This window comes from Syngnathus floridae, unplaced genomic scaffold, assembly GCF_059516105.1.
Source record: "Syngnathus floridae isolate MCC-2025c unplaced genomic scaffold, RoL_Sflo_1.0 HiC_scaffold_39, whole genome shotgun sequence".
Classification (NCBI taxonomy): domain Eukaryota; kingdom Metazoa; phylum Chordata; class Actinopteri; order Syngnathiformes; family Syngnathidae; genus Syngnathus; species Syngnathus floridae.
In genome coordinates, this window is record NW_028284068.1 from 86,361 (window position 1) to 228,521 (window position 142,161).

General features: G+C 47.7%; 5 protein-coding genes across 5 annotated transcripts; all 5 read right to left on the reverse strand.

Moving 5' to 3' along the window:
- Positions 1-23,918: 23,918 nt before the first annotated feature.
- LOC148378532 (janus kinase and microtubule-interacting protein 3-like) lies at positions 23,919-50,818 on the reverse strand. The gene is made up of 3 exons (XM_088367864.1): positions 50,586-50,818; positions 50,296-50,529; positions 23,919-23,927 (listed from the first exon to the last, which is right to left on the reverse strand). The coding sequence occupies exons 1-3, from the start codon at positions 50,658-50,660 to the stop codon at positions 23,919-23,921; spliced, it is 318 nt and encodes a 105-aa protein (XP_088223990.1). The 5' UTR covers positions 50,661-50,818.
- Positions 50,819-60,238: 9,420 nt separating this feature from the next.
- LOC148378533 (janus kinase and microtubule-interacting protein 3-like) lies at positions 60,239-66,785 on the reverse strand. The gene is made up of 3 exons (XM_088367861.1): positions 66,553-66,785; positions 66,263-66,496; positions 60,239-60,244 (listed from the first exon to the last, which is right to left on the reverse strand). Exons 1-3 carry the CDS (start codon positions 66,625-66,627, stop codon positions 60,239-60,241), a joined length of 315 nt encoding a protein of 104 aa, XP_088223987.1. The 5' UTR covers positions 66,628-66,785.
- An 18,904-nt stretch (positions 66,786-85,689) lies between these two features.
- Positions 85,690-86,498, reverse strand: LOC148378534 (janus kinase and microtubule-interacting protein 3-like). Its single transcript, XM_088367866.1, has 2 exons — positions 86,140-86,498; positions 85,690-86,060 (listed from the first exon to the last, which is right to left on the reverse strand). Exons 1-2 carry the CDS (start codon positions 86,350-86,352, stop codon positions 85,944-85,946), a joined length of 330 nt encoding a protein of 109 aa, XP_088223992.1. The 5' UTR covers positions 86,353-86,498; the 3' UTR covers positions 85,690-85,943.
- A 19,988-nt stretch (positions 86,499-106,486) lies between these two features.
- On the reverse strand, positions 106,487-107,295 carry LOC148378535 (janus kinase and microtubule-interacting protein 3-like). The gene is made up of 2 exons (XM_088367865.1): positions 106,937-107,295; positions 106,487-106,857 (listed from the first exon to the last, which is right to left on the reverse strand). The coding sequence occupies exons 1-2, from the start codon at positions 107,147-107,149 to the stop codon at positions 106,741-106,743; spliced, it is 330 nt and encodes a 109-aa protein (XP_088223991.1). The 5' UTR covers positions 107,150-107,295; the 3' UTR covers positions 106,487-106,740.
- Positions 107,296-124,273: 16,978 nt separating this feature from the next.
- Positions 124,274-129,757, reverse strand: LOC148378536 (janus kinase and microtubule-interacting protein 3-like). Its single transcript, XM_088367862.1, has 3 exons — positions 129,525-129,757; positions 129,167-129,468; positions 124,274-124,277 (listed from the first exon to the last, which is right to left on the reverse strand). Exons 1-3 carry the CDS (start codon positions 129,597-129,599, stop codon positions 124,274-124,276), a joined length of 381 nt encoding a protein of 126 aa, XP_088223988.1. The 5' UTR covers positions 129,600-129,757.
- Positions 129,758-142,161: the final 12,404 nt, after the last annotated feature.

Consider the following 142,161-nt stretch of genomic DNA (forward strand, 5'->3'; position numbering starts at 1 on the left):
GACATGAAATAGGAAGTGTTTAACATAAATGTTATGGCTACTCACCATTGTAGCTCGCTCCTGGTCAATGATATGAGCCTCTTCTTGCAGTGGAAAACTTGCAGCCAACAAACACCGTGGAACCTAAAGGAATGAAATTAAACATTAACATTTCGCCCGGACCAACATTCACACGTACAACGCAACGCGGCTACACTTCTGCTATTACAAACGTAAATCTCCTTAAACACAACGAGTGTTACTTACCGTGTACGCTCTAGGCAAAATTGGATGTGATGCAATTCCAAATCTATCTGAAACGGCAGTTAAAAGTAGAGTTACATCAAGTTTTCTTTTTTAATCAACACAATCATTTACAACCGTTGACCAGAAAGAATCGTCGAAATTCGACGTCCCCCACAAACGCCACGCTCACTCGCTTTTCAGGGCAACAAAAGTACTTCTTTTTAAAAACGATGAGTTGTACTTACCGTGTACGCTCTGGACGGTCCAGTTGCAAGCAGAAAATAAAAATATTTCTCTTGTTAGTCGTATGTTACCATCCGCTGTGTCTTTGTCAACATCGCCGCCATTTTCCTACTTCCTGCTGCGAGCCACGCCCACGGATTTAAATTTGGGCGGAAGCTCTTTCCATTGGCGTCGTTTTCGCGTATAGCAAATCCGATTGGTTGGGAAGGGGGCACGGTTATGCAGCCGAGGAGTCCTGTGATCGGTGGGATGTAAAGTAGGCGTCGACGTCACGTCCGCGTCACGTGACCACGACGTGGCAGACGTCAAATAGCAACCGCTGTTTTGTTTAGTAGACTTACAGTTGTTATGCATTGACATAATGGCGCACACACCAAATAGATTTAAATAAATTAAATAATTCTTCTGCCCACTCTCTTTTAAACAAGTTAACTCTCCCCGCGGATTTGAATTCCGGCGAAAGTTACGCCCATCGACGTCACGTATGTCACGTGACCACGACGTGGCAGATGTCATATAGCAACCGCTGTTTTGTTTAGTAGATTTACAGTTGTTATGCATTGGCATAATGGTGTGCACTCAAAATAGATTTAAATAAATTAAATATTTCTTCTGCCTACTCCCTTTTAAACAAGTTAACTCTGCCCACGTCCATTGACGTCTTGTCTGCGTCACGTGACCACGACGTAGCGACGTCATATAGTAACCGCTGTTTTGACCAGTAGACTTAGTTATTATGCGTTGACATAATGGCGCACTGGTTAGCATGGCCACCTCTTAAGAATGATGATGCGGGTTCGACGCCTGATCAATGTTAGCATGGAGTGAGCTGAAGTGCATGGCGCTGAAGATTTGAATCTTTGAAATGCGCTGAGGTCTGACATATCAGGCAGAATGGTTTGCCATCACGTTCAACAAAAAATAGAAACTTTCCCACTCTGATTAAAACGTCCTGTGTTCATCTACGTATTTTCGTTTTGCTGTGCATCTTTTCCCTGCCATTTCGAGAGCCCAATTGACACTCATAGTTTAAAGAAATGTGTTTGCCCATCCTACTTTGTGGAATTTCACCACATGCGCTTTTGACCAAAATACCAAATTGAACTCAAGTGAAGCCAACACGCACAACCCCCCCCCCCCCCCCCCCCCCCACACACACACACACACAAATGTTGATATGAACATAAAAGAGCCGCATGCGGTTCGGGAGTTGCGGCTTGGCCAAACCTGTACTATACAACTTTATTTGTATAAAATTTTCACAACAGCTGTCACACAAACAAAGCGGGAAAAACCGAAGACGTGCGTGTTCCGCCCACGCTGGATTTATTTGCACCTTTGAAAAGACACCGTATTGCCGCAGATGTGGCAAAGAGTACTTTTGGGCATCTGAGACGGAACGATGTCCAAAGCATCACGTCACCTGCTCTGGTAGGCATGGTGGTGGGACGTTGAGGTCAACCGCTTTGGGGTTGGCTGACTCTTTGATCGCAGGATGCCACACACTTGAAGACAGAAGCAGAAAAGCAGAGCTAAATGCAAAATGTACTCACCGGTGACTCCAATTTTTTTCCCCCCTGAAGAAACAGCTGGACGGGTGGCCCCGGCTGGCCAGTGGGACTCTTGTTATTCTGACCCTTTTTAGTGCGCGTTTGGGGCAACAACCGTTTTTTGTGGCGCTCTCTTCTGGTTCAAAAGTGCCCTGCATGTGAATTTGCTTTTCCTGCCTTCTGATTGGATGAGCGCCGGTGTGACGCGGTGCCTCTGTCACCGTGGCGGGGGGTATACGTTGGCATCGGAGCGTCTGCCAACGTCTGAGACCGGCTGGCAGTGTATCGGAGGTGTCGAGTGCGGTGCCGCTGGAGCTCACTCACCAGCTGGTGTTAGGGCCACAGAATGAAGGCCAAGGAGAAGAATAGAAAGAGAAACAGAAACTTCTCCTCCAATTGTTTGATTTGTCTCTTCTGAGCTTCGATGAATTCTTTCAGCTCTTTGTTCCTCTAGGACGGACAAATGGAAAGTGGCATTCAAAAGCCAGTAAGCGTGCAAGTAAGTGCCGGGCTGGCTTTGGGCCCTTACCTGTTGCGCGCTGTGCAGCAGATCCATTCTCTCTTGGAGGATGCAAGCGTCGCGCTCCCTCAACTCGCACATCAGGGCTCGCTTCCATTGGTCCACGGCGCTCCTAAGCTCTTCTCTCTGATCCGCCGTCAGCACGTCATTCACGCCAGCGTGGCTGGCTTTTTCGCCGTCCGTGGCGGGGCAGTCCCGCTGCGGTAGCGCCTCGTACAACATGGCCTCCAGCTCCAGGATCCTCTGGGCCGCAATCCTCGTCCATCAGTGGTCCGGCGGGAGATTTGAGGGCGGCTTACCTTATGAGCCTGGTCCATGGAACACTTCCTGAAGTCCAACTCTTCATCCAGGTAGCCCTTCTGCTTGCAGAACATATCCTAGCACAGCTCAAGGTCAGAATTGTTGGGGCACATTGCCGGAGTTCCCCTTGGCTGATGTCGCGTGTCTGTCTACCTTCTCACTTTCAATGTCCAACATCTTCTGTTGAAGTGCTGACTTGGTCACTTTGATGTATTCTAACCACTGAGGAAAGGCTGCTGTCACATAAGCAGAATGCGAGAGCGTGCGTGGACGTGCGCGTTACCTTCTCGGCTAGGGTGAGAAGGGTCCTGGCGTGAATCACGACCACCTGCTCCTCGTTGGTGAGATTCTGCAAGAGCCCAAAGGCACAGCGTCAACAAGCTTCTTTCAGCGCAAAGCCTTCCAAAAGTCACATTTGAGCCGCCGAGTCTCGTGGAGTGCGAACATAAGGAGTTCGACATACACTTACGGCGTTATAGCCCAGGATGTCCAGCTTCTTCATCAGATCACTGATGACGATGTCCGGGGGAAAGGCGCAAGGAGCAATGTAAGGTGTTCTGGGACCTCGGGTTAAGGTTAGGGTTGCGAGGGACGCCTTACGTACGCTCACGCCCTCGGCCTCGCAGTAGATCTGCAAAGGGCTGAGGCCGTCTGGGAAACGGACTTGCAGAAACTTCAAGACGGGGGAGCGCCACTCCCTCTCCTGAAAGGCAGAGGCATGCATCCGTCCGTCCGTCCGTCCGTCCGTCACATCTCTGGCCTCAACACGCTTGTGCGAGTCTTCCCACCTCCAGCTCCAGGATGCGGAACTCAAGCAGTTCGTTTTGGTCTCGGATATCCTGGATGTGCTCTTTCAGACGCGCTTCTTCCGCCTCCATCCGCCTGACCTGAAAAGACAGTCAGACCTCATCTGCGGGGCTTCCCGACAGGTGTGACGCCAAGCGACTCCGCCCAGCGCCTTTCTTTCCGTCACCTTTTCGGCCAACTGCTGATTGCTCTGACGCAGCAGCTGCTTCTCCTCCACCCACTTGACATTCTAGAAGAGACAAACGCGTGGACAGCTTTGGAATGTTGTGTCATTTTCATCCACAAATTCTTTGGTTGACTGGAAAATGACATTTGCTTTTCTCCGCATTTTCCCAGCCACGTTCGGGGGGGGGGGGTTGGTCCAGTAATGCCAGACGGATGAGTGACTGAAGAATGTAGCTATTTTGTCTGAGAAAAAGGTGTGCTCATTGATGAGCTTACCTGTCCTTGTTGCTTCAGCGCTGACTCCAGATCTGCTACTCTGCTTTGATAGTGACCCATTTCTACCATCAGCTTTTCTCTGGTCTGAAAGGAGGAGGAGGGAGGCTCCTCCTCCTCCTTTCAGACCAGAGAACACCCGAGGCTGGGTGAGAACGGGGAGGCTGCGACCCGGCCGGGGGTTGCGGGAAGGGGCGCCACCTTGATCTCCTTCTCGGCGTCGTAGTCCCCTTTCGCTGGTCTGGGCTAGCAGAGCGTAGGCTCGTTGCAGCGCTTGATATTCTTGCGTCAGCTGGCGGTAGCGAAGCTCCGCCTCTTCATGCACACACCAATGCAACACAGCACTAGTACCAGAATCAGTCAGACCGGCGACAAAGCACCCGCGACGCAAAGACGAGTCCGATTCCAGGCTGAAGAGGAATGTTTGGTGCCAATACGCTGGCAGAAATGGCGGGCTACCTCTTCGGGTTCCGTGTCGGGGGTTCTGTCGGTGTGAAAAGACAAGGACGATCCGTCCGAGTCCACCAACACGTCTTCGTCGTAGCCGTAAAATGTTTCGATGACCTGCGGGCGCGGAAGCAAACATCTCTCTGAACAAACTGAAGCGACACCTCACGATGAATCGACGAGAGGAACGATAGCGAGAAAAAGGCCATTTCATCTTGCGCAACACCAAGCAGCCGCAAACAAACAGACTCACCTTGCAGGACCTCACGCTTTGTTCCTCCTCAGAGATTCTCGACGTCGGTATCGTAGCAGCAAATCTCTCTCCTGTCGACACAAATAATCCGCCTTTGAGATTCTTTGGATGCAAAGGGAACGAACGGCTCCGGCGCAGAAACAAACGCGACTCACAATGACATTTCTGACATGAGCTCCTGTCTCCAGAGCCTGAAAAACACGTCACCGGCGATGATTGGAGGGACGCTCGTCTTTTCCAAAAGTGACAACTACAGGGTGTGTCAGGGTTTTCCAGATTATCTTTATCGTATCATTGTGTTGCTTTGACTTTGACTGCGACCTGTAATAAATAATATTATTTATCCCTTATTTATCCCTATCGCTTATCCCTTCCTACACAAAGTCGTAAAACACCCCTTGCTATGTTTTGACTAGAGGTCAAGGGCTTCCTCTATTCAATCCACTCTTACACCCACCCTGTTTCTCTTAATTAAAATGCTCGTGCAGGAGCCGAGAGTCAGACTTCATTCGTACAACGGATGGACTCTCCACCTGCAGGTGTCCAAAAGAACTTACTTGTCTCCCGTGTGGTTCTTGCAAAATAAGTTGGAGCGAGCGCAACTCTAACAGGGTGCATTTTGCCACTAGCTGCCTACGGACAATGACGTCGCGCTCGCGGCTCATGGTTGACGGGCTGAGCAGCCGGGCAAGTCCGTCGTTTTCAGCGCACAGCGAGTGGCAAAGGCGCTGACAAAACGGGAGCTTTGAGCTGCTGAAAACGGCAAAACAAGTCTAAAGCGTGTTCAAACGCGTGCGCACAATGCTCCTGCTTGAAAGGTCGGAATTTAAGGGGCCAATTTTTTGGATGGCGGCCGCCGGCCAAGCTTTGGACGGAAAAGGTTTCCTGGCGACAGCGAGCGAGCGCGGCGCTGCCGTACGTGCACCGAGTCGCCTGCCTGAAGACCTTGGACAAGTCGTCGATGATGTGCCGCTGCTCCACAACTTGAAGGAACTCCATTTCACCGTCCTGCTGGCCGCAACCGCGGTCCAGGTCATTGAGCGAACTAGGCCTTCTCTGTGGAACACAAATGCAGTGGACTCTGTTGGCACGCCGCCGTTGTCCGCGTCGACTTACCAAGCTTGCCATCTCCTCGTTCTCCTGGGTGACAAAGCGCACTTTGTTTTCAAGGCGACACAGCACCAGCGAGAGTTCTTCATTCTTCCTGCTCAGGCGTTTGTTTTTGTACAGGAGTGGCAGAAACTGGCTTTCTGTTTCTCTCAGTCGCTTTAGCTGCAAGCATGAAGTGCGGGATGTGAAAGACGCACAACACGCGGGCCAGAACGTATCCATTCCTTTTGCATCGGTTTGAACGGAATCGTGGCTTTGGCTCCCAATAAAAGACATCTACCAGGCAACCGACTCGCCGCGCCGCTCAACTAATAAGCAAGCGCAATGGGTGCCTCGCTGGATGGCGCGCATCAAACGTAGCGCAAACCTTCAAGCGTGCCGTCAATAAATTACCAGTTCATTGCGCTCTTCAGAAAGCAGGGCGTTTCGATCCTCCAGTTTCCTGATGACTGCGCTGAGCTCAGCGATTTTCAGATGAAACCGTCGCGTGTCCCGATCCTCCTGAGACTGAAAACGCCCCGCAACACACACACACAAGCACTCGTTCAAAGTTCAAAACTGTTTTTGTGCCACCTTCCTCCAGCAACGAACTAAGTCATGCGTACTGCAAGTGTGTGATGAGGTGGCTTACGCAATGAAGAGGATTGCTAGTAGCGGCGTTGACCCCACTTCCAGGGTAGTTTAGGCCCGCCCTTTGGGAATCCCTCAGGGCAGCGATCTGCTGCTCGGCAGCCTGAGTCTGCAGCTGAAGGCGGTGGACGTGGCCGGCCCCAGGGCTTCATCCAAAACACTAACCGCTCTGTCTTTCAGCTTGATCTCATCCGTCTGGATGTACAAACGGGGAGCGCTCAGGCAGGCGGGCAAACTCATTTGCCAGAATTGTGACAAAAACAAAGAGAGCAACCGGCCAATTTTGTTCTTGAATCGACTAGAACACCTTTGCTGTGACAAAAGCGAAGCGAGCAACCGGACATTTTCTTCTTGTGAAATAGAATAGAATAGAATGCCTTAGGTGTCATTGCACTGCAGGTATACAACGAAATTGGGAACATAGTCACGCACCGCGCATCTGATCAGTCCTACCAGTCGGCGGATCTCCCTCTCGCAGTCTCTCTTGGTTCGGCTCAGCTCCTCCCGATGCTGGTGATGAGCCGATCGGAGCTCGGCCGCTCGGGACTGCCAGGCCTGCTGGGCCGCTGCCAGGGCTTCTTCCGCGCTCCTGGTGGAGGCGACACCGCTCGGTCTCCCGACACCGCCGCGTCTCCTCCACCTCCGCCAGCAAAGCGCCCCCCCTCCTCACCTGAGCAGACATTGCGCCACACCGGGCCGTTGAGACCGCAACGGAGCGCCGCGACGCTTACTGGGGACAAGCTACACAATACGGTAGCGGCCGCATCGAAGCCCGACGTGGCGTGCGGATAGTCAGACACGGATAGAGCGGATCACCTTGTCCATGGAGCCGTCCCTCAGGCTGAGGACCAAGGCATTCAGTCGCTGGATCTCTCCATCTTTGATTTTGATCACTCTCATCAGCTCCATTTCATGCTGCCGCAGTAATGTCTCCCTGGTAATGGCTAACTCTTTCTGCTTCTCCTCATGGAGTTTGCTTTTGAGTTCCGTCATGGCGGCGGTGGCACGGTGGTGCTCCGCCCGCAGGTCCTGACTTCTCTCTCTCTCCAGACAGCTGACCTGACATGACTTAGACTTAGACAAACTTTATTGTCATCTTGTCTGCACATGGTGCATACAAAACGAAATTCCGTTGCATACGTCTTACAACAAAGTAGTGATATTGCAGTTGAATAGAAGTAACATATCCTATGAAAATATATATATATACATATATACTATATATATATATATATATATTAAAAATAAGTATAAAGTGCAGCAGTGATAATTATGCAATAGTGCAAGTAGGCAAAACAGTATTCAAGAGTGTGCAGAGGAATGCTAAACCATGTATTAAACTTCTATTTAAAGGGTTTATACAAGTTCAGTAAAGTTGGTAGTGCGAGATAGTGCAAGATAGAGGTCCGTAGTGTCATAAAGTACAGTTCTGTGAATGTGTGATGCAGAGTTCAGTTTAGAGCTCAACAGTTCTAGTGTTCAACAGTCTGATGACAGCAGGGAAAAAGCTGTTGCAGAACCTGGTGGACCTGCAGCGGATGCTGCAAACCTCTTCCCAGAGGGCAGCAGGGAGAACAGTCCATGGTGGGGGTGTGATGGGTCATTGATGATGTTACGGGCACGGGACATGCAGCGCTGAGATGAAATGTCCTGAATGGAGGGAAGAGGAGCCCCTATGATCCTCTCTGCTGTCCTCACCACTCTCCTCACGTTCTTCCAATCGGAGGCGGTGCAGCCTCCACACCACACAGAGAGACAGCTTGTCAGAATGCTCTCTATGGTGCTCCTGTAGAACGTCCTCATGATGGGTGGGGGCAGGTGGGCTCTCCTCATCCTCCGCAGGAAGTACAAGCGCTTCTGTGCCCTCTTGACCAGTGCCGCAGTGTTCATAGTCCAGGTGAGGTCTTCTGTGATGTGGACCCCCAGGAATTTGGTGGTGCTGATCACCTCCACAGCTGAGCTGTTGATGATCAGTGGAGCGTGGTGAGGCTGTTTTTTCCTGAAGTCGACGATGATCTCCTTCATCTTCTCCTCATTCAGGATCAGGCTGTTTTCTCTGCACCAGCCCACCAGCTGCTCCACCTCCTCTCTGTAGTCCAGGTCGTTGTTGTCTCTGATGAGCCCCACCACCGTTGTGTCGTCTGCTGACTTCACGATGTGATTGGTGGTGAACCTGAGGACGCAGTCGTGTGTCATCAGGGTGCACAGCAGGGGGCTCAGGACGCAGCCCTGAAGGGAGCCTGTGCTGAGGGTGATGACATCAGAGGTGTTCTGTCCGACCCGGACTGACTGAGGTCTGTTGGTGAGGAAGTCTAGCAGCCAGTTGCGAAGGGGGGTGTTGAAGCCCAGGTGTTCCAATTTTCCTACCAGATGCTGTGGGATGATGGTGTTAAACGCTGAGCTGAAGTCCAGGAACAGCCTCCGCACATGGGTGTTCTTCTCCTCCAGGTGAGCCAGGCTCAGGTGAAGAACGGAGGAGATGGCGTCCTGAGTGGAGCGGTTTTGCCGGTCGGCAAACTGGAACGGGTCAAATAATAGGGGGAGTCTGGAAACGATGTGACCTTTAAGCAGCCTTTCGAAGCACTTCATCATAACCGGAGTCAGTGCAACAGGCCGGTAATCATTAAATGAGGTGATTTGAGGTTTCTTCGGCACCGGAATGATGGAGGCAGTCTTAAAGCACGCCGGCACTGTGGCTTGGCCCAGCGAGGTGTTAAAAATGTCTGTGATGACCCCAGCCAGATGACTTGCACATTCCCTGAACACACGCCCAGGAATGTTGTCGGGGCCAGGGGCCTTACAGGGGTTGACTCTCCTCAGGGTCTTCAACACATCGGCGGAGTCAAGGCAGAGTACCTCCTCTTCCTGATGGGGGACAGTTTTAACTGCTGGAGTGCCGTTTAGTGCCTCGAACCTCCCAAAGAAGTTATTTAGACCATTTAGAAAGTCAGCATCAACTACACCCACCGGGGGGGGGAGGGTGAGTTGTAGTCTGTAATCGCCCGTATGCCTTGCCACATACTCCTGATGTTTTTGACGTCGTGGAAACGATCCTGAAATTTTCGACTGCGGTCTCGCTTCGCTATCCTGATGGCATGGTTCAAGTTGGCTCTCGCTGTCCTCAGTGTCTCCTTGTCGCCAGACTTGAAGGCAGAGTTCCGCGCTCGTAGCGTTTGACGTACCTCCTCAGTCATCCAGGGTCGTTGGTTGCCCCGGGTGATGATATTCTTAGTGGTGCTGACGTCCTCGGTGCATTTGTTGATGTAGGCTGACACAGTCATGGCACACGCATGTCTAATCTACATCGGGAAAACTGGGAGGGAGGGAGGCAGGCAGGGAGGCAGGCAGGGAGGCAGGCAGGGAGGCAGGCAGTGTCTGTCTGTTGAGGTTTTCACCTTGTTCTTCTCCTGCTGAAGTTCTAACTGGACGTCCATCAGTTTGGTTCTCAGCTCGTCATTGGCGGCCTGAAGGGCGTCCGTTCGCTCCGCCTTGGCCCGCCCTGCCGGAGCTCGTTTGGACATCTCTTACTCGAGTCTCGCCCGGTCGTCAGTCAGAGATCACAACATTTGTACCTGGAGAGCACAAACGCAGCGCTGTTTTCCACTGGCTTCGAACTCAACTTCAATCGGTACCGTAACTTACAACATCATAAACATAGAACTAGCTTGACTTATTCATTGAATAAATGCATTTGGTTCTTCAAAACTGCATCACGCAACATAGCGTGACCGAGACAGCCGTTATCCACCTGCGTGAAGTTATTTGGTGAAATGAATGAGATGTTTAAGACACCATCGTTCTGTCTCTATGTAGATGAAGGGAAATAATCGATTGCTGAAGGTCCAAAGGTGTTGTGATAAACAAATAAACATATTAGTGATTAGTGACATATTTGTGATAAACATATTAGGCAGGATAATCACATATGTTAACGTGACTGCCCACACTGTATTTATTTATGGTTATTTGTTAAATCGAGTACTGTTAGACATGAAATAGGAAGTGTTTAACATAAATGGAAGACGAAAGGGGTACTCACCATTGTAGCTCCTGCTGGTCAATGATACGAGCCTCTTCTTGCAGTGGAAAACATACAGCCAACAAACACCGTGGAACCTAAAGGAATGAAATTAAACATTAACATTTAGCCTCAACCAACATTCACAGATACAACGCAACGCAAACTACACAAACGTAAATCTTTTTAAACACAATGAGTTGTACTTACCGTGTACGCTCTAGACGGTCCACTTGCAAGCGGAAAATAAAGATATTTCTGTTGATAATCGTCGTGTTTGTATCCGGTGTCTCGCTCAAGGCCATTGCGCCCACAGATTTGAATTTTGGCGAGAGTTCAGCCTATTGACGTCATTTCCGCGGTGTAATACCCGCATATCTGAAACGGCAAAGTTAAGAGTAGAGTTAAATAAAGTTTTTAGTCAACGCAATAATTTACAACCGTTGACCAGTCGAAATAATCGTCGAAATTTGGCGTCTGTGGCTGGAAGCAGACGCCGAGTTCGACATTCCTCCCAAACGCCACACTCCCTCGCTTTTCAGGGCTAAAAAAAAACAGTTGTAATTACCTTGTACGCTCTAGACGGTCAAGTTGCAAGCTGAAAACAAAAATATTTGCCTTGTTAGTCATCGTGTTACTAACAGCTGTGTCTTGTTTGCCAGAACTGCCGCTTTCCTACTTCCTGTTGCAAGCCACGCCCACGGATTATAATTTTGCCGTGAGTTCCGCCTATTGACGTCATGTCCGCGTCACATGACTGCGACGTAATATTATCTAAAACTGTTTGTGCGGTATTGTGTTGTTCTGTGCGGTATTGTGTTATTCTGTGCGGCGTCGTGTTGTTCTGTGCGGCGTCGTGTTGTTCAGTGCGACGTCGTGTTGTTCAGTGCGGCATGGTGTTGTTCAGTGCGGCATGGTGTTGTTCAGTGCGGCATGGTGTTGTTCAGTGCGGCATAATGTTGTTCAGTGCGGCATAATGTTGTTCAGTGCGGCATGGTGTTGTTCAGTGCGGCATGGTGTTGTTCAGTGCGGCATGGTGTTGTTCAGTGCGGCATAATGTTGTTCAGTGCGCCATAATGTTGTTCAGTGCGGCATGGTGTTGTTCAGTGCGGGATGGTGTTGTTCAGTGCAGGATGGTGTTGTTCAGTGCGGCATGGTGTTGTTCAATGCGGCATGGTGTTGTTCAGTGCGGGATGGTGTTGTTCAGTGCGGCATGGTGTTGTTCAGTGCGGCATAATGTTGTTCAGTGCGGCATGGTGTTGTTCAGTGCGGCATGGTGTTGTTCAGTGCGGCATGGTGTTGTTCAGTGCGGCATGGTGTTGTTCAGTGCGGAATGGTGTTGTTCAGTGCGGCATGGTGTTGTTCAGTGCGGCATGGTGTTGTTCAGTGCGGAATGGTGTTGTTCAGTGCGGCATGGTGTTGTTCAGTGCGGGATGGTGTTGTTCAATGCGGGATCGTGTTGTTCAGTGCGGCATGGTGTTGTTCAGTGCGGCATGGTGTTGTTCAGTGCGGCATGGTGTTGTTCAGTGCGGCATAATGTTGTTCAGTGCGGCATGGTGTTGTTCAGTGTGGAAAGGTGTTGTTCAGTGCAGGATGGTGTTGTTCAGTGCGGCATGGTGTTGTTCAATGCAGGATCGTGTTGTTCAGTGCAGCATAATGTTGTTCAGTGCAGCATGGTGTTGTTCAGTGCGGCATGGTGTTGTTCAATGCGGCATGGTGTTGTTCACTGCGGGATGGTGTTGTTCAATGCGGGATCGTGTTGTTCAGTGCGGCATAATGTTGTTCAGTGCAGCATGGTGTTGTTCAGTGCGGCATGGTGTTGTTCAGTGCGACATAATGTTGTTTAGTGCGGCATAATGTTGTTCAGTGCGGCATAATGTTGTTCAGTGCGGCATGGTGTTGTTCAGTGCGGCATGGTGTTGTTCAGTGCGGCATGGTGTTGTTCAGTGCAGGATGGTGTTGTTCAGTGCGGCATGGTGTTGTTCAATGCGGCATGGTGTTGTTCAGTGCGGGATGGTGTTGTTCAGTGCAGGATGGTGTTGTTCAGTGCGGCATGGTGTTGTTCAGTGCGGAATGGTGTTGTTCAGTGCGGCATGGTGTTGTTCAGTGCGGCATGGTGTTGTTCAGTGCAGGATGGTGTTGTTCAATGCGGGATCGTGTTGTTCAGTGCGGCATGGTGTTGTTCAGTGCGGCATGGTGTTGTTCAGTGCGGCATAATGTTGTTCAGTGCGGCATGGTGTTGTTCAGTGCGGCATGGTGTTGTTCAGTGCGGCATGGTGTTGTTCAGTGCGGCATGGTGTTGTTCAGTGCGGCATAATGTTGTCCAGTGCGCCATAATGTTGTTCAGTGCGGCATGGTGTTGTTTAGTGCGGGATGGTGTTGTTCAGTGCAGGATGGTGTTGTTCAGTGCGGCATGGTGTTGTTCAATGCGGCATGGTGTTGTTCAGTGCGGGATGGTGTTGTTCAGTGCGGCATGGTGTTGTTCAGTGCGGCATAATGTTGTTCAGTACGGCATGGTGTTGTTCAGTGCGGCATGGTGTTGTTCAGTGCGGCATGGTGTTGTTCAGTGCGGCATGGTGTTGTTCAGTGCGGAATGGTGTTGTTCAGTGCGGCATGGTGTTGTTCAGTGCGGGATGGTGTTGTTCAATGCGGGATCGTGTTGTTCAGTGCGGGGTGGTGTTGTTCAGTGCAGGATGGTGTTGTTCAGTGCAGGATGGTGTTGTTCAGTGCGGCATGGTGTTGTTCAATGCAGGATCGTGTTGTTCAGTGCAGCATAATGTTGTTCAGTGCAGCATGGTGTTGTTCAGTGCGGCATGGTGTTGTTCAATGGGGCATGGTGTTGTTCAGTGCGGGATGGTGTTGTTCAGTGCGGCATGGTGTTTTTCAGTGCGGCATAATGTTGTTCAGTGCGGCATGGTGTTGTTCAGTGCGGCATGGTGTTGTTCAGTGCAGGATGGTGTTGTTCAGTGCGGCATGGTGTTGTTCAATGCAGGATCGTGTTGTTCAGTGCAGCATAATGTTGTTCAGTGCAGCATGGTGTTGTTCAGTGCGGCATGGTGTTGTTCAATGCGGCATGGTGTTGTTCACTGCGGGATGGTGTTGTTCAATGCGGGATCGTGTTGTTCAGTGCGGCATAATGTTGTTCAGTGCAGCATGGTGTTGTTCAGTGCGGCATGGTGTTGTTCAGTGCGACATAATGTTGTTTAGTGCGGCATAATGTTGTTCAGTGCGGCATAATGTTGTTCAGTGCGGCATGGTGTTGTTCAGTGCGGCATGGTGTTGTTCAGTGCGGCATGGTGTTGTTCAGTGCAGGATGGTGTTGTTCAGTGCGGCATGGTGTTGTTTAATGCGGCATGGTGTTGTTCAGTGCGGGATGGTGTTGTTCAGTGCAGGATGGTGTCGTTCAGTGCGGCATGGTGTTGTTCAGTGCGGAATGGTGTTGTTCAGTGCGGCATGGTGTTGTTCAGTGCGGCATGGTGTTGTTCAGTGCAGGATGGTGTCGTTCAATGCGGGATCGTGTTGTTCAGTGCGGCATGGTGTTGTTCAGTGCGGCATGGTGTTGTTCAGTGCGGCATAATGTTGTTCAGTGCGGCATGGTGTTGTTCAGTGCGGCATGGTGTTGTTCAGTGCGGCATGGTGTTGTTCAGTGCGGCATGGTGTTGTTCAGTGCGGCATAATGTTGTCCAGTGCGCCATAATGTTGTTCAGTGCGGCATGGTGTTGTTTAGTGCGGGATGGTGTTGTTCAGTGCAGGATGGTGTTGTTCAGTGCGGCATGGTGTTGTTCAATGCGGCATGGTGTTGTTCAGTGCGGGATGGTGTTGTTCAGTGCGGCATGGTGTTGTTCAGTGCGGCATAATGTTGTTCAGTGCGGCATGGTGTTGTTCAGTGCGGCATGGTGTTGTTCAGTGCGGCATGGTGTTGTTCAGTGCGGCATGGTGTTGTTCAGTGCGGAATGGTGTTGTTCAGTGCGGCATGGTGTTGTTCAGTGCGGGATGGTGTTCAATGCGGGATCGTGTTGTTCAGTGCGGGGTGGTGTTGTTCAGTGCAGGATGGTGTTGTTCAGTGCAGGATGGTGTTGTTCAGTGCGGCATGGTGTTGTTCAATGCAGGATCGTGTTGTTCAGTGCAGCATAATGTTGTTCAGTGCAGCATGGTGTTGTTCAGTGCGGCATGGTGTTGTTCAATGCGGCATGGTGTTGTTCAGTGCGGGATGGTGTTGTTCAGTGCGGCATGGTGTTTTTCAGTGCGGCATAATGTTGTTCAGTGTGGCATGGTGTTGTTCAGTGCGGCATGGTGTTGTTCAGTGCGACATAATGTTGTTCAGTGCGGCATAATGTTGTTCAGTGCGGCATGGTGTTGTTCAGTGCGGCATGGTGTTGTTCAGTGCGGCATGGTGTTGTTCAGTGCGGCATGGTGTTGTTCAGTGCAGGATGGTGTTGTTCAGTGCAGGATGGTGTTGTTCAATGCGGCATGGTGTTGTTCAATGCGGCATGGTGTTGTTCAGTGCGGGATGGTGTTGTTCAGTGCAGGATGGTGTTGTTCAGTGCGGCATGGTGTTGTTCAGTGCGGAATGGTGTTGTTCAGTGCGGCATGGTGTTGTTCAGTGCGGCATGGTGTTGTTCAGTGCAGGATGGTGTTGTTCAATGCGGGATGGTGTTGTTCAGTGCGGGATGGTGTTGTTCAGTGCAGGATGGTGTTGTTCAGTGCGGCATGGTGTTGTTCAATGCGGCATGGTGTTGTTCAGTGCAGGATGGTGTTGTTCAGTGCGGCATGGTGTTGTTCAATGCGGCATGGTGTTGTTCAATGCGGCATGGTGTTGTTCAGTGCGGCAAGGTGTTGTTCAGTGCGGCATGGTGTTGTTCAGTGCAGCGTAATGTTGTTCAGTGCGGCATGGTGTTGTTCAGTGCGGAATGGTGTTGTTCAGTGCGGCATGGTGTTGTTCAGTGCAGGATGGTGTTGTTCAGTGCGGCATGGTGTTGCTCAGTGCGGCATGGTGTTGTTCAGTGCGGGATGGTGTTGTTCATTGCGGCATGGTGTTGTTCAGTGCGGCATGGTGTTGTTCAGTGCGGCATGGTGTTGTTCAGTGCGGCATAATGTTGTTCAGTGCGCCATAATGTTGTTCAGTGCGGCATGGTGTTGTTCAGTGCGGGATGGTGTTGTTCAGTGCAGGATGGTGTTGTTCAGTGCGGCATGGTGTTGTTCAGTGCGGCATAATGTTGTTCAGTGCGGCATAATGTTGTTCAGTGCGGCATAATGTTGTTCAGTGCGGGATGGTGTTGTTCATTGCGGCATGGTGTTGTTCAGTGCGGCATGGTGTTGTTCAGTGCGGCATGGTGTTGTTCAGTGCGGGATGGTGTTGTTCAGTGCAGGATGGTGTTGTTCAGTGCGGCATGGTGTTGTTCAGTGCGGCATGGTGTTGTTCATTTCGGCATAATGTTGTTCAGTGCGGCATAATGTTGTTTAGTGCGGCATGGTGTTGTTCAGTGCGGGATGGTGTTGTTCAGTGCGTTATAATGTTGTTCAGTGCGGCATGGTGTTGTTCAGTGCGGCATGGTGTTGTTCAGTGCGGCATGGTGTTGTTCAGTGCGGCATAATGTTGTTCAGTGCGGCATAATGTTGTTCAGTGCGGCATGGTGTTGTTCAGTGCGGGATGGTGTTGTTCAGTGCGGGATGGTGTTGTTCAGTGCGGCATGGTGTTCAATGCGGAATGGTGTTGTTCAGTGCAGGATGGTGTTGTTCAGTGCGGCATGGTGTTGTTCAGTGCGGCATAATGTTGTTCAGTGCGGCATGGTGTTGTTCAGTGCGGCATGGTGTTGTTCAGTGCGGCATGGTGTTGTTCAGTGCGGCATAATGTTGTTCAGTGCGGCATGGTGTTGTTCAGTGCGGCATGGTGTTGTTCAGTGCGGCATAATGTTCAGTGCGGCATAATGTTGTTCAGTGCGGCATGGTGTTGTTCAGTGCGGGATGGTGTTGTTCAGTGCAGGATGGTGTTGTTCAGTGCGGCATGGTGTTCAGTGCGGGATGGTGTCTTTCAGTGCGGCATGGTGTCGTTCAGTGCGGCATGGTGTCTTTCAGTGCGGCATGGTGTCGTTCAGTGAGGCATGGTGTTGTTCAGTGCGGCATGGTGTTGTTTAGTGCGGCATGGTGTTGTTCAGTGCGGGATGGTGTTGTTCAGTGTGGCATGGTGTTCAGTGCGGCATGGTGTTGTTCAGTGCGGTATCGTGTTGTTCAGTGCGGTATCGTGTTTCTCAGTGCGGTATCGTGTTGTTCAGTGCAGTATCGTTGTGTTGTTCGTATTGTGTTTAACACTTAGCCTCTAACACTTAGCCTCTAACACTTAGCCTCTAGCATCTAGAAGGTAAATAAATAGGAAGGAAGGACTCACCGGTGACGTCTTCGCCCACGTCCAAGCGTTGTACTTTGTATTTTCATCCTTCTGACAGTGGAAAACATAGCCAACAAACACCGTGGAACCTAAACGAATGAAAGAAAACTATCATTTGGCCACAACCAACATTCACAGATACAACACAATGTGACGTGCGGGGTTGAGGTTAAAGGTTGAGTGAAGGGCCCTCGTTTTAAACTACTTTTTTGAAAAGGATTGGGAACAAGTAAGACGTATTTAATTTATTTAATGGGAAGTAGTAAGAGCTATTGAATTTAATCTATGTATTATATTCTATTGTATTGTATTCTGTTGTATTCTTTTGGATTGTATTCACACTAACCCCACTAAAACTTCAGCCCACAAAAACTCGCCTCTGGCGCCTAGCCTCTGGCACTTAGCCTCTAACACTTAGCCTTTAACACTTAGCCTTTAACACTTAGCCTAGAAGGTGAATAAATAGGGTTAAAGGTTGAGTGAAGGGACCTCGTTTTAAACTACTTTTTTGTAAAAGAGTGGGAACAAGTAAGACGTATTTAATTTATTTAATGGGAAGTAGTAAGACTTATTAAATTTATTTAATCTACTTTTCTTCCCAGGCAAAATTTGATGTGCTGCAATTCCAAATTTCCAAAGTGAATGAAGGAATGAAGTCCTTTAAATTATGATTTTGTATAAATACTAGGCATTAACACAAAATCGACGGCACAAAATGGGCAGACTTTACTTGTTTGAAAAGGACTGGTTACAAGACAGACTTTTTTAATTTATTTAATGGGAAGAAGACTTATTTAGTTTAATTGATCTATTTTTGTTCCCTGGCAAAATTCGATTTGCTGCAATTCCAAATTTCCAAAGTGAATGAAGGAAAGAAGTCGTTTAAATTATGATTTTGTTTAAATACTAGGCATAGACACAAAATCTACGGCACAAAATGGGCAGACTTTACTTGTTTGAAGAGGACTGGTTACAAGACAGACTTTTCTGATTTATTTAATGGGAAGAAGACTTATTTAGTTTATTTAATCTATTTTTGTTCCCTGGCAAAATTGGATTTGCTGAAATTGTATTTTGCCAAATCTTGCCTTGAGACCTGATAGGAAGTATTAAACGCTTAGTTAAATCAATACAAGTTGGTAATAAGAGCGAGTAATGTTGGTTGAACCGATGAATGAAGGTTGAAAGCAATTTAAATTATGACTTTGTATAAATACTAGATATTAACAGAACATCTACTGCGCGAAATGGGCAGAGTTTACTTGTTTGAGAAGGAGTGGCTTATTCAAAACTAAGATTTATTTAATCTGTTTGTTCCCAGGCAAAATTGGATGTGATGCAATTCCAAATTTCACCACATGATGGTGCCCAATTTTGACTTCATAGGACATATTAAACACTTAGCTTGTTATTATGTTCAAGGTAATCAGATTTGTTTATTATTCTAATGGCCTCTTCAAAACTATTCTGGATTACTACTTTGGATCTATTCTACATTACTTGGCAACAACATACTCTGTAACAGATTAGGCAGTATAATCATATCTGTTAACTTGAGAGTGCCCACACTCAATCTACTTATCGTGATGTGTTAAATCAATTACTGTTAGACATTATTTGTCTGATAATCTACCAAATCTTTGAATTGAAGAATTTGTGATTTAATTAATAGCTTGTTGTTATGTTAAGGGTAATCAGACTTGTATATAATTCTAATGGCCTTCTTTTGAAAACTATTCTGAATTACAACTTTGGATCTTATATTACTTTGCAACAATCTACTCCGTGACAGATTAGGCAGTATAATCACATATGTTAACTTCAGTGCCCACACTGTATTTATTTATGGTTATTTGTTAAATCAAGTACTGTTAGACATGAAATAGGAAGTGTTTAACATAAATGTTATGGCTACTCACCATTGTAGCTCGCTCCTGGTCAATGATACGAGCCTCTTCTTGCAGTGGAAAACTTGCAGCCAACAAACACCGTGGAACCTAAAGGAATGAAATTAAACATTAACATTTCGCCTCGACCAATTTTCACACGTACAACGCAACGCGGCTACACTTCTGCTATTACAAACGTAAATCTCCTTAAACACAATTAGTGTTACTTACCGTGTACGCTCTAGACGGTCCAGTTGCAAGCAGAAAATAAAGATATTTCTGTTGATAATCGTCGCTGCTCAGTGGCTCACGGCCATCGCGCCAACAGATTTGAATTTTGGCGGAGGTTCGGGCAATTACGTCATATCCACGGCACATGACTGCGACGTAATACCCGCTTATCTGAAACGGCAGTTAAAAGTAGAGTTACATCAAGTTTTCTTGGAACCTAAACGAATGAAAGAAAACTATCATTTGGCCACAACCAACATTCACAGATACAACACAACGTGCGGGGTTGGGGTTAAAGATTGAGTGAAGGGCCCTCGTTTTAAACTACTGTTTTGAAAAGGAGTGGGAACAAGTAAGACGTATTTAATTTATTTAATGGGAAGTAGTAAGACTTATTAAATTTATTTAATCTACTTTTCTTCCCAGGCAAAATTTGATGTGCTGCAATTCCAAATTTCCAAAGTGAATGAAGGAATGAAGTCCTTTAAATTATGATTTTGTATAAATACTAGGCATTAACACAAAATCGACGGCACAAAATGGGCAGACTTTACTTGTTTGAAAAGGACTGGTTACAAGACAGACTTTTTTAATTTATTTAATGGGAAGAAGACTTATTTAGTTTAATTGATCTATTTTTGTTCCCTGCCAAAATTCGATTTGCTGCAATTCCAAATTTCCAAAGTGAATGAAGGAAAGAAGTCGTTTAAATTATGATTTTGTTTAAATACTAGGCATAGACACAAAATCTACGGCACAAAATGGGCAGACTTTACTTGTTTGAAGAGGACTGGTTACAAGACAGACTTTTCTGATTTATTTAATGGGAAGAGGACTTATTTAGTTTATTTAATCTATTTTTGTTCCCTGGCAAAATTGGATTTGCTGAAATTGTATTTTGCCAAATCTCGATTTGAGACCTGATAGGAAGTATTAAACGCTTGGTTAAATCAATACAAGTTGGTAATAAGAGCGAGTAATGTTGGTTGAACCGATGAATGAAGGTTGAAAGCAATTTAAATTATGACTTTGTATAAATACTAGATATTAACAGAACATCTACTGCGCAAAATGGGCAGAGTTTACTTGTTTGAGAAGGAGTGGCTTATTCAAAACTAAGATTTATGTAATCTGTTTGTTCCCAGGCAAAATTGGATGTGATGCAATTCCAAATTTCACCACATGATGGTGCCCAATTTTGACTTCATAGGACATATTAAACACTTAGCTTGTTATTATGTTCAAGGTAATCAGATTTGTTTATCATTCTAATGGCCTCTTCAAAACTATTCTGGATTACTACTTTGGATCTATTCTACATTACTTGGCAACAACATACTCTGTAACAGATTAGGCAGTATAATCACATATGTTAACTTGAGAGTGCCCACACTCAATCTACTTATCGTGATGTGTTAAATCAATTACTGTTAGACATTATTTGTCTGATAATCTACCAAATCTTTGAATTGAAGAATTTGTGATTTAATTAATAGCTTGTTCAGGGTAATCAGACTTGTATATAATTCTAATGGCCTTCTTTTGAAAACTATTCTGAATTACAACTTTGGATCTTATATTACTTTGCAACAATCTACTCCGTGACAGATTAGGCAGTATAATCACATATGTTAACTTCAGTGCCCACACTGTATTTATTTATGGTTATTTGTTAAATCAAGTACTGTTAGACATGAAATAGGAAGTGTTTAACATAAATGTTATGGCTACTCACCATTGTAGCTCGCTCCTGGTCAATGATACGAGCCTCTTCTTGCAGTGGAAAACTTGCAGCCAACAAACACCGTGGAACCTAAAGGAATGAAATTAAACATTAACATTTCGCCTCGACCAATTTTCACACGTACAACGCAACGCGGCTACACTTCTGCTATTACAAACGTAAATCTCCTTAAACACAATGAGTGTTACTTACCGTGTACGCTCTAGACGGTCCAGTTGCAAGCAGAAAATAAAGATATTTCTGTTGATAATCGTCGCTGCTCAGTGGCTCACGGCCATCGCGCCAACAGATTTGAATTTTGGCGGAGGTTCGGGCAATTACGTCATATCCGCGGCATTTGACTGCGACGTAATACCCGCTTATCTGAAACGGCAGTTAAAAGTAGAGTTACATCAAGTTTTCTTGGAACCTAAACGAATGAAAGAAAACTATCATTTGGCCACAACCAACATTCACAGATACAACACAACGTGCGGGGTTGAGGTTAAAGATTGAGTGAAGGGCCCTCGTTTTAAACTACTGTTTTGAAAAGGAGTGTCAAGTCAAGTCAAGTCAAGTTTATTTGTATAGCCCTAAATCACAAACAGTCTCAAAGGGCTTCACATAGCCAAAAATTGACAATTATTCTCAAAGCATCCCCTGATCATAAGCTCCCAAAAGGGCAAGGAAAAACTCAAAAAACCCCTGCCAGGGGAAAATGAGAAACCTTGAGAAGGGACCACAGATGGAAGGATCCCCCTTTCAGGATCACCAGGTTATAATGGATGCAGAGAGTGCAAAAGTAATACATAATATGAAAATCAATGAAAAAATGGATGTCGGAGGTGCCCTCGGTTGTCCTGGCCGTGTCTTCAAGGGGGTTGAGCTGCAGTTCCTTCATCTTGAATTGGTCCCCGAGAATCCAGCTAGCCGCGATCAGCTTTTGAGCCACCTAACCCCCTCCCCAGCCGGGGAGGGGGTGGGCAGAGAGAACAAAACAAACTCCGGCCAAATCGGCCATCACAAGTTAGTTAAAGGCCATCTCATAGAAATGTGTCTTTAAACGTGTCTTAAATGTTTCTACTGAGGTAGTAGTTCTAATATCCATTGGTAGGGCATTCCAAAGCTCTGGAGCCCGAATAGAGAATGCTCTAGACCCTGCAGACATTTTCTTGGCCCTAGGTATAACTAAAAGACTAGCGTTTTGCGAACGAAGGTTACGAGACGGAACATAAGGAACGACTAGGTCGACGAGATATGAAGGCGCTAAGCCATGCAGTGATTTATAGGTTAGTAGAAGAACCTTGAAGTCACATCTTAAATGGACCGGGAGCCAATGTAATTTGGCTAATATTGGGGTAATGTGATCAAATTTTCTTGACCGTGAGAGCATCCTCGCAGCGGCATTTTGCACTAACTGTAGACTTTTGATACTGGACTTAGGAAGACCAGAGAATAATACATTACAGTAGTCCAGGCGCGACGTAACGAACGCATGTATAATGGTTTCCGCATCCCCGGTCGAGAGGATAGGACGAATCTTAGCAATATTACGAAGGTGAAAAAACGCAATCCTGGTTATATTCTTAATGTGTTTTTGAAAGGAGAGCGTTTGGTCAAATATTACCCCGAGATTAGTTACCGTATCACTCTGAGTGATAGTCCGGTTATCTATAGTTATAGTGGTTTCCTTAAATAAGTGTTGATAACGAGTAGGACCAATTATCAACATCTCAGTTTTATCTGGGTTAAGACGAAGGAAGTTGAGAGACATCCATTGCTTGATCTCCGCAAGGCACGCCTCGAGATTACAACAGTCCCGTGGATCTGTCATCGATAACGGCATATATAATTGGGTGTCATCCGCGTAGCATTGAAAGCTAATATTATATTTACGTATTATGTCCCCAAGCGGAATCATATAAATATTAAATAAAATCGGTCCGAGTACCGATCCCTGTGGAACACCACACGTAACATTATAAAGCTCAGAGGACGTATTACCATGGACCACTCGGTGCGTCCTGCCTGATAGATAGGAATTGAACCAGCTGAGTGCTGACCCTGAGATACCAACACAACTTTTAAGACGCCCTAATAAAATATTAAAGTCTACAGTGTCAAAGGCAGCACTAAGATCGAGTAGTAACAATACAGACGACGTATTTGAATCCATAGCTATGAGGAGATCATTAGTCACTTTAGCAAGTGCTGTCTCTGTAGAATGATTAGCTCTAAAACCAGACTGAAAGGAGTCATATCGATTATTAGCGACCATGTAATCAATAAGCTGCTGCGCTACTACTTTTTCGAGAAGTTTTGCTATGAATGGGAGGTTTGAAACTGGCCTATAATTACTGAGACAGTCCGGGTCAAGATTTGCTCGCTTAAGTAGTGGTTTAATAATAGCGGTTTTAAAGGCTATTGGCACTATCCCAGAGGAAACAGACAGATTGATTATATTTAAGACGGACGGTCCTAAAATTGGAAATAATTCTTTAAGTAGTTTGGCTGGAAGCGGGTCGAGTAAACATGTTGTTTGTTTAGCCGTACTAACCAATTTTGTAAGCATTTCAAGGGACACGCTTTCAAAATTTGAGAGGGTTATTGCATGATCCCCAGCGCTAGTAACCGGCGGAGCGATTGGCATGGTATTCTTGATCTCGTCCCTAATGGACTCAATCTTTTGAGCAAAAAATTTCATAAACTCGTCAGCTGAGTGGAAGGAGCTATCAGGGGTCGGCTGGCGCAGAGTTAGCTTTGCCACTGTATCAAATAGGTATTTAGGATTGTTTTTATTAAGATTAATGACTTGCGAAAAATAACGAGTTTTTGCTAAAATTAGCGCATCTTTATATTTCAGGAGGCTGTCCTTCCATGCCTGATGGAAAACCTCAAGTTTGGTTAAACGCCATCTGCGCTCATGCTTTCTACATAATTGTTTAAACGTACGTGTTTCATCTGTGAACCACGGAGTTGGCCATCTACGGCGAGTTTTCAGACGTAGCGGTGCCACAGAGTCGATGGCTTTTAATAATGTCGCATTGAATTCATTTGTAAGATTATCGATAGAGCCGCTGTATGCGGGAAACATGGCGGTTGCCGGCGACAGTAACTCAGACAGCGCAGTTGCAGTCATGGAGTTAAGATTACGACTGCTATAATGCCGATTGCTCTCTTGTCTTTGACAAGGAACTAAAATTTCAAATTTTATTAAGAAATGATCAGACAGAACAGTAGTGTATGGCAGTACTGCTATATTTGAGGTTGCCAGTCCCCGGGATAATACCAGATCTAAGGTATTTCCATTCTTATGCGTTGCTGCTTGTACAGCTTGCGTAAAACCACACGTATCGATTAAAGTTTGAAATGCCGAAGTCAGTGGTTCTGACGGTGAATTCATGTGGATGTTGAAATCACCCATGATAACTATATTATCTGCATTTGTCACTAGATCAGCCACAAATTCTGAAAATTCATCCAGGAAGCCAGAGTAAGCCCCGGGTGGGCGGTAAATAACAACAAGATAGAATGACGGTAACGCAGTGGATCGCACAATGAGAACTTCAAATGTTTTAAATACGTGAATTGAGCGAGGCCTAAATCTAAGCTCAGAATTTGAGATGAGGGCGACACCCCCACCCTTTTTTCGAGGACGTGCCACATGCGAGCTCACAAAATTTGGAGGCGAGGCCTCGTTAAGTGGCAGCAATTCATTAGGTTTTAACCAGGTCTCGCAAAGACCAAAAACGTTTAGATTATGTTCCGTGATAAGGTCATTAACGAGAACTGCTTTCGTATGAAGTGATCTAATATTCATAAAACCGAATTTAAGTGTAATCGGTTGATCAGGGTGCGTATCTATCGAAAGATTTTTAAACGGGATGCGAGTAAAATTGTGTTCTCTAGGCCTAATATCACCTCTCAAAAGTTTATTAGGGCGGTGGGATGAAACGACCGTGGGAATTTGATGATGAATATTTGTTACACATGTGAAGTTATCTAAAGCAGGCACCGTTTCATCAGCAAGACCGGTCGGGACGGAGTGATTGGATTTGTCTACTACCCCAGTAGAAAGTGTGTTTGTGTGTATTGCAGCACTATTTAAACTGTCGCGCTCTAGTCTACACGAGGAGCTATGTGTATGCTGAAAGTCTAGCCTAGCGCTAGTTAACTTTAACTTATCAGACTCCAAACCCATCCTCACAGGTGGTCTAATCACCTGTGCCCTGGCCTGCTCTAGAGTGACCTGTCATGAGAGGCTCAAACAGTAATCTATATTCCTAGAAAGAGTGAAGGCGCCTTCACGGTTAGGGTGAAGGCCGTCCTTCCTCAGCAGGTCGGGGCGGCCCCAGAAGGATGACCAGTTATCTATAAAATACAGTCCCTGCTTTTTACAGAACCCAGCCATCCATCGATTAAGGGAGACTAATCTACTAAACCTCTCATCAGTGCCTCTCCCAGGCAGGGGGCCAGAGACAAATACTCGATGCCGACTCATCTTTCTGGCAAGATCACAAGTCCTCGCTATGTTTTTCTTTGTGATCTCTGATTGTCTCATCCTAACATCATTGGAGCCGACATGTATCACTATGTCCGAGTAGCTAGTGTTGTTGGAACTACGCTGTTGACTAGGCCTATTGCGAGTCAGCTCCCTAAGATTAGCTTCTATGTCGGGTGCTCTGCCCCCAGGAATACACATTACCGTGGCTGGATTTTTAAGCGTAATGTTTCGGGTAATGGAGTCGCCTATGACCAAAGTGCGAGGGCCAGTAGACCGAGATGACTTTGGACGGCTATGCGTCTTACCTGGCTCATCGCGATCAGCAAGCCGCTTGGGGCTAATGCTAACCGGGCTAGCGGGCTGACTACAGCCCGCGTCTGTGTCCGCCGCAACTACTGTTATCGCACTATTCTGCTCTAACTGGCGGACACGTCCCTCTAGCAGAGACAACCTCTCTAAGAGAAGGGTGCAGTTGGTGCACGAAGCCGTACATACCTCTTGGTCCGCTGCCATACTTTGCGTCCGAAGAGTGGGAACAAGTAAGACGTATTTAATTTATTTAATGGGAAGTAGTAAGACTTATTAAATTTATTTAATCTACTTTTCTTCCCAGGCAAAATTTGATGTGCTGCAATTCCAAATTTCCAAAGTGAATGAAGGAATGAAGTCCTTTAAATTATGATTTTGTATAAATACTAGGCATTAACACAAAATCGACGGCACAAAATGGGCAGACTTTACTTGTTTGAAAAGGACTGGTTACAAGACAGACTTTTTTAATTTATTTAATGGGAAGAAGACTTATTTAGTTTAATTGATCTATTTTTGTTCCCTGCCAAAATTCGATTTGCTGCAATTCCAAATTTCCAAAGTGAATGAAGGAAAGAAGTCGTTTAAATTATGATTTTGTTTAAATACTAGGCATAGACACAAAATCTACGGCACAAAATGGGCAGACTTTACTTGTTTGAAGAGGACTGGTTACAAGACAGACTTTTCTGATTTATTTAATGGGAAGAGGACTTATTTAGTTTATTTAATCTATTTTTGTTCCCTGGCAAAATTGGATTTGCTGAAATTGTATTTTGCCAAATCTCGATTTGAGACCTGATAGGAAGTATTAAACGCTTAGTTAAATCAATACAAGTTGGTAATAAGAGCGAGTAATGTTGGTTGAACCGATGAATGAAGGTTGAAAGCAATTTAAATTATGACTTTGTATAAATACTAGATATTAACAGAACATCTACTGCGCAAAATGGGCAGAGTTTACTTGTTTGAGAAGGAGTGGCTTATTCAAAACTAAGATTTATGTAATCTGTTCCCAGGCAAAATTGGATGTGATGCAATTCCAAATTTCACCACATGATGGTGCCCAATTTTGACTTCATAGGACATATTAAACACTTAGCTTGTTATTATGTTCAAGGTAATCAGATTTGTTTATCATTCTAATGGCCTCTTCAAAACTATTCTGGATTACTACTTTGGATCTATTCTACATTACTTGGCAACAACATACTCTGTAACAGATTAGGCAGTATAATCACATATGTTAACTTGAGAGTGCCCACACTCAATCTACTTATCGTGATGTGTTAAATCAATTACTGTTAGACATTATTTGTCTGATAATCTACCAAATCTTTGAATTGAAGAATATGTGATTTAATTAATAGCTTGTTCAGGGTAATCAGACTTGTATATAATTCTAATGGCCTTCTTTTGAAAACTATTCTGAATTACAACTTTGGATCTTATATTACTTTGCAACAATCTACTCGGTGACAGATTAGGCAGTATAATCACATATGTTAACTTCAGTGCCCACACTGTATTTATTTATGGTTATTTGTTAAATCAAGTACTGTTAGACATGAAATAGGAAGTGTTTAACATAAATGTTATGGCTACTCACCATTGTAGCTCGCTCCTGGTCAATGATATGAGCCTCTTCTTGCAGTGGAAAACTTGCAGCCAACAAACACCGTGGAACCTAAAGGAATGAAATTAAACATTAACATTTCGCCCGGACCAACATTCACACGTACAACGCAACGCGGCTACACTTCTGCTATTACAAACGTAAATCTCCTTAAACACAACGAGTGTTACTTACCGTGTACGCTCTAGGCAAAATTGGATGTGATGCAATTCCAAATCTATCTGAAACGGCAGTTAAAAGTAGAGTTACATCAAGTTTTCTTTTTTAATCAACACAATCATTTACAACCGTTGACCAGAAAGAATCGTCGAAATTCGACGTCCCCCACAAACGCCACGCTCACTCGCTTTTCAGGGCAACAAAAGTACTTCTTTTTAAAAACGATGAGTTGTACTTACCGTGTACGCTCTGGACGGTCCAGTTGCAAGCAGAAAATAAAAATATTTCTCTTGTTAGTCGTATGTTACCATCCGCTGTGTCTTTGTCAACATCGCCGCCATTTTCCTACTTCCTGCTGCGAGCCACGCCCACGGATTTAAATTTGGGCGGAAGCTCTTTCCATTGGCGTCGTTTTCGCGTATAGCAAATCCGATTGGTTGGGAAGGGGGCACGGTTATGCAGCCGAGGAGTCCTGTGATCGGTGGGATGTAAAGTAGGCGTCGACGTCACGTCCGCGTCACGTGACCACGACGTGGCAGACGTCAAATAGCAACCGCTGTTTTGTTTAGTAGACTTACAGTTGTTATGCATTGACATAATGGCGCACACACCAAATAGATTTAAATAAATTAAATAATTCTTCTGCCCACTCTCTTTTAAACAAGTTAACTCTCCCCGCGGATTTGAATTCCGGCGAAAGTTACGCCCATCGACGTCACGTATGTCACGTGACCACGACGTGGCAGATGTCATATAGCAACCGCTGTTTTGTTTAGTAGATTTACAGTTGTTATGCATTGGCATAATGGTGTGCACTCAAAATAGATTTAAATAAATTAAATATTTCTTCTGCCTACTCCCTTTTAAACAAGTTAACTCTGCCCACGTCCATTGACGTCTTGTCTGCGTCACGTGACCACGACGTAGCGACGTCATATAGTAACCGCTGTTTTGACCAGTAGACTTAGTTATTATGCGTTGACATAATGGCGCACTGGTTAGCATGGCCACCTCTTAAGAATGATGATGCGGGTTCGACGCCTGATCAATGTTAGCATGGAGTGAGCTGAAGTGCATGGCGCTGAAGATTTGAATCTTTGAAATGCGCTGAGGTCTGACATATCAGGCAGAATGGTTTGCCATCACGTTCAACAAAAAATAGAAACTTTCCCACTCTGATTAAAACGTCCTGTGTTCATCTACGTATTTTCGTTTTGCTGTGCATCTTTTCCCTGCCATTTCGAGAGCCCAATTGACACTCATAGTTTAAAGAAATGTGTTTGCCCATCCTACTTTGTGGAATTTCACCACATGCGCTTTTGACCAAAATACCAAATTGAACTCAAGTGAAGCCAACACGCACAACCCCCCCCCCACCCCCCCCCCCCCCACCCCACACACACACACACACAAATGTTGATATGAACATAAAAGAGCCGCATGCGGTTCGGGAGTTGCGGCTTGGCCAAACCTGTACTATACAACTTTATTTGTATAAAATTTTCACAACAGCTGTCACACAAACAAAGCGGGAAAAACCGAAGACGTGCGTGTTCCGCCCACGCTGGATTTATTTGCACCTTTGAAAAGACACCGTATTGCCGCAGATGTGGCAAAGAGTACTTTTGGGCATCTGAGACGGAAGGATGTCCAAAGCATCACGTCACCTGCTCTGGTAGGCATGGTGGTGGGACGTTGAGGTCAACCGCTTTGGGGTTGGCTGACTCTTTGATCGCAGGATGCCACACACTTGAAGACAGAAGCAGAAAAGCAGAGCTAAATGCAAAATGTACTCACCGGTGACTCCAATTTTTTTCCCCCCTGAAGAAACAGCTGGACGGGTGGCCCCGGCTGGCCAGTGGGACTCTTGTTATTCTGACCCTTTTTAGTGCGCGTTTGGGGCAACAACCGTTTTTTGTGGCGCTCTCTTCTGGTTCAAAAGTGCCCTGCATGTGAATTTGCTTTTCCTGCCTTCTGATTGGATGAGCGCCGGTGTGACGCGGTGCCTCTGTCACCGTGGCGGGGGGTATACGTTGGCATCGGAGCGTCTGCCAACGTCTGAGACCGGCTGGCAGTGTATCGGAGGTGTCGAGTGCGGTGCCGCTGGAGCTCACTCACCAGCTGGTGTTAGGGCCACAGAATGAAGGCCAAGGAGAAGAATAGAAAGAGAAACAGAAACTTCTCCTCCAATTGTTTGATTTGTCTCTTCTGAGCTTCGATGAATTCTTTCAGCTCTTTGTTCCTCTAGGACGGACAAATGGAAAGTGGCATTCAAAAGCCAGTAAGCGTGCAAGTAAGTGCCGGGCTGGCTTTGGGCCCTTACCTGTTGCGCGCTGTGCAGCAGATCCATTCTCTCTTGGAGGATGCAAGCGTCGCGCTCCCTCAACTCGCACATCAGGGCTCGCTTCCATTGGTCCACGGCGCTCCTAAGCTCTTCTCTCTGATCCGCCGTCAGCACGTCATTCACGCCAGCGTGGCTGGCTTTTTCGCCGTCCGTGGCGGGGCAGTCCCGCTGCGGTAGCGCCTCGTACAACATGGCCTCCAGCTCCAGGATCCTCTGGGCCGCAATCCTCGTCCATCAGTGGTCCGGCGGGAGATTTGAGGGCGGCTTACCTTATGAGCCTGGTCCATGGAACACTTCCTGAAGTCCAACTCTTCATCCAGGTAGCCCTTCTGCTTGCAGAACATATCCTAGCACAGCTCAAGGTCAGAATTGTTGGGGCACATTGCCGGAGTTCCCCTTGGCTGATGTCGCGTGTCTGTCTACCTTCTCACTTTCAATGTCCAACATCTTCTGTTGAAGTGCTGACTTGGTCACTTTGATGTATTCTAACCACTGAGGAAAGGCTGCTGTCACATAAGCAGAATGCGAGAGCGTGCGTGGACGTGCGCGTTACCTTCTCGGCTAGGGTGAGAAGGGTCCTGGCGTGAATCACGACCACCTGCTCCTCGTTGGTGAGATTCTGCAAGAGCCCAAAGGCACAGCGTCAACAAGCTTCTTTCAGCGCAAAGCCTTCCAAAAGTCACATTTGAGCCGCCGAGTCTCGTGGAGTGCGAACATAAGGAGTTCGACATACACTTACGGCGTTATAGCCCAGGATGTCCAGCTTCTTCATCAGATCACTGATGACGATGTCCGGGGGAAAGGCGCAAGGAGCAATGTAAGGTGTTCTGGGACCTCGGGTTAAGGTTAGGGTTGCGAGGGACGCCTTACGTACGCTCACGCCCTCGGCCTCGCAGTAGATCTGCAAAGGGCTGAGGCCGTCTGGGAAACGGACTTGCAGAAACTTCAAGACGGGGGAGCGCCACTCCCTCTCCTGAAAGGCAGAGGCATGCATCCGTCCGTCCGTCCGTCCGTCCGTCACATCTCTGGCCTCAACACGCTTGTGCGAGTCTTCCCACCTCCAGCTCCAGGATGCGGAACTCAAGCAGTTCGTTTTGGTCTCGGATATCCTGGATGTGCTCTTTCAGACGCGCTTCTTCCGCCTCCATCCGCCTGACCTGAAAAGACAGTCAGACCTCATCTGCGGGGCTTCCCGACAGGTGTGACGCCAAGCGACTCCGCCCAGCGCCTTTCTTTCCGTCACCTTTTCGGCCAACTGCTGATTGCTCTGACGCAGCAGCTGCTTCTCCTCCACCCACTTGACATTCTAGAAGAGACAAACGCGTGGACAGCTTTGGAATGTTGTGTCATTTTCATCCACAAATTCTTTGGTTGACTGGAAAATGACATTTGCTTTTCTCCGCATTTTCCCAGCCACGTTCGGGGGGGGGGGGGTTGGTCCAGTAATGCCAGACGGATGAGTGACTGAAGAATGTAGCTATTTTGTCTGAGAAAAAGGTGTGCTCATTGATGAGCTTACCTGTCCTTGTTGCTTCAGCGCTGACTCCAGATCTGCTACTCTGCTTTGATAGTGACCCATTTCTACCATCAGCTTTTCTCTGGTCTGAAAGGAGGAGGAGGGAGGCTCCTCCTCCTCCTTTCAGACCAGAGAACACCCGAGGCTGGGTGAGAACGGGGAGGCTGCGACCCGGCCGGGGGTTGCGGGAAGGGGCGCCACCTTGATCTCCTTCTCGGCGTCGTAGTCCCCTTTCGCTGGTCTGGGCTAGCAGAGCGTAGGCTCGTTGCAGCGCTTGATATTCTTGCGTCAGCTGGCGGTAGCGAAGCTCCGCCTCTTCATGCACACACCAATGCAACACAGCACTAGTACCAGAATCAGTCAGACCGGCGACAAAGCACCCGCGACGCAAAGACGAGTCCGATTCCAGGCTGAAGAGGAATGTTTGGTGCCAATACGCTGGCAGAAATGGCGGGCTACCTCTTCGGGTTCCGTGTCGGGGGTTCTGTCGGTGTGAAAAGACAAGGACGATCCGTCCGAGTCCACCAACACGTCTTCGTCGTAGCCGTAAAATGTTTCGATGACCTGCGGGCGCGGAAGCAAACATCTCTCTGAACAAACTGAAGCGACACCTCACGATGAATCGACGAGAGGAACGATAGCGAGAAAAAGGCCATTTCATCTTGCGCAACACCAAGCAGCCGCAAACAAACAGACTCACCTTGCAGGACCTCACGCTTTGTTCCTCCTCAGAGATTCTCGACGTCGGTATCGTAGCAGCAAATCTCTCTCCTGTCGACACAAATAATCCGCCTTTGAGATTCTTTGGATGCAAAGGGAACGAACGGCTCCGGCGCAGAAACAAACGCGACTCACAATGACATTTCTGACATGAGCTCCTGTCTCCAGAGCCTGAAAAACACGTCACCGGCGATGATTGGAGGGACGCTCGTCTTTTCCAAAAGTGACAACTACAGGGTGTGTCAGGGTTTTCCAGATTATCTTTATCGTATCATTGTGTTGCTTTGACTTTGACTGCGACCTGTAATAAATAATATTATTTATCCCTTATTTATCCCTATCGCTTATCCCTTCCTACACAAAGTCGTAAAACACCCCTTGCTATGTTTTGACTAGAGGTCAAGGGCTTCCTCTATTCAATCCACTCTTACACCCACCCTGTTTCTCTTAATTAAAATGCTCGTGCAGGAGCCGAGAGTCAGACTTCATTCGTACAACGGATGGACTCTCCACCTGCAGGTGTCCAAAAGAACTTACTTGTCTCCCGTGTGGTTCTTGCAAAATAAGTTGGAGCGAGCGCAACTCTAACAGGGTGCATTTTGCCACTAGCTGCCTACGGACAATGACGTCGCGCTCGCGGCTCATGGTTGACGGGCTGAGCAGCCGGGCAAGTCCGTCGTTTTCAGCGCACAGCGAGTGGCAAAGGCGCTGACAAAACGGGAGCTTTGAGCTGCTGAAAACGGCAAAACAAGTCTAAAGCGTGTTCAAACGCGTGCGCACAATGCTCCTGCTTGAAAGGTCGGAATTTAAGGGGCCAATTTTTTGGATGGCGGCCGCCGGCCAAGCTTTGGACGGAAAAGGTTTCCTGGCGACAGCGAGCGAGCGCGGCGCTGCCGTACGTGCACCGAGTCGCCTGCCTGAAGACCTTGGACAAGTCGTCGATGATGTGCCGCTGCTCCACAACTTGAAGGAACTCCATTTCACCGTCCTGCTGGCCGCAACCGCGGTCCAGGTCATTGAGCGAACTAGGCCTTCTCTGTGGAACACAAATGCAGTGGACTCTGTTGGCACGCCGCCGTTGTCCGCGTCGACTTACCAAGCTTGCCATCTCCTCGTTCTCCTGGGTGACAAAGCGCACTTTGTTTTCAAGGCGACACAGCACCAGCGAGAGTTCTTCATTCTTCCTGCTCAGGCGTTTGTTTTTGTACAGGAGTGGCAGAAACTGGCTTTCTGTTTCTCTCAGTCGCTTTAGCTGCAAGCATGAAGTGCGGGATGTGAAAGACGCACAACACGCGGGCCAGAACGTATCCATTCCTTTTGCATCGGTTTGAACGGAATCGTGGCTTTGGCTCCCAATAAAAGACATCTACCAGGCAACCGACTCGCCGCGCCGCTCAACTAATAAGCAAGCGCAATGGGTGCCTCGCTGGATGGCGCGCATCAAACGTAGCGCAAACCTTCAAGCGTGCCGTCAATAAATTACCAGTTCATTGCGCTCTTCAGAAAGCAGGGCGTTTCGATCCTCCAGTTTCCTGATGACTGCGCTGAGCTCAGCGATTTTCAGATGAAACCGTCGCGTGTCCCGATCCTCCTGAGACTGAAAACGCCCCGCAACACACACACACAAGCACTCGTTCAAAGTTCAAAACTGTTTTTGTGCCACCTTCCTCCAGCAACGAACTAAGTCATGCGTACTGCAAGTGTGTGATGAGGTGGCTTACGCAATGAAGAGGATTGCTAGTAGCGGCGTTGACCCCACTTCCAGGGTAGTTTAGGCCCGCCCTTTGGGAATCCCTCAGGGCAGCGATCTGCTGCTCGGCAGCCTGAGTCTGCAGCTGAAGGCGGTGGACGTGGCCGGCCCCAGGGCTTCATCCAAAACACTAACCGCTCTGTCTTTCAGCTTGATCTCATCCGTCTGGATGTACAAACGGGGAGCGCTCAGGCAGGCGGGCAAACTCATTTGCCAGAATTGTGACAAAAACAAAGAGAGCAACCGGCCAATTTTGTTCTTGAATCGACTAGAACACCTTTGCTGTGACAAAAGCGAAGCGAGCAACCGGACATTTTCTTCTTGTGAAATAGAATAGAATAGAATGCCTTAGGTGTCATTGCACTGCAGGTATACAACGAAATTGGGAACATAGTCACGCACCGCGCATCTGATCAGTCCTACCAGTCGGCGGATCTCCCTCTCGCAGTCTCTCTTGGTTCGGCTCAGCTCCTCCCGATGCTGGTGATGAGCCGATCGGAGCTCGGCCGCTCGGGACTGCCAGGCCTGCTGGGCCGCTGCCAGGGCTTCTTCCGCGCTCCTGGTGGAGGCGACACCGCTCGGTCTCCCGACACCGCCGCGTCTCCTCCACCTCCGCCAGCAAAGCGCCCCCCCTCCTCACCTGAGCAGACATTGCGCCACACCGGGCCGTTGAGACCGCAACGGAGCGCCGCGACGCTTACTGGGGACAAGCTACACAATACGGTAGCGGCCGCATCGAAGCCCGACGTGGCGTGCGGATAGTCAGACACGGATAGAGCGGATCACCTTGTCCATGGAGCCGTCCCTCAGGCTGAGGACCAAGGCATTCAGTCGCTGGATCTCTCCATCTTTGATTTTGATCACTCTCATCAGCTCCATTTCATGCTGCCGCAGTAATGTCTCCCTGGTAATGGCTAACTCTTTCTGCTTCTCCTCATGGAGTTTGCTTTTGAGTTCCGTCATGGCGGCGGTGGCACGGTGGTGCTCCGCCCGCAGGTCCTGACTTCTCTCTCTCTCCAGACAGCTGACCTGACATGACTTAGACTTAGACAAACTTTATTGTCATCTTGTCTGCACATGGTGCATACAAAACGAAATTCCGTTGCATACGTCTTACAACAAAGTAGTGATATTGCAGTTGAATAGAAGTAACATATCCTATGAAAATATATATATATACATATATACTATATATATATATATATATATTAAAAATAAGTATAAAGTGCAGCAGTGATAATTATGCAATAGTGCAAGTAGGCAAAACAGTATTCAAGAGTGTGCAGAGGAATGCTAAACCATGTATTAAACTTCTATTTAAAGGGTTTATACAAGTTCAGTAAAGTTGGTAGTGCGAGATAGTGCAAGATAGAGGTCCGTAGTGTCATAAAGTACAGTTCTGTGAATGTGTGATGCAGAGTTCAGTTTAGAGCTCAACAGTTCTAGTGTTCAACAGTCTGATGACAGCAGGGAAAAAGCTGTTGCAGAACCTGGTGGACCTGCAGCGGATGCTGCAAACCTCTTCCCAGAGGGCAGCAGGGAGAACAGTCCATGGTGGGGGTGTGATGGGTCATTGATGATGTTACGGGCACGGGACATGCAGCGCTGAGATGAAATGTCCTGAATGGAGGGAAGAGGAGCCCCTATGATCCTCTCTGCTGTCCTCACCACTCTCCTCACGTTCTTCCAATCGGAGGCGGTGCAGCCTCCACACCACACAGAGAGACAGCTTGTCAGAATGCTCTCTATGGTGCTCCTGTAGAACGTCCTCATGATGGGTGGGGGCAGGTGGGCTCTCCTCATCCTCCGCAGGAAGTACAAGCGCTTCTGTGCCCTCTTGACCAGTGCCGCAGTGTTCATAGTCCAGGTGAGGTCTTCTGTGATGTGGACCCCCAGGAATTTGGTGGTGCTGACCACCTCCACAGCTGAGCTGTTGATGATCAGTGGAGCGTGGTGAGGCTGTTTTTTCCTGAAGTCGACGATGATCTCCTTCATCTTCTCCTCATTCAGGATCAGGCTGTTTTCTCTGCACCAGCCCACCAGCTGCTCCACCTCCTCTCTGTAGTCCAGGTCGTTGTTGTCTCTGATGAGCCCCACCACCGTTGTGTCGTCTGCTGACTTCACGATGTGATTGGTGGTGAACCTGAGGACGCAGTCGTGTGTCATCAGGGTGCACAGCAGGGGGCTCAGGACGCAGCCCTGAAGGGAGCCTGTGCTGAGGGTGATGACATCAGAGGTGTTCTGTCCGACCCGGACTGACTGAGGTCTGTTGGTGAGGAAGTCTAGCAGCCAGTTGCGAAGGGGGGTGTTGAAGCCCAGGTGTTCCAATTTTCCTACCAGATGCTGTGGGATGATGGTGTTAAACGCTGAGCTGAAGTCCAGGAACAGCCTCCGCACATGGGTGTTCTTCTCCTCCAGGTGAGCCAGGCTCAGGTGAAGAACGGAGGAGATGGCGTCCTGAGTGGAGCGGTTTTGCCGGTCGGCAAACTGGAACGGGTCAAATAATAGGGGGAGTCTGGAAACGATGTGACCTTTAAGCAGCCTTTCGAAGCACTTCATCATAACCGGAGTCAGTGCAACAGGCCGGTAATCATTAAATGAGGTGATTTGAGGTTTCTTCGGCACCGGAATGATGGAGGCAGTCTTAAAGCACGCCGGCACTGTGGCTTGGCCCAGCGAGGTGTTAAAAATGTCTGTGATGACCCCAGCCAGATGACTTGCACATTCCCTGAACACACGCCCAGGAATGTTGTCGGGGCCAGGGGCCTTACAGGGGTTGACTCTCCTCAGGGTCTTCAACACATCGGCGGAGTCAAGGCAGAGTACCTCCTCTTCCTGATGGGGGACAGTTTTAACTGCTGGAGTGCCGTTTAGTGCCTCGAACCTCCCAAAGAAGTTATTTAGACCATTTAGAAAGTCAGCATCAACTACACCCACCGGGGGGGGGGAGGGTGAGTTGTAGTCTGTAATCGCCCGTATGCCTTGCCACATACTCCTGATGTTTTTGACGTCGTGGAAACGATCCTGAAATTTTCGACTGCGGTCTCGCTTCGCTATCCTGATGGCACGGTTCAAGTTGGCTCTCGCTGTCCTCAGTGTCTCCTTGTCGCCAGACTTGAAGGCAGAGTTCCGCGCTCGTAGCGTTTGACGTACCTCCTCAGTCATCCAGGGTCGTTGGTTGCCCCGGGTGATGATATTCTTAGTGGTGCTGACGTCCTCGGTGCATTTGTTGATGTAGGCTGACACAGTCATGGCACACGCATGTCTAATCTACATCGGGAAAACTGGGAGGGAGGGAGGCAGGCAGGGAGGCAGGCAGGGAGGCAGGCAGGGAGGCAGGCAGTGTCTGTCTGTTGAGGTTTTCACCTTGTTCTTCTCCTGCTGAAGTTCTAACTGGACGTCCATCAGTTTGGTTCTCAGCTCGTCATTGGCGGCCTGAAGGGCGTCCGTTCGCTCCGCCTTGGCCCGCCCTGCCGGAGCTCGTTTGGACATCTCTTACTCGAGTCTCGCCCGGTCGTCAGTCAGAGATCACAACATTTGTACCTGGAGAGCACAAACGCAGCGCTGTTTTCCACTGGCTTCGAACTCAACTTCAATCGGTACCGTAACTTACAACATCATAAACATAGAACTAGCTTGACTTATTCATTGAATAAATGCATTTGGTTCTTCAAAACTGCATCACGCAACATAGCGTGACCGAGACGGCCGTTATCCACCTGCGTGAAGTTATTTGGTGAAATGAATGAGATGTTTAAGACACCATCGTTCTGTCTCTATGTAGATGAAGGGAAATAATCGATTGCTGAAGGTCCAAAGGTGTTGTGATAAACAAATAAACATATTAGTGATTAGTGACATATTTGTGATAAACATATTAGGCAGGATAATCACATATGTTAACGTGACTGCCCACACTGTATTTATTTATGGTTATTTGTTAAATCGAGTACTGTTAGACATGAAATAGGAAGTGTTTAACATAAATGGAAGACGAAAGGGGTACTCACCATTGTAGCTCCTGCTGGTCAATGATACGAGCCTCTTCTTGCAGTGGAAAACATACAGCCAACAAACACCGTGGAACCTAAAGGAATGAAATTAAACATTAACATTTAGCCTCAACCAACATTCACAGATACAACGCAACGCAAACTACACAAACGTAAATCTTTTTAAACACAATGAGTTGTACTTACCGTGTACGCTCTAGACGGTCCACTTGCAAGCGGAAAATAAAGATATTTCTGTTGATAATCGTCGTGTTTGTATCCGGTGTCTCGCTCAAGGCCATTGCGCCCACAGATTTGAATTTTGGCGAGAGTTCAGCCTATTGACGTCATTTCCGCGGTGTAATACCCGCATATCTGAAACGGCAAAGTTAAGAGTAGAGTTAAATAAAGTTTTTAGTCAACGCAATAATTTACAACCGTTGACCAGTCGAAATAATCGTCGAAATTTGGCGTCTGTGGCTGGAAGCAGACGCCGAGTTCGACATTCCTCCCAAACGCCACACTCCCTCGCTTTTCAGGGCTAAAAAAAAACAGTTGTAATTACCTTGTACGCTCTAGACGGTCAAGTTGCAAGCTGAAAACAAAAATATTTGCCTTGTTAGTCATCGTGTTACTAACAGCTGTGTCTTGTTTGCCAGAACTGCCGCTTTCCTACTTCCTGTTGCAAGCCACGCCCACGGATTATAATTTTGCCGTGAGTTCCGCCTATTGACGTCATGTCCGCGTCACATGACTGCGACGTAATATTATCTAAAACTGTTTGTGCGGTATTGTGTTGTTCTGTGCGGTATTGTGTTATTCTGTGCGGCGTCGTGTTGTTCTGTGCGGCGTCGTGTTGTTCAGTGCGACGTCGTGTTGTTCAGTGCGGCATGGTGTTGTTCAGTGCGGCATGGTGTTGTTCAGTGCGGCATGGTGTTGTTCAGTGCGGCATAATGTTGTTCAGTGCGGCATAATGTTGTTCAGTGCGGCATGGTGTTGTTCAGTGCGGCATGGTGTTGTTCAATGCGGCATGGTGTTGTTCAGTGCGGGATGGTGTTGTTCAGTGCGGCATGGTGTTGTTCAGTGCGGCATAATGTTGTTCAGTGCGGCATGGTGTTGTTCAGTGCGGCATGGTGTTGTTCAGTGCGGCATGGTGTTGTTCAGTGCGGCATGGTGTTGTTCAGTGCGGAATGGTGTTGTTCAGTGCGGCATGGTGTTGTTCAGTGCGGCATGGTGTTGTTCAGTGCGGAATGGTGTTGTTCAGTGCGGCATGGTGTTGTTCAGTGCGGGATGGTGTTGTTCAATGCGGGATCGTGTTGTTCAGTGCGGCATGGTGTTGTTCAGTGCGGCATGGTGTTGTTCAGTGCGGCATGGTGTTGTTCAGTGCGGCATAATGTTGTTCAGTGCGGCATGGTGTTGTTCAGTGTGGAAAGGTGTTGTTCAGTGCAGGATGGTGTTGTTCAGTGCGGCATGGTGTTGTTCAATGCAGGATCGTGTTGTTCAGTGCAGCATAATGTTGTTCAGTGCAGCATGGTGTTGTTCAGTGCGGCATGGTGTTGTTCAATGCGGCATGGTGTTGTTCACTGCGGGATGGTGTTGTTCAATGCGGGATCGTGTTGTTCAGTGCGGCATAATGTTGTTCAGTGCAGCATGGTGTTGTTCAGTGCGGCATGGTGTTGTTCAGTGCGACATAATGTTGTTCAGTGCGGCATAATGTTGTTCAGTGCGGCATGGTGTTGTTCAGTGCGGCATGGTGTTGTTCAGTGCGGCATGGTGTTGTTCAGTGCGGCATGGTGTTGTTCAGTGCAGGATGGTGTTGTTCAGTGCGGCATGGTGTTGTTCAATGCGGCATGGTGTTGTTCAGTGCGGGATGGTGTTGTTCAGTGCAGGATGGTGTTGTTCAGTGCGGCATGGTGTTGTTCAGTGCGGAATGGTGTTGTTCAGTGCGGCATGGTGTTGTTCAGTGCGGCATGGTGTTGTTCAGTGCAGGATGGTGTTGTTCAATGCGGGATCGTGTTGTTCAGTGCGGCATGGTGTTGTTCAGTGCGGCATGGTGTTGTTCAGTGCGGCATAATGTTGTTCAGTGCGGCATGGTGTTGTTCAGTGCGGCATGGTGTTGTTCAGTGCGGCATGGTGTTGTTCAGTGCGGCATGGTGTTGTTCAGTGCGGCATAATGTTGTCCAGTGCGCCATAATGTTGTTCAGTGCGGCATGGTGTTGTTCAGTGCGGGATGGTGTTGTTCAGTGCAGGATGGTGTTGTTCAGTGCGGCATGGTGTTGTTCAATGCGGCATGGTGTTGTTCAGTGCGGGATGGTGTTGTTCAGTGCGGCATGGTGTTGTTCAGTGCGGCATAATGTTGTTCAGTACGGCATGGTGTTGTTCAGTGCGGCATGGTGTTGTTCAGTGCGGCATGGTGTTGTTCAGTGCGGCATGGTGTTGTTCAGTGCGGAATGGTGTTGTTCAGTGCGGCATGGTGTTGTTCAGTGCGGGATGGTGTTGTTCAATGCGGGATCGTGTTGTTCAGTGCGGGGTGGTGTTGTTCAGTGCAGGATGGTGTTGTTCAGTGCAGGATGGTGTTGTTCAGTGCGGCATGGTGTTGTTCAATGCAGGATCGTGTTGTTCAGTGCAGCATAATGTTGTTCAGTGCAGCATGGTGTTGTTCAGTGCGGCATGGTGTTGTTCAATGGGGCATGGTGTTGTTCAGTGCGGGATGGTGTTGTTCAGTGCGGCATGGTGTTTTTCAGTGCGGCATAATGTTGTTCAGTGCGGCATGGTGTTGTTCAGTGCGGCATGGTGTTGTTCAGTGCAGGATGGTGTTGTTCAGTGCGGCATGGTGTTGTTCAATGCAGGATCGTGTTGTTCAGTGCAGCATAATGTTGTTCAGTGCAGCATGGTGTTGTTCAGTGCGGCATGGTGTTGTTCAATGCGGCATGGTGTTGTTCACTGCGGGATGGTGTTGTTCAATGCGGGATCGTGTTGTTCAGTGCGGCATAATGTTGTTCAGTGCAGCATGGTGTTGTTCAGTGCGGCATGGTGTTGTTCAGTGCGACATAATGTTGTTTAGTGCGGCATAATGTTGTTCAGTGCGGCATAATGTTGTTCAGTGCGGCATGGTGTTGTTCAGTGCGGCATGGTGTTGTTCAGTGCGGCATGGTGTTGTTCAGTGCAGGATGGTGTTGTTCAGTGCGGCATGGTGTTGTTTAATGCGGCATGGTGTTGTTCAGTGCGGGATGGTGTTGTTCAGTGCAGGATGGTGTCGTTCAGTGCGGCATGGTGTTGTTCAGTGCGGAATGGTGTTGTTCAGTGCGGCATGGTGTTGTTCAGTGCGGCATGGTGTTGTTCAGTGCAGGATGGTGTTGTTCAATGCGGGATCGTGTTGTTCAGTGCGGCATGGTGTTGTTCAGTGCGGCATGGTGTTGTTCAGTGCGGCATAATGTTGTTCAGTGCGGCATGGTGTTGTTCAGTGCGGCATGGTGTTGTTCAGTGCGGCATGGTGTTGTTCAGTGCGGCATGGTGTTGTTCAGTGCGGCATAATGTTGTCCAGTGCGCCATAATGTTGTTCAGTGCGGCATGGTGTTGTTTAGTGCGGGATGGTGTTGTTCAGTGCAGGATGGTGTTGTTCAGTGCGGCATGGTGTTGTTCAATGCGGCATGGTGTTGTTCAGTGCGGGATGGTGTTGTTCAGTGCGGCATGGTGTTGTTCAGTGCGGCATAATGTTGTTCAGTGCGGCATGGTGTTGTTCAGTGCGGCATGGTGTTGTTCAGTGCGGCATGGTGTTGTTCAGTGCGGCATGGTGTTGTTCAGTGCGGAATGGTGTTGTTCAGTGCGGCATGGTGTTGTTCAGTGCGGGATGGTGTTCAATGCGGGATCGTGTTGTTCAGTGCGGGGTGGTGTTGTTCAGTGCAGGATGGTGTTGTTCAGTGCAGGATGGTGTTGTTCAGTGCGGCATGGTGTTGTTCAATGCAGGATCGTGTTGTTCAGTGCAGCATAATGTTGTTCAGTGCAGCATGGTGTTGTTCAGTGCGGCATGGTGTTGTTCAATGCGGCATGGTGTTGTTCAGTGCGGGATGGTGTTGTTCAGTGCGGCATGGTGTTTTTCAGTGCGGCATAATGTTGTTCAGTGCGGCATGGTGTTGTTCAGTGCGGCATGGTGTTGTTCAGTGCGACATAATGTTGTTCAGTGCGGCATAATGTTGTTCAGTGCGGCATGGTGTTGTTCAGTGCGGCATGGTGTTGTTCAGTGCGGCATGGTGTTGTTCAGTGCGGCATGGTGTTGTTCAGTGCAGGATGGTGTTGTTCAGTGCAGGATGGTGTTGTTCAATGCGGCATGGTGTTGTTCAGTGCGGGATGGTGTTGTTCAGTGCAGGATGGTGTTGTTCAGTGCGGCATGGTGTTGTTCAGTGCGGAATGGTGTTGTTCAGTGCGGCATGGTGTTGTTCAGTGCGGCATGGTGTTGTTCAGTGCAGGATGGTGTTGTTCAATGCGGGATGGTGTTGTTCAGTGCGGGATGGTGTTGTTCAGTGCAGGATGGTGTTGTTCAGTGCGGCATGGTGTTGTTCAATGCGGCATGGTGTTGTTCAGTGCAGGATGGTGTTGTTCAGTGCGGCATGGTGTTGTTCAATGCGGCATGGTGTTGTTCAATGCGGCATGGTGTTGTTCAGTGCGGCATGGTGTTGTTCAGTGCGGCATGGTGTTGTTCAGTGCAGCGTAATGTTGTTCAGTGCGGCATGGTGTTGTTCAGTGCGGAATGGTGTTGTTCAGTGCGGCATGGTGTTGTTCAGTGCAGGATGGTGTTGTTCAGTGCGGCATGGTGTTGCTCAGTGCGGCATGGTGTTGTTCAGTGCGGGATGGTGTTGTTCATTGCGGCATGGTGTTGTTCAGTGCGGCATGGTGTTGTTCAGTGCGGCATGGTGTTGTTCAGTGCGGCATAATGTTGTTCAGTGCGCCATAATGTTGTTCAGTGCGGCATGGTGTTGTTCAGTGCGGGATGGTGTTGTTCAGTGCAGGATGGTGTTGTTCAGTGCGGCATGGTGTTGTTCAGTGCGGCATAATGTTGTTCAGTGCGGCATAATGTTGTTCAGTGCGGCATAATGTTGTTCAGTGCGGGATGGTGTTGTTCATTGCGGCATGGTGTTGTTCAGTGCGGCATGGTGTTGTTCAGTGCGGCATGGTGTTGTTCAGTGCGGGATGGTGTTGTTCAGTGCAGGATGGTGTTGTTCAGTGCGGCATGGTGTTGTTCAGTGCGGCATGGTGTTGTTCATTTCGGCATAATGTTGTTCAGTGCGGCATAATGTTGTTTAGTGCGGCATGGTGTTGTTCAGTGCGGGATGGTGTTGTTCAGTGCGTTATAATGTTGTTCAGTGCGGCATGGTGTTGTTCAGTGCGGCATGGTGTTGTTCAGTGCGGCATGGTGTTGTTCAGTGCGGCATAATGTTGTTCAGTGCGGCATAATGTTGTTCAGTGCGGCATGGTGTTGTTCAGTGCGGGATGGTGTTGTTCAGTGCGGGATGGTGTTGTTCAGTGCGGCATGGTGTTCAATGCGGAATGGTGTTGTTCAGTGCAGGATGGTGTTGTTCAGTGCGGCATGGTGTTGTTCAGTGCGGCATAATGTTGTTCAGTGCGGCATGGTGTTGTTCAGTGCGGCATGGTGTTGTTCAGTGCGGCATGGTGTTGTTCAGTGCGGCATAATGTTGTTCAGTGCGGCATGGTGTTGTTCAGTGCGGCATGGTGTTGTTCAGTGCGGCATAATGTTCAGTGCGGCATAATGTTGTTCAGTGCGGCATGGTGTTGTTCAGTGCGGGATGGTGTTGTTCAGTGCAGGATGGTGTTGTTCAGTGCGGCATGGTGTTCAGTGCGGGATGGTGTCTTTCAGTGCGGCATGGTGTCGTTCAGTGCGGCATGGTGTCTTTCAGTGCGGCATGGTGTCGTTCAGTGAGGCATGGTGTTGTTCAGTGCGGCATGGTGTTGTTTAGTGCGGCATGGTGTTGTTCAGTGCGGGATGGTGTTGTTCAGTGTGGCATGGTGTTCAGTGCGGCATGGTGTTGTTCAGTGCGGTATCGTGTTGTTCAGTGCGGTATCGTGTTTCTCAGTGCGGTATCGTGTTGTTCAGTGCAGTATCGTTGTGTTGTTCGTATTGTGTTTAACACTTAGCCTCTAACACTTAGCCTCTAACACTTAGCCTCTAGCATCTAGAAGGTAAATAAATAGGAAGGAAGGACTCACCGGTGACGTCTTCGCCCACGTCCAAGCGTTGTACTTTGTATTTTCATCCTTCTGACAGTGGAAAACATAGCCAACAAACACCGTGGAACCTAAACGAATGAAAGAAAACTATCATTTGGCCACAACCAACATTCACAGATACAACACAATGTGACGTGCGGGGTTGAGGTTAAAGGTTGAGTGAAGGGCCCTCGTTTTAAACTACTTTTTTGAAAAGGATTGGGAACAAGTAAGACGTATTTAATTTATTTAATGGGAAGTAGTAAGAGCTATTGAATTTAATCTATGTATTATATTCTATTGTATTGTATTCTGTTGTATTCTTTTGGATTGTATTCACACTAACCCCACTAAAACTTCAGCCCACAAAAACTCGCCTCTGGCGCCTAGCCTCTGGCACTTAGCCTCTAACACTTAGCCTTTAACACTTAGCCTTTAACACTTAGCCTTTAACACTTAGCCTAGAAGGTGAATAAATAGGGTTAAAGGTTGAGTGAAGGGACCTCGTTTTAAACTACTTTTTTGTAAAAGAGTGGGAACAAGTAAGACGTATTTAATTTATTTAATGGGAAGTAGTAAGACTTATTAAATTTATTTAATCTACTTTTCTTCCCAGGCAAAATTTGATGTGCTGCAATTCCAAATTTCCAAAGTGAATGAAGGAATGAAGTCCTTTAAATTATGATTTTGTATAAATACTAGGCATTAACACAAAATCGACGGCACAAAATGGGCAGACTTTACTTGTTTGAAAAGGACTGGTTACAAGACAGACTTTTTTAATTTATTTAATGGGAAGAAGACTTATTTAGTTTAATTGATCTATTTTTGTTCCCTGGCAAAATTCGATTTGCTGCAATTCCAAATTTCCAAAGTGAATGAAGGAAAGAAGTCGTTTAAATTATGATTTTGTTTAAATACTAGGCATAGACACAAAATCTACGGCACAAAATGGGCAGACTTTACTTGTTTGAAGAGGACTGGTTACAAGACAGACTTTTCTGATTTATTTAATGGGAAGAAGACTTATTTAGTTTATTTAATCTATTTTTGTTCCCTGGCAAAATTGGATTTGCTGAAATTGTATTTTGCCAAATCTTGCCTTGAGACCTGATAGGAAGTATTAAACGCTTAGTTAAATCAATACAAGTTGGTAATAAGAGCGAGTAATGTTGGTTGAACCGATGAATGAAGGTTGAAAGCAATTTAAATTATGACTTTGTATAAATACTAGATATTAACAGAACATCTACTGCGCGAAATGGGCAGAGTTTACTTGTTTGAGAAGGAGTGGCTTATTCAAAACTAAGATTTATTTAATCTGTTTGTTCCCAGGCAAAATTGGATGTGATGCAATTCCAAATTTCACCACATGATGGTGCCCAATTTTGACTTCATAGGACATATTAAACACTTAGCTTGTTATTATGTTCAAGGTAATCAGATTTGTTTATTATTCTAATGGCCTCTTCAAAACTATTCTGGATTACTACTTTGGATCTATTCTACATTACTTGGCAACAACATACTCTGTAACAGATTAGGCAGTATAATCATATCTGTTAACTTGAGAGTGCCCACACTCAATCTACTTATCGTGATGTGTTAAATCAATTACTGTTAGACATTATTTGTCTGATAATCTACCAAATCTTTGAATTGAAGAATTTGTGATTTAATTAATAGCTTGTTGTTATGTTAAGGGTAATCAGACTTGTATATAATTCTAATGGCCTTCTTTTGAAAACTATTCTGAATTACAACTTTGGATCTTATATTACTTTGCAACAATCTACTCCGTGACAGATTAGGCAGTATAATCACATATGTTAACTTCAGTGCCCACACTGTATTTATTTATGGTTATTTGTTAAATCAAGTACTGTTAGACATGAAATAGGAAGTGTTTAACATAAATGTTATGGCTACTCACCATTGTAGCTCGCTCCTGGTCAATGATACGAGCCTCTTCTTGCAGTGGAAAACTTGCAGCCAACAAACACCGTGGAACCTAAAGGAATGAAATTAAACATTAACATTTCGCCTCGACCAATTTTCACACGTACAACGCAACGCGGCTACACTTCTGCTATTACAAACGTAAATCTCCTTAAACACAATGAGTGTTACTTACCGTGTACGCTCTAGACGGTCCAGTTGCAAGCAGAAAATAAAGATATTTCTGTTGATAATCGTCGCTGCTCAGTGGCTCACGGCCATCGCGCCAACAGATTTGAATTTTGGCGGAGGTTCGGGCAATTACGTCATATCCACGGCACATGACTGCGACGTAATACCCGCTTATCTGAAACGGCAGTTAAAAGTAGAGTTACATCAAGTTTTCTTGGAACCTAAACGAATGAAAGAAAACTATCATTTGGCCACAACCAACATTCACAGATACAACACAACGTGCGGGGTTGGGGTTAAAGATTGAGTGAAGGGCCCTCGTTTTAAACTACTGTTTTGAAAAGGAGTGGGAACAAGTAAGACGTATTTAATTTATTTAATGGGAAGTAGTAAGACTTATTAAATTTATTTAATCTACTTTTCTTCCCAGGCAAAATTTGATGTGCTGCAATTCCAAATTTCCAAAGTGAATGAAGGAATGAAGTCCTTTAAATTATGATTTTGTATAAATACTAGGCATTAACACAAAATCGACGGCACAAAATGGGCAGACTTTACTTGTTTGAAAAGGACTGGTTACAAGACAGACTTTTTTAATTTATTTAATGGGAAGAAGACTTATTTAGTTTAATTGATCTATTTTTGTTCCCTGCCAAAATTCGATTTGCTGCAATTCCAAATTTCCAAAGTGAATGAAGGAAAGAAGTCGTTTAAATTATGATTTTGTTTAAATACTAGGCATAGACACAAAATCTACGGCACAAAATGGGCAGACTTTACTTGTTTGAAGAGGACTGGTTACAAGACAGACTTTTCTGATTTATTTAATGGGAAGAGGACTTATTTAGTTTATTTAATCTATTTTTGTTCCCTGGCAAAATTGGATTTGCTGAAATTGTATTTTGCCAAATCTCGATTTGAGACCTGATAGGAAGTATTAAACGCTTAGTTAAATCAATACAAGTTGGTAATAAGAGCGAGTAATGTTGGTTGAACCGATGAATGAAGGTTGAAAGCAATTTAAATTATGACTTTGTATAAATACTAGATATTAACAGAACATCTACTGCGCAAAATGGGCAGAGTTTACTTGTTTGAGAAGGAGTGGCTTATTCAAAACTAAGATTTATGTAATCTGTTTGTTCCCAGGCAAAATTGGATGTGATGCAATTCCAAATTTCACCACATGATGGTGCCCAATTTTGACTTCATAGGACATATTAAACACTTAGCTTGTTATTATGTTCAAGGTAATCAGATTTGTTTATCATTCTAATGGCCTCTTCAAAACTATTCTGGATTACTACTTTGGATCTATTCTACATTACTTGGCAACAACATACTCTGTAACAGATTAGGCAGTATAATCACATATGTTAACTTGAGAGTGCCCACACTCAATCTACTTATCGTGATGTGTTAAATCAATTACTGTTAGACATTATTTGTCTGATAATCTACCAAATCTTTGAATTGAAGAATTTGTGATTTAATTAATAGCTTGTTCAGGGTAATCAGACTTGTATATAATTCTAATGGCCTTCTTTTGAAAACTATTCTGAATTACAACTTTGGATCTTATATTACTTTGCAACAATCTACTCGGTGACAGATTAGGCAGTATAATCACATATGTTAACTTCAGTGCCCACACTGTATTTATTTATGGTTATTTGTTAAATCAAGTACTGTTAGACATGAAATAGGAAGTGTTTAACATAAATGTTATGGCTACTCACCATTGTAGCTCGCTCCTGGTCAATGATATGAGCCTCTTCTTGCAGTGGAAAACTTGCAGCCAACAAACACCGTGGAACCTAAAGGAATGAAATTAAACATTAACATTTCGCCCGGACCAACATTCACACGTACAACGCAACGCGGCTACACTTCTGCTATTACAAACGTAAATCTCCTTAAACACAACGAGTGTTACTTACCGTGTACGCTCTAGGCAAAATTGGATGTGATGCAATTCCAAATCTATCTGAAACGGCAGTTAAAAGTAGAGTTACATCAAGTTTTCTTTTTTAATCAACACAATCATTTACAACCGTTGACCAGAAAGAATCGTCGAAATTCGACGTCCCCCACAAACGCCACGCTCACTAGCTTTTCAGGGCAACAAAAGTACTTCTTTTTAAAAACGATGAGTTGTACTTACCGTGTACGCTCTGGACGGTCCAGTTGCAAGCAGAAAATAAAAATATTTCTCTTGTTAGTCGTATGTTACCATCCGCTGTGTCTTTGTCAACATCGCCGCCATTTTCCTACTTCCTGCTGCGAGCCACGCCCACGGATTTAAATTTGGGCGGAAGCTCTTTCCATTGGCGTCGTTTTCGCGTATAGCAAATCCGATTGGTTGGGAAGGGGGCACGGTTATGCAGCCGAGGAGTCCTGTGATCGGTGGGATGTAAAGTAGGCGTCGACGTCACGTCCGCGTCACGTGACCACGACGTGGCAGACGTCAAATAGCAACCGCTGTTTTGTTTAGTAGACTTACAGTTGTTATGCATTGACATAATGGCGCACACACCAAATAGATTTAAATAAATTAAATAATTCTTCTGCCCACTCTCTTTTAAACAAGTTAACTCTCCCCGCGGATTTGAATTCCGGCGAAAGTTACGCCCATCGACGTCACGTATGTCACGTGACCACGACGTGGCAGATGTCATATAGCAACCGCTGTTTTGTTTAGTAGATTTACAGTTGTTATGCATTGGCATAATGGTGTGCACTCAAAATAGATTTAAATAAATTAAATATTTCTTCTGCCTACTCCCTTTTAAACAAGTTAACTCTGCCCACGTCCATTGACGTCTTGTCTGCGTCACGTGACCACGACGTAGCGACGTCATATAGTAACCGCTGTTTTGACCAGTAGACTTAGTTATTATGCGTTGACATAATGGCGCACTGGTTAGCATGGCCACCTCTTAAGCATGATGATGCGGGTTCGACGCCTGATCAATGTTAGCATGGAGTGAGCTGAAGTGCATGGCGCTGAAGATTTGAATCTTTGAAATGCGCTGAGGTCTGACATATCAGGCAGAATGGTTTGCCATCACGTTCAACAAAAAATAGAAACTTTCCCACTCTGATTAAAACGTCCTGTGTTCATCTACGTATTTTCGTTTTGCTGTGCATCTTTTCCCTGCCATTTCGAGAGCCCAATTGACACTCATAGTTTAAAGAAATGTGTTTGCCCATCCTACTTTGTGGAATTTCACCACATGCGCTTTTGACCAAAATACCAAATTGAACTCAAGTGAAGCCAACACGCACAACCCCCCCCCACCCCCACCCCACACACACACACACACACACACAAATGTTGATATGAACATAAAAGAGCCGCATGCGGTTCGGGAGTTGCGGCTTGGCCAAACCTGTACTATACAACTTTATTTGTATAAAATTTTCACAACAGCTGTCACACAAACAAAGCGGGAAAAACCGAAGACGTGCGTGTTCCGCCCACGCTGGATTTATTTGCACCTTTGAAAAGACATCGTATTGCCGCAGATGTGGCAAAGAGTACTTTTGGGCATCTGAGACGGAAGGATGTCCAAAGCATCACGTCACCTGCTCTGGTAGGCATGGTGGTGGGACGTTGAGGTCAACCGCTTTGGGGTTGGCTGACTCTTTGATCGCAGGATGCCACACACTTGAAGACAGAAGCAGAAAAGCAGAGCTAAATGCAAAATGTACTCACCGGTGACTCCAATTTTTTTCCCCCCTGAAGAAACAGCTGGACGGGTGGCCCCGGCTGGCCAGTGGGACTCTTGTTATTCTGACCCTTTTTAGTGCGCGTTTGGGGCAACAACCGTTTTTTGTGGCGCTCTCTTCTGGTTCAAAAGTGCCCTGCATGTGAATTTGCTTTTCCTGCCTTCTGATTGGATGAGCGCCGGTGTGACGCGGTGCCTCTGTCACCGTGGCGGGGGGTATACGTTGGCATCGGAGCGTCTGCCAACGTCTGAGACCGGCTGGCAGTGTATCGGAGGTGTCGAGTGCGGTGCCGCTGGAGCTCACTCACCAGCTGGTGTTAGGGCCACAGAATGAAGGCCAAGGAGAAGAATAGAAAGAGAAACAGAAACTTCTCCTCCAATTGTTTGATTTGTCTCTTCTGAGCTTCGATGAATTCTTTCAGCTCTTTGTTCCTCTAGGACGGACAAATGGAAAGTGGCATTCAAAAGCCAGTAAGCGTGCAAGTAAGTGCCGGGCTGGCTTTGGGCCCTTACCTGTTGCGCGCTGTGCAGCAGATCCATTCTCTCTTGGAGGATGCAAGCGTCGCGCTCCCTCAACTCGCACATCAGGGCTCGCTTCCATTGGTCCACGGCGCTCCTAAGCTCTTCTCTCTGATCCGCCGTCAGCACGTCATTCACGCCAGCGTGGCTGGCTTTTTCGCCGTCCGTGGCGGGGCAGTCCCGCTGCGGTAGCGCCTCGTACAACATGGCCTCCAGCTCCAGGATCCTCTGGGCCGCAATCCTCGTCCATCAGTGGTCCGGCGGGAGATTTGAGGGCGGCTTACATTATGAGCCTGGTCCATGGAACACTTCCTGAAGTCCAACTCTTCATCCAGGTAGCCCTTCTGCTTGCAGAACATATCCTAGCACAGCTCAAGGTCAGAATTGTTGGGGCACATTGCCGGAGTTCCCCTTGGCTGATGTCGCGTGTCTGTCTACCTTCTCACTTTCAATGTCCAACATCTTCTGTTGAAGTGCTGACTTGGTCACTTTGATGTATTCTAACCACTGAGGAAAGGCTGCTGTCACATAAGCAGAATGCGAGAGCGTGCGTGGACGTGCGCGTTACCTTCTCGGCTAGGGTGAGAAGGGTCCTGGCGTGAATCACGACCACCTGCTCCTCGTTGGTGAGATTCTGCAAGAGCCCAAAGGCACAGCGTCAACAAGCTTCTTTCAGCGCAAAGCCTTCCAAAAGTCACATTTGAGCCGCCGAGTCTCGTGGAGTGCGAACATAAGGAGTTCGACATACACTTACGGCGTTATAGCCCAGGATGTCCAGCTTCTTCATCAGATCACTGATGACGATGTCCGGGGGAAAGGCGCAAGGAGCAATGTAAGGTGTTCTGGGACCTCGGGTTAAGGTTAGGGTTGCGAGGGACGCCTTACGTACGCTCACGCCCTCGGCCTCGCAGTAGATCTGCAAAGGGCTGAGGCCGTCTGGGAAACGGACTTGCAGAAACTTCAAGACGGGGGAGCGCCACTCCCTCTCCTGAAAGGCAGAGGCATGCATCCGTCCGTCCGTCCGTCCGTCCGTCCGTCACATCTCTGGCCTCAACACGCTTGTGCGAGTCTTCCCACCTCCAGCTCCAGGATGCGGAACTCAAGCAGTTCGTTTTGGTCTCGGATATCCTGGATGTGCTCTTTCAGACGCGCTTCTTCCGCCTCCATCCGCCTGACCTGAAAAGACAGTCAGACCTCATCTGCGGGGCTTCCCGACAGGTGTGACGCCAAGCGACTCCGCCCAGCGCCTTTCTTTCCGTCACCTTTTCGGCCAACTGCTGATTGCTCTGACGCAGCAGCTGCTTCTCCTCCACCCACTTGACATTCTAGAAGAGACAAACGCGTGGACAGCTTTGGAATGTTGTGTCATTTTCATCCACAAATTCTTTGGTTGACTGGAAAATGACATTTGCTTTTCTCCGCATTTTCCCAGCCACGTTCGGGGGGGGGGGGTTGGTCCAGTAATGCCAGACGGATGAGTGACTGAAGAATGTAGCTATTTTGTCTGAGAAAAAGGTGTGCTCATTGATGAGCTTACCTGTCCTTGTTGCTTCAGCGCTGACTCCAGATCTGCTACTCTGCTTTGATAGTGACCCATTTCTACCATCAGCTTTTCTCTGGTCTGAAAGGAGGAGGAGGGAGGCTCCTCCTCCTCCTTTCAGACCAGAGAACACCCGAGGCTGGGTGAGAACGGGGAGGCTGCGACCCGGCCGGGGGTTGCGGGAAGGGGCGCCACCTTGATCTCCTTCTCGGCGTCGTAGTCCCCTTTCGCTGGTCTGGGCTAGCAGAGCGTAGGCTCGTTGCAGCGCTTGATATTCTTGCGTCAGCTGGCGGTAGCGAAGCTCCGCCTCTTCATGCACACACCAATGCAACACAGCACTAGTACCAGAATCAGTCAGACCGGCGACAAAGCACCCGCGACGCAAAGACGAGTCCGATTCCAGGCTGAAGAGGAATGTTTGGTGCCAATACGCTGGCAGAAATGGCGGGCTACCTCTTCGGGTTCCGTGTCGGGGGTTCTGTCGGTGTGAAAAGACAAGGACGATCCGTCCGAGTCCACCAACACGTCTTCGTCGTAGCCGTAAAATGTTTCGATGACCTGCGGGCGCGGAAGCAAACATCTCTCTGAACAAACTGAAGCGACACCTCACGATGAATCGACGAGAGGAACGATAGCGAGAAAAAGGCCATTTCATCTTGCGCAACACCAAGCAGCCGCAAACAAACAGACTCACCTTGCAGGACCTCACGCTTTGTTCCTCCTCAGAGATTCTCGACGTCGGTATCGTAGCAGCAAATCTCTCTCCTGTCGACACAAATAATCCGCCTTTGAGATTCTTTGGATGCAAAGGGAACGAACGGCTCCGGCGCAGAAACAAACGCGACTCACAATGACATTTCTGACATGAGCTCCTGTCTCCAGAGCCTGAAAAACACGTCACCGGCGATGATTGGAGGGACGCTCGTCTTTTCCAAAAGTGACAACTACAGGGTGTGTCAGGGTTTTCCAGATTATCTTTATCGTATCATTGTGTTGCTTTGACTTTGACTGCGACCTGTAATAAATAATATTATTTATCCCTTATTTATCCCTATCGCTTATCCCTTCCTACACAAAGTCGTAAAACACCCCTTGCTATGTTTTGACTAGAGGTCAAGGGCTTCCTCTATTCAATCCACTCTTACACCCACCCTGTTTCTCTTAATTAAAATGCTCGTGCAGGAGCCGAGAGTCAGACTTCATTCGTACAACGGATGGACTCTCCACCTGCAGGTGTCCAAAAGAACTTACTTGTCTCCCGTGTGGTTCTTGCAAAATAAGTTGGAGCGAGCGCAACTCTAACAGGGTGCATTTTGCCACTAGCTGCCTACGGACAATGACGTCGCGCTCGCGGCTCATGGTTGACGGGCTGAGCAGCCGGGCAAGTCCGTCGTTTTCAGCGCACAGCGAGTGGCAAAGGCGCTGACAAAACGGGAGCTTTGAGCTGCTGAAAACGGCAAAACAAGTCTAAAGCGTGTTCAAACGCGTGCGCACAATGCTCCTGCTTGAAAGGTCGGAATTTAAGGGGCCAATTTTTTGGATGGCGGCCGCCGGCCAAGCTTTGGACGGAAAAGGTTTCCTGGCGACAGCGAGCGAGCGCGGCGCTGCCGTACGTGCACCGAGTCGCCTGCCTGAAGACCTTGGACAAGTCGTCGATGATGTGCCGCTGCTCCACAACTTGAAGGAACTCCATTTCACCGTCCTGCTGGCCGCAACCGCGGTCCAGGTCATTGAGCGAACTAGGCCTTCTCTGTGGAACACAAATGCAGTGGACTCTGTTGGCACGCCGCCGTTGTCCGCGTCGACTTACCAAGCTTGCCATCTCCTCGTTCTCCTGGGTGACAAAGCGCACTTTGTTTTCAAGGCGACACAGCACCAGCGAGAGTTCTTCATTCTTCCTGCTCAGGCGTTTGTTTTTGTACAGGAGTGGCAGAAACTGGCTTTCTGTTTCTCTCAGTCGCTTTAGCTGCAAGCATGAAGTGCGGGATGTGAAAGACGCACAACACGCGGGCCAGAACGTATCCATTCCTTTTGCATCGGTTTGAACGGAATCGTGGCTTTGGCTCCCAATAAAAGACATCTACCAGGCAACCGACTCGCCGCGCCGCTCAACTAATAAGCAAGCGCAATGGGTGCCTCGCTGGATGGCGCGCATCAAACGTAGCGCAAACCTTCAAGCGTGCCGTCAATAAATTACCAGTTCATTGCGCTCTTCAGAAAGCAGGGCGTTTCGATCCTCCAGTTTCCTGATGACTGCGCTGAGCTCAGCGATTTTCAGATGAAACCGTCGCGTGTCCCGATCCTCCTGAGACTGAAAACGCCCCGCAACACACACACACAAGCACTCGTTCAAAGTTCAAAACTGTTTTTGTGCTACCTTCCTCCAGCAACGAACTAAGTCATGCGTACTGCAAGTGTGTGATGAGGTGGCTTACGCAATGAAGAGGATTGCTAGTAGCGGCGTTGACCCCACTTCCAGGGTAGTTTAGGCCCGCCCTTTGGGAATCCCTCAGGGCAGCGATCTGCTGCTCGGCAGCCTGAGTCTGCAGCTGAAGGCGGTGGACGTGGCCGGCCCCAGGGCTTCATCCAAAACACTAACCGCTCTGTCTTTCAGCTTGATCTCATCCGTCTGGATGTACAAACGGGGAGCGCTCAGGCAGGCGGGCAAACTCATTTGCCAGAATTGTGACAAAAACAAAGAGAGCAACCGGCCAATTTTGTTCTTGAATCGACTAGAACACCTTTGCTGTGACAAAAGCGAAGCGAGCAACCGGACATTTTCTTCTTGTGAAATAGAATAGAATAGAATGCCTTAGGTGTCATTGCACTGCAGGTATACAACGAAATTGGGAACATAGTCACGCACCGCGCATCTGATCAGTCCTACCAGTCGGCGGATCTCCCTCTCGCAGTCTCTCTTGGTTCGGCTCAGCTCCTCCCGATGCTGGTGATGAGCCGATCGGAGCTCGGCCGCTCGGGACTGCCAGGCCTGCTGGGCCGCTGCCAGGGCTTCTTCCGCGCTCCTGGTGGAGGCGACACCGCTCGGTCTCCCGACACCGCCGCGTCTCCTCCACCTCCGCCAGCAAAGCGCCCCCCCTCCTCACCTGAGCAGACATTGCGCCACACCGGGCCGTTGAGACCGCAACGGAGCGCCGCGACGCTTACTGGGGACAAGCTACACAATACGGTAGCGGCCGCATCGAAGCCCGACGTGGCGTGCGGATAGTCAGACACGGATAGAGCGGATCACCTTGTCCATGGAGCCGTCCCTCAGGCTGAGGACCGAGGCATTCAGTCGCTGGATCTCTCCATCTTTGATTTTGATCACTCTCATCAGCTCCATTTCATGCTGCCGCAGTAATGTCTCCCTGGTAATGGCTAACTCTTTCTGCTTCTCCTCATGGAGTTTGCTTTTGAGTTCCGTCATGGCGGCGGTGGCACGGTGGTGCTCCGCCCGCAGGTCCTGACTTCTCTCTCTCTCCAGACAGCTGACCTGACATGACTTAGACTTAGACAAACTTTATTGTCATCTTGTCTGCACATGGTGCATACAAAACGAAATTCCGTTGCATACGTCTTACAACAAAGTAGTGATATTGCAGTTGAATAGAAGTAACATATCCTATGAAAATATATATATATACATATATACTATATATATATATATATATATTAAAAATAAGTATAAAGTGCAGCAGTGATAATTATGCAATAGTGCAAGTAGGCAAAACAGTATTCAAGAGTGTGCAGAGGAATGCTAAACCATGTATTAAACTTCTATTTAAAGGGTTTATACAAGTTCAGTAAAGTTGGTAGTGCGAGATAGTGCAAGATAGAGGTCCGTAGTGTCATAAAGTACAGTTCTGTGAATGTGTGATGCAGAGTTCAGTTTAGAGCTCAACAGTTCTAGTGTTCAACAGTCTGATGACAGCAGGGAAAAAGCTGTTGCAGAACCTGGTGGACCTGCAGCGGATGCTGCAAACCTCTTCCCAGAGGGCAGCAGGGAGAACAGTCCATGGTGGGGGTGTGATGGGTCATTGATGATGTTACGGGCACGGGACATGCAGCGCTGAGATGAAATGTCCTGAATGGAGGGAAGAGGAGCCCCTATGATCCTCTCTGCTGTCCTCACCACTCTCCTCACGTTCTTCCAATCGGAGGCGGTGCAGCCTCCACACCACACAGAGAGACAGCTTGTCAGAATGCTCTCTATGGTGCTCCTGTAGAACGTCCTCATGATGGGTGGGGGCAGGTGGGCTCTCCTCATCCTCCGCAGGAAGTACAAGCGCTTCTGTGCCCTCTTGACCAGTGCCGTAGTGTTCATAGTCCAGGTGAGGTCTTCTGTGATGTGGACCCCCAGGAATTTGGTGGTGCTGACCACCTCCACAGCTGAGCTGTTGATGATCAGTGGAGCGTGGTGAGGCTGTTTTTTCCTGAAGTCGACGATGATCTCCTTCATCTTCTCCTCATTCAGGATCAGGCTGTTTTCTCTGCACCAGCCCACCAGCTGCTCCACCTCCTCTCTGTAGTCCAGGTCGTTGTTGTCTCTGATGAGCCCCACCACCGTTGTGTCGTCTGCTGACTTCACGATGTGATTGGTGGTGAACCTGAGGACGCAGTCGTGTGTCATCAGGGTGCACAGCAGGGGGCTCAGGACGCAGCCCTGAAGGGAGCCTGTGCTGAGGGTGATGACATCAGAGGTGTTCTGTCCGACCCGGACTGACTGAGGTCTGTTGGTGAGGAAGTCTAGCAGCCAGTTGCGAAGGGGGGTGTTGAAGCCCAGGTGTTCCAATTTTCCTACCAGATGCTGTGGGATGATGGTGTTAAACGCTGAGCTGAAGTCCAGGAACAGCCTCCGCACATGGGTGTTCTTCTCCTCCAGGTGAGCCAGGCTCAGGTGAAGAACGGAGGAGATGGCGTCCTGAGTGGAGCGGTTTTGCCGGTCGGCAAACTGGAACGGGTCAAATAATAGGGGGAGTCTGGAAACGATGTGACCTTTAAGCAGCCTTTCGAAGCACTTCATCATAACCGGAGTCAGTGCAACAGGCCGGTAATCATTAAATGAGGTGATTTGAGGTTTCTTCGGCACCGGAATGATGGAGGCAGTCTTAAAGCACGCCGGCACTGTGGCTTGGCCCAGCGAGGTGTTAAAAATGTCTGTGATGACCCCAGCCAGATGACTTGCACATTCCCTGAACACACGCCCAGGAATGTTGTCGGGGCCAGGGGCCTTACAGGGGTTGACTCTCCTCAGGGTCTTCAACACATCGGCGGAGTCAAGGCAGAGTACCTCCTCTTCCTGATGGGGGACAGTTTTAACTGCTGGAGTGCCGTTTAGTGCCTCGAACCTCCCAAAGAAGTTATTTAGACCATTTAGAAAGTCAGCATCAACTACACCCACCGGGGGGGGGGAGGGTGAGTTGTAGTCTGTAATCGCCCGTATGCCTTGCCACATACTCCTGATGTTTTTGACGTCGTGGAAACGATCCTGAAATTTTCGACTGCGGTCTCGCTTCGCTATCCTGATGGCACGGTTCAAGTTGGCTCTCGCTGTCCTCAGTGTCTCCTTGTCGCCAGACTTGAAGGCAGAGTTCCGCGCTCGTAGCGTTTGACGTACCTCCTCAGTCATCCAGGGTCGTTGGTTGCCCCGGGTGATGATATTCTTAGTGGTGCTGACGTCCTCGGTGCATTTGTTGATGTAGGCTGACACAGTCATGGCACACGCATGTCTAATCTACATCGGGAAAACTGGGAGGGAGGGAGGCAGGCAGGGAGGCAGGCAGGGAGGCAGGCAGGGAGGCAGGCAGTGTCTGTCTGTTGAGGTTTTCACCTTGTTCTTCTCCTGCTGAAGTTCTAACTGGACGTCCATCAGTTTGGTTCTCAGCTCGTCATTGGCGGCCTGAAGGGCGTCCGTTCGCTCCGCCTTGGCCCGCCCTGCCGGAGCTCGTTTGGACATCTCTTACTCGAGTCTCGCCCGGTCGTCAGTCAGAGATCACAACATTTGTACCTGGAGAGCACAAACGCAGCGCTGTTTTCCACTGGCTTCGAACTCAACTTCAATCGGTACCGTAACTTACAACATCATAAACATAGAACTAGCTTGACTTATTCATTGAATAAATGCATTTGGTTCTTCAAAACTGCATCACGCAACATAGCGTGACCGAGACGGCCGTTATCCACCTGCGTGAAGTTATTTGGTGAAATGAATGAGATGTTTAAGACACCATCGTTCTGTCTCTATGTAGATGAAGGGAAATAATCGATTGCTGAAGGTCCAAAGGTGTTGTGATAAACAAATAAACATATTAGTGATTAGTGACATATTTGTGATAAACATATTAGGCAGGATAATCACATATGTTAACGTGACTGCCCACACTGTATTTATTTATGGTTATTTGTTAAATCGAGTACTGTTAGACATGAAATAGGAAGTGTTTAACATAAATGGAAGACGAAAGGGGTACTCACCACTGTAGCTCCTGCTGGTCAATGATACGAGCCTCTTCTTGCAGTGGAAAACATACAGCCAACAAACACCGTGGAACCTAAAGGAATGAAATTAAACATTAACATTTAGCCTCAACCAACATTCACAGATACAACGCAACGCAAACTACACAAACGTAAATCTTTTTAAACACAATGAGTTGTACTTACCGTGTACGCTCTAGACGGTCCACTTGCAAGCGGAAAATAAAGATATTTCTGTTGATAATCGTCGTGTTTGTATCCGGTGTCTCGCTCAAGGCCATTGCGCCCACAGATTTGAATTTTGGCGAGAGTTCAGCCTATTGACGTAATTTCCGCGGTGTAATACCCGCATATCTGAAACGGCAAAGTTAAGAGTAGAGTTAAATAAAGTTTTTAGTCAACGCAATAATTTACAACCGTTGACCAGTCGAAATAATCGTCGAAATTTGGCGTCTGTGGCTGGAAGCAGACGCCGAGTTCGACATTCCTCCCAAACGCCACACTCCCTCGCTTTTCAGGGCTAAAAAAAAACAGTTGTAATTACCTTGTACGCTCTAGACGGTCAAGTTGCAAGCTGAAAACAAAAATATTTGCCTTGTTAGTCATCGTGTTACTAACAGCTGTGTCTTGTTTGCCAGAACTGCCGCTTTCCTACTTCCTGTTGCAAGCCACGCCCACGGATTATAATTTTGCCGTGAGTTCCGCCTATTGACGTCATGTCCGCGTCACATGACTGCGACGTAATATTATCTAAAACTGTTTGTGCGGTATTGTGTTGTTCTGTGCGGTATTGTGTTATTCTGTGCGGCGTCGTGTTGTTCTGTGCGGCGTCGTGTTGTTCAGTGCGACGTCGTGTTGTTCAGTGCGGCATGGTGTTGTTCAGTGCGGCATGGTGTTGTTCAGTGCGGCATGGTGTTGTTCAGTGCGGCATAATGTTGTTCAGTGCGGCATAATGTTGTTCAGTGCGGCATGGTGTTGTTCAGTGCGGCATGGTGTTGTTCAGTGCGGCATGGTGTTGTTCAGTGCGGCATAATGTTGTTCAGTGCGCCATAATGTTGTTCAGTGCGGCATGGTGTTGTTCAGTGCGGGATGGTGTTGTTCAGTGCAGGATGGTGTTGTTCAGTGCGGCATGGTGTTGTTCAATGCGGCATGGTGTTGTTCAGTGCGGGATGGTGTTGTTCAGTGCGGCATGGTGTTCAGTGCGGGATGGTGTCTTTCAGTGCGGCATGGTGTCGTTCAGTGCGGCATGGTGTCTTTCAGTGCGGCATGGTGTCGTTCAGTGAGGCATGGTGTTGTTCAGTGCGGCATGGTGTTGTTTAGTGCGGCATGGTGTTGTTCAGTGCGGGATGGTGTTGTTCAGTGTGGCATGGTGTTCAGTGCGGCATGGTGTTGTTCAGTGCGGTATCGTGTTGTTCAGTGCGGTATCGTGTTTCTCAGTGCGGTATCGTGTTGTTCAGTGCAGTATCGTTGTGTTGTTCGTATTGTGTTTAACACTTAGCCTCTAACACTTAGCCTCTAACACTTAGCCTCTAGCATCTAGAAGGTAAATAAATAGGAAGGAAGGACTCACCGGTGACGTCTTCGCCCACGTCCAAGCGTTGTACTTTGTATTTTCATCCTTCTGACAGTGGAAAACATAGCCAACAAACACCGTGGAACCTAAACGAATGAAAGAAAACTATCATTTGGCCACAACCAACATTCACAGATACAACACAATGTGACGTGCGGGGTTGAGGTTAAAGGTTGAGTGAAGGGCCCTCGTTTTAAACTACTTTTTTGAAAAGGATTGGGAACAAGTAAGACGTATTTAATTTATTTAATGGGAAGTAGTAAGAGCTATTGAATTTAATCTATGTATTATATTCTATTGTATTGTATTCTGTTGTATTCTTTTGGATTGTATTCACACTAACCCCACTAAAACTTCAGCCCACAAAAACTCGCCTCTGGCGCCTAGCCTCTGGCACTTAGCCTCTAACACTTAGCCTTTAACACTTAGCCTTTAACACTTAGCCTTTAACACTTAGCCTAGAAGGTGAATAAATAGGGTTAAAGGTTGAGTGAAGGGACCTCGTTTTAAACTACTTTTTTGTAAAAGAGTGGGAACAAGTAAGACGTATTTAATTTATTTAATGGGAAGTAGTAAGACTTATTAAATTTATTTAATCTACTTTTCTTCCCAGGCAAAATTTGATGTGCTGCAATTCCAAATTTCCAAAGTGAATGAAGGAATGAAGTCCTTTAAATTATGATTTTGTATAAATACTAGGCATTAACACAAAATCGACGGCACAAAATGGGCAGACTTTACTTGTTTGAAAAGGACTGGTTACAAGACAGACTTTTTTAATTTATTTAATGGGAAGAAGACTTATTTAGTTTAATTGATCTATTTTTGTTCCCTGGCAAAATTCGATTTGCTGCAATTCCAAATTTCCAAAGTGAATGAAGGAAAGAAGTCGTTTAAATTATGATTTTGTTTAAATACTAGGCATAGACACAAAATCTACGGCACAAAATGGGCAGACTTTACTTGTTTGAAGAGGACTGGTTACAAGACAGACTTTTCTGATTTATTTAATGGGAAGAAGACTTATTTAGTTTATTTAATCTATTTTTGTTCCCTGGCAAAATTGGATTTGCTGAAATTGTATTTTGCCAAATCTTGCCTTGAGACCTGATAGGAAGTATTAAACGCTTAGTTAAATCAATACAAGTTGGTAATAAGAGCGAGTAATGTTGGTTGAACCGATGAATGAAGGTTGAAAGCAATTTAAATTATGACTTTGTATAAATACTAGATATTAACAGAACATCTACTGCGCGAAATGGGCAGAGTTTACTTGTTTGAGAAGGAGTGGCTTATTCAAAACTAAGATTTATTTAATCTGTTTGTTCCCAGGCAAAATTGGATGTGATGCAATTCCAAATTTCACCACATGATGGTGCCCAATTTTGACTTCATAGGACATATTAAACACTTAGCTTGTTATTATGTTCAAGGTAATCAGATTTGTTTATTATTCTAATGGCCTCTTCAAAACTATTCTGGATTACTACTTTGGATCTATTCTACATTACTTGGCAACAACATACTCTGTAACAGATTAGGCAGTATAATCATATCTGTTAACTTGAGAGTGCCCACACTCAATCTACTTATCGTGATGTGTTAAATCAATTACTGTTAGACATTATTTGTCTGATAATCTACCAAATCTTTGAATTGAAGAATTTGTGATTTAATTAATAGCTTGTTGTTATGTTAAGGGTAATCAGACTTGTATATAATTCTAATGGCCTTCTTTTGAAAACTATTCTGAATTACAACTTTGGATCTTATATTACTTTGCAACAATCTACTCCGTGACAGATTAGGCAGTATAATCACATATGTTAACTTCAGTGCCCACACTGTATTTATTTATGGTTATTTGTTAAATCAAGTACTGTTAGACATGAAATAGGAAGTGTTTAACATAAATGTTATGGCTACTCACCATTGTAGCTCGCTCCTGGTCAATGATACGAGCCTCTTCTTGCAGTGGAAAACTTGCAGCCAACAAACACCGTGGAACCTAAAGGAATGAAATTAAACATTAACATTTCGCCTCGACCAATTTTCACACGTACAACGCAACGCGGCTACACTTCTGCTATTACAAACGTAAATCTCCTTAAACACAATGAGTGTTACTTACCGTGTACGCTCTAGACGGTCCAGTTGCAAGCAGAAAATAAAGATATTTCTGTTGATAATCGTCGCTGCTCAGTGGCTCACGGCCATCGCGCCAACAGATTTGAATTTTGGCGGAGGTTCGGGCAATTACGTCATATCCACGGCACATGACTGCGACGTAATACCCGCTTATCTGAAACGGCAGTTAAAAGTAGAGTTACATCAAGTTTTCTTGGAACCTAAACGAATGAAAGAAAACTATCATTTGGCCACAACCAACATTCACAGATACAACACAACGTGCGGGGTTGGGGTTAAAGATTGAGTGAAGGGCCCTCGTTTTAAACTACTGTTTTGAAAAGGAGTGGGAACAAGTAAGACGTATTTAATTTATTTAATGGGAAGTAGTAAGACTTATTAAATTTATTTAATCTACTTTTCTTCCCAGGCAAAATTTGATGTGCTGCAATTCCAAATTTCCAAAGTGAATGAAGGAATGAAGTCCTTTAAATTATGATTTTGTATAAATACTAGGCATTAACACAAAATCGACGGCACAAAATGGGCAGACTTTACTTGTTTGAAAAGGACTGGTTACAAGACAGACTTTTTTAATTTATTTAATGGGAAGAAGACTTATTTAGTTTAATTGATCTATTTTTGTTCCCTGCCAAAATTCGATTTGCTGCAATTCCAAATTTCCAAAGTGAATGAAGGAAAGAAGTCGTTTAAATTATGATTTTGTTTAAATACTAGGCATAGACACAAAATCTACGGCACAAAATGGGCAGACTTTACTTGTTTGAAGAGGACTGGTTACAAGACAGACTTTTCTGATTTATTTAATGGGAAGAGGACTTATTTAGTTTATTTAATCTATTTTTGTTCCCTGGCAAAATTGGATTTGCTGAAATTGTATTTTGCCAAATCTCGATTTGAGACCTGATAGGAAGTATTAAACGCTTAGTTAAATCAATACAAGTTGGTAATAAGAGCGAGTAATGTTGGTTGAACCGATGAATGAAGGTTGAAAGCAATTTAAATTATGACTTTGTATAAATACTAGATATTAACAGAACATCTACTGCGCAAAATGGGCAGAGTTTACTTGTTTGAGAAGGAGTGGCTTATTCAAAACTAAGATTTATGTAATCTGTTTGTTCCCAGGCAAAATTGGATGTGATGCAATTCCAAATTTCACCACATGATGGTGCCCAATTTTGACTTCATAGGACATATTAAACACTTAGCTTGTTATTATGTTCAAGGTAATCAGATTTGTTTATCATTCTAATGGCCTCTTCAAAACTATTCTGGATTACTACTTTGGATCTATTCTACATTACTTGGCAACAACATACTCTGTAACAGATTAGGCAGTATAATCACATATGTTAACTTGAGAGTGCCCACACTCAATCTACTTATCGTGATGTGTTAAATCAATTACTGTTAGACATTATTTGTCTGATAATCTACCAAATCTTTGAATTGAAGAATTTGTGATTTAATTAATAGCTTGTTCAGGGTAATCAGACTTGTATATAATTCTAATGGCCTTCTTTTGAAAACTATTCTGAATTACAACTTTGGATCTTATATTACTTTGCAACAATCTACTCGGTGACAGATTAGGCAGTATAATCACATATGTTAACTTCAGTGCCCACACTGTATTTATTTATGGTTATTTGTTAAATCAAGTACTGTTAGACATGAAATAGGAAGTGTTTAACATAAATGTTATGGCTACTCACCATTGTAGCTCGCTCCTGGTCAATGATATGAGCCTCTTCTTGCAGTGGAAAACTTGCAGCCAACAAACACCGTGGAACCTAAAGGAATGAAATTAAACATTAACATTTCGCCCGGACCAACATTCACACGTACAACGCAACGCGGCTACACTTCTGCTATTACAAACGTAAATCTCCTTAAACACAACGAGTGTTACTTACCGTGTACGCTCTAGGCAAAATTGGATGTGATGCAATTCCAAATCTATCTGAAACGGCAGTTAAAAGTAGAGTTACATCAAGTTTTCTTTTTTAATCAACACAATCATTTACAACCGTTGACCAGAAAGAATCGTCGAAATTCGACGTCCCCCACAAACGCCACGCTCACTAGCTTTTCAGGGCAACAAAAGTACTTCTTTTTAAAAACGATGAGTTGTACTTACCGTGTACGCTCTGGACGGTCCAGTTGCAAGCAGAAAATAAAAATATTTCTCTTGTTAGTCGTATGTTACCATCCGCTGTGTCTTTGTCAACATCGCCGCCATTTTCCTACTTCCTGCTGCGAGCCACGCCCACGGATTTAAATTTGGGCGGAAGCTCTTTCCATTGGCGTCGTTTTCGCGTATAGCAAATCCGATTGGTTGGGAAGGGGGCACGGTTATGCAGCCGAGGAGTCCTGTGATCGGTGGGATGTAAAGTAGGCGTCGACGTCACGTCCGCGTCACGTGACCACGACGTGGCAGACGTCAAATAGCAACCGCTGTTTTGTTTAGTAGACTTACAGTTGTTATGCATTGACATAATGGCGCACACACCAAATAGATTTAAATAAATTAAATAATTCTTCTGCCCACTCTCTTTTAAACAAGTTAACTCTCCCCGCGGATTTGAATTCCGGCGAAAGTTACGCCCATCGACGTCACGTATGTCACGTGACCACGACGTGGCAGATGTCATATAGCAACCGCTGTTTTGTTTAGTAGATTTACAGTTGTTATGCATTGGCATAATGGTGTGCACTCAAAATAGATTTAAATAAATTAAATATTTCTTCTGCCTACTCCCTTTTAAACAAGTTAACTCTGCCCACGTCCATTGACGTCTTGTCTGCGTCACGTGACCACGACGTAGCGACGTCATATAGTAACCGCTGTTTTGACCAGTAGACTTAGTTATTATGCGTTGACATAATGGCGCACTGGTTAGCATGGCCACCTCTTAAGCATGATGATGCGGGTTCGACGCCTGATCAATGTTAGCATGGAGTGAGCTGAAGTGCATGGCGCTGAAGATTTGAATCTTTGAAATGCGCTGAGGTCTGACATATCAGGCAGAATGGTTTGCCATCACGTTCAACAAAAAATAGAAACTTTCCCACTCTGATTAAAACGTCCTGTGTTCATCTACGTATTTTCGTTTTGCTGTGCATCTTTTCCCTGCCATTTCGAGAGCCCAATTGACACTCATAGTTTAAAGAAATGTGTTTGCCCATCCTACTTTGTGGAATTTCACCACATGCGCTTTTGACCAAAATACCAAATTGAACTCAAGTGAAGCCAACACGCACAACCCCCCCCCACCCCCACCCCACACACACACACACACACACACAAATGTTGATATGAACATAAAAGAGCCGCATGCGGTTCGGGAGTTGCGGCTTGGCCAAACCTGTACTATACAACTTTATTTGTATAAAATTTTCACAACAGCTGTCACACAAACAAAGCGGGAAAAACCGAAGACGTGCGTGTTCCGCCCACGCTGGATTTATTTGCACCTTTGAAAAGACATCGTATTGCCGCAGATGTGGCAAAGAGTACTTTTGGGCATCTGAGACGGAAGGATGTCCAAAGCATCACGTCACCTGCTCTGGTAGGCATGGTGGTGGGACGTTGAGGTCAACCGCTTTGGGGTTGGCTGACTCTTTGATCGCAGGATGCCACACACTTGAAGACAGAAGCAGAAAAGCAGAGCTAAATGCAAAATGTACTCACCGGTGACTCCAATTTTTTTCCCCCCTGAAGAAACAGCTGGACGGGTGGCCCCGGCTGGCCAGTGGGACTCTTGTTATTCTGACCCTTTTTAGTGCGCGTTTGGGGCAACAACCGTTTTTTGTGGCGCTCTCTTCTGGTTCAAAAGTGCCCTGCATGTGAATTTGCTTTTCCTGCCTTCTGATTGGATGAGCGCCGGTGTGACGCGGTGCCTCTGTCACCGTGGCGGGGGGTATACGTTGGCATCGGAGCGTCTGCCAACGTCTGAGACCGGCTGGCAGTGTATCGGAGGTGTCGAGTGCGGTGCCGCTGGAGCTCACTCACCAGCTGGTGTTAGGGCCACAGAATGAAGGCCAAGGAGAAGAATAGAAAGAGAAACAGAAACTTCTCCTCCAATTGTTTGATTTGTCTCTTCTGAGCTTCGATGAATTCTTTCAGCTCTTTGTTCCTCTAGGACGGACAAATGGAAAGTGGCATTCAAAAGCCAGTAAGCGTGCAAGTAAGTGCCGGGCTGGCTTTGGGCCCTTACCTGTTGCGCGCTGTGCAGCAGATCCATTCTCTCTTGGAGGATGCAAGCGTCGCGCTCCCTCAACTCGCACATCAGGGCTCGCTTCCATTGGTCCACGGCGCTCCTAAGCTCTTCTCTCTGATCCGCCGTCAGCACGTCATTCACGCCAGCGTGGCTGGCTTTTTCGCCGTCCGTGGCGGGGCAGTCCCGCTGCGGTAGCGCCTCGTACAACATGGCCTCCAGCTCCAGGATCCTCTGGGCCGCAATCCTCGTCCATCAGTGGTCCGGCGGGAGATTTGAGGGCGGCTTACATTATGAGCCTGGTCCATGGAACACTTCCTGAAGTCCAACTCTTCATCCAGGTAGCCCTTCTGCTTGCAGAACATATCCTAGCACAGCTCAAGGTCAGAATTGTTGGGGCACATTGCCGGAGTTCCCCTTGGCTGATGTCGCGTGTCTGTCTACCTTCTCACTTTCAATGTCCAACATCTTCTGTTGAAGTGCTGACTTGGTCACTTTGATGTATTCTAACCACTGAGGAAAGGCTGCTGTCACATAAGCAGAATGCGAGAGCGTGCGTGGACGTGCGCGTTACCTTCTCGGCTAGGGTGAGAAGGGTCCTGGCGTGAATCACGACCACCTGCTCCTCGTTGGTGAGATTCTGCAAGAGCCCAAAGGCACAGCGTCAACAAGCTTCTTTCAGCGCAAAGCCTTCCAAAAGTCACATTTGAGCCGCCGAGTCTCGTGGAGTGCGAACATAAGGAGTTCGACATACACTTACGGCGTTATAGCCCAGGATGTCCAGCTTCTTCATCAGATCACTGATGACGATGTCCGGGGGAAAGGCGCAAGGAGCAATGTAAGGTGTTCTGGGACCTCGGGTTAAGGTTAGGGTTGCGAGGGACGCCTTACGTACGCTCACGCCCTCGGCCTCGCAGTAGATCTGCAAAGGGCTGAGGCCGTCTGGGAAACGGACTTGCAGAAACTTCAAGACGGGGGAGCGCCACTCCCTCTCCTGAAAGGCAGAGGCATGCATCCGTCCGTCCGTCCGTCCGTCCGTCCGTCACATCTCTGGCCTCAACACGCTTGTGCGAGTCTTCCCACCTCCAGCTCCAGGATGCGGAACTCAAGCAGTTCGTTTTGGTCTCGGATATCCTGGATGTGCTCTTTCAGACGCGCTTCTTCCGCCTCCATCCGCCTGACCTGAAAAGACAGTCAGACCTCATCTGCGGGGCTTCCCGACAGGTGTGACGCCAAGCGACTCCGCCCAGCGCCTTTCTTTCCGTCACCTTTTCGGCCAACTGCTGATTGCTCTGACGCAGCAGCTGCTTCTCCTCCACCCACTTGACATTCTAGAAGAGACAAACGCGTGGACAGCTTTGGAATGTTGTGTCATTTTCATCCACAAATTCTTTGGTTGACTGGAAAATGACATTTGCTTTTCTCCGCATTTTCCCAGCCACGTTCGGGGGGGGGGGGTTGGTCCAGTAATGCCAGACGGATGAGTGACTGAAGAATGTAGCTATTTTGTCTGAGAAAAAGGTGTGCTCATTGATGAGCTTACCTGTCCTTGTTGCTTCAGCGCTGACTCCAGATCTGCTACTCTGCTTTGATAGTGACCCATTTCTACCATCAGCTTTTCTCTGGTCTGAAAGGAGGAGGAGGGAGGCTCCTCCTCCTCCTTTCAGACCAGAGAACACCCGAGGCTGGGTGAGAACGGGGAGGCTGCGACCCGGCCGGGGGTTGCGGGAAGGGGCGCCACCTTGATCTCCTTCTCGGCGTCGTAGTCCCCTTTCGCTGGTCTGGGCTAGCAGAGCGTAGGCTCGTTGCAGCGCTTGATATTCTTGCGTCAGCTGGCGGTAGCGAAGCTCCGCCTCTTCATGCACACACCAATGCAACACAGCACTAGTACCAGAATCAGTCAGACCGGCGACAAAGCACCCGCGACGCAAAGACGAGTCCGATTCCAGGCTGAAGAGGAATGTTTGGTGCCAATACGCTGGCAGAAATGGCGGGCTACCTCTTCGGGTTCCGTGTCGGGGGTTCTGTCGGTGTGAAAAGACAAGGACGATCCGTCCGAGTCCACCAACACGTCTTCGTCGTAGCCGTAAAATGTTTCGATGACCTGCGGGCGCGGAAGCAAACATCTCTCTGAACAAACTGAAGCGACACCTCACGATGAATCGACGAGAGGAACGATAGCGAGAAAAAGGCCATTTCATCTTGCGCAACACCAAGCAGCCGCAAACAAACAGACTCACCTTGCAGGACCTCACGCTTTGTTCCTCCTCAGAGATTCTCGACGTCGGTATCGTAGCAGCAAATCTCTCTCCTGTCGACACAAATAATCCGCCTTTGAGATTCTTTGGATGCAAAGGGAACGAACGGCTCCGGCGCAGAAACAAACGCGACTCACAATGACATTTCTGACATGAGCTCCTGTCTCCAGAGCCTGAAAAACACGTCACCGGCGATGATTGGAGGGACGCTCGTCTTTTCCAAAAGTGACAACTACAGGGTGTGTCAGGGTTTTCCAGATTATCTTTATCGTATCATTGTGTTGCTTTGACTTTGACTGCGACCTGTAATAAATAATATTATTTATCCCTTATTTATCCCTATCGCTTATCCCTTCCTACACAAAGTCGTAAAACACCCCTTGCTATGTTTTGACTAGAGGTCAAGGGCTTCCTCTATTCAATCCACTCTTACACCCACCCTGTTTCTCTTAATTAAAATGCTCGTGCAGGAGCCGAGAGTCAGACTTCATTCGTACAACGGATGGACTCTCCACCTGCAGGTGTCCAAAAGAACTTACTTGTCTCCCGTGTGGTTCTTGCAAAATAAGTTGGAGCGAGCGCAACTCTAACAGGGTGCATTTTGCCACTAGCTGCCTACGGACAATGACGTCGCGCTCGCGGCTCATGGTTGACGGGCTGAGCAGCCGGGCAAGTCCGTCGTTTTCAGCGCACAGCGAGTGGCAAAGGCGCTGACAAAACGGGAGCTTTGAGCTGCTGAAAACGGCAAAACAAGTCTAAAGCGTGTTCAAACGCGTGCGCACAATGCTCCTGCTTGAAAGGTCGGAATTTAAGGGGCCAATTTTTTGGATGGCGGCCGCCGGCCAAGCTTTGGACGGAAAAGGTTTCCTGGCGACAGCGAGCGAGCGCGGCGCTGCCGTACGTGCACCGAGTCGCCTGCCTGAAGACCTTGGACAAGTCGTCGATGATGTGCCGCTGCTCCACAACTTGAAGGAACTCCATTTCACCGTCCTGCTGGCCGCAACCGCGGTCCAGGTCATTGAGCGAACTAGGCCTTCTCTGTGGAACACAAATGCAGTGGACTCTGTTGGCACGCCGCCGTTGTCCGCGTCGACTTACCAAGCTTGCCATCTCCTCGTTCTCCTGGGTGACAAAGCGCACTTTGTTTTCAAGGCGACACAGCACCAGCGAGAGTTCTTCATTCTTCCTGCTCAGGCGTTTGTTTTTGTACAGGAGTGGCAGAAACTGGCTTTCTGTTTCTCTCAGTCGCTTTAGCTGCAAGCATGAAGTGCGGGATGTGAAAGACGCACAACACGCGGGCCAGAACGTATCCATTCCTTTTGCATCGGTTTGAACGGAATCGTGGCTTTGGCTCCCAATAAAAGACATCTACCAGGCAACCGACTCGCCGCGCCGCTCAACTAATAAGCAAGCGCAATGGGTGCCTCGCTGGATGGCGCGCATCAAACGTAGCGCAAACCTTCAAGCGTGCCGTCAATAAATTACCAGTTCATTGCGCTCTTCAGAAAGCAGGGCGTTTCGATCCTCCAGTTTCCTGATGACTGCGCTGAGCTCAGCGATTTTCAGATGAAACCGTCGCGTGTCCCGATCCTCCTGAGACTGAAAACGCCCCGCAACACACACACACAAGCACTCGTTCAAAGTTCAAAACTGTTTTTGTGCTACCTTCCTCCAGCAACGAACTAAGTCATGCGTACTGCAAGTGTGTGATGAGGTGGCTTACGCAATGAAGAGGATTGCTAGTAGCGGCGTTGACCCCACTTCCAGGGTAGTTTAGGCCCGCCCTTTGGGAATCCCTCAGGGCAGCGATCTGCTGCTCGGCAGCCTGAGTCTGCAGCTGAAGGCGGTGGACGTGGCCGGCCCCAGGGCTTCATCCAAAACACTAACCGCTCTGTCTTTCAGCTTGATCTCATCCGTCTGGATGTACAAACGGGGAGCGCTCAGGCAGGCGGGCAAACTCATTTGCCAGAATTGTGACAAAAACAAAGAGAGCAACCGGCCAATTTTGTTCTTGAATCGACTAGAACACCTTTGCTGTGACAAAAGCGAAGCGAGCAACCGGACATTTTCTTCTTGTGAAATAGAATAGAATAGAATGCCTTAGGTGTCATTGCACTGCAGGTATACAACGAAATTGGGAACATAGTCACGCACCGCGCATCTGATCAGTCCTACCAGTCGGCGGATCTCCCTCTCGCAGTCTCTCTTGGTTCGGCTCAGCTCCTCCCGATGCTGGTGATGAGCCGATCGGAGCTCGGCCGCTCGGGACTGCCAGGCCTGCTGGGCCGCTGCCAGGGCTTCTTCCGCGCTCCTGGTGGAGGCGACACCGCTCGGTCTCCCGACACCGCCGCGTCTCCTCCACCTCCGCCAGCAAAGCGCCCCCCCTCCTCACCTGAGCAGACATTGCGCCACACCGGGCCGTTGAGACCGCAACGGAGCGCCGCGACGCTTACTGGGGACAAGCTACACAATACGGTAGCGGCCGCATCGAAGCCCGACGTGGCGTGCGGATAGTCAGACACGGATAGAGCGGATCACCTTGTCCATGGAGCCGTCCCTCAGGCTGAGGACCGAGGCATTCAGTCGCTGGATCTCTCCATCTTTGATTTTGATCACTCTCATCAGCTCCATTTCATGCTGCCGCAGTAATGTCTCCCTGGTAATGGCTAACTCTTTCTGCTTCTCCTCATGGAGTTTGCTTTTGAGTTCCGTCATGGCGGCGGTGGCACGGTGGTGCTCCGCCCGCAGGTCCTGACTTCTCTCTCTCTCCAGACAGCTGACCTGACATGACTTAGACTTAGACAAACTTTATTGTCATCTTGTCTGCACATGGTGCATACAAAACGAAATTCCGTTGCATACGTCTTACAACAAAGTAGTGATATTGCAGTTGAATAGAAGTAACATATCCTATGAAAATATATATATATACATATATACTATATATATATATATATATATTAAAAATAAGTATAAAGTGCAGCAGTGATAATTATGCAATAGTGCAAGTAGGCAAAACAGTATTCAAGAGTGTGCAGAGGAATGCTAAACCATGTATTAAACTTCTATTTAAAGGGTTTATACAAGTTCAGTAAAGTTGGTAGTGCGAGATAGTGCAAGATAGAGGTCCGTAGTGTCATAAAGTACAGTTCTGTGAATGTGTGATGCAGAGTTCAGTTTAGAGCTCAACAGTTCTAGTGTTCAACAGTCTGATGACAGCAGGGAAAAAGCTGTTGCAGAACCTGGTGGACCTGCAGCGGATGCTGCAAACCTCTTCCCAGAGGGCAGCAGGGAGAACAGTCCATGGTGGGGGTGTGATGGGTCATTGATGATGTTACGGGCACGGGACATGCAGCGCTGAGATGAAATGTCCTGAATGGAGGGAAGAGGAGCCCCTATGATCCTCTCTGCTGTCCTCACCACTCTCCTCACGTTCTTCCAATCGGAGGCGGTGCAGCCTCCACACCACACAGAGAGACAGCTTGTCAGAATGCTCTCTATGGTGCTCCTGTAGAACGTCCTCATGATGGGTGGGGGCAGGTGGGCTCTCCTCATCCTCCGCAGGAAGTACAAGCGCTTCTGTGCCCTCTTGACCAGTGCCGTAGTGTTCATAGTCCAGGTGAGGTCTTCTGTGATGTGGACCCCCAGGAATTTGGTGGTGCTGACCACCTCCACAGCTGAGCTGTTGATGATCAGTGGAGCGTGGTGAGGCTGTTTTTTCCTGAAGTCGACGATGATCTCCTTCATCTTCTCCTCATTCAGGATCAGGCTGTTTTCTCTGCACCAGCCCACCAGCTGCTCCACCTCCTCTCTGTAGTCCAGGTCGTTGTTGTCTCTGATGAGCCCCACCACCGTTGTGTCGTCTGCTGACTTCACGATGTGATTGGTGGTGAACCTGAGGACGCAGTCGTGTGTCATCAGGGTGCACAGCAGGGGGCTCAGGACGCAGCCCTGAAGGGAGCCTGTGCTGAGGGTGATGACATCAGAGGTGTTCTGTCCGACCCGGACTGACTGAGGTCTGTTGGTGAGGAAGTCTAGCAGCCAGTTGCGAAGGGGGGTGTTGAAGCCCAGGTGTTCCAATTTTCCTACCAGATGCTGTGGGATGATGGTGTTAAACGCTGAGCTGAAGTCCAGGAACAGCCTCCGCACATGGGTGTTCTTCTCCTCCAGGTGAGCCAGGCTCAGGTGAAGAACGGAGGAGATGGCGTCCTGAGTGGAGCGGTTTTGCCGGTCGGCAAACTGGAACGGGTCAAATAATAGGGGGAGTCTGGAAACGATGTGACCTTTAAGCAGCCTTTCGAAGCACTTCATCATAACCGGAGTCAGTGCAACAGGCCGGTAATCATTAAATGAGGTGATTTGAGGTTTCTTCGGCACCGGAATGATGGAGGCAGTCTTAAAGCACGCCGGCACTGTGGCTTGGCCCAGCGAGGTGTTAAAAATGTCTGTGATGACCCCAGCCAGATGACTTGCACATTCCCTGAACACACGCCCAGGAATGTTGTCGGGGCCAGGGGCCTTACAGGGGTTGACTCTCCTCAGGGTCTTCAACACATCGGCGGAGTCAAGGCAGAGTACCTCCTCTTCCTGATGGGGGACAGTTTTAACTGCTGGAGTGCCGTTTAGTGCCTCGAACCTCCCAAAGAAGTTATTTAGACCATTTAGAAAGTCAGCATCAACTACACCCACCGGGGGGGGGGAGGGTGAGTTGTAGTCTGTAATCGCCCGTATGCCTTGCCACATACTCCTGATGTTTTTGACGTCGTGGAAACGATCCTGAAATTTTCGACTGCGGTCTCGCTTCGCTATCCTGATGGCACGGTTCAAGTTGGCTCTCGCTGTCCTCAGTGTCTCCTTGTCGCCAGACTTGAAGGCAGAGTTCCGCGCTCGTAGCGTTTGACGTACCTCCTCAGTCATCCAGGGTCGTTGGTTGCCCCGGGTGATGATATTCTTAGTGGTGCTGACGTCCTCGGTGCATTTGTTGATGTAGGCTGACACAGTCATGGCACACGCATGTCTAATCTACATCGGGAAAACTGGGAGGGAGGGAGGCAGGCAGGGAGGCAGGCAGGGAGGCAGGCAGGGAGGCAGGCAGTGTCTGTCTGTTGAGGTTTTCACCTTGTTCTTCTCCTGCTGAAGTTCTAACTGGACGTCCATCAGTTTGGTTCTCAGCTCGTCATTGGCGGCCTGAAGGGCGTCCGTTCGCTCCGCCTTGGCCCGCCCTGCCGGAGCTCGTTTGGACATCTCTTACTCGAGTCTCGCCCGGTCGTCAGTCAGAGATCACAACATTTGTACCTGGAGAGCACAAACGCAGCGCTGTTTTCCACTGGCTTCGAACTCAACTTCAATCGGTACCGTAACTTACAACATCATAAACATAGAACTAGCTTGACTTATTCATTGAATAAATGCATTTGGTTCTTCAAAACTGCATCACGCAACATAGCGTGACCGAGACGGCCGTTATCCACCTGCGTGAAGTTATTTGGTGAAATGAATGAGATGTTTAAGACACCATCGTTCTGTCTCTATGTAGATGAAGGGAAATAATCGATTGCTGAAGGTCCAAAGGTGTTGTGATAAACAAATAAACATATTAGTGATTAGTGACATATTTGTGATAAACATATTAGGCAGGATAATCACATATGTTAACGTGACTGCCCACACTGTATTTATTTATGGTTATTTGTTAAATCGAGTACTGTTAGACATGAAATAGGAAGTGTTTAACATAAATGGAAGACGAAAGGGGTACTCACCACTGTAGCTCCTGCTGGTCAATGATACGAGCCTCTTCTTGCAGTGGAAAACATACAGCCAACAAACACCGTGGAACCTAAAGGAATGAAATTAAACATTAACATTTAGCCTCAACCAACATTCACAGATACAACGCAACGCAAACTACACAAACGTAAATCTTTTTAAACACAATGAGTTGTACTTACCGTGTACGCTCTAGACGGTCCACTTGCAAGCGGAAAATAAAGATATTTCTGTTGATAATCGTCGTGTTTGTATCCGGTGTCTCGCTCAAGGCCATTGCGCCCACAGATTTGAATTTTGGCGAGAGTTCAGCCTATTGACGTAATTTCCGCGGTGTAATACCCGCATATCTGAAACGGCAAAGTTAAGAGTAGAGTTAAATAAAGTTTTTAGTCAACGCAATAATTTACAACCGTTGACCAGTCGAAATAATCGTCGAAATTTGGCGTCTGTGGCTGGAAGCAGACGCCGAGTTCGACATTCCTCCCAAACGCCACACTCCCTCGCTTTTCAGGGCTAAAAAAAAACAGTTGTAATTACCTTGTACGCTCTAGACGGTCAAGTTGCAAGCTGAAAACAAAAATATTTGCCTTGTTAGTCATCGTGTTACTAACAGCTGTGTCTTGTTTGCCAGAACTGCCGCTTTCCTACTTCCTGTTGCAAGCCACGCCCACGGATTATAATTTTGCCGTGAGTTCCGCCTATTGACGTCATGTCCGCGTCACATGACTGCGACGTAATATTATCTAAAACTGTTTGTGCGGTATTGTGTTGTTCTGTGCGGTATTGTGTTATTCTGTGCGGCGTCGTGTTGTTCTGTGCGGCGTCGTGTTGTTCAGTGCGACGTCGTGTTGTTCAGTGCGGCATGGTGTTGTTCAGTGCGGCATGGTGTTGTTCAGTGCGGCATGGTGTTGTTCAGTGCGGCATAATGTTGTTCAGTGCGGCATAATGTTGTTCAGTGCGGCATGGTGTTGTTCAGTGCGGCATGGTGTTGTTCAGTGCGGCATGGTGTTGTTCAGTGCGGCATAATGTTGTTCAGTGCGCCATAATGTTGTTCAGTGCGGCATGGTGTTGTTCAGTGCGGGATGGTGTTGTTCAGTGCAGGATGGTGTTGTTCAGTGCGGCATGGTGTTGTTCAATGCGGCATGGTGTTGTTCAGTGCGGGATGGTGTTGTTCAGTGCGGCATGGTGTTGTTCAGTGCGGCATAATGTTGTTCAGTGCGGCATGGTGTTGTTCAGTGCGGCATGGTGTTGTTCAGTGCGGCATGGTGTTGTTCAGTGCGGCATGGTGTTGTTCAGTGCGGAATGGTGTTGTTCAGTGCGGCATGGTGTTGTTCAGTGCGGCATGGTGTTGTTCAGTGCGGAATGGTGTTGTTCAGTGCGGCATGGTGTTGTTCAGTGCGGGATGGTGTTGTTCAATGCGGGATCGTGTTGTTCAGTGCGGCATGGTGTTGTTCAGTGCGGCATGGTGTTGTTCAGTGCGGCATGGTGTTGTTCAGTGCGGCATAATGTTGTTCAGTGCGGCATGGTGTTGTTCAGTGTGGAAAGGTGTTGTTCAGTGCAGGATGGTGTTGTTCAGTGCGGCATGGTGTTGTTCAATGCAGGATCGTGTTGTTCAGTGCAGCATAATGTTGTTCAGTGCAGCATGGTGTTGTTCAGTGCGGCATGGTGTTGTTCAATGCGGCATGGTGTTGTTCACTGCGGGATGGTGTTGTTCAATGCGGGATCGTGTTGTTCAGTGCGGCATAATGTTGTTCAGTGCAGCATGGTGTTGTTCAGTGCGGCATGGTGTTGTTCAGTGCGACATAATGTTGTTTAGTGCGGCATAATGTTGTTCAGTGCGGCATAATGTTGTTCAGTGCGGCATGGTGTTGTTCAGTGCGGCATGGTGTTGTTCAGTGCGGCATGGTGTTGTTCAGTGCAGGATGGTGTTGTTCAATGCGGGATGGTGTTGTTCAATGCAGGATCGTGTTGTTCAGTGCAGCATAATGTTGTTCAGTGCGGCATGGTGTTGTTCAATGCGGCATGGTGTTGTTCACTGCGGGATGGTGTTGTTCAATGCGGGATCGTGTTGTTCAGTGCGGCATGGTGTTGTTCAGTGCGGCATGGTGTTGTTCAGTGCGACATAATGTTGTTCAGTGCGGCATAATGTTGTTGGTGCGGCATAATGTTGTTCAGTGCGGCATGGTGTTGTTCAGTGCGGCATGGTGTTGTTCAGTGCGGCATGGTGTTGTTCAGTGCGGCATAATGTTGTTCAGTGCGGCATAATGTTGTTCAGTGCGGCATGGTGTTGTTCAGTGCGGGATGGTGTTGTTCAGTGCAGGATGGTGTTGTTCAGTGCGGCATGGTGTTGTTCAGTGCAGGATGGTGTTGTTCAGTGCGGCATGGTGTTGTTTAATGCGGCATGGTGTTGTTCAGTGCAGGATGGTGTCGTTCAGTGCAGGATGGTGTCGTTCAGTGCGGCATGGTGTTGTTCAGTGCGGAATGGTGTTGTTCAGTGCGGCATGGTGTTGTTCAGTGCGGCATGGTGTTGTTCAGTGCAGGATGGTGTTGTTCAATGCGGGATCGTGTTGTTCAGTGCGGCATGGTGTTGTTCAGTGCGGCATGGTGTTGTTCAGTGCGGCATAATGTTGTTCAGTGCGGCATGGTGTTGTTCAGTGCGGCATGGTGTTGTTCAGTGCGGCATGGTGTTGTTCAGTGCGGCATGGTGTTGTTCAGTGCGGCATAATGTTGTCCAGTGCGCCATAATGTTGTTCAGTGCGGCATGGTGTTGTTTAGTGCGGGATGGTGTTGTTCAGTGCAGGATGGTGTTGTTCAGTGCGGCATGGTGTTGTTCAATGCGGCATGGTGTTGTTCAGTGCGGGATGGTGTTGTTCAGTGCGGCATGGTGTTGTTCAGTGCGGCATAATGTTGTTCAGTGCGGCATGGTGTTGTTCAGTGCGGCATGGTGTTGTTCAGTGCGGCATGGTGTTGTTCAGTGCGGCATGGTGTTGTTCAGTGCGGAATGGTGTTGTTCAGTGCGGCATGGTGTTGTTCAGTGCGGGATGGTGTTCAATGCGGGATCGTGTTGTTCAGTGCGGGGTGGTGTTGTTCAGTGCAGGATGGTGTTGTTCAGTGCAGGATGGTGTTGTTCAGTGCGGCATGGTGTTGTTCAATGCAGGATCGTGTTGTTCAGTGCAGCATAATGTTGTTCAGTGCGGCATGGTGTTGTTCAGTGCGGCATGGTGTTGTTCAATGCGGCATGGTGTTGTTCAGTGCGGGATGGTGTTGTTCAGTGCGGCATGGTGTTTTTCAGTGCGGCATAATGTTGTTCAGTGCGGCATGGTGTTGTTCAGTGCGGCATGGTGTTGTTCAGTGCGACATAATGTTGTTCAGTGCGGCATAATGTTGTTCAGTGCGGCATGGTGTTGTTCAGTGCGGCATGGTGTTGTTCAGTGCGGCATGGTGTTGTTCAGTGCGGCATGGTGTTGTTCAGTGCAGGATGGTGTTGTTCAGTGCAGGATGGTGTTGTTCAATGCGGCATGGTGTTGTTCAGTGCGGGATGGTGTTGTTCAGTGCAGGATGGTGTTGTTCAGTGCGGCATGGTGTTGTTCAGTGCGGAATGGTGTTGTTCAGTGCGGCATGGTGTTGTTCAGTGCGGCATGGTGTTGTTCAGTGCAGGATGGTGTTGTTCAATGCGGGATGGTGTTGTTCAGTGCGGGATGGTGTTGTTCAGTGCAGGATGGTGTTGTTCAGTGCGGCATGGTGTTGTTCAATGCGGCATGGTGTTGTTCAGTGCAGGATGGTGTTGTTCAGTGCGGCATGGTGTTGTTCAATGCGGCATGGTGTTGTTCAATGCGGCATGGTGTTGTTCAGTGCGGCATGGTGTTGTTCAGTGCGGCATGGTGTTGTTCAGTGCAGCGTAATGTTGTTCAGTGCGGCATGGTGTTGTTCAGTGCGGAATGGTGTTGTTCAGTGCGGCATGGTGTTGTTCAGTGCAGGATGGTGTTGTTCAGTGCGGCATGGTGTTGCTCAGTGCGGCATGGTGTTGTTCAGTGCGGGATGGTGTTGTTCATTGCGGCATGGTGTTGTTCAGTGCGGCATGGTGTTGTTCAGTGCGGCATGGTGTTGTTCAGTGCGGCATAATGTTGTTCAGTGCGCCATAATGTTGTTCAGTGCGGCATGGTGTTGTTCAGTGCGGGATGGTGTTGTTCAGTGCGCCATAATGTTGTTCAGTGCGGCATGGTGTTGTTCAGTGCGGGATGGTGTTGTTCAGTGCAGGATGGTGTTGTTCAGTGCGGCATGGTGTTGTTCAGTGCGGCATAATGTTGTTCAGTGCGGCATAATGTTGTTCAGTGCGGCATAATGTTGTTCAGTGCGGGATGGTGTTGTTCATTGCGGCATGGTGTTGTTCAGTGCGGCATGGTGTTGTTCAGTGCGGCATGGTGTTGTTCAGTGCGGGATGGTGTTGTTCAGTGCAGGATGGTGTTGTTCAGTGCGGCATGGTGTTGTTCAGTGCGGCATGGTGTTGTTCATTTCGGCATAATGTTGTTCAGTGCGGCATAATGTTGTTTAGTGCGGCATGGTGTTGTTCAGTGCGGGATGGTGTTGTTCAGTGCGTTATAATGTTGTTCAGTGCGGCATGGTGTTGTTCAGTGCGGCATGGTGTTGTTCAGTGCGGCATGGTGTTGTTCAGTGCGGCATAATGTTGTTCAGTGCGGCATAATGTTGTTCAGTGCGGCATGGTGTTGTTCAGTGCGGGATGGTGTTGTTCAGTGCGGGATGGTGTTGTTCAGTGCGGCATGGTGTTCAATGCGGAATGGTGTTGTTCAGTGCAGGATGGTGTTGTTCAGTGCGGCATGGTGTTGTTCAGTGCGGCATAATGTTGTTCAGTGCGGCATGGTGTTGTTCAGTGCGGCATGGTGTTGTTCAGTGCGGCATGGTGTTGTTCAGTGCGGCATAATGTTGTTCAGTGCGGCATGGTGTTGTTCAGTGCGGCATGGTGTTGTTCAGTGCGGCATAATGTTCAGTGCGGCATAATGTTGTTCAGTGCGGCATGGTGTTGTTCAGTGCGGGATGGTGTTGTTCAGTGCAGGATGGTGTTGTTCAGTGCGGCATGGTGTTCAGTGCGGGATGGTGTCTTTCAGTGCGGCATGGTGTCGTTCAGTGCGGCATGGTGTCTTTCAGTGCGGCATGGTGTCGTTCAGTGAGGCATGGTGTTGTTCAGTGCGGCATGGTGTTGTTTAGTGCGGCATGGTGTTGTTCAGTGCGGGATGGTGTTGTTCAGTGTGGCATGGTGTTCAGTGCGGCATGGTGTTGTTCAGTGCGGTATCGTGTTGTTCAGTGCGGTATCGTGTTTCTCAGTGCGGTATCGTGTTGTTCAGTGCAGTATCGTTGTGTTGTTCGTATTATGTTTAACACTTAGCCTCTAACACTTAGCCTCTAACACTTAGCCTCTAGCATCTAGAAGGTAAATAAATAGGAAGGAAGGACTCACCGGTGACGTCTTCGCCCACGTCCAAGCGTTGTACTTTGTATTTTCATCCTTCTGACAGTGGAAAACATAGCCAACAAACACCGTGGAACCTAAACGAATGAAAGAAAACTATCATTTGGCCACAACCAACATTCACAGATACAACACAATGTGACGTGCGGGGTTGAGGTTAAAGGTTGAGTGAAGGGCCCTCGTTTTAAACTACTTTTTTGAAAAGGATTGGGAACAAGTAAGACGTATTTAATTTATTTAATGGGAAGTAGTAAGAGCTATTGAATTTAATCTATGTATTATATTCTATTGTATTGTATTCTGTTGTATTCTTTTGGATTGTATTCACACTAACCCCACTAAAACTTCAGCCCACAAAAACTCGCCTCTGGCGCCTAGCCTCTGGCACTTAGCCTCTAACACTTAGCCTTTAACACTTAGCCTTTAACACTTAGCCTTTAACACTTAGCCTAGAAGGTGAATAAATAGGGTTAAAGGTTGAGTGAAGGGACCTCGTTTTAAACTACTTTTTTGTAAAAGAGTGGGAACAAGTAAGACGTATTTAATTTATTTAATGGGAAGTAGTAAGACTTATTAAATTTATTTAATCTACTTTTCTTCCCAGGCAAAATTTGATGTGCTGCAATTCCAAATTTCCAAAGTGAATGAAGGAATGAAGTCCTTTAAATTATGATTTTGTATAAATACTAGGCATTAACACAAAATCGACGGCACAAAATGGGCAGACTTTACTTGTTTGAAAAGGACTGGTTACAAGACAGACTTTTTTAATTTATTTAATGGGAAGAAGACTTATTTAGTTTAATTGATCTATTTTTGTTCCCTGGCAAAATTCGATTTGCTGCAATTCCAAATTTCCAAAGTGAATGAAGGAAAGAAGTCGTTTAAATTATGATTTTGTTTAAATACTAGGCATAGACACAAAATCTACGGCACAAAATGGGCAGACTTTACTTGTTTGAAGAGGACTGGTTACAAGACAGACTTTTCTGATTTATTTAATGGGAAGAAGACTTATTTAGTTTATTTAATCTATTTTTGTTCCCTGGCAAAATTGGATTTGCTGAAATTGTATTTTGCCAAATCTTGCCTTGAGACCTGATAGGAAGTATTAAACGCTTAGTTAAATCAATACAAGTTGGTAATAAGAGCGAGTAATGTTGGTTGAACCGATGAATGAAGGTTGAAAGCAATTTAAATTATGACTTTGTATAAATACTAGATATTAACAGAACATCTACTGCGCGAAATGGGCAGAGTTTACTTGTTTGAGAAGGAGTGGCTTATTCAAAACTAAGATTTATTTAATCTGTTTGTTCCCAGGCAAAATTGGATGTGATGCAATTCCAAATTTCACCACATGATGGTGCCCAATTTTGACTTCATAGGACATATTAAACACTTAGCTTGTTATTATGTTCAAGGTAATCAGATTTGTTTATTATTCTAATGGCCTCTTCAAAACTATTCTGGATTACTACTTTGGATCTATTCTACATTACTTGGCAACAACATACTCTGTAACAGATTAGGCAGTATAATCATATCTGTTAACTTGAGAGTGCCCACACTCAATCTACTTATCGTGATGTGTTAAATCAATTACTGTTAGACATTATTTGTCTGATAATCTACCAAATCTTTGAATTGAAGAATTTGTGATTTAATTAATAGCTTGTTGTTATGTTAAGGGTAATCAGACTTGTATATAATTCTAATGGCCTTCTTTTGAAAACTATTCTGAATTACAACTTTGGATCTTATATTACTTTGCAACAATCTACTCCGTGACAGATTAGGCAGTATAATCACATATGTTAACTTCAGTGCCCACACTGTATTTATTTATGGTTATTTGTTAAATCAAGTACTGTTAGACATGAAATAGGAAGTGTTTAACATAAATGTTATGGCTACTCACCATTGTAGCTCGCTCCTGGTCAATGATACGAGCCTCTTCTTGCAGTGGAAAACTTGCAGCCAACAAACACCGTGGAACCTAAAGGAATGAAATTAAACATTAACATTTCGCCTCGACCAATTTTCACACGTACAACGCAACGCGGCTACACTTCTGCTATTACAAACGTAAATCTCCTTAAACACAATGAGTGTTACTTACCGTGTACGCTCTAGACGGTCCAGTTGCAAGCAGAAAATAAAGATATTTCTGTTGATAATCGTCGCTGCTCAGTGGCTCACGGCCATCGCGCCAACAGATTTGAATTTTGGCGGAGGTTCGGGCAATTACGTCATATCCACGGCACATGACTGCGACGTAATACCCGCTTATCTGAAACGGCAGTTAAAAGTAGAGTTACATCAAGTTTTCTTGGAACCTAAACGAATGAAAGAAAACTATCATTTGGCCACAACCAACATTCACAGATACAACACAACGTGCGGGGTTGGGGTTAAAGATTGAGTGAAGGGCCCTCGTTTTAAACTACTGTTTTGAAAAGGAGTGGGAACAAGTAAGACGTATTTAATTTATTTAATGGGAAGTAGTAAGACTTATTAAATTTATTTAATCTACTTTTCTTCCCAGGCAAAATTTGATGTGCTGCAATTCCAAATTTCCAAAGTGAATGAAGGAATGAAGTCCTTTAAATTATGATTTTGTATAAATACTAGGCATTAACACAAAATCGACGGCACAAAATGGGCAGACTTTACTTGTTTGAAAAGGACTGGTTACAAGACAGACTTTTTTAATTTATTTAATGGGAAGAAGACTTATTTAGTTTAATTGATCTATTTTTGTTCCCTGCCAAAATTCGATTTGCTGCAATTCCAAATTTCCAAAGTGAATGAAGGAAAGAAGTCGTTTAAATTATGATTTTGTTTAAATACTAGGCATAGACACAAAATCTACGGCACAAAATGGGCAGACTTTACTTGTTTGAAGAGGACTGGTTACAAGACAGACTTTTCTGATTTATTTAATGGGAAGAGGACTTATTTAGTTTATTTAATCTATTTTTGTTCCCTGGCAAAATTGGATTTGCTGAAATTGTATTTTGCCAAATCTCGATTTGAGACCTGATAGGAAGTATTAAACGCTTGGTTAAATCAATACAAGTTGGTAATAAGAGCGAGTAATGTTGGTTGAACCGATGAATGAAGGTTGAAAGCAATTTAAATTATGACTTTGTATAAATACTAGATATTAACAGAACATCTACTGCGCAAAATGGGCAGAGTTTACTTGTTTGAGAAGGAGTGGCTTATTCAAAACTAAGATTTATGTAATCTGTTTGTTCCCAGGCAAAATTGGATGTGATGCAATTCCAAATTTCACCACATGATGGTGCCCAATTTTGACTTCATAGGACATATTAAACACTTAGCTTGTTATTATGTTCAAGGTAATCAGATTTGTTTATCATTCTAATGGCCTCTTCAAAACTATTCTGGATTACTACTTTGGATCTATTCTACATTACTTGGCAACAACATACTCTGTAACAGATTAGGCAGTATAATCACATATGTTAACTTGAGAGTGCCCACACTCAATCTACTTATCGTGATGTGTTAAATCAATTACTGTTAGACATTATTTGTCTGATAATCTACCAAATCTTTGAATTGAAGAATTTGTGATTTAATTAATAGCTTGTTCAGGGTAATCAGACTTGTATATAATTCTAATGGCCTTCTTTTGAAAACTATTCTGAATTACAACTTTGGATCTTATATTACTTTGCAACAATCTACTCGGTGACAGATTAGGCAGTATAATCACATATGTTAACTTCAGTGCCCACACTGTATTTATTTATGGTTATTTGTTAAATCAAGTACTGTTAGACATGAAATAGGAAGTGTTTAACATAAATGTTATGGCTACTCACCATTGTAGCTCGCTCCTGGTCAATGATATGAGCCTCTTCTTGCAGTGGAAAACTTGCAGCCAACAAACACCGTGGAACCTAAAGGAATGAAATTAAACATTAACATTTCGCCCGGACCAACATTCACACGTACAACGCAACGCGGCTACACTTCTGCTATTACAAACGTAAATCTCCTTAAACACAACGAGTGTTACTTACCGTGTACGCTCTAGGCAAAATTGGATGTGATGCAATTCCAAATCTATCTGAAACGGCAGTTAAAAGTAGAGTTACATCAAGTTTTCTTTTTTAATCAACACAATCATTTACAACCGTTGACCAGAAAGAATCGTCGAAATTCGACGTCCCCCACAAACGCCACGCTCACTCGCTTTTCAGGGCAACAAAAGTACTTCTTTTTAAAAACGATGAGTTGTACTTACCGTGTACGCTCTGGACGGTCCAGTTGCAAGCAGAAAATAAAAATATTTCTCTTGTTAGTCGTATGTTACCATCCGCTGTGTCTTTGTCAACATCGCCGCCATTTTCCTACTTCCTGCTGCGAGCCACGCCCACGGATTTAAATTTGGGCGGAAGCTCTTTCCATTGGCGTCGTTTTCGCGTATAGCAAATCCGATTGGTTGGGAAGGGGGCACGGTTATGCAGCCGAGGGGTCCTGTGATCGGTGGGATGTAAAGTAGGCGTCGACGTCACGTCCGCGTCACGTGACCACGACGTGGCAGACGTCATATAGCAACCGCTGTTTTGTTTAGTAGACTTACAGTTGTTATGCATTGACATAATGGCGCACACACCAAATAGATTTAAATAAATTAAATAATTCTTCTGCCCACTCTCTTTTAAACAAGTTAACTCTCCCCGCGGATTTGAATTCCGGCGAAAGTTACGCCCATCGACGTCACGTATGTCACGTGACCACGACGTGGCAGATGTCATATAGCAACCGCTGTTTTGTTTAGTAGATTTACAGTTGTTATGCATTGGCATAATGGTGTGCACTCAAAATAGATTTAAATAAATTAAATATTTCTTCTGCCTACTCCCTTTTAAACAAGTTAACTCTGCCCACGTCCATTGACGTCTTGTCTGCGTCACGTGACCACGACGTAGCGACGTCATATAGTAACCGCTGTTTTGACCAGTAGACTTAGTTATTATGCGTTGACATAATGGCGCACTGGTTAGCATGGCCACCTCTTAAGCATGATGATGCGGGTTTGACGCCTGATCAATGTTAGCATGGAGTGAGCTGAAGTGCATGGCGCTGAAGATTTGAATCTTTGAAATGCGCTGAGGTCTGACATATCAGGCAGAATGGTTTGCCATCACGTTCAACAAAAAATAGAAACTTTCCCACTCTGATTAAAACGTCCTGTGTTCATCTACGTATTTTCGTTTTGCTGTGCATCTTTTCCCTGCCATTTCGAGAGCCCAATTGACACTCATAGTTTAAAGAAATGTGTTTGCCCATCCTACTTTGTGGAATTTCACCACATGCGCTTTTGACCAAAATACCAAATTGAACTCAAGTGAAGCCAACACGCACAACCCCCCCCCCCCCCCACCCCACACACACACACACACACACACAAATGTTGATATGAACATAAAAGAGCCGCATGCGGTTCGGGAGTTGCGGCTTGGCCAAACCTGTACTATACAACTTTATTTGTATAAAATTTTCACAACAGCTGTCACACAAACAAAGCGGGAAAAACCGAAGACGTGCGTGTTCCGCCCACGCTGGATTTATTTGCACCTTTGAAAAGACACCGTATTGCCGCAGATGTGGCAAAGAGTACTTTTGGGCATCTGAGACGGAAGGATGTCCAAAGCATCACGTCACCTGCTCTGGTAGGCATGGTGGTGGGACGTTGAGGTCAACCGCTTTGGGGTTGGCTGACTCTTTGATCGCAGGATGCCACACACTTGAAGACAAAAGCAGAAAAGCAGAGCTAAATGCAAAATGTACTCACCGGTGACTCCAATTTTTTTCCCCCCTGAAGAAACAGCTGGACGGGTGGCCCCGGCTGGCCAGTGGGACTCTTGTTATTCTGACCCTTTTTAGTGCGCGTTTGGGGCAACAACCGTTTTTTGTGGCGCTCTCTTCTGGTTCAAAAGTGCCCTGCATGTGAATTTGCTTTTCCTGCCTTCTGATTGGATGAGCGCCGGTGTGACGCGGTGCCTCTGTCACCGTGGCGGGGGGTATACGTTGGCATCGGAGCGTCTGCCAACGTCTGAGACCGGCTGGCAGTGTATCGGAGGTGTCGAGTGCGGTGCCGCTGGAGCTCACTCACCAGCTGGTGTTAGGGCCACAGAATGAAGGCCAAGGAGAAGAATAGAAAGAGAAACAGAAACTTCTCCTCCAATTGTTTGATTTGTCTCTTCTGAGCTTCGATGAATTCTTTGAGCTCTTTGTTCCTCTAGGACGGACAAATGGAAAGTGGCATTCAAAAGCCAGTAAGCGTGCAAGTAAGTGCCGGGCTGGCTTTGGGCCCTTACCTGTTGCGCGCTGTGCAGCAGATCCATTCTCTCTTGGAGGATGCAAGCGTCGCGCTCCCTCAACTCGCACATCAGGGCTCGCTTCCATTGGTCCACGGCGCTCCTAAGCTCTTCTCTCTGATCCGCCGTCAGCACGTCATTCACGCCAGCGTGGCTGGCTTTTTCGCCGTCCGTGGCGGGGCAGTCCCGCTGCGGTAGCGCCTCGTACAACATGGCCTCCAGCTCCAGGATCCTCTGGGCCGCAATCCTCGTCCATCAGTGGTCCGGCGGGAGATTTGAGGGCGGCTTACCTTATGAGCCTGGTCCATGGAACACTTCCTGAAGTCCAACTCTTCATCCAGGTAGCCCTTCTGCTTGCAGAACATATCCTAGCACAGCTCAAGGTCAGAATTGTTGGGGCACATTGCCGGAGTTCCCCTTGGCTGATGTCGCGTGTCTGTCTACCTTCTCACTTTCAATGTCCAACATCTTCTGTTGAAGTGCTGACTTGGTCACTTTGATGTATTCTAACCACTGAGGAAAGGCTGCTGTCACATAAGCAGAATGCGAGAGCGTGCGTGGACGTGCGCGTTACCTTCTCGGCTAGGGTGAGAAGGGTCCTGGCGTGAATCACGACCACCTGCTCCTCGTTGGTGAGATTCTGCAAGAGCCCAAAGGCACAGCGTCAACAAGCTTCTTTCAGCGCAAAGCCTTCCAAAAGTCACATTTGAGCCGCCGAGTCTCGTGGAGTGCGAACATAAGGAGTTCGACATACACTTACGGCGTTATAGCCCAGGATGTCCAGCTTCTTCATCAGATCACTGATGACGATGTCCGGGGGAAAGGCGCAAGGAGCAATGTAAGGTGTTCTGGGACCTCGGGTTAAGGTTAGGGTTGCGAGGGACGCCTTACGTACGCTCACGCCCTCGGCCTCGCAGTAGATCTGCAAAGGGCTGAGGCCGTCTGGGAAACGGACTTGCAGAAACTTCAAGACGGGGGAGCGCCACTCCCTCTCCTGAAAGGCAGAGGCATGCATCCGTCCGTCCGTCCGTCCGTCCGTCACATCTCTGGCCTCAACACGCTTGTGCGAGTCTTCCCACCTCCAGCTCCAGGATGCGGAACTCAAGCAGTTCGTTTTGGTCTCGGATATCCTGGATGTGCTCTTTCAGACGCGCTTCTTCCGCCTCCATCCGCCTGACCTGAAAAGACAGTCAGACCTCATCTGCGGGGCTTCCCGACAGGTGTGACGCCAAGCGACTCCGCCCAGCGCCTTTCTTTCCGTCACCTTTTCGGCCAACTGCTGATTGCTCTGACGCAGCAGCTGCTTCTCCTCCACCCACTTGACATTCTAGAAGAGACAAACGCGTGGACAGCTTTGGAATGTTGTGTCATTTTCATCCACAAATTCTTTGGTTGACTGGAAAATGACATTTGCTTTTCTCCGCATTTTCCCAGCCACGTTCGGGGGGGGGGGGTTGGTCCAGTAATGCCAGACGGATGAGTGACTGAAGAATGTAGCTATTTTGTCTGAGAAAAAGGTGTGCTCATTGATGAGCTTACCTGTCCTTGTTGCTTCAGCGCTGACTCCAGATCTGCTACTCTGCTTTGATAGTGACCCATTTCTACCATCAGCTTTTCTCTGGTCTGAAAGGAGGAGGAGGGAGGCTCCTCCTCCTCCTTTCAGACCAGAGAACACCCGAGGCTGGGTGAGAACGGGGAGGCTGCGACCCGGCCGGGGGTTGCGGGAAGGGGCGCCACCTTGATCTCCTTCTCGGCGTCGTAGTCCCCTTTCGCTGGTCTGGGCTAGCAGAGCGTAGGCTCGTTGCAGCGCTTGATATTCTTGCGTCAGCTGGCGGTAGCGAAGCTCCGCCTCTTCATGCACACACCAATGCAACACAGCACTAGTACCAGAATCAGTCAGACCGGCGACAAAGCACCCGCGACGCAAAGACGAGTCCGATTCCAGGCTGAAGAGGAATGTTTGGTGCCAATACGCTGGCAGAAATGGCGGGCTACCTCTTCGGGTTCCGTGTCGGGGGTTCTGTCGGTGTGAAAAGACAAGGACGATCCGTCCGAGTCCACCAACACGTCTTCGTCGTAGCCGTAAAATGTTTCGATGACCTGCGGGCGCGGAAGCAAACATCTCTCTGAACAAACTGAAGCGACACCTCACGATGAATCGACGAGAGGAACGATAGCGAGAAAAAGGCCATTTCATCTTGCGCAACACCAAGCAGCCGCAAACAAACAGACTCACCTTGCAGGACCTCACGCTTTGTTCCTCCTCAGAGATTCTCGACGTCGGTATCGTAGCAGCAAATCTCTCTCCTGTCGACACAAATAATCCGCCTTTGAGATTCTTTGGATGCAAAGGGAACGAACGGCTCCGGCGCAGAAACAAACGCGACTCACAATGACATTTCTGACATGAGCTCCTGTCTCCAGAGCCTGAAAAACACGTCACCGGCGATGATTGGAGGGACGCTCGTCTTTTCCAAAAGTGACAACTACAGGGTGTGTCAGGGTTTTCCAGATTATCTTTATCGTATCATTGTGTTGCTTTGACTTTGACTGCGACCTGTAATAAATAATATTATTTATCCCTTATTTATCCCTATCGCTTATCCCTTCCTACACAAAGTCGTAAAACACCCCTTGCTATGTTTTGACTAGAGGTCAAGGGCTTCCTCTATTCAATCCACTCTTACACCCACCCTGTTTCTCTTAATTAAAATGCTCGTGCAGGAGCCGAGAGTCAGACTTCATTCGTACAACGGATGGACTCTCCACCTGCAGGTGTCCAAAAGAACTTACTTGTCTCCCGTGTGGTTCTTGCAAAATAAGTTGGAGCGAGCGCAACTCTAACAGGGTGCATTTTGCCACTAGCTGCCTACGGACAATGACGTCGCGCTCGCGGCTCATGGTTGACGGGCTGAGCAGCCGGGCAAGTCCGTCGTTTTCAGCGCACAGCGAGTGGCAAAGGCGCTGACAAAACGGGAGCTTTGAGCTGCTGAAAACGGCAAAACAAGTCTAAAGCGTGTTCAAACGCGTGCGCACAATGCTCCTGCTTGAAAGGTCGGAATTTAAGGGGCCAATTTTTTGGATGGCGGCCGCCGGCCAAGCTTTGGACGGAAAAGGTTTCCTGGCGACAGCGAGCGAGCGCGGCGCTGCCGTACGTGCACCGAGTCGCCTGCCTGAAGACCTTGGACAAGTCGTCGATGATGTGCCGCTGCTCCACAACTTGAAGGAACTCCATTTCACCGTCCTGCTGGCCGCAACCGCGGTCCAGGTCATTGAGCGAACTAGGCCTTCTCTGTGGAACACAAATGCAGTGGACTCTGTTGGCACGCCGCCGTTGTCCGCGTCGACTTACCAAGCTTGCCATCTCCTCGTTCTCCTGGGTGACAAAGCGCACTTTGTTTTCAAGGCGACACAGCACCAGCGAGAGTTCTTCATTCTTCCTGCTCAGGCGTTTGTTTTTGTACAGGAGTGGCAGAAACTGGCTTTCTGTTTCTCTCAGTCGCTTTAGCTGCAAGCATGAAGTGCGGGATGTGAAAGACGCACAACACGCGGGCCAGAACGTATCCATTCCTTTTGCATCGGTTTGAACGGAATCGTGGCTTTGGCTCCCAATAAAAGACATCTACCAGGCAACCGACTCGCCGCGCCGCTCAACTAATAAGCAAGCGCAATGGGTGCCTCGCTGGATGGCGCGCATCAAACGTAGCGCAAACCTTCAAGCGTGCCGTCAATAAATTACCAGTTCATTGCGCTCTTCAGAAAGCAGGGCGTTTCGATCCTCCAGTTTCCTGATGACTGCGCTGAGCTCAGCGATTTTCAGATGAAACCGTCGCGTGTCCCGATCCTCCTGAGACTGAAAACGCCCCGCAACACACACACACAAGCACTCGTTCAAAGTTCAAAACTGTTTTTGTGCTACCTTCCTCCAGCAACGAACTAAGTCATGCGTACTGCAAGTGTGTGATGAGGTGGCTTACGCAATGAAGAGGATTGCTAGTAGCGGCGTTGACCCCACTTCCAGGGTAGTTTAGGCCCGCCCTTTGGGAATCCCTCAGGGCAGCGATCTGCTGCTCGGCAGCCTGAGTCTGCAGCTGAAGGCGGTGGACGTGGCCGGCCCCAGGGCTTCATCCAAAACACTAACCGCTCTGTCTTTCAGCTTGATCTCATCCGTCTGGATGTACAAACGGGGAGCGCTCAGGCAGGCGGGCAAACTCATTTGCCAGAATTGTGACAAAAACAAAGAGAGCAACCGGCCAATTTTGTTCTTGAATCGACTAGAACACCTTTGCTGTGACAAAAGCGAAGCGAGCAACCGGACATTTTCTTCTTGTGAAATAGAATAGAATAGAATGCCTTAGGTGTCATTGCACTGCAGGTATACAACGAAATTGGGAACATAGTCACGCACCGCGCATCTGATCAGTCCTACCAGTCGGCGGATCTCCCTCTCGCAGTCTCTCTTGGTTCGGCTCAGCTCCTCCCGATGCTGGTGATGAGCCGATCGGAGCTCGGCCGCTCGGGACTGCCAGGCCTGCTGGGCCGCTGCCAGGGCTTCTTCCGCGCTCCTGGTGGAGGCGACACCGCTCGGTCTCCCGACACCGCCGCGTCTCCTCCACCTCCGCCAGCAAAGCGCCCCCCCTCCTCACCTGAGCAGACATTGCGCCACACCGGGCCGTTGAGACCGCAACGGAGCGCCGCGACGCTTACTGGGGACAAGCTACACAATACGGTAGCGGCCGCATCGAAGCCCGACGTGGCGTGCGGATAGTCAGACACGGATAGAGCGGATCACCTTGTCCATGGAGCCGTCCCTCAGGCTGAGGACCAAGGCATTCAGTCGCTGGATCTCTCCATCTTTGATTTTGATCACTCTCATCAGCTCCATTTCATGCTGCCGCAGTAATGTCTCCCTGGTAATGGCTAACTCTTTCTGCTTCTCCTCATGGAGTTTGCTTTTGAGTTCCGTCATGGCGGCGGTGGCACGGTGGTGCTCCGCCCGCAGGTCCTGACTTCTCTCTCTCTCCAGACAGCTGACCTGACATGACTTAGACTTAGACAAACTTTATTGTCATCTTGTCTGCACATGGTGCATACAAAACGAAATTCCGTTGCATACGTCTTACAACAAAGTAGTGATATTGCAGTTGAATAGAAGTAACATATCCTATGAAAATATATATATATACATATATACTATATATATATATATATATATTAAAAATAAGTATAAAGTGCAGCAGTGATAATTATGCAATAGTGCAAGTAGGCAAAACAGTATTCAAGAGTGTGCAGAGGAATGCTAAACCATGTATTAAACTTCTATTTAAAGGGTTTATACAAGTTCAGTAAAGTTGGTAGTGCGAGATAGTGCAAGATAGAGGTCCGTAGTGTCATAAAGTACAGTTCTGTGAATGTGTGATGCAGAGTTCAGTTTAGAGCTCAACAGTTCTAGTGTTCAACAGTCTGATGACAGCAGGGAAAAAGCTGTTGCAGAACCTGGTGGACCTGCAGCGGATGCTGCAAACCTCTTCCCAGAGGGCAGCAGGGAGAACAGTCCATGGTGGGGGTGTGATGGGTCATTGATGATGTTACGGGCACGGGACATGCAGCGCTGAGATGAAATGTCCTGAATGGAGGGAAGAGGAGCCCCTATGATCCTCTCTGCTGTCCTCACCACTCTCCTCACGTTCTTCCAATCGGAGGCGGTGCAGCCTCCACACCACACAGAGAGACAGCTTGTCAGAATGCTCTCTATGGTGCTCCTGTAGAACGTCCTCATGATGGGTGGGGGCAGGTGGGCTCTCCTCATCCTCCGCAGGAAGTACAAGCGCTTCTGTGCCCTCTTGACCAGTGCCGTAGTGTTCATAGTCCAGGTGAGGTCTTCTGTGATGTGGACCCCCAGGAATTTGGTGGTGCTGACCACCTCCACAGCTGAGCTGTTGATGATCAGTGGAGCGTGGTGAGGCTGTTTTTTCCTGAAGTCGACGATGATCTCCTTCATCTTCTCCTCATTCAGGATCAGGCTGTTTTCTCTGCACCAGCCCACCAGCTGCTCCACCTCCTCTCTGTAGTCCAGGTCGTTGTTGTCTCTGATGAGCCCCACCACCGTTGTGTCGTCTGCTGACTTCACGATGTGATTGGTGGTGAACCTGAGGACGCAGTCGTGTGTCATCAGGGTGCACAGCAGGGGGCTCAGGACGCAGCCCTGAAGGGAGCCTGTGCTGAGGGTGATGACATCAGAGGTGTTCTGTCCGACCCGGACTGACTGAGGTCTGTTGGTGAGGAAGTCTAGCAGCCAGTTGCGAAGGGGGGTGTTGAAGCCCAGGTGTTCCAATTTTCCTACCAGATGCTGTGGGATGATGGTGTTAAACGCTGAGCTGAAGTCCAGGAACAGCCTCCGCACATGGGTGTTCTTCTCCTCCAGGTGAGCCAGGCTCAGGTGAAGAACGGAGGAGATGGCGTCCTGAGTGGAGCGGTTTTGCCGGTCGGCAAACTGGAACGGGTCAAATAATAGGGGGAGTCTGGAAACGATGTGACCTTTAAGCAGCCTTTCGAAGCACTTCATCATAACCGGAGTCAGTGCAACAGGCCGGTAATCATTAAATGAGGTGATTTGAGGTTTCTTCGGCACCGGAATGATGGAGGCAGTCTTAAAGCACGCCGGCACTGTGGCTTGGCCCAGCGAGGTGTTAAAAATGTCTGTGATGACCCCAGCCAGATGACTTGCACATTCCCTGAACACACGCCCAGGAATGTTGTCGGGGCCAGGGGCCTTACAGGGGTTGACTCTCCTCAGGGTCTTCAACACATCGGCGGAGTCAAGGCAGAGTACCTCCTCTTCCTGATGGGGGACAGTTTTAACTGCTGGAGTGCCGTTTAGTGCCTCGAACCTCCCAAAGAAGTTATTTAGACCATTTAGAAAGTCAGCATCAACTACACCCACCGGGGGGGGGGAGGGTGAGTTGTAGTCTGTAATCGCCCGTATGCCTTGCCACATACTCCTGATGTTTTTGACGTCGTGGAAACGATCCTGAAATTTTCGACTGCGGTCTCGCTTCGCTATCCTGATGGCACGGTTCAAGTTGGCTCTCGCTGTCCTCAGTGTCTCCTTGTCGCCAGACTTGAAGGCAGAGTTCCGCGCTCGTAGCGTTTGACGTACCTCCTCAGTCATCCAGGGTCGTTGGTTGCCCCGGGTGATGATATTCTTAGTGGTGCTGACGTCCTCGGTGCATTTGTTGATGTAGGCTGACACAGTCATGGCACACGCATGTCTAATCTACATCGGGAAAACTGGGAGGGAGGGAGGCAGGCAGGGAGGCAGGCAGGGAGGCATGCAGGGAGGCAGGCAGTGTCTGTCTGTTGAGGTTTTCACCTTGTTCTTCTCCTGCTGAAGTTCTAACTGGACGTCCATCAGTTTGGTTCTCAGCTCGTCATTGGCGGCCTGAAGGGCGTCCGTTCGCTCCGCCTTGGCCCGCCCTGCCGGAGCTCGTTTGGACATCTCTTACTCGAGTCTCGCCCGGTCGTCAGTCAGAGATCACAACATTTGTACCTGGAGAGCACAAACGCAGCGCTGTTTTCCACTGGCTTCGAACTCAACTTCAATCGGTACCGTAACTTACAACATCATAAACATAGAACTAGCTTGACTTATTCATTGAATAAATGCATTTGGTTCTTCAAAACTGCATCACGCAACATAGCGTGACCGAGACGGCCGTTATCCACCTGCGTGAAGTTATTTGGTGAAATGAATGAGATGTTTAAGACACCATCGTTCTGTCTCTATGTAGATGAAGGGAAATAATCGATTGCTGAAGGTCCAAAGGTGTTGTGATAAACAAATAAACATATTAGTGATTAGTGACATATTTGTGATAAACATATTAGGCAGGATAATCACATATGTTAACGTGACTGCCCACACTGTATTTATTTATGGTTATTTGTTAAATCGAGTACTGTTAGACATGAAATAGGAAGTGTTTAACATAAATGGAAGACGAAAGGGGTACTCACCATTGTAGCTCCTGCTGGTCAATGATACGAGCCTCTTCTTGCAGTGGAAAACATACAGCCAACAAACACCGTGGAACCTAAAGGAATGAAATTAAACATTAACATTTAGCCTCAACCAACATTCACAGATACAACGCAACGCAAACTACACAAATGTAAATCTTTTTAAACACAATGAGTTGTACTTACCGTGTACGCTCTAGACGGTCCACTTGCAAGCGGAAAATAAAGATATTTCTGTTGATAATCGTCGTGTTTGTATCCGGTGTCTCGCTCAAGGCCATTGCGCCCACAGATTTGAATTTTGGCGAGAGTTCAGCCTATTGACGTCATTTCCGCGGTGTAATACCCGCATATCTGAAACGGCAAAGTTAAGAGTAGAGTTAAATAAAGTTTTTAGTCAACGCAATAATTTACAACCGTTGACCAGTCGAAATAATCGTCGAAATTTGGCGTCTGTGGCTGGAAGCAGACGCCGAGTTCGACATTCCTCCCAAACGCCACACTCCCTCGCTTTTCAGGGCTAAAAAAAAAACTGTTGTAATTACCTTGTACGCTCTAGACGGTCAAGTTGCAAGCTGAAAACAAAAATATTTGCCTTGTTAGTCATCGTGTTACTAACAGCTGTGTCTTGTTTGCCAGAACTGCCGCTTTCCTACTTCCTGTTGCAAGCCACGCCCACGGATTATAATTTTGCCGTGAGTTCCGCCTATTGACGTCATGTCCGCGTCACATGACTGCGACGTAATATTATCTAAAACTGTTTGTGCGGTATTGTGTTGTTCTGTGCGGTATTGTGTTATTCTGTGCGGCGTCGTGTTGTTCTGTGCGGCGTCGTGTTGTTCAGTGCGACGTCGTGTTGTTCAGTGCGGCATGGTGTTGTTCAGTGCGGCATGGTGTTGTTCAGTGCGGCATGGTGTTGTTCAGTGCGGCATAATGTTGTTCAGTGCGGCATAATGTTGTTCAGTGCGGCATGGTGTTGTTCAGTGCGGCATGGTGTTGTTCAGTGCGGCATGGTGTTGTTCAGTGCGGCATAATGTTGTTCAGTGCGCCATAATGTTGTTCAGTGCGGCATGGTGTTGTTCAGTGCGGGATGGTGTTGTTCAGTGCAGGATGGTGTTGTTCAGTGCGGCATGGTGTTGTTCAATGCGGCATGGTGTTGTTCAGTGCGGGATGGTGTTGTTCAGTGCGGCATGGTGTTGTTCAGTGCGGCATAATGTTGTTCAGTGCGGCATGGTGTTGTTCAGTGCGGCATGGTGTTGTTCAGTGCGGCATGGTGTTGTTCAGTGCGGCATGGTGTTGTTCAGTGCGGAATGGTGTTGTTCAGTGCGGCATGGTGTTGTTCAGTCCGGGATGGTGTTGTTCAATGCGGGATCGTGTTGTTCAGTGCGGGGTGGTGTTGTTCAGTGCGGGATGGTGTTGTTCAGTGCGGCATGGTGTTGTTCAATGCGGCATGGTGTTGTTCAGTGCGGGATGGTGTTGTTCATTGCGGCATGGTGTTGTTCAGTGCGGCATGGTGTTGTTCAGTGCGGCATGGTGTTGTTCAGTGCGGCATGGTGTTGTTCAGTGCGGCATAATGTTGTTCAGTGCGGCATGGTGTTGTTCAGTGTGGAAAGGTGTTGTTCAGTGCAGGATGGTGTTGTTCAGTGCGGCATGGTGTTGTTCAATGCAGGATCGTGTTGTTCAGTGCAGCATAATGTTGTTCAGTGCAGCATGGTGTTGTTCAGTGCGGCATGGTGTTGTTCAATGCGGCATGGTATTGTTCACTGCGGGATGGTGTTGTTCAATGCGGGATCGTGTTGTTCAGTGCGGCATAATGTTGTTCAGTGCAGCATGGTGTTGTTCAGTGCGGCATGGTGTTGTTCAGTGCGACATAATGTTGTTTAGTGCGGCATAATGTTGTTCAGTGCGGCATAATGTTGTTCAGTGCGGCATGGTGTTGTTCAGTGCGGCATGGTGTTGTTCAGTGCGGCATGGTGTTGTTCAGTGCAGGATGGTGTTGTTCAGTGCGGCATGGTGTTGTTCAATGCGGCATGGTGTTGTTCAGTGCGGGATGGTGTTGTTCAGTGCAGGATGGTGTTGTTCAGTGCGGCATGGTGTTGTTCAGTGCGGAATGGTGTTGTTCAGTGCGGCATGGTGTTGTTCAGTGCGGCATGGTGTTGTTCAGTGCAGGATGGTGTTGTTCAATGCGGGATCGTGTTGTTCAGTGCGGCATGGTGTTGTTCAGTGCGGCATGGTGTTGTTCAGTGCGGCATAATGTTGTTCAGTGCAGCATGGTGTTGTTCAGTGCGGCATGGTGTTGTTCAGTGCGGCATGGTGTTGTTCAGTGCGGCATGGTGTTGTTCAGTGCGGCATAATGTTGTCCAGTGCGCCATAACGTTGTTCAGTGCGGCATGGTGTTGTTTAGTGCGGGATGGTGTTGTTCAGTGCAGGATTGTGTTGTTCAGTGCGGCATGGTGTTGTTCAATGCGGCATGGTGTTGTTCAGTGCAGGATGGTGTTGTTCAATGCGGGATCGTGTTGTTCAGTGCGGCATGGTGTTGTTCAGTGCGGCATGGTGTTGTTCAGTGCGGCATAATGTTGTTCAGTGCAGCATGGTGTTGTTCAGTGCGGCATGGTGTTGTTCAGTGCGGCATGGTGTTGTTCAGTGCGGCATGGTGTTGTTCAGTGCGGCATAATGTTGTCCAGTGCGCCATAACGTTGTTCAGTGCGGCATGGTGTTGTTTAGTGCGGGATGGTGTTGTTCAGTGCAGGATTGTGTTGTTCAGTGCGGCATGGTGTTGTTCAATGCGGCATGGTGTTGTTCAGTGCGGGATGGTGTTGTTCAGTGCGGCATGGTGTTGTTCAGTGCGGCATAATGTTGTTCAGTACGGCATGGTGTTGTTCAGTGCGGCATGGTGTTGTTCAGTGCGGCATGGTGTTGTTCAGTGCGGCATGGTGTTGTTCAGTGCGGAATGGTGTTGTTCAGTGCGGCATGGTGTTGTTCAGTGCGGGATGGTGTTGTTCAATGCGGCATGGTGTTGTTCAGTGCGGCATGGTGTTGTTCAGTGCGGCATGGTGTTGTTCAGTGCGGCATAATGTTGTCCAGTGCGCCATAACGTTGTTCAGTGCGGCATGGTGTTGTTTAGTGCGGGATGGTGTTGTTCAGTGCAGGATTGTGTTGTTCAGTCCGGGATGGTGTTGTTCAATGCGGGATCGTGTTGTTCAGTGCGGGGTGGTGTTGTTCAGTGCGGGATGGTGTTGTTCAGTGCGGCATGGTGTTGTTCAATGCGGCATGGTGTTGTTCAGTGCGGGATGGTGTTGTTCATTGCGGCATGGTGTTGTTCAGTGCGGCATGGTGTTGTTCAGTGCGGCATGGTGTTGTTCAGTGCGGCATGGTGTTGTTCAGTGCGGCATAATGTTGTTCAGTGCGGCATGGTGTTGTTCAGTGTGGAAAGGTGTTGTTCAGTGCAGGATGGTGTTGTTCAGTGCGGCATGGTGTTGTTCAATGCAGGATCGTGTTGTTCAGTGCAGCATAATGTTGTTCAGTGCAGCATGGTGTTGTTCAGTGCGGCATGGTGTTGTTCAATGCGGCATTGTATTGTTCACTGCGGGATGGTGTTGTTCAATGCGGGATCGTGTTGTTCAGTGCGGCATAATGTTGTTCAGTGCAGCATGGTGTTGTTCAGTGCGGCATGGTGTTGTTCAGTGCGACATAATGTTGTTTAGTGCGGCATAATGTTGTTCAGTGCGGCATAATGTTGTTCAGTGCGGCATGGTGTTGTTCAGTGCGGCATGGTGTTGTTCAGTGCGGCATGGTGTTGTTCAGTGCAGGATGGTGTTGTTCAGTGCGGCATGGTGTTGTTTAATGCGGCATGGTGTTGTTCAGTGCGGGATGGTGTTGTTCAGTGCAGGATGGTGTCGTTCAGTGCGGCATGGTGTTGTTCAGTGCGGAATGGTGTTGTTCAGTGCGGCATGGTGTTGTTCAGTGCGGCATGGTGTTGTTCAGTGCAGGATGGTGTTGTTCAATGCGGGATCGTGTTGTTCAGTGCGGCATGGTGTTGTTCAGTGCGGCATGGTGTTGTTCAGTGCGGCATAATGTTGTTCAGTGCGGCATGGTGTTGTTCAGTGCGGCATGGTGTTGTTCAGTGCGGCATGGTGTTGTTCAGTGCGGCATGGTGTTGTTCAGTGCGGCATAATGTTGTCCAGTGCGCCATAATGTTGTTCAGTGCGGCATGGTGTTGTTTAGTGCGGGATGGTGTTGTTCAGTGCAGGATGGTGTTGTTCAGTGCGGCATGGTGTTGTTCAATGCGGCATGGTGTTGTTCAGTGCGGGATGGTGTTGTTCAGTGCGGCATGGTGTTGTTCAGTGCGGCATAATGTTGTTCAGTGCGGCATGGTGTTGTTCAGTGCGGCATGGTGTTGTTCAGTGCGGCATGGTGTTGTTCAGTGCGGCATGGTGTTGTTCAGTGCGGAATGGTGTTGTTCAGTGCGGCATGGTGTTGTTCAGTGCGGGATGGTGTTCAATGCGGGATCGTGTTGTTCAGTGCGGGGTGGTGTTGTTCAGTGCAGGATGGTGTTGTTCAGTGCAGGATGGTGTTGTTCAGTGCGGCATGGTGTTGTTCAATGCAGGATCGTGTTGTTCAGTGCAGCATAATGTTGTTCAGTGCAGCATGGTGTTGTTCAGTGCGGCATGGTGTTGTTCAATGCGGGATGGTGTTGTTCAGTGCAGGATGGTGTTGTTCAGTGCGGCATGGTGTTGTTCAATGCGGCATGGTGTTGTTCAGTGCAGGATGGTGTTGTTCAGTGCGGCATGGTGTTGTTCAATGCGGCATGGTGTTGTTCAATGCGGCATGGTGTTGTTCAGTGCGGCATGGTGTTGTTCAGTGCGGCATGGTGTTGTTCAGTGCAGCGTAATGTTGTTCAGTGCGGCATGGTGTTGTTCAGTGCGGAATGGTGTTGTTCAGTGCGGCATGGTGTTGTTCAGTGCAGGATGGTGTTGTTCAGTGCGGCATGGTGTTGCTCAGTGCGGCATGGTGTTGTTCAGTGCGGGATGGTGTTGTTCATTGCGGCATGGTGTTGTTCAGTGCGGCATGGTGTTGTTCAGTGCGGCATGGTGTTGTTCAGTGCGGCATAATGTTGTTCAGTGCGCCATAATGTTGTTCAGTGCGGCATGGTGTTGTTCAGTGCGGGATGGTGTTGTTCAGTGCAGGATGGTGTTGTTCAGTGCGGCATGGTGTTGTTCAGTGCGGCATAATGTTGTTCAGTGCGGCATAATGTTGTTCAGTGCGGCATAATGTTGTTCAGTGCGGGATGGTGTTGTTCATTGCGGCATGGTGTTGTTCAGTGCGGCATGGTGTTGTTCAGTGCGGCATGGTGTTGTTCAGTGCGGGATGGTGTTGTTCAGTGCAGGATGGTGTTGTTCAGTGCGGCATGGTGTTGTTCAGTGCGGCATGGTGTTGTTCATTTCGGCATAATGTTGTTCAGTGCGGCATAATGTTGTTTAGTGCGGCATGGTGTTGTTCAGTGCGGGATGGTGTTGTTCAGTGCGTTATAATGTTGTTCAGTGCGGCATGGTGTTGTTCAGTGCGGCATGGTGTTGTTCAGTGCGGCATGGTGTTGTTCAGTGCGGCATAATGTTGTTCAGTGCGGCATAATGTTGTTCAGTGCGGCATGGTGTTGTTCAGTGCGGGATGGTGTTGTTCAGTGCGGGATGGTGTTGTTCAGTGCGGCATGGTGTTCAATGCGGAATGGTGTTGTTCAGTGCAGGATGGTGTTGTTCAGTGCGGCATGGTGTTGTTCAGTGCGGCATAATGTTGTTCAGTGCGGCATGGTGTTGTTCAGTGCGGCATGGTGTTGTTCAGTGCGGCATGGTGTTGTTCAGTGCGGCATAATGTTGTTCAGTGCGGCATGGTGTTGTTCAGTGCGGCATGGTGTTGTTCAGTGCGGCATAATGTTCAGTGCGGCATAATGTTGTTCAGTGCGGCATGGTGTTGTTCAGTGCGGGATGGTGTTGTTCAGTGCAGGATGGTGTTGTTCAGTGCGGCATGGTGTTCAGTGCGGGATGGTGTCTTTCAGTGCGGCATGGTGTCGTTCAGTGCGGCATGGTGTCTTTCAGTGCGGCATGGTGTCGTTCAGTGAGGCATGGTGTTGTTCAGTGCGGCATGGTGTTGTTTAGTGCGGCATGGTGTTGTTCAGTGCGGGATGGTGTTGTTCAGTGTGGCATGGTGTTCAGTGCGGCATGGTGTTGTTCAGTGCGGTATCGTGTTGTTCAGTGCGGTATCGTGTTTCTCAGTGCGGTATCGTGTTGTTCAGTGCAGTATCGTTGTGTTGTTCGTATTGTGTTTAACACTTAGCCTCTAACACTTAGCCTCTAACACTTAGCCTCTAGCATCTAGAAGGTAAATAAATAGGAAGGAAGGACTCACCGGTGACGTCTTCGCCCACGTCCAAGCGTTGTACTTTGTATTTTCATCCTTCTGACAGTGGAAAACATAGCCAACAAACACCGTGGAACCTAAACGAATGAAAGAAAACTATCATTTGGCCACAACCAACATTCACAGATACAACACAATGTGACGTGCGGGGTTGAGGTTAAAGGTTGAGTGAAGGGCCCTCGTTTTAAACTACTTTTTTGAAAAGGATTGGGAACAAGTAAGACGTATTTAATTTATTTAATGGGAAGTAGTAAGAGCTATTGAATTTAATCTATGTATTATATTCTATTGTATTGTATTCTGTTGTATTCTTTTGGATTGTATTCACACTAACCCCACTAAAACTTCAGCCCACAAAAACTCGCCTCTGGCGCCTAGCCTCTGGCACTTAGCCTCTAACACTTAGCCTTTAACACTTAGCCTTTAACACTTAGCCTTTAACACTTAGCCTAGAAGGTGAATAAATAGGGTTAAAGGTTGAGTGAAGGGACCTCGTTTTAAACTACTTTTTTGTAAAAGAGTGGGAACAAGTAAGACGTATTTAATTTATTTAATGGGAAGTAGTAAGACTTATTAAATTTATTTAATCTACTTTTCTTCCCAGGCAAAATTTGATGTGCTGCAATTCCAAATTTCCAAAGTGAATGAAGGAATGAAGTCCTTTAAATTATGATTTTGTATAAATACTAGGCATTAACACAAAATCGACGGCACAAAATGGGCAGACTTTACTTGTTTGAAAAGGACTGGTTACAAGACAGACTTTTTTAATTTATTTAATGGGAAGAAGACTTATTTAGTTTAATTGATCTATTTTTGTTCCCTGGCAAAATTCGATTTGCTGCAATTCCAAATTTCCAAAGTGAATGAAGGAAAGAAGTCGTTTAAATTATGATTTTGTTTAAATACTAGGCATAGACACAAAATCTACGGCACAAAATGGGCAGACTTTACTTGTTTGAAGAGGACTGGTTACAAGACAGACTTTTCTGATTTATTTAATGGGAAGAAGACTTATTTAGTTTATTTAATCTATTTTTGTTCCCTGGCAAAATTGGATTTGCTGAAATTGTATTTTGCCAAATCTTGCCTTGAGACCTGATAGGAAGTATTAAACGCTTAGTTAAATCAATACAAGTTGGTAATAAGAGCGAGTAATGTTGGTTGAACCGATGAATGAAGGTTGAAAGCAATTTAAATTATGACTTTGTATAAATACTAGATATTAACAGAACATCTACTGCGCGAAATGGGCAGAGTTTACTTGTTTGAGAAGGAGTGGCTTATTCAAAACTAAGATTTATTTAATCTGTTTGTTCCCAGGCAAAATTGGATGTGATGCAATTCCAAATTTCACCACATGATGGTGCCCAATTTTGACTTCATAGGACATATTAAACACTTAGCTTGTTATTATGTTCAAGGTAATCAGATTTGTTTATTATTCTAATGGCCTCTTCAAAACTATTCTGGATTACTACTTTGGATCTATTCTACATTACTTGGCAACAACATACTCTGTAACAGATTAGGCAGTATAATCATATCTGTTAACTTGAGAGTGCCCACACTCAATCTACTTATCGTGATGTGTTAAATCAATTACTGTTAGACATTATTTGTCTGATAATCTACCAAATCTTTGAATTGAAGAATTTGTGATTTAATTAATAGCTTGTTGTTATGTTAAGGGTAATCAGACTTGTATATAATTCTAATGGCCTTCTTTTGAAAACTATTCTGAATTACAACTTTGGATCTTATATTACTTTGCAACAATCTACTCCGTGACAGATTAGGCAGTATAATCACATATGTTAACTTCAGTGCCCACACTGTATTTATTTATGGTTATTTGTTAAATCAAGTACTGTTAGACATGAAATAGGAAGTGTTTAACATAAATGTTATGGCTACTCACCATTGTAGCTCGCTCCTGGTCAATGATACGAGCCTCTTCTTGCAGTGGAAAACTTGCAGCCAACAAACACCGTGGAACCTAAAGGAATGAAATTAAACATTAACATTTCGCCTCGACCAATTTTCACACGTACAACGCAACGCGGCTACACTTCTGCTATTACAAACGTAAATCTCCTTAAACACAATGAGTGTTACTTACCGTGTACGCTCTAGACGGTCCAGTTGCAAGCAGAAAATAAAGATATTTCTGTTGATAATCGTCGCTGCTCAGTGGCTCACGGCCATCGCGCCAACAGATTTGAATTTTGGCGGAGGTTCGGGCAATTACGTCATATCCACGGCACATGACTGCGACGTAATACCCGCTTATCTGAAACGGCAGTTAAAAGTAGAGTTACATCAAGTTTTCTTGGAACCTAAACGAATGAAAGAAAACTATCATTTGGCCACAACCAACATTCACAGATACAACACAACGTGCGGGGTTGGGGTTAAAGATTGAGTGAAGGGCCCTCGTTTTAAACTACTGTTTTGAAAAGGAGTGGGAACAAGTAAGACGTATTTAATTTATTTAATGGGAAGTAGTAAGACTTATTAAATTTATTTAATCTACTTTTCTTCCCAGGCAAAATTTGATGTGCTGCAATTCCAAATTTCCAAAGTGAATGAAGGAATGAAGTCCTTTAAATTATGATTTTGTATAAATACTAGGCATTAACACAAAATCGACGGCACAAAATGGGCAGACTTTACTTGTTTGAAAAGGACTGGTTACAAGACAGACTTTTTTAATTTATTTAATGGGAAGAAGACTTATTTAGTTTAATTGATCTATTTTTGTTCCCTGCCAAAATTCGATTTGCTGCAATTCCAAATTTCCAAAGTGAATGAAGGAAAGAAGTCGTTTAAATTATGATTTTGTTTAAATACTAGGCATAGACACAAAATCTACGGCACAAAATGGGCAGACTTTACTTGTTTGAAGAGGACTGGTTACAAGACAGACTTTTCTGATTTATTTAATGGGAAGAGGACTTATTTAGTTTATTTAATCTATTTTTGTTCCCTGGCAAAATTGGATTTGCTGAAATTGTATTTTGCCAAATCTCGATTTGAGACCTGATAGGAAGTATTAAACGCTTGGTTAAATCAATACAAGTTGGTAATAAGAGCGAGTAATGTTGGTTGAACCGATGAATGAAGGTTGAAAGCAATTTAAATTATGACTTTGTATAAATACTAGATATTAACAGAACATCTACTGCGCAAAATGGGCAGAGTTTACTTGTTTGAGAAGGAGTGGCTTATTCAAAACTAAGATTTATGTAATCTGTTTGTTCCCAGGCAAAATTGGATGTGATGCAATTCCAAATTTCACCACATGATGGTGCCCAATTTTGACTTCATAGGACATATTAAACACTTAGCTTGTTATTATGTTCAAGGTAATCAGATTTGTTTATCATTCTAATGGCCTCTTCAAAACTATTCTGGATTACTACTTTGGATCTATTCTACATTACTTGGCAACAACATACTCTGTAACAGATTAGGCAGTATAATCACATATGTTAACTTGAGAGTGCCCACACTCAATCTACTTATCGTGATGTGTTAAATCAATTACTGTTAGACATTATTTGTCTGATAATCTACCAAATCTTTGAATTGAAGAATTTGTGATTTAATTAATAGCTTGTTCAGGGTAATCAGACTTGTATATAATTCTAATGGCCTTCTTTTGAAAACTATTCTGAATTACAACTTTGGATCTTATATTACTTTGCAACAATCTACTCGGTGACAGATTAGGCAGTATAATCACATATGTTAACTTCAGTGCCCACACTGTATTTATTTATGGTTATTTGTTAAATCAAGTACTGTTAGACATGAAATAGGAAGTGTTTAACATAAATGTTATGGCTACTCACCATTGTAGCTCGCTCCTGGTCAATGATATGAGCCTCTTCTTGCAGTGGAAAACTTGCAGCCAACAAACACCGTGGAACCTAAAGGAATGAAATTAAACATTAACATTTCGCCCGGACCAACATTCACACGTACAACGCAACGCGGCTACACTTCTGCTATTACAAACGTAAATCTCCTTAAACACAACGAGTGTTACTTACCGTGTACGCTCTAGGCAAAATTGGATGTGATGCAATTCCAAATCTATCTGAAACGGCAGTTAAAAGTAGAGTTACATCAAGTTTTCTTTTTTAATCAACACAATCATTTACAACCGTTGACCAGAAAGAATCGTCGAAATTCGACGTCCCCCACAAACGCCACGCTCACTCGCTTTTCAGGGCAACAAAAGTACTTCTTTTTAAAAACGATGAGTTGTACTTACCGTGTACGCTCTGGACGGTCCAGTTGCAAGCAGAAAATAAAAATATTTCTCTTGTTAGTCGTATGTTACCATCCGCTGTGTCTTTGTCAACATCGCCGCCATTTTCCTACTTCCTGCTGCGAGCCACGCCCACGGATTTAAATTTGGGCGGAAGCTCTTTCCATTGGCGTCGTTTTCGCGTATAGCAAATCCGATTGGTTGGGAAGGGGGCACGGTTATGCAGCCGAGGGGTCCTGTGATCGGTGGGATGTAAAGTAGGCGTCGACGTCACGTCCGCGTCACGTGACCACGACGTGGCAGACGTCATATAGCAACCGCTGTTTTGTTTAGTAGACTTACAGTTGTTATGCATTGACATAATGGCGCACACACCAAATAGATTTAAATAAATTAAATAATTCTTCTGCCCACTCTCTTTTAAACAAGTTAACTCTCCCCGCGGATTTGAATTCCGGCGAAAGTTACGCCCATCGACGTCACGTATGTCACGTGACCACGACGTGGCAGATGTCATATAGCAACCGCTGTTTTGTTTAGTAGATTTACAGTTGTTATGCATTGGCATAATGGTGTGCACTCAAAATAGATTTAAATAAATTAAATATTTCTTCTGCCTACTCCCTTTTAAACAAGTTAACTCTGCCCACGTCCATTGACGTCTTGTCTGCGTCACGTGACCACGACGTAGCGACGTCATATAGTAACCGCTGTTTTGACCAGTAGACTTAGTTATTATGCGTTGACATAATGGCGCACTGGTTAGCATGGCCACCTCTTAAGCATGATGATGCGGGTTTGACGCCTGATCAATGTTAGCATGGAGTGAGCTGAAGTGCATGGCGCTGAAGATTTGAATCTTTGAAATGCGCTGAGGTCTGACATATCAGGCAGAATGGTTTGCCATCACGTTCAACAAAAAATAGAAACTTTCCCACTCTGATTAAAACGTCCTGTGTTCATCTACGTATTTTCGTTTTGCTGTGCATCTTTTCCCTGCCATTTCGAGAGCCCAATTGACACTCATAGTTTAAAGAAATGTGTTTGCCCATCCTACTTTGTGGAATTTCACCACATGCGCTTTTGACCAAAATACCAAATTGAACTCAAGTGAAGCCAACACGCACAACCCCCCCCCCCCACCCCACCCCACACACACACACACACACACACAAATGTTGATATGAACATAAAAGAGCCGCATGCGGTTCGGGAGTTGCGGCTTGGCCAAACCTGTACTATACAACTTTATTTGTATAAAATTTTCACAACAGCTGTCACACAAACAAAGCGGGAAAAACCGAAGACGTGCGTGTTCCGCCCACGCTGGATTTATTTGCACCTTTGAAAAGACACCGTATTGCCGCAGATGTGGCAAAGAGTACTTTTGGGCATCTGAGACGGAAGGATGTCCAAAGCATCACGTCACCTGCTCTGGTAGGCATGGTGGTGGGACGTTGAGGTCAACCGCTTTGGGGTTGGCTGACTCTTTGATCGCAGGATGCCACACACTTGAAGACAAAAGCAGAAAAGCAGAGCTAAATGCAAAATGTACTCACCGGTGACTCCAATTTTTTTCCCCCCTGAAGAAACAGCTGGACGGGTGGCCCCGGCTGGCCAGTGGGACTCTTGTTATTCTGACCCTTTTTAGTGCGCGTTTGGGGCAACAACCGTTTTTTGTGGCGCTCTCTTCTGGTTCAAAAGTGCCCTGCATGTGAATTTGCTTTTCCTGCCTTCTGATTGGATGAGCGCCGGTGTGACGCGGTGCCTCTGTCACCGTGGCGGGGGGTATACGTTGGCATCGGAGCGTCTGCCAACGTCTGAGACCGGCTGGCAGTGTATCGGAGGTGTCGAGTGCGGTGCCGCTGGAGCTCACTCACCAGCTGGTGTTAGGGCCACAGAATGAAGGCCAAGGAGAAGAATAGAAAGAGAAACAGAAACTTCTCCTCCAATTGTTTGATTTGTCTCTTCTGAGCTTCGATGAATTCTTTGAGCTCTTTGTTCCTCTAGGACGGACAAATGGAAAGTGGCATTCAAAAGCCAGTAAGCGTGCAAGTAAGTGCCGGGCTGGCTTTGGGCCCTTACCTGTTGCGCGCTGTGCAGCAGATCCATTCTCTCTTGGAGGATGCAAGCGTCGCGCTCCCTCAACTCGCACATCAGGGCTCGCTTCCATTGGTCCACGGCGCTCCTAAGCTCTTCTCTCTGATCCGCCGTCAGCACGTCATTCACGCCAGCGTGGCTGGCTTTTTCGCCGTCCGTGGCGGGGCAGTCCCGCTGCGGTAGCGCCTCGTACAACATGGCCTCCAGCTCCAGGATCCTCTGGGCCGCAATCCTCGTCCATCAGTGGTCCGGCGGGAGATTTGAGGGCGGCTTACCTTATGAGCCTGGTCCATGGAACACTTCCTGAAGTCCAACTCTTCATCCAGGTAGCCCTTCTGCTTGCAGAACATATCCTAGCACAGCTCAAGGTCAGAATTGTTGGGGCACATTGCCGGAGTTCCCCTTGGCTGATGTCGCGTGTCTGTCTACCTTCTCACTTTCAATGTCCAACATCTTCTGTTGAAGTGCTGACTTGGTCACTTTGATGTATTCTAACCACTGAGGAAAGGCTGCTGTCACATAAGCAGAATGCGAGAGCGTGCGTGGACGTGCGCGTTACCTTCTCGGCTAGGGTGAGAAGGGTCCTGGCGTGAATCACGACCACCTGCTCCTCGTTGGTGAGATTCTGCAAGAGCCCAAAGGCACAGCGTCAACAAGCTTCTTTCAGCGCAAAGCCTTCCAAAAGTCACATTTGAGCCGCCGAGTCTCGTGGAGTGCGAACATAAGGAGTTCGACATACACTTACGGCGTTATAGCCCAGGATGTCCAGCTTCTTCATCAGATCACTGATGACGATGTCCGGGGGAAAGGCGCAAGGAGCAATGTAAGGTGTTCTGGGACCTCGGGTTAAGGTTAGGGTTGCGAGGGACGCCTTACGTACGCTCACGCCCTCGGCCTCGCAGTAGATCTGCAAAGGGCTGAGGCCGTCTGGGAAACGGACTTGCAGAAACTTCAAGACGGGGGAGCGCCACTCCCTCTCCTGAAAGGCAGAGGCATGCATCCGTCCGTCCGTCCGTCCGTCCGTCACATCTCTGGCCTCAACACGCTTGTGCGAGTCTTCCCACCTCCAGCTCCAGGATGCGGAACTCAAGCAGTTCGTTTTGGTCTCGGATATCCTGGATGTGCTCTTTCAGACGCGCTTCTTCCGCCTCCATCCGCCTGACCTGAAAAGACAGTCAGACCTCATCTGCGGGGCTTCCCGACAGGTGTGACGCCAAGCGACTCCGCCCAGCGCCTTTCTTTCCGTCACCTTTTCGGCCAACTGCTGATTGCTCTGACGCAGCAGCTGCTTCTCCTCCACCCACTTGACATTCTAGAAGAGACAAACGCGTGGACAGCTTTGGAATGTTGTGTCATTTTCATCCACAAATTCTTTGGTTGACTGGAAAATGACATTTGCTTTTCTCCGCATTTTCCCAGCCACGTTCGGGGGGGGGGGGTTGGTCCAGTAATGCCAGACGGATGAGTGACTGAAGAATGTAGCTATTTTGTCTGAGAAAAAGGTGTGCTCATTGATGAGCTTACCTGTCCTTGTTGCTTCAGCGCTGACTCCAGATCTGCTACTCTGCTTTGATAGTGACCCATTTCTACCATCAGCTTTTCTCTGGTCTGAAAGGAGGAGGAGGGAGGCTCCTCCTCCTCCTTTCAGACCAGAGAACACCCGAGGCTGGGTGAGAACGGGGAGGCTGCGACCCGGCCGGGGGTTGCGGGAAGGGGCGCCACCTTGATCTCCTTCTCGGCGTCGTAGTCCCCTTTCGCTGGTCTGGGCTAGCAGAGCGTAGGCTCGTTGCAGCGCTTGATATTCTTGCGTCAGCTGGCGGTAGCGAAGCTCCGCCTCTTCATGCACACACCAATGCAACACAGCACTAGTACCAGAATCAGTCAGACCGGCGACAAAGCACCCGCGACGCAAAGACGAGTCCGATTCCAGGCTGAAGAGGAATGTTTGGTGCCAATACGCTGGCAGAAATGGCGGGCTACCTCTTCGGGTTCCGTGTCGGGGGTTCTGTCGGTGTGAAAAGACAAGGACGATCCGTCCGAGTCCACCAACACGTCTTCGTCGTAGCCGTAAAATGTTTCGATGACCTGCGGGCGCGGAAGCAAACATCTCTCTGAACAAACTGAAGCGACACCTCACGATGAATCGACGAGAGGAACGATAGCGAGAAAAAGGCCATTTCATCTTGCGCAACACCAAGCAGCCGCAAACAAACAGACTCACCTTGCAGGACCTCACGCTTTGTTCCTCCTCAGAGATTCTCGACGTCGGTATCGTAGCAGCAAATCTCTCTCCTGTCGACACAAATAATCCGCCTTTGAGATTCTTTGGATGCAAAGGGAACGAACGGCTCCGGCGCAGAAACAAACGCGACTCACAATGACATTTCTGACATGAGCTCCTGTCTCCAGAGCCTGAAAAACACGTCACCGGCGATGATTGGAGGGACGCTCGTCTTTTCCAAAAGTGACAACTACAGGGTGTGTCAGGGTTTTCCAGATTATCTTTATCGTATCATTGTGTTGCTTTGACTTTGACTGCGACCTGTAATAAATAATATTATTTATCCCTTATTTATCCCTATCGCTTATCCCTTCCTACACAAAGTCGTAAAACACCCCTTGCTATGTTTTGACTAGAGGTCAAGGGCTTCCTCTATTCAATCCACTCTTACACCCACCCTGTTTCTCTTAATTAAAATGCTCGTGCAGGAGCCGAGAGTCAGACTTCATTCGTACAACGGATGGACTCTCCACCTGCAGGTGTCCAAAAGAACTTACTTGTCTCCCGTGTGGTTCTTGCAAAATAAGTTGGAGCGAGCGCAACTCTAACAGGGTGCATTTTGCCACTAGCTGCCTACGGACAATGACGTCGCGCTCGCGGCTCATGGTTGACGGGCTGAGCAGCCGGGCAAGTCCGTCGTTTTCAGCGCACAGCGAGTGGCAAAGGCGCTGACAAAACGGGAGCTTTGAGCTGCTGAAAACGGCAAAACAAGTCTAAAGCGTGTTCAAACGCGTGCGCACAATGCTCCTGCTTGAAAGGTCGGAATTTAAGGGGCCAATTTTTTGGATGGCGGCCGCCGGCCAAGCTTTGGACGGAAAAGGTTTCCTGGCGACAGCGAGCGAGCGCGGCGCTGCCGTACGTGCACCGAGTCGCCTGCCTGAAGACCTTGGACAAGTCGTCGATGATGTGCCGCTGCTCCACAACTTGAAGGAACTCCATTTCACCGTCCTGCTGGCCGCAACCGCGGTCCAGGTCATTGAGCGAACTAGGCCTTCTCTGTGGAACACAAATGCAGTGGACTCTGTTGGCACGCCGCCGTTGTCCGCGTCGACTTACCAAGCTTGCCATCTCCTCGTTCTCCTGGGTGACAAAGCGCACTTTGTTTTCAAGGCGACACAGCACCAGCGAGAGTTCTTCATTCTTCCTGCTCAGGCGTTTGTTTTTGTACAGGAGTGGCAGAAACTGGCTTTCTGTTTCTCTCAGTCGCTTTAGCTGCAAGCATGAAGTGCGGGATGTGAAAGACGCACAACACGCGGGCCAGAACGTATCCATTCCTTTTGCATCGGTTTGAACGGAATCGTGGCTTTGGCTCCCAATAAAAGACATCTACCAGGCAACCGACTCGCCGCGCCGCTCAACTAATAAGCAAGCGCAATGGGTGCCTCGCTGGATGGCGCGCATCAAACGTAGCGCAAACCTTCAAGCGTGCCGTCAATAAATTACCAGTTCATTGCGCTCTTCAGAAAGCAGGGCGTTTCGATCCTCCAGTTTCCTGATGACTGCGCTGAGCTCAGCGATTTTCAGATGAAACCGTCGCGTGTCCCGATCCTCCTGAGACTGAAAACGCCCCGCAACACACACACACAAGCACTCGTTCAAAGTTCAAAACTGTTTTTGTGCTACCTTCCTCCAGCAACGAACTAAGTCATGCGTACTGCAAGTGTGTGATGAGGTGGCTTACGCAATGAAGAGGATTGCTAGTAGCGGCGTTGACCCCACTTCCAGGGTAGTTTAGGCCCGCCCTTTGGGAATCCCTCAGGGCAGCGATCTGCTGCTCGGCAGCCTGAGTCTGCAGCTGAAGGCGGTGGACGTGGCCGGCCCCAGGGCTTCATCCAAAACACTAACCGCTCTGTCTTTCAGCTTGATCTCATCCGTCTGGATGTACAAACGGGGAGCGCTCAGGCAGGCGGGCAAACTCATTTGCCAGAATTGTGACAAAAACAAAGAGAGCAACCGGCCAATTTTGTTCTTGAATCGACTAGAACACCTTTGCTGTGACAAAAGCGAAGCGAGCAACCGGACATTTTCTTCTTGTGAAATAGAATAGAATAGAATGCCTTAGGTGTCATTGCACTGCAGGTATACAACGAAATTGGGAACATAGTCACGCACCGCGCATCTGATCAGTCCTACCAGTCGGCGGATCTCCCTCTCGCAGTCTCTCTTGGTTCGGCTCAGCTCCTCCCGATGCTGGTGATGAGCCGATCGGAGCTCGGCCGCTCGGGACTGCCAGGCCTGCTGGGCCGCTGCCAGGGCTTCTTCCGCGCTCCTGGTGGAGGCGACACCGCTCGGTCTCCCGACACCGCCGCGTCTCCTCCACCTCCGCCAGCAAAGCGCCCCCCCTCCTCACCTGAGCAGACATTGCGCCACACCGGGCCGTTGAGACCGCAACGGAGCGCCGCGACGCTTACTGGGGACAAGCTACACAATACGGTAGCGGCCGCATCGAAGCCCGACGTGGCGTGCGGATAGTCAGACACGGATAGAGCGGATCACCTTGTCCATGGAGCCGTCCCTCAGGCTGAGGACCGAGGCATTCAGTCGCTGGATCTCTCCATCTTTGATTTTGATCACTCTCATCAGCTCCATTTCATGCTGCCGCAGTAATGTCTCCCTGGTAATGGCTAACTCTTTCTGCTTCTCCTCATGGAGTTTGCTTTTGAGTTCCGTCATGGCGGCGGTGGCACGGTGGTGCTCCGCCCGCAGGTCCTGACTTCTCTCTCTCTCCAGACAGCTGACCTGACATGACTTAGACTTAGACAAACTTTATTGTCATCTTGTCTGCACATGGTGCATACAAAACGAAATTCCGTTGCATACGTCTTACAACAAAGTAGTGATATTGCAGTTGAATAGAAGTAACATATCCTATGAAAATATATATATATACATATATACTATATATATATATATATATATATTAAAAATAAGTATAAAGTGCAGCAGTGATAATTATGCAATAGTGCAAGTAGGCAAAACAGTATTCAAGAGTGTGCAGAGGAATGCTAAACCATGTATTAAACTTCTATTTAAAGGGTTTATACAAGTTCAGTAAAGTTGGTAGTGCGAGATAGTGCAAGATAGAGGTCCGTAGTGTCATAAAGTACAGTTCTGTGAATGTGTGATGCAGAGTTCAGTTTAGAGCTCAACAGTTCTAGTGTTCAACAGTCTGATGACAGCAGGGAAAAAGCTGTTGCAGAACCTGGTGGACCTGCAGCGGATGCTGCAAACCTCTTCCCAGAGGGCAGCAGGGAGAACAGTCCATGGTGGGGGTGTGATGGGTCATTGATGATGTTACGGGCACGGGACATGCAGCGCTGAGATGAAATGTCCTGAATGGAGGGAAGAGGAGCCCCTATGATCCTCTCTGCTGTCCTCACCACTCTCCTCACGTTCTTCCAATCGGAGGCGGTGCAGCCTCCACACCACACAGAGAGACAGCTTGTCAGAATGCTCTCTATGGTGCTCCTGTAGAACGTCCTCATGATGGGTGGGGGCAGGTGGGCTCTCCTCATCCTCCGCAGGAAGTACAAGCGCTTCTGTGCCCTCTTGACCAGTGCCGTAGTGTTCATAGTCCAGGTGAGGTCTTCTGTGATGTGGACCCCCAGGAATTTGGTGGTGCTGACCACCTCCACAGCTGAGCTGTTGATGATCAGTGGAGCGTGGTGAGGCTGTTTTTTCCTGAAGTCGACGATGATCTCCTTCATCTTCTCCTCATTCAGGATCAGGCTGTTTTCTCTGCACCAGCCCACCAGCTGCTCCACCTCCTCTCTGTAGTCCAGGTCGTTGTTGTCTCTGATGAGCCCCACCACCGTTGTGTCGTCTGCTGACTTCACGATGTGATTGGTGGTGAACCTGAGGACGCAGTCGTGTGTCATCAGGGTGCACAGCAGGGGGCTCAGGACGCAGCCCTGAAGGGAGCCTGTGCTGAGGGTGATGACATCAGAGGTGTTCTGTCCGACCCGGACTGACTGAGGTCTGTTGGTGAGGAAGTCTAGCAGCCAGTTGCGAAGGGGGGTGTTGAAGCCCAGGTGTTCCAATTTTCCTACCAGATGCTGTGGGATGATGGTGTTAAACGCTGAGCTGAAGTCCAGGAACAGCCTCCGCACATGGGTGTTCTTCTCCTCCAGGTGAGCCAGGCTCAGGTGAAGAACGGAGGAGATGGCGTCCTGAGTGGAGCGGTTTTGCCGGTCGGCAAACTGGAACGGGTCAAATAATAGGGGGAGTCTGGAAACGATGTGACCTTTAAGCAGCCTTTCGAAGCACTTCATCATAACCGGAGTCAGTGCAACAGGCCGGTAATCATTAAATGAGGTGATTTGAGGTTTCTTCGGCACCGGAATGATGGAGGCAGTCTTAAAGCACGCCGGCACTGTGGCTTGGCCCAGCGAGGTGTTAAAAATGTCTGTGATGACCCCAGCCAGATGACTTGCACATTCCCTGAACACACGCCCAGGAATGTTGTCGGGGCCAGGGGCCTTACAGGGGTTGACTCTCCTCAGGGTCTTCAACACATCGGCGGAGTCAAGGCAGAGTACCTCCTCTTCCTGATGGGGGACAGTTTTAACTGCTGGAGTGCCGTTTAGTGCCTCGAACCTCCCAAAGAAGTTATTTAGACCATTTAGAAAGTCAGCATCAACTACACCCACCGGGGGGGGGGAGGGTGAGTTGTAGTCTGTAATCGCCCGTATGCCTTGCCACATACTCCTGATGTTTTTGACGTCGTGGAAACGATCCTGAAATTTTCGACTGCGGTCTCGCTTCGCTATCCTGATGGCACGGTTCAAGTTGGCTCTCGCTGTCCTCAGTGTCTCCTTGTCGCCAGACTTGAAGGCAGAGTTCCGCGCTCGTAGCGTTTGACGTACCTCCTCAGTCATCCAGGGTCGTTGGTTGCCCCGGGTGATGATATTCTTAGTGGTGCTGACGTCCTCGGTGCATTTGTTGATGTAGGCTGACACAGTCATGGCACACGCATGTCTAATCTACATCGGGAAAACTGGGAGGGAGGGAGGCAGGCAGGGAGGCAGGCAGGGAGGCATGCAGGGAGGCAGGCAGTGTCTGTCTGTTGAGGTTTTCACCTTGTTCTTCTCCTGCTGAAGTTCTAACTGGACGTCCATCAGTTTGGTTCTCAGCTCGTCATTGGCGGCCTGAAGGGCGTCCGTTCGCTCCGCCTTGGCCCGCCCTGCCGGAGCTCGTTTGGACATCTCTTACTCGAGTCTCGCCCGGTCGTCAGTCAGAGATCACAACATTTGTACCTGGAGAGCACAAACGCAGCGCTGTTTTCCACTGGCTTCGAACTCAACTTCAATCGGTACCGTAACTTACAACATCATAAACATAGAACTAGCTTGACTTATTCATTGAATAAATGCATTTGGTTCTTCAAAACTGCATCACGCAACATAGCGTGACCGAGACGGCCGTTATCCACCTGCGTGAAGTTATTTGGTGAAATGAATGAGATGTTTAAGACACCATCGTTCTGTCTCTATGTAGATGAAGGGAAATAATCGATTGCTGAAGGTCCAAAGGTGTTGTGATAAACAAATAAACATATTAGTGATTAGTGACATATTTGTGATAAACATATTAGGCAGGATAATCACATATGTTAACGTGACTGCCCACACTGTATTTATTTATGGTTATTTGTTAAATCGAGTACTGTTAGACATGAAATAGGAAGTGTTTAACATAAATGGAAGACGAAAGGGGTACTCACCATTGTAGCTCCTGCTGGTCAATGATACGAGCCTCTTCTTGCAGTGGAAAACATACAGCCAACAAACACCGTGGAACCTAAAGGAATGAAATTAAACATTAACATTTAGCCTCAACCAACATTCACAGATACAACGCAACGCAAACTACACAAATGTAAATCTTTTTAAACACAATGAGTTGTACTTACCGTGTACGCTCTAGACGGTCCACTTGCAAGCGGAAAATAAAGATATTTCTGTTGATAATCGTCGTGTTTGTATCCGGTGTCTCGCTCAAGGCCATTGCGCCCACAGATTTGAATTTTGGCGAGAGTTCAGCCTATTGACGTCATTTCCGCGGTGTAATACCCGCATATCTGAAACGGCAAAGTTAAGAGTAGAGTTAAATAAAGTTTTTAGTCAACGCAATAATTTACAACCGTTGACCAGTCGAAATAATCGTCGAAATTTGGCGTCTGTGGCTGGAAGCAGACGCCGAGTTCGACATTCCTCCCAAACGCCACACTCCCTCGCTTTTCAGGGCTAAAAAAAAAACTGTTGTAATTACCTTGTACGCTCTAGACGGTCAAGTTGCAAGCTGAAAACAAAAATATTTGCCTTGTTAGTCATCGTGTTACTAACAGCTGTGTCTTGTTTGCCAGAACTGCCGCTTTCCTACTTCCTGTTGCAAGCCACGCCCACGGATTATAATTTTGCCGTGAGTTCCGCCTATTGACGTCATGTCCGCGTCACATGACTGCGACGTAATATTATCTAAAACTGTTTGTGCGGTATTGTGTTGTTCTGTGCGGTATTGTGTTATTCTGTGCGGCGTCGTGTTGTTCTGTGCGGCGTCGTGTTGTTCAGTGCGACGTCGTGTTGTTCAGTGCGGCATGGTGTTGTTCAGTGCGGCATGGTGTTGTTCAGTGCGGCATGGTGTTGTTCAGTGCGGCATAATGTTGTTCAGTGCGGCATAATGTTGTTCAGTGCGGCATGGTGTTGTTCAGTGCGGCATGGTGTTGTTCAGTGCGGCATGGTGTTGTTCAGTGCGGCATAATGTTGTTCAGTGCGCCATAATGTTGTTCAGTGCGGCATGGTGTTGTTCAGTGCGGGATGGTGTTGTTCAGTGCAGGATGGTGTTGTTCAGTGCGGCATGGTGTTGTTCAATGCGGCATGGTGTTGTTCAGTGCGGGATGGTGTTGTTCAGTGCGGCATGGTGTTGTTCAGTGCGGCATAATGTTGTTCAGTGCGGCATGGTGTTGTTCAGTGCGGCATGGTGTTGTTCAGTGCGGCATGGTGTTGTTCAGTGCGGCATGGTGTTGTTCAGTGCGGAATGGTGTTGTTCAGTGCGGCATGGTGTTGTTCAGTCCGGGATGGTGTTGTTCAATGCGGGATCGTGTTGTTCAGTGCGGGGTGGTGTTGTTCAGTGCGGGATGGTGTTGTTCAGTGCGGCATGGTGTTGTTCAATGCGGCATGGTGTTGTTCAGTGCGGGATGGTGTTGTTCATTGCGGCATGGTGTTGTTCAGTGCGGCATGGTGTTGTTCAGTGCGGCATGGTGTTGTTCAGTGCGGCATGGTGTTGTTCAGTGCGGCATAATGTTGTTCAGTGCGGCATGGTGTTGTTCAGTGTGGAAAGGTGTTGTTCAGTGCAGGATGGTGTTGTTCAGTGCGGCATGGTGTTGTTCAATGCAGGATCGTGTTGTTCAGTGCAGCATAATGTTGTTCAGTGCAGCATGGTGTTGTTCAGTGCGGCATGGTGTTGTTCAATGCGGCATGGTATTGTTCACTGCGGGATGGTGTTGTTCAATGCGGGATCGTGTTGTTCAGTGCGGCATAATGTTGTTCAGTGCAGCATGGTGTTGTTCAGTGCGGCATGGTGTTGTTCAGTGCGACATAATGTTGTTTAGTGCGGCATAATGTTGTTCAGTGCGGCATAATGTTGTTCAGTGCGGCATGGTGTTGTTCAGTGCGGCATGGTGTTGTTCAGTGCGGCATGGTGTTGTTCAGTGCAGGATGGTGTTGTTCAGTGCGGCATGGTGTTGTTCAATGCGGCATGGTGTTGTTCAGTGCGGGATGGTGTTGTTCAGTGCAGGATGGTGTTGTTCAGTGCGGCATGGTGTTGTTCAGTGCGGAATGGTGTTGTTCAGTGCGGCATGGTGTTGTTCAGTGCGGCATGGTGTTGTTCAGTGCAGGATGGTGTTGTTCAATGCGGGATCGTGTTGTTCAGTGCGGCATGGTGTTGTTCAGTGCGGCATGGTGTTGTTCAGTGCGGCATAATGTTGTTCAGTGCAGCATGGTGTTGTTCAGTGCGGCATGGTGTTGTTCAGTGCGGCATGGTGTTGTTCAGTGCGGCATGGTGTTGTTCAGTGCGGCATAATGTTGTCCAGTGCGCCATAACGTTGTTCAGTGCGGCATGGTGTTGTTTAGTGCGGGATGGTGTTGTTCAGTGCAGGATTGTGTTGTTCAGTGCGGCATGGTGTTGTTCAATGCGGCATGGTGTTGTTCAGTGCGGGATGGTGTTGTTCAGTGCGGCATGGTGTTGTTCAGTGCGGCATAATGTTGTTCAGTACGGCATGGTGTTGTTCAGTGCGGCATGGTGTTGTTCAGTGCGGCATGGTGTTGTTCAGTGCGGCATGGTGTTGTTCAGTGCGGAATGGTGTTGTTCAGTGCGGCATGGTGTTGTTCAGTGCGGGATGGTGTTGTTCAATGCGGCATGGTGTTGTTCAGTGCGGCATGGTGTTGTTCAGTGCGGCATGGTGTTGTTCAGTGCGGCATAATGTTGTCCAGTGCGCCATAACGTTGTTCAGTGCGGCATGGTGTTGTTTAGTGCGGGATGGTGTTGTTCAGTGCAGGATTGTGTTGTTCAGTCCGGGATGGTGTTGTTCAATGCGGGATCGTGTTGTTCAGTGCGGGGTGGTGTTGTTCAGTGCGGGATGGTGTTGTTCAGTGCGGCATGGTGTTGTTCAATGCGGCATGGTGTTGTTCAGTGCGGGATGGTGTTGTTCATTGCGGCATGGTGTTGTTCAGTGCGGCATGGTGTTGTTCAGTGCGGCATGGTGTTGTTCAGTGCGGCATGGTGTTGTTCAGTGCGGCATAATGTTGTTCAGTGCGGCATGGTGTTGTTCAGTGTGGAAAGGTGTTGTTCAGTGCAGGATGGTGTTGTTCAGTGCGGCATGGTGTTGTTCAATGCAGGATCGTGTTGTTCAGTGCAGCATAATGTTGTTCAGTGCAGCATGGTGTTGTTCAGTGCGGCATGGTGTTGTTCAATGCGGCATGGTATTGTTCACTGCGGGATGGTGTTGTTCAATGCGGGATCGTGTTGTTCAGTGCGGCATAATGTTGTTCAGTGCAGCATGGTGTTGTTCAGTGCGGCATGGTGTTGTTCAGTGCGACATAATGTTGTTTAGTGCGGCATAATGTTGTTCAGTGCGGCATAATGTTGTTCAGTGCGGCATGGTGTTGTTCAGTGCGGCATGGTGTTGTTCAGTGCGGCATGGTGTTGTTCAGTGCAGGATGGTGTTGTTCAGTGCGGCATGGTGTTGTTCAATGCGGCATGGTGTTGTTCAGTGCGGGATGGTGTTGTTCAGTGCAGGATGGTGTTGTTCAGTGCGGCATGGTGTTGTTCAGTGCGGAATGGTGTTGTTCAGTGCGGCATGGTGTTGTTCAGTGCGGCATGGTGTTGTTCAGTGCAGGATGGTGTTGTTCAATGCGGGATCGTGTTGTTCAGTGCGGCATGGTGTTGTTCAGTGCGGCATGGTGTTGTTCAGTGCGGCATAATGTTGTTCAGTGCGGCATGGTGTTGTTCAGTGCGGCATGGTGTTGTTCAGTGCGGCATGGTGTTGTTCAGTGCGGCATGGTGTTGTTCAGTGCGGCATAATGTTGTCCAGTGCGCCATAACGTTGTTCAGTGCGGCATGGTGTTGTTTAGTGCGGGATGGTGTTGTTCAGTGCAGGATTGTGTTGTTCAGTGCGGCATGGTGTTGTTCAATGCGGCATGGTGTTGTTCAGTGCGGGATGGTGTTGTTCAGTGCGGCATGGTGTTGTTCAGTGCGGCATAATGTTGTTCAGTACGGCATGGTGTTGTTCAGTGCGGCATGGTGTTGTTCAGTGCGGCATGGTGTTGTTCAGTGCGGCATGGTGTTGTTCAGTGCGGAATGGTGTTGTTCAGTGCGGCATGGTGTTGTTCAGTGCGGGATGGTGTTGTTCAATGCGGGATCGTGTTGTTCAGTGCGGGGTGGTGTTGTTCAGTGCAGGATGGTGTTGTTCAGTGCAGGACGGTGTTGTTCAGTGCGGCATGGTGTTGTTCAATGCAGGATCGTGTTGTTCAGTGCAGCATAATGTTGTTCAGTGCAGCATGGTGTTGTTCAGTGCGGCATGGTGTTGTTCAATGGGGCATGGTGTTGTTCAGTGCGGGATGGTGTTGTTCAGTGCGGCATGGTGTTTTTCAGTGCGGCATAATGTTGTTCAGTGCGGCATGGTGTTGTTCAGTGCGGCATGGTGTTGTTCAGTGCAGGATGGTGTTTTTCAGTGCGGCATGGTGTTGTTCAAAGCAGGATCGTGTTGTTCAGTGCAGCATAATGTTGTTCAGTGCAGCATGGTGTTGTTCAGTGCGGCATGGTGTTGTTCAATGCGGCATGGTGTTGTTCACTGCGGGATGGTGTTGTTCAATGCGGGATCGTGTTGTTCAGTGCGGCATAATGTTGTTCAGTGCAGCATGGTGTTGTTCAGTGCGGCATGGTGTTGTTCAGTGCGACATAATGTTGTTTAGTGCGGCATAATGTTGTTCAGTGCGGCATAATGTTGTTCAGTGCGGCATGGTGTTGTTCAGTGCGGCATGGTGTTGTTCAGTGCGGCATGGTGTTGTTCAGTGCAGGATGGTGTTGTTCAGTGCGGCATGGTGTTGTTTAATGCGGCATGGTGTTGTTCAGTGCGGGATGGTGTTGTTCAGTGCAGGATGGTGTCGTTCAGTGCGGCATGGTGTTGTTCAGTGCGGAATGGTGTTGTTCAGTGCGGCATGGTGTTGTTCAGTGCGGCATGGTGTTGTTCAGTGCAGGATGGTGTTGTTCAATGCGGGATCGTGTTGTTCAGTGCGGCATGGTGTTGTTCAGTGCGGCATGGTGTTGTTCAGTGCGGCATAATGTTGTTCAGTGCGGCATGGTGTTGTTCAGTGCGGCATGGTGTTGTTCAGTGCGGCATGGTGTTGTTCAGTGCGGCATGGTGTTGTTTAGTGCGGCATAATGTTGTCCAGTGCGCCATAATGTTGTTCAGTGCGGCATGGTGTTGTTTAGTGCGGGATGGTGTTGTTCAGTGCAGGATGGTGTTGTTCAGTGCGGCATGGTGTTGTTCAATGCGGCATGGTGTTGTTCAGTGCGGGATGGTGTTGTTCAGTGCGGCATGGTGTTGTTCAGTGCGGCATAATGTTGTTCAGTGCGGCATGGTGTTGTTCAGTGCGGCATGGTGTTGTTCAGTGCGGCATGGTGTTGTTCAGTGCGGCATGGTGTTGTTCAGTGCGGAATGGTGTTGTTCAGTGTGGCATGGTGTTGTTCAGTGCGGGATGGTGTTCAATGCGGGATCGTGTTGTTCAGTGCGGGGTGGTGTTGTTCAGTGCAGGATGGTGTTGTTCAGTGCAGGATGGTGTTGTTCAGTGCGGCATGGTGTTGTTCAATGCAGGATCGTGTTGTTCAGTGCAGCATAATGTTGTTCAGTGCAGCATGGTGTTGTTCAGTGCGGCATGGTGTTGTTCAATGCGGCATGGTGTTGTTCAGTGCGGGATGGTGTTGTTCAGTGCGGCATGGTGTTTTTCAGTGCGGCATAATGTTGTTCAGTGCGGCATGGTGTTGTTCAGTGCGGCATGGTGTTGTTCAGTGCGACATAATGTTGTTCAGTGCGGCATAATGTTGTTCAGTGCGGCATGGTGTTGTTCAGTGCGGCATGGTGTTGTTCAGTGCGGCATGGTGTTGTTCAGTGCGGCATGGTGTTGTTCAGTGCAGGATGGTGTTGTTCAGTGCAGGATGGTGTTGTTCAATGCGGCATAATGTTGTCCAGTGCGCCATAATGTTGTTCAGTGCGGCATGGTGTTGTTTAGTGCGGGATGGTGTTGTTCAGTGCAGGATGGTGTTGTTCAGTGCGGCATGGTGTTGTTCAGTGCGGCATGGTGTTGTTCAGTGCAGGATGGTGTTGTTCAATGCGGGATGGTGTTGTTCAGTGCGGGATGGTGTTGTTCAGTGCAGGATGGTGTTGTTCAGTGCGGCATGGTGTTGTTCAATGCGGCATGGTGTTGTTCAGTGCAGGATGGTGTTGTTCAGTGCGGCATGGTGTTGTTCAATGCGGCATGGTGTTGTTCAATGCGGCATGGTGTTGTTCAGTGCGGCATGGTGTTGTTCAGTGCGGCATGGTGTTGTTCAGTGCAGCGTAATGTTGTTCAGTGCGGCATGGTGTTGTTCAGTGCGGAATGGTGTTGTTCAGTGCGGCATGGTGTTGTTCAGTGCAGGATGGTGTTGTTCAGTGCGGCATGGTGTTGCTCAGTGCGGCATGGTGTTGTTCAGTGCGGGATGGTGTTGTTCATTGCGGCATGGTGTTGTTCAGTGCGGCATGGTGTTGTTCAGTGCGGCATGGTGTTGTTCAGTGCGGCATAATGTTGTTCAGTGCGCCATAATGTTGTTCAGTGCGGCATGGTGTTGTTCAGTGCGGGATGGTGTTGTTCAGTGCAGGATGGTGTTGTTCAGTGCGGCATGGTGTTGTTCAGTGCGGCATAATGTTGTTCAGTGCGGCATAATGTTGTTCAGTGCGGCATAATGTTGTTCAGTGCGGGATGGTGTTGTTCATTGCGGCATGGTGTTGTTCAGTGCGGCATGGTGTTGTTCAGTGCGGCATGGTGTTGTTCAGTGCGGGATGGTGTTGTTCAGTGCAGGATGGTGTTGTTCAGTGCGGCATGGTGTTGTTCAGTGCGGCATGGTGTTGTTCATTTCGGCATAATGTTGTTCAGTGCGGCATAATGTTGTTTAGTGCGGCATGGTGTTGTTCAGTGCGGGATGGTGTTGTTCAGTGCGTTATAATGTTGTTCAGTGCGGCATGGTGTTGTTCAGTGCGGCATGGTGTTGTTCAGTGCGGCATGGTGTTGTTCAGTGCGGCATAATGTTGTTCAGTGCGGCATAATGTTGTTCAGTGCGGCATGGTGTTGTTCAGTGCGGGATGGTGTTGTTCAGTGCGGGATGGTGTTGTTCAGTGCGGCATGGTGTTCAATGCGGAATGGTGTTGTTCAGTGCAGGATGGTGTTGTTCAGTGCGGCATGGTGTTGTTCAGTGCGGCATAATGTTGTTCAGTGCGGCATGGTGTTGTTCAGTGCGGCATGGTGTTGTTCAGTGCGGCATGGTGTTGTTCAGTGCGGCATAATGTTGTTCAGTGCGGCATGGTGTTGTTCAGTGCGGCATGGTGTTGTTCAGTGCGGCATAATGTTCAGTGCGGCATAATGTTGTTCAGTGCGGCATGGTGTTGTTCAGTGCGGGATGGTGTTGTTCAGTGCAGGATGGTGTTGTTCAGTGCGGCATGGTGTTCAGTGCGGGATGGTGTCTTTCAGTGCGGCATGGTGTCGTTCAGTGCGGCATGGTGTCTTTCAGTGCGGCATGGTGTCGTTCAGTGAGGCATGGTGTTGTTCAGTGCGGCATGGTGTTGTTTAGTGCGGCATGGTGTTGTTCAGTGCGGGATGGTGTTGTTCAGTGTGGCATGGTGTTCAGTGCGGCATGGTGTTGTTCAGTGCGGTATCGTGTTGTTCAGTGCGGTATCGTGTTTCTCAGTGCGGTATCGTGTTGTTCAGTGCAGTATCGTTGTGTTGTTCGTATTGTGTTTAACACTTAGCCTCTAACACTTAGCCTCTAACACTTAGCCTCTAGCATCTAGAAGGTAAATAAATAGGAAGGAAGGACTCACCGGTGACGTCTTCGCCCACGTCCAAGCGTTGTACTTTGTATTTTCATCCTTCTGACAGTGGAAAACATAGCCAACAAACACCGTGGAACCTAAACGAATGAAAGAAAACTATCATTTGGCCACAACCAACATTCACAGATACAACACAATGTGACGTGCGGGGTTGAGGTTAAAGGTTGAGTGAAGGGCCCTCGTTTTAAACTACTTTTTTGAAAAGGATTGGGAACAAGTAAGACGTATTTAATTTATTTAATGGGAAGTAGTAAGAGCTATTGAATTTAATCTATGTATTATATTCTATTGTATTGTATTCTGTTGTATTCTTTTGGATTGTATTCACACTAACCCCACTAAAACTTCAGCCCACAAAAACTCGCCTCTGGCGCCTAGCCTCTGGCACTTAGCCTCTAACACTTAGCCTTTAACACTTAGCCTTTAACACTTAGCCTTTAACACTTAGCCTAGAAGGTGAATAAATAGGGTTAAAGGTTGAGTGAAGGGACCTCGTTTTAAACTACTTTTTTGTAAAAGAGTGGGAACAAGTAAGACGTATTTAATTTATTTAATGGGAAGTAGTAAGACTTATTAAATTTATTTAATCTACTTTTCTTCCCAGGCAAAATTTGATGTGCTGCAATTCCAAATTTCCAAAGTGAATGAAGGAATGAAGTCCTTTAAATTATGATTTTGTATAAATACTAGGCATTAACACAAAATCGACGGCACAAAATGGGCAGACTTTACTTGTTTGAAAAGGACTGGTTACAAGACAGACTTTTTTAATTTATTTAATGGGAAGAAGACTTATTTAGTTTAATTGATCTATTTTTGTTCCCTGGCAAAATTCGATTTGCTGCAATTCCAAATTTCCAAAGTGAATGAAGGAAAGAAGTCGTTTAAATTATGATTTTGTTTAAATACTAGGCATAGACACAAAATCTACGGCACAAAATGGGCAGACTTTACTTGTTTGAAGAGGACTGGTTACAAGACAGACTTTTCTGATTTATTTAATGGGAAGAAGACTTATTTAGTTTATTTAATCTATTTTTGTTCCCTGGCAAAATTGGATTTGCTGAAATTGTATTTTGCCAAATCTTGCCTTGAGACCTGATAGGAAGTATTAAACGCTTAGTTAAATCAATACAAGTTGGTAATAAGAGCGAGTAATGTTGGTTGAACCGATGAATGAAGGTTGAAAGCAATTTAAATTATGACTTTGTATAAATACTAGATATTAACAGAACATCTACTGCGCGAAATGGGCAGAGTTTACTTGTTTGAGAAGGAGTGGCTTATTCAAAACTAAGATTTATTTAATCTGTTTGTTCCCAGGCAAAATTGGATGTGATGCAATTCCAAATTTCACCACATGATGGTGCCCAATTTTGACTTCATAGGACATATTAAACACTTAGCTTGTTATTATGTTCAAGGTAATCAGATTTGTTTATTATTCTAATGGCCTCTTCAAAACTATTCTGGATTACTACTTTGGATCTATTCTACATTACTTGGCAACAACATACTCTGTAACAGATTAGGCAGTATAATCATATCTGTTAACTTGAGAGTGCCCACACTCAATCTACTTATCGTGATGTGTTAAATCAATTACTGTTAGACATTATTTGTCTGATAATCTACCAAATCTTTGAATTGAAGAATTTGTGATTTAATTAATAGCTTGTTGTTATGTTAAGGGTAATCAGACTTGTATATAATTCTAATGGCCTTCTTTTGAAAACTATTCTGAATTACAACTTTGGATCTTATATTACTTTGCAACAATCTACTCCGTGACAGATTAGGCAGTATAATCACATATGTTAACTTCAGTGCCCACACTGTATTTATTTATGGTTATTTGTTAAATCAAGTACTGTTAGACATGAAATAGGAAGTGTTTAACATAAATGTTATGGCTACTCACCATTGTAGCTCGCTCCTGGTCAATGATACGAGCCTCTTCTTGCAGTGGAAAACTTGCAGCCAACAAACACCGTGGAACCTAAAGGAATGAAATTAAACATTAACATTTCGCCTCGACCAATTTTCACACGTACAACGCAACGCGGCTACACTTCTGCTATTACAAACGTAAATCTCCTTAAACACAATGAGTGTTACTTACCGTGTACGCTCTAGACGGTCCAGTTGCAAGCAGAAAATAAAGATATTTCTGTTGATAATCGTCGCTGCTCAGTGGCTCACGGCCATCGCGCCAACAGATTTGAATTTTGGCGGAGGTTCGGGCAATTACGTCATATCCACGGCACATGACTGCGACGTAATACCCGCTTATCTGAAACGGCAGTTAAAAGTAGAGTTACATCAAGTTTTCTTGGAACCTAAACGAATGAAAGAAAACTATCATTTGGCCACAACCAACATTCACAGATACAACACAACGTGCGGGGTTGGGGTTAAAGATTGAGTGAAGGGCCCTCGTTTTAAACTACTGTTTTGAAAAGGAGTGGGAACAAGTAAGACGTATTTAATTTATTTAATGGGAAGTAGTAAGACTTATTAAATTTATTTAATCTACTTTTCTTCCCAGGCAAAATTTGATGTGCTGCAATTCCAAATTTCCAAAGTGAATGAAGGAATGAAGTCCTTTAAATTATGATTTTGTATAAATACTAGGCATTAACACAAAATCGACGGCACAAAATGGGCAGACTTTACTTGTTTGAAAAGGACTGGTTACAAGACAGACTTTTTTAATTTATTTAATGGGAAGAAGACTTATTTAGTTTAATTGATCTATTTTTGTTCCCTGCCAAAATTCGATTTGCTGCAATTCCAAATTTCCAAAGTGAATGAAGGAAAGAAGTCGTTTAAATTATGATTTTGTTTAAATACTAGGCATAGACACAAAATCTACGGCACAAAATGGGCAGACTTTACTTGTTTGAAGAGGACTGGTTACAAGACAGACTTTTCTGATTTATTTAATGGGAAGAGGACTTATTTAGTTTATTTAATCTATTTTTGTTCCCTGGCAAAATTGGATTTGCTGAAATTGTATTTTGCCAAATCTCGATTTGAGACCTGATAGGAAGTATTAAACGCTTAGTTAAATCAATACAAGTTGGTAATAAGAGCGAGTAATGTTGGTTGAACCGATGAATGAAGGTTGAAAGCAATTTAAATTATGACTTTGTATAAATACTAGATATTAACAGAACATCTACTGCGCAAAATGGGCAGAGTTTACTTGTTTGAGAAGGAGTGGCTTATTCAAAACTAAGATTTATGTAATCTGTTTGTTCCCAGGCAAAATTGGATGTGATGCAATTCCAAATTTCACCACATGATGGTGCCCAATTTTGACTTCATAGGACATATTAAACACTTAGCTTGTTATTATGTTCAAGGTAATCAGATTTGTTTATCATTCTAATGGCCTCTTCAAAACTATTCTGGATTACTACTTTGGATCTATTCTACATTACTTGGCAACAACATACTCTGTAACAGATTAGGCAGTATAATCACATATGTTAACTTGAGAGTGCCCACACTCAATCTACTTATCGTGATGTGTTAAATCAATTACTGTTAGACATTATTTGTCTGATAATCTACCAAATCTTTGAATTGAAGAATTTGTGATTTAATTAATAGCTTGTTCAGGGTAATCAGACTTGTATATAATTCTAATGGCCTTCTTTTGAAAACTATTCTGAATTACAACTTTGGATCTTATATTACTTTGCAACAATCTACTCGGTGACAGATTAGGCAGTATAATCACATATGTTAACTTCAGTGCCCACACTGTATTTATTTATGGTTATTTGTTAAATCAAGTACTGTTAGACATGAAATAGGAAGTGTTTAACATAAATGTTATGGCTACTCACCATTGTAGCTCGCTCCTGGTCAATGATATGAGCCTCTTCTTGCAGTGGAAAACTTGCAGCCAACAAACACCGTGGAACCTAAAGGAATGAAATTAAACATTAACATTTCGCCCGGACCAACATTCACACGTACAACGCAACGCGGCTACACTTCTGCTATTACAAACGTAAATCTCCTTAAACACAACGAGTGTTACTTACCGTGTACGCTCTAGGCAAAATTGGATGTGATGCAATTCCAAATCTATCTGAAACGGCAGTTAAAAGTAGAGTTACATCAAGTTTTCTTTTTTAATCAACACAATCATTTACAACCGTTGACCAGAAAGAATCGTCGAAATTCGACGTCCCCCACAAACGCCACGCTCACTAGCTTTTCAGGGCAACAAAAGTACTTCTTTTTAAAAACGATGAGTTGTACTTACCGTGTACGCTCTGGACGGTCCAGTTGCAAGCAGAAAATAAAAATATTTCTCTTGTTAGTCGTATGTTACCATCCGCTGTGTCTTTGTCAACATCGCCGCCATTTTCCTACTTCCTGCTGCGAGCCACGCCCACGGATTTAAATTTGGGCGGAAGCTCTTTCCATTGGCGTCGTTTTCGCGTATAGCAAATCCGATTGGTTGGGAAGGGGGCACGGTTATGCAGCCGAGGAGTCCTGTGATCGGTGGGATGTAAAGTAGGCGTCGACGTCACGTCCGCGTCACGTGACCACGACGTGGCAGACGTCAAATAGCAACCGCTGTTTTGTTTAGTAGACTTACAGTTGTTATGCATTGACATAATGGCGCACACACCAAATAGATTTAAATAAATTAAATAATTCTTCTGCCCACTCTCTTTTAAACAAGTTAACTCTCCCCGCGGATTTGAATTCCGGCGAAAGTTACGCCCATCGACGTCACGTATGTCACGTGACCACGACGTGGCAGATGTCATATAGCAACCGCTGTTTTGTTTAGTAGATTTACAGTTGTTATGCATTGGCATAATGGTGTGCACTCAAAATAGATTTAAATAAATTAAATATTTCTTCTGCCTACTCCCTTTTAAACAAGTTAACTCTGCCCACGTCCATTGACGTCTTGTCTGCGTCACGTGACCACGACGTAGCGACGTCATATAGTAACCGCTGTTTTGACCAGTAGACTTAGTTATTATGCGTTGACATAATGGCGCACTGGTTAGCATGGCCACCTCTTAAGCATGATGATGCGGGTTCGACGCCTGATCAATGTTAGCATGGAGTGAGCTGAAGTGCATGGCGCTGAAGATTTGAATCTTTGAAATGCGCTGAGGTCTGACATATCAGGCAGAATGGTTTGCCATCACGTTCAACAAAAAATAGAAACTTTCCCACTCTGATTAAAACGTCCTGTGTTCATCTACGTATTTTCGTTTTGCTGTGCATCTTTTCCCTGCCATTTCGAGAGCCCAATTGACACTCATAGTTTAAAGAAATGTGTTTGCCCATCCTACTTTGTGGAATTTCACCACATGCGCTTTTGACCAAAATACCAAATTGAACTCAAGTGAAGCCAACACGCACAACCCCCCCCCCCCCCCACCCCCCCCCCCACACACACACACACACAAATGTTGATATGAACATAAAAGAGCCGCATGCGGTTCGGGAGTTGCGGCTTGGCCAAACCTGTACTATACAACTTTATTTGTATAAAATTTTCACAACAGCTGTCACACAAACAAAGCGGGAAAAACCGAAGACGTGCGTGTTCCGCCCACGCTGGATTTATTTGCACCTTTGAAAAGACATCGTATTGCCGCAGATGTGGCAAAGAGTACTTTTGGGCATCTGAGACGGAAGGATGTCCAAAGCATCACGTCACCTGCTCTGGTAGGCATGGTGGTGGGACGTTGAGGTCAACCGCTTTGGGGTTGGCTGACTCTTTGATCGCAGGATGCCACACACTTGAAGACAGAAGCAGAAAAGCAGAGCTAAATGCAAAATGTACTCACCGGTGACTCCAATTTTTTTCCCCCCTGAAGAAACAGCTGGACGGGTGGCCCCGGCTGGCCAGTGGGACTCTTGTTATTCTGACCCTTTTTAGTGCGCGTTTGGGGCAACAACCGTTTTTTGTGGCGCTCTCTTCTGGTTCAAAAGTGCCCTGCATGTGAATTTGCTTTTCCTGCCTTCTGATTGGATGAGCGCCGGTGTGACGCGGTGCCTCTGTCACCGTGGCGGGGGGTATACGTTGGCATCGGAGCGTCTGCCAACGTCTGAGACCGGCTGGCAGTGTATCGGAGGTGTCGAGTGCGGTGCCGCTGGAGCTCACTCACCAGCTGGTGTTAGGGCCACAGAATGAAGGCCAAGGAGAAGAATAGAAAGAGAAACAGAAACTTCTCCTCCAATTGTTTGATTTGTCTCTTCTGAGCTTCGATGAATTCTTTCAGCTCTTTGTTCCTCTAGGACGGACAAATGGAAAGTGGCATTCAAAAGCCAGTAAGCGTGCAAGTAAGTGCCGGGCTGGCTTTGGGCCCTTACCTGTTGCGCGCTGTGCAGCAGATCCATTCTCTCTTGGAGGATGCAAGCGTCGCGCTCCCTCAACTCGCACATCAGGGCTCGCTTCCATTGGTCCACGGCGCTCCTAAGCTCTTCTCTCTGATCCGCCGTCAGCACGTCATTCACGCCAGCGTGGCTGGCTTTTTCGCCGTCCGTGGCGGGGCAGTCCCGCTGCGGTAGCGCCTCGTACAACATGGCCTCCAGCTCCAGGATCCTCTGGGCCGCAATCCTCGTCCATCAGTGGTCCGGCGGGAGATTTGAGGGCGGCTTACATTATGAGCCTGGTCCATGGAACACTTCCTGAAGTCCAACTCTTCATCCAGGTAGCCCTTCTGCTTGCAGAACATATCCTAGCACAGCTCAAGGTCAGAATTGTTGGGGCACATTGCCGGAGTTCCCCTTGGCTGATGTCGCGTGTCTGTCTACCTTCTCACTTTCAATGTCCAACATCTTCTGTTGAAGTGCTGACTTGGTCACTTTGATGTATTCTAACCACTGAGGAAAGGCTGCTGTCACATAAGCAGAATGCGAGAGCGTGCGTGGACGTGCGCGTTACCTTCTCGGCTAGGGTGAGAAGGGTCCTGGCGTGAATCACGACCACCTGCTCCTCGTTGGTGAGATTCTGCAAGAGCCCAAAGGCACAGCGTCAACAAGCTTCTTTCAGCGCAAAGCCTTCCAAAAGTCACATTTGAGCCGCCGAGTCTCGTGGAGTGCGAACATAAGGAGTTCGACATACACTTACGGCGTTATAGCCCAGGATGTCCAGCTTCTTCATCAGATCACTGATGACGATGTCCGGGGGAAAGGCGCAAGGAGCAATGTAAGGTGTTCTGGGACCTCGGGTTAAGGTTAGGGTTGCGAGGGACGCCTTACGTACGCTCACGCCCTCGGCCTCGCAGTAGATCTGCAAAGGGCTGAGGCCGTCTGGGAAACGGACTTGCAGAAACTTCAAGACGGGGGAGCGCCACTCCCTCTCCTGAAAGGCAGAGGCATGCATCCGTCCGTCCGTCCGTCCGTCCGTCCGTCACATCTCTGGCCTCAACACGCTTGTGCGAGTCTTCCCACCTCCAGCTCCAGGATGCGGAACTCAAGCAGTTCGTTTTGGTCTCGGATATCCTGGATGTGCTCTTTCAGACGCGCTTCTTCCGCCTCCATCCGCCTGACCTGAAAAGACAGTCAGACCTCATCTGCGGGGCTTCCCGACAGGTGTGACGCCAAGCGACTCCGCCCAGCGCCTTTCTTTCCGTCACCTTTTCGGCCAACTGCTGATTGCTCTGACGCAGCAGCTGCTTCTCCTCCACCCACTTGACATTCTAGAAGAGACAAACGCGTGGACAGCTTTGGAATGTTGTGTCATTTTCATCCACAAATTCTTTGGTTGACTGGAAAATGACATTTGCTTTTCTCCGCATTTTCCCAGCCACGTTCGGGGGGGGGGGGTTGGTCCAGTAATGCCAGACGGATGAGTGACTGAAGAATGTAGCTATTTTGTCTGAGAAAAAGGTGTGCTCATTGATGAGCTTACCTGTCCTTGTTGCTTCAGCGCTGACTCCAGATCTGCTACTCTGCTTTGATAGTGACCCATTTCTACCATCAGCTTTTCTCTGGTCTGAAAGGAGGAGGAGGGAGGCTCCTCCTCCTCCTTTCAGACCAGAGAACACCCGAGGCTGGGTGAGAACGGGGAGGCTGCGACCCGGCCGGGGGTTGCGGGAAGGGGCGCCACCTTGATCTCCTTCTCGGCGTCGTAGTCCCCTTTCGCTGGTCTGGGCTAGCAGAGCGTAGGCTCGTTGCAGCGCTTGATATTCTTGCGTCAGCTGGCGGTAGCGAAGCTCCGCCTCTTCATGCACACACCAATGCAACACAGCACTAGTACCAGAATCAGTCAGACCGGCGACAAAGCACCCGCGACGCAAAGACGAGTCCGATTCCAGGCTGAAGAGGAATGTTTGGTGCCAATACGCTGGCAGAAATGGCGGGCTACCTCTTCGGGTTCCGTGTCGGGGGTTCTGTCGGTGTGAAAAGACAAGGACGATCCGTCCGAGTCCACCAACACGTCTTCGTCGTAGCCGTAAAATGTTTCGATGACCTGCGGGCGCGGAAGCAAACATCTCTCTGAACAAACTGAAGCGACACCTCACGATGAATCGACGAGAGGAACGATAGCGAGAAAAAGGCCATTTCATCTTGCGCAACACCAAGCAGCCGCAAACAAACAGACTCACCTTGCAGGACCTCACGCTTTGTTCCTCCTCAGAGATTCTCGACGTCGGTATCGTAGCAGCAAATCTCTCTCCTGTCGACACAAATAATCCGCCTTTGAGATTCTTTGGATGCAAAGGGAACGAACGGCTCCGGCGCAGAAACAAACGCGACTCACAATGACATTTCTGACATGAGCTCCTGTCTCCAGAGCCTGAAAAACACGTCACCGGCGATGATTGGAGGGACGCTCGTCTTTTCCAAAAGTGACAACTACAGGGTGTGTCAGGGTTTTCCAGATTATCTTTATCGTATCATTGTGTTGCTTTGACTTTGACTGCGACCTGTAATAAATAATATTATTTATCCCTTATTTATCCCTATCGCTTATCCCTTCCTACACAAAGTCGTAAAACACCCCTTGCTATGTTTTGACTAGAGGTCAAGGGCTTCCTCTATTCAATCCACTCTTACACCCACCCTGTTTCTCTTAATTAAAATGCTCGTGCAGGAGCCGAGAGTCAGACTTCATTCGTACAACGGATGGACTCTCCACCTGCAGGTGTCCAAAAGAACTTACTTGTCTCCCGTGTGGTTCTTGCAAAATAAGTTGGAGCGAGCGCAACTCTAACAGGGTGCATTTTGCCACTAGCTGCCTACGGACAATGACGTCGCGCTCGCGGCTCATGGTTGACGGGCTGAGCAGCCGGGCAAGTCCGTCGTTTTCAGCGCACAGCGAGTGGCAAAGGCGCTGACAAAACGGGAGCTTTGAGCTGCTGAAAACGGCAAAACAAGTCTAAAGCGTGTTCAAACGCGTGCGCACAATGCTCCTGCTTGAAAGGTCGGAATTTAAGGGGCCAATTTTTTGGATGGCGGCCGCCGGCCAAGCTTTGGACGGAAAAGGTTTCCTGGCGACAGCGAGCGAGCGCGGCGCTGCCGTACGTGCACCGAGTCGCCTGCCTGAAGACCTTGGACAAGTCGTCGATGATGTGCCGCTGCTCCACAACTTGAAGGAACTCCATTTCACCGTCCTGCTGGCCGCAACCGCGGTCCAGGTCATTGAGCGAACTAGGCCTTCTCTGTGGAACACAAATGCAGTGGACTCTGTTGGCACGCCGCCGTTGTCCGCGTCGACTTACCAAGCTTGCCATCTCCTCGTTCTCCTGGGTGACAAAGCGCACTTTGTTTTCAAGGCGACACAGCACCAGCGAGAGTTCTTCATTCTTCCTGCTCAGGCGTTTGTTTTTGTACAGGAGTGGCAGAAACTGGCTTTCTGTTTCTCTCAGTCGCTTTAGCTGCAAGCATGAAGTGCGGGATGTGAAAGACGCACAACACGCGGGCCAGAACGTATCCATTCCTTTTGCATCGGTTTGAACGGAATCGTGGCTTTGGCTCCCAATAAAAGACATCTACCAGGCAACCGACTCGCCGCGCCGCTCAACTAATAAGCAAGCGCAATGGGTGCCTCGCTGGATGGCGCGCATCAAACGTAGCGCAAACCTTCAAGCGTGCCGTCAATAAATTACCAGTTCATTGCGCTCTTCAGAAAGCAGGGCGTTTCGATCCTCCAGTTTCCTGATGACTGCGCTGAGCTCAGCGATTTTCAGATGAAACCGTCGCGTGTCCCGATCCTCCTGAGACTGAAAACGCCCCGCAACACACACACACAAGCACTCGTTCAAAGTTCAAAACTGTTTTTGTGCTACCTTCCTCCAGCAACGAACTAAGTCATGCGTACTGCAAGTGTGTGATGAGGTGGCTTACGCAATGAAGAGGATTGCTAGTAGCGGCGTTGACCCCACTTCCAGGGTAGTTTAGGCCCGCCCTTTGGGAATCCCTCAGGGCAGCGATCTGCTGCTCGGCAGCCTGAGTCTGCAGCTGAAGGCGGTGGACGTGGCCGGCCCCAGGGCTTCATCCAAAACACTAACCGCTCTGTCTTTCAGCTTGATCTCATCCGTCTGGATGTACAAACGGGGAGCGCTCAGGCAGGCGGGCAAACTCATTTGCCAGAATTGTGACAAAAACAAAGAGAGCAACCGGCCAATTTTGTTCTTGAATCGACTAGAACACCTTTGCTGTGACAAAAGCGAAGCGAGCAACCGGACATTTTCTTCTTGTGAAATAGAATAGAATAGAATGCCTTAGGTGTCATTGCACTGCAGGTATACAACGAAATTGGGAACATAGTCACGCACCGCGCATCTGATCAGTCCTACCAGTCGGCGGATCTCCCTCTCGCAGTCTCTCTTGGTTCGGCTCAGCTCCTCCCGATGCTGGTGATGAGCCGATCGGAGCTCGGCCGCTCGGGACTGCCAGGCCTGCTGGGCCGCTGCCAGGGCTTCTTCCGCGCTCCTGGTGGAGGCGACACCGCTCGGTCTCCCGACACCGCCGCGTCTCCTCCACCTCCGCCAGCAAAGCGCCCCCCCTCCTCACCTGAGCAGACATTGCGCCACACCGGGCCGTTGAGACCGCAACGGAGCGCCGCGACGCTTACTGGGGACAAGCTACACAATACGGTAGCGGCCGCATCGAAGCCCGACGTGGCGTGCGGATAGTCAGACACGGATAGAGCGGATCACCTTGTCCATGGAGCCGTCCCTCAGGCTGAGGACCGAGGCATTCAGTCGCTGGATCTCTCCATCTTTGATTTTGATCACTCTCATCAGCTCCATTTCATGCTGCCGCAGTAATGTCTCCCTGGTAATGGCTAACTCTTTCTGCTTCTCCTCATGGAGTTTGCTTTTGAGTTCCGTCATGGCGGCGGTGGCACGGTGGTGCTCCGCCCGCAGGTCCTGACTTCTCTCTCTCTCCAGACAGCTGACCTGACATGACTTAGACTTAGACAAACTTTATTGTCATCTTGTCTGCACATGGTGCATACAAAACGAAATTCCGTTGCATACGTCTTACAACAAAGTAGTGATATTGCAGTTGAATAGAAGTAACATATCCTATGAAAATATATATATATACATATATACTATATATATATATATATATATTAAAAATAAGTATAAAGTGCAGCAGTGATAATTATGCAATAGTGCAAGTAGGCAAAACAGTATTCAAGAGTGTGCAGAGGAATGCTAAACCATGTATTAAACTTCTATTTAAAGGGTTTATACAAGTTCAGTAAAGTTGGTAGTGCGAGATAGTGCAAGATAGAGGTCCGTAGTGTCATAAAGTACAGTTCTGTGAATGTGTGATGCAGAGTTCAGTTTAGAGCTCAACAGTTCTAGTGTTCAACAGTCTGATGACAGCAGGGAAAAAGCTGTTGCAGAACCTGGTGGACCTGCAGCGGATGCTGCAAACCTCTTCCCAGAGGGCAGCAGGGAGAACAGTCCATGGTGGGGGTGTGATGGGTCATTGATGATGTTACGGGCACGGGACATGCAGCGCTGAGATGAAATGTCCTGAATGGAGGGAAGAGGAGCCCCTATGATCCTCTCTGCTGTCCTCACCACTCTCCTCACGTTCTTCCAATCGGAGGCGGTGCAGCCTCCACACCACACAGAGAGACAGCTTGTCAGAATGCTCTCTATGGTGCTCCTGTAGAACGTCCTCATGATGGGTGGGGGCAGGTGGGCTCTCCTCATCCTCCGCAGGAAGTACAAGCGCTTCTGTGCCCTCTTGACCAGTGCCGTAGTGTTCATAGTCCAGGTGAGGTCTTCTGTGATGTGGACCCCCAGGAATTTGGTGGTGCTGACCACCTCCACAGCTGAGCTGTTGATGATCAGTGGAGCGTGGTGAGGCTGTTTTTTCCTGAAGTCGACGATGATCTCCTTCATCTTCTCCTCATTCAGGATCAGGCTGTTTTCTCTGCACCAGCCCACCAGCTGCTCCACCTCCTCTCTGTAGTCCAGGTCGTTGTTGTCTCTGATGAGCCCCACCACCGTTGTGTCGTCTGCTGACTTCACGATGTGATTGGTGGTGAACCTGAGGACGCAGTCGTGTGTCATCAGGGTGCACAGCAGGGGGCTCAGGACGCAGCCCTGAAGGGAGCCTGTGCTGAGGGTGATGACATCAGAGGTGTTCTGTCCGACCCGGACTGACTGAGGTCTGTTGGTGAGGAAGTCTAGCAGCCAGTTGCGAAGGGGGGTGTTGAAGCCCAGGTGTTCCAATTTTCCTACCAGATGCTGTGGGATGATGGTGTTAAACGCTGAGCTGAAGTCCAGGAACAGCCTCCGCACATGGGTGTTCTTCTCCTCCAGGTGAGCCAGGCTCAGGTGAAGAACGGAGGAGATGGCGTCCTGAGTGGAGCGGTTTTGCCGGTCGGCAAACTGGAACGGGTCAAATAATAGGGGGAGTCTGGAAACGATGTGACCTTTAAGCAGCCTTTCGAAGCACTTCATCATAACCGGAGTCAGTGCAACAGGCCGGTAATCATTAAATGAGGTGATTTGAGGTTTCTTCGGCACCGGAATGATGGAGGCAGTCTTAAAGCACGCCGGCACTGTGGCTTGGCCCAGCGAGGTGTTAAAAATGTCTGTGATGACCCCAGCCAGATGACTTGCACATTCCCTGAACACACGCCCAGGAATGTTGTCGGGGCCAGGGGCCTTACAGGGGTTGACTCTCCTCAGGGTCTTCAACACATCGGCGGAGTCAAGGCAGAGTACCTCCTCTTCCTGATGGGGGACAGTTTTAACTGCTGGAGTGCCGTTTAGTGCCTCGAACCTCCCAAAGAAGTTATTTAGACCATTTAGAAAGTCAGCATCAACTACACCCACCGGGGGGGGGGAGGGTGAGTTGTAGTCTGTAATCGCCCGTATGCCTTGCCACATACTCCTGATGTTTTTGACGTCGTGGAAACGATCCTGAAATTTTCGACTGCGGTCTCGCTTCGCTATCCTGATGGCACGGTTCAAGTTGGCTCTCGCTGTCCTCAGTGTCTCCTTGTCGCCAGACTTGAAGGCAGAGTTCCGCGCTCGTAGCGTTTGACGTACCTCCTCAGTCATCCAGGGTCGTTGGTTGCCCCGGGTGATGATATTCTTAGTGGTGCTGACGTCCTCGGTGCATTTGTTGATGTAGGCTGACACAGTCATGGCACACGCATGTCTAATCTACATCGGGAAAACTGGGAGGGAGGGAGGCAGGCAGGGAGGCAGGCAGGGAGGCAGGCAGGGAGGCAGGCAGTGTCTGTCTGTTGAGGTTTTCACCTTGTTCTTCTCCTGCTGAAGTTCTAACTGGACGTCCATCAGTTTGGTTCTCAGCTCGTCATTGGCGGCCTGAAGGGCGTCCGTTCGCTCCGCCTTGGCCCGCCCTGCCGGAGCTCGTTTGGACATCTCTTACTCGAGTCTCGCCCGGTCGTCAGTCAGAGATCACAACATTTGTACCTGGAGAGCACAAACGCAGCGCTGTTTTCCACTGGCTTCGAACTCAACTTCAATCGGTACCGTAACTTACAACATCATAAACATAGAACTAGCTTGACTTATTCATTGAATAAATGCATTTGGTTCTTCAAAACTGCATCACGCAACATAGCGTGACCGAGACGGCCGTTATCCACCTGCGTGAAGTTATTTGGTGAAATGAATGAGATGTTTAAGACACCATCGTTCTGTCTCTATGTAGATGAAGGGAAATAATCGATTGCTGAAGGTCCAAAGGTGTTGTGATAAACAAATAAACATATTAGTGATTAGTGACATATTTGTGATAAACATATTAGGCAGGATAATCACATATGTTAACGTGACTGCCCACACTGTATTTATTTATGGTTATTTGTTAAATCGAGTACTGTTAGACATGAAATAGGAAGTGTTTAACATAAATGGAAGACGAAAGGGGTACTCACCACTGTAGCTCCTGCTGGTCAATGATACGAGCCTCTTCTTGCAGTGGAAAACATACAGCCAACAAACACCGTGGAACCTAAAGGAATGAAATTAAACATTAACATTTAGCCTCAACCAACATTCACAGATACAACGCAACGCAAACTACACAAACGTAAATCTTTTTAAACACAATGAGTTGTACTTACCGTGTACGCTCTAGACGGTCCACTTGCAAGCGGAAAATAAAGATATTTCTGTTGATAATCGTCGTGTTTGTATCCGGTGTCTCGCTCAAGGCCATTGCGCCCACAGATTTGAATTTTGGCGAGAGTTCAGCCTATTGACGTCATTTCCGCGGTGTAATACCCGCATATCTGAAACGGCAAAGTTAAGAGTAGAGTTAAATAAAGTTTTTAGTCAACGCAATAATTTACAACCGTTGACCAGTCGAAATAATCGTCGAAATTTGGCGTCTGTGGCTGGAAGCAGACGCCGAGTTCGACATTCCTCCCAAACGCCACACTCCCTCGCTTTTCAGGGCTAAAAAAAAACAGTTGTAATTACCTTGTACGCTCTAGACGGTCAAGTTGCAAGCTGAAAACAAAAATATTTGCCTTGTTAGTCATCGTGTTACTAACAGCTGTGTCTTGTTTGCCAGAACTGCCGCTTTCCTACTTCCTGTTGCAAGCCACGCCCACGGATTATAATTTTGCCGTGAGTTCCGCCTATTGACGTCATGTCCGCGTCACATGACTGCGACGTAATATTATCTAAAACTGTTTGTGCGGTATTGTGTTGTTCTGTGCGGTATTGTGTTATTCTGTGCGGCGTCGTGTTGTTCTGTGCGGCGTCGTGTTGTTCAGTGCGACGTCGTGTTGTTCAGTGCGGCATGGTGTTGTTCAGTGCGGCATGGTGTTGTTCAGTGCGGCATGGTGTTGTTCAGTGCGGCATAATGTTGTTCAGTGCGGCATAATGTTGTTCAGTGCGGCATGGTGTTGTTCAGTGCGGCATGGTGTTGTTCAGTGCGGCATGGTGTTGTTCAGTGCGGCATAATGTTGTTCAGTGCGCCATAATGTTGTTCAGTGCGGCATGGTGTTGTTCAGTGCGGGATGGTGTTGTTCAGTGCAGGATGGTGTTGTTCAGTGCGGCATGGTGTTGTTCAATGCGGCATGGTGTTGTTCAGTGCGGGATGGTGTTGTTCAGTGCGGCATGGTGTTGTTCAGTGCGGCATAATGTTGTTCAGTGCGGCATGGTGTTGTTCAGTGCGGCATGGTGTTGTTCAGTGCGGCATGGTGTTGTTCAGTGCGGAATGGTGTTGTTCAGTGCGGCATGGTGTTGTTCAGTGCGGCATGGTGTTGTTCAGTGCGGAATGGTGTTGTTCAGTGCGGCATGGTGTTGTTCAGTGCGGGATGGTGTTGTTCAATGCGGGATCGTGTTGTTCAGTGCGGCATGGTGTTGTTCAGTGCGGCATGGTGTTGTTCAGTGCGGCATGGTGTTGTTCAGTGCGGCATAATGTTGTTCAGTGCGGCATGGTGTTGTTCAGTGTGGAAAGGTGTTGTTCAGTGCAGGATGGTGTTGTTCAGTGCGGCATGGTGTTGTTCAATGCAGGATCGTGTTGTTCAGTGCAGCATAATGTTGTTCAGTGCAGCATGGTGTTGTTCAGTGCGGCATGGTGTTGTTCAATGCGGCATGGTGTTGTTCACTGCGGGATGGTGTTGTTCAATGCGGGATCGTGTTGTTCAGTGCGGCATAATGTTGTTCAGTGCAGCATGGTGTTGTTCAGTGCGGCATGGTGTTGTTCAGTGCGACATAATGTTGTTCAGTGCGGCATAATGTTGTTCAGTGCGGCATAATGTTGTTCAGTGCGGCATAATGTTGTTCAGTGCGGCATGGTGTTGTTCAGTGCGGCATGGTGTTGTTCAGTGCAGGATGGTGTTGTTCAGTGCGGCATGGTGTTGTTCAATGCGGCATGGTGTTGTTCAGTGCGGGATGGTGTTGTTCAGTGCAGGATGGTGTTGTTCAGTGCGGCATGGTGTTGTTCAGTGCGGAATGGTGTTGTTCAGTGCGGCATGGTGTTGTTCAGTGCGGCATGGTGTTGTTCAGTGCAGGATGGTGTTGTTCAATGCGGGATCGTGTTGTTCAGTGCGGCATGGTGTTGTTCAGTGCGGCATGGTGTTGTTCAGTGCGGCATAATGTTGTTCAGTGCGGCATGGTGTTGTTCAGTGCGGCATGGTGTTGTTCAGTGCGGCATGGTGTTGTTCAGTGCGGCATGGTGTTGTTCAGTGCGGCATAATGTTGTCCAGTGCGCCATAATGTTGTTCAGTGCGGCATGGTGTTGTTCAGTGCGGGATGGTGTTGTTCAGTGCAGGATGGTGTTGTTCAGTGCGGCATGGTGTTGTTCAATGCGGCATGGTGTTGTTCAGTGCGGGATGGTGTTGTTCAGTGCGGCATGGTGTTGTTCAGTGCGGCATAATGTTGTTCAGTACGGCATGGTGTTGTTCAGTGCGGCATGGTGTTGTTCAGTGCGGCATGGTGTTGTTCAGTGCGGCATGGTGTTGTTCAGTGCGGAATGGTGTTGTTCAGTGCGGCATGGTGTTGTTCAGTGCGGGATGGTGTTGTTCAATGCGGGATCGTGTTGTTCAGTGCGGGGTGGTGTTGTTCAGTGCAGGATGGTGTTGTTCAGTGCGGCATGGTGTTGTTCAGTGCAGGATCGTGTTGTTCAGTGCAGCATAATGTTGTTCAGTGCAGCATGGTGTTGTTCAGTGCGGCATGGTGTTGTTCAATGGGGCATGGTGTTGTTCAGTGCGGGATGGTGTTGTTCAGTGCGGGATGGTGTTTTTCAGTGCGGCATAATGTTGTTCAGTGCGGCATAATGTTGTTCAGTGCGGCATGGTGTTGTTCAGTGCGGCATGGTGTTGTTCAGTGCAGGATGGTGTTGTTCAGTGCGGCATGGTGTTGTTCAATGCAGGATCGTGTTGTTCAGTGCAGCATAATGTTGTTCAGTGCAGCATGGTGTTGTTCAGTGCGGCATGGTGTTGTTCAATGCGGCATGGTGTTGTTCACTGCGGGATGGTGTTGTTCAATGCGGGATCGTGTTGTTCAGTGCGGCATAATGTTGTTCAGTGCAGCATGGTGTTGTTCAGTGCGGCATGGTGTTGTTCAGTGCGACATAATGTTGTTTAGTGCGGCATAATGTTGTTCAGTGCGGCATAATGTTGTTCAGTGCGGCATGGTGTTGTTCAGTGCGGCATGGTGTTGTTCAGTGCGGCATGGTGTTGTTCAGTGCAGGATGGTGTTGTTCAGTGCGGCATGGTGTTGTTTAATGCGGCATGGTGTTGTTCAGTGCGGGATGGTGTTGTTCAGTGCAGGATGGTGTCGTTCAGTGCGGCATGGTGTTGTTCAGTGCGGAATGGTGTTGTTCAGTGCGGCATGGTGTTGTTCAGTGCGGCATGGTGTTGTTCAGTGCAGGATGGTGTTGTTCAATGCGGGATCGTGTTGTTCAGTGCGGCATGGTGTTGTTCAGTGCGGCATGGTGTTGTTCAGTGCGGCATAATGTTGTTCAGTGCGGCATGGTGTTGTTCAGTGCGGCATGGTGTTGTTCAGTGCGGCATGGTGTTGTTCAGTGCGGCATGGTGTTGTTCAGTGCGGCATAATGTTGTCCAGTGCGCCATAATGTTGTTCAGTGCGGCATGGTGTTGTTTAGTGCGGGATGGTGTTGTTCAGTGCAGGATGGTGTTGTTCAGTGCGGCATGGTGTTGTTCAATGCGGCATGGTGTTGTTCAGTGCGGGATGGTGTTGTTCAGTGCGGCATGGTGTTGTTCAGTGCGGCATAATGTTGTTCAGTGCGGCATGGTGTTGTTCAGTGCGGCATGGTGTTGTTCAGTGCGGCATGGTGTTGTTCAGTGCGGCATGGTGTTGTTCAGTGCGGAATGGTGTTGTTCAGTGCGGCATGGTGTTGTTCAGTGCGGGATGGTGTTCAATGCGGGATCGTGTTGTTCAGTGCGGGGTGGTGTTGTTCAGTGCAGGATGGTGTTGTTCAGTGCAGGATGGTGTTGTTCAGTGCGGCATGGTGTTGTTCAATGCAGGATCGTGTTGTTCAGTGCAGCATAATGTTGTTCAGTGCAGCATGGTGTTGTTCAGTGCGGCATGGTGTTGTTCAATGCGGGATGGTGTTGTTCAGTGCAGGATGGTGTTGTTCAGTGCGGCATGGTGTTGTTCAATGCGGCATGGTGTTGTTCAGTGCAGGATGGTGTTGTTCAGTGCGGCATGGTGTTGTTCAATGCGGCATGGTGTTGTTCAATGCGGCATGGTGTTGTTCAGTGCGGCATGGTGTTGTTCAGTGCGGCATGGTGTTGTTCAGTGCAGCGTAATGTTGTTCAGTGCGGCATGGTGTTGTTCAGTGCGGAATGGTGTTGTTCAGTGCGGCATGGTGTTGTTCAGTGCAGGATGGTGTTGTTCAGTGCGGCATGGTGTTGCTCAGTGCGGCATGGTGTTGTTCAGTGCGGGATGGTGTTGTTCATTGCGGCATGGTGTTGTTCAGTGCGGCATGGTGTTGTTCAGTGCGGCATGGTGTTGTTCAGTGCGGCATAATGTTGTTCAGTGCGCCATAATGTTGTTCAGTGCGGCATGGTGTTGTTCAGTGCGGGATGGTGTTGTTCAGTGCAGGATGGTGTTGTTCAGTGCGGCATGGTGTTGTTCAGTGCGGCATAATGTTGTTCAGTGCGGCATAATGTTGTTCAGTGCGGCATAATGTTGTTCAGTGCGGGATGGTGTTGTTCATTGCGGCATGGTGTTGTTCAGTGCGGCATGGTGTTGTTCAGTGCGGCATGGTGTTGTTCAGTGCGGGATGGTGTTGTTCAGTGCAGGATGGTGTTGTTCAGTGCGGCATGGTGTTGTTCAGTGCGGCATGGTGTTGTTCATTTCG

Excerpts from the sequence above, each read along its gene's own strand:
- LOC148378534 (XM_088367866.1), bottom strand. The coding sequence starts at position 86,352 with ATGTTGTACGAGGCGCTACCGCAGCGGGACTGCCCCGCCACGGACGGC. Across the intron at positions 86,061-86,139 it reads TGCTGCACAGCGCGCAACAG|AGGAACAAAGAGCTCAAAGA; the intron begins GTAAGGGCCCAA and ends TGTCCGTCCTAG.
- LOC148378533 (XM_088367861.1), bottom strand. The coding sequence starts at position 66,627 with ATGTTCTGCAAGCAGAAGGGCTACCTGGATGAAGAGTTGGACTTCAGG. Across the intron at positions 66,497-66,552 it reads CCATGGACCAGGCTCATAAT|AGGATCCTGGAGCTGGAGGC; the intron begins GTAAGCCGCCCT and ends ATTGCGGCCCAG.
- LOC148378532 (XM_088367864.1), bottom strand. The coding sequence starts at position 50,660 with ATGTTCTGCAAGCAGAAGGGCTACCTGGATGAAGAGTTGGACTTCAGG. Across the intron at positions 50,530-50,585 it reads CCATGGACCAGGCTCATAAT|AGGATCCTGGAGCTGGAGGC; the intron begins GTAAGCCGCCCT and ends ATTGCGGCCCAG.
- LOC148378535 (XM_088367865.1), bottom strand. The coding sequence starts at position 107,149 with ATGTTGTACGAGGCGCTACCGCAGCGGGACTGCCCCGCCACGGACGGC. Across the intron at positions 106,858-106,936 it reads TGCTGCACAGCGCGCAACAG|AGGAACAAAGAGCTCAAAGA; the intron begins GTAAGGGCCCAA and ends TGTCCGTCCTAG.
- LOC148378536 (XM_088367862.1), bottom strand. The coding sequence starts at position 129,599 with ATGTTCTGCAAGCAGAAGGGCTACCTGGATGAAGAGTTGGACTTCAGG. Across the intron at positions 129,469-129,524 it reads CCATGGACCAGGCTCATAAT|AGGATCCTGGAGCTGGAGGC; the intron begins GTAAGCCGCCCT and ends ATTGCGGCCCAG.